Below are 137,772 nucleotides of genomic sequence, written 5' to 3' on the forward strand. Positions count from 1 at the left end.
TGCCCACTTCATCTATTTTATGAGTTAAATAAAAATATCCATTTTCATAATAGAATAGCCATGTCTCCACGACATTCTTTTACACTTTCTTTTTTTGCGGTCTCTCTTTTCTTTAAGAGGACATTCTCTTGCCTTGATGCATGATACAAATTGACATTTGACAGTACATCTTGAGCCAGGTGCAACTTCCTTGTCCTGGAACAAAATTCATCCGTCTTTTGATGCAGTGCTATGCAAAACATAGAATAATAAAAATAGAATATAGAATAAAAGTTTGCCATAATGAAAGAGAAAATGAAAAAAATAAAGAAATTGCAAATGAAAGGGGCGCTATAGAGAGGTCAAAGAAGCTTCTTTTCTGTATCAACAGAGCAAACCAGCTCACTCTCTGTAGAGCTAACCAGACCAGAGTGACTGCTTCTCACTACTCTCTCTCTCTCTCTCTCTCTCTCTCTCTCTCTCTTAACAGTTTAATCTCTGCTTCTCCCTCACATATCTCTTCTTCCAACTTTCATCTCTGCAAACTTGGAGCTTCTTTTGGTTTTGAGTAAAAAAAAAAAAAAAAACTTGGAGCTTCTTTTGGTTTTGAGTAACTTTGATGTCTCCACCCTTAGAACATGATTACATAGGCTTAAAAGAGACTTCTTTAATGTCAAGAAGCTCTGAGAAGGCCTTACCCTCTTCTTCGTCAGGCGAAGATGAGAAGAAATCCTCTCTTAACCTCAGAGCAACCGAGTTAAGGCTTGGCTTGCCCGGTTCTCAGTCTCCTGAGAGGAAACAAGCTCTTGGCGTCTCTCTGTTTGGCAAAGATTTGGAGAGCAAGAGCAGTGTTTTGGGTTTTGCTCTGAGCCCTTCCAAGAACTCGGTTTCAGGAGCCAAGAGAGTGTTCTGTGATGCCATTGATGGTTGTCCCAGTAAATGGGTGTTCTCTGGGGGCAACTGTAAATCTGAGGTTGATTTGGCCAAAGGAGGTCCTGTTTTGTTGTCTCCAAGAAGTGGCAAAGAGAGTGATAATGGGGTTAACACCCTGCAACCCTGTGTGTCAAAACCAGCCATGAAAGAGGGTCTTGGTGGTGTTCCTCAATCTCCAAAGCCCGAGCAAGAGGAGAGGAAGAATCAAGGTGCTGGTGGGAGTGAGCATGGCTCTGCTCCAGCTGCAAAGTGAGCTTCACTCTTGGTTCATTTCTGGAGTCATACCCGGCTTTTTGGTTTTTCTTAATCCCGTTTTTCAAATTTTTATGAGTGTTTTTGGAATTTTGTGATCTTGTGATGACTGAAGATGAATAAGCTTTTCTCAATGCTTTCTGCAGTTTTTTTTGTTTTTTGGTTTGTTTGTTTGTGCAAAGTTATTAGTGAAAGGATCCATCTTAACCAGGGCTGATAACCGGCCCATGATTTTCTTCTTATTTGAGTTTTGCTGTGCTTGAGCTTACACAGTGCTGAATTTTCTCAGTTATCTCCATATATGCCTGATTCTTGGGCAATTCCCCTTTTCACTCCCCAAAGTGTCATATGCTTCAAACTGCCTTATGACCCAAATAAGGCCATAAAAGATAGTTACTTGTTTTGGGATCAACTTCTTTATAGTTTATTCTTGTGTGCACCATTTGGGTCTTTGTTAATAATTACAAAAGGAGAGTCAAAACCTTTCTCTCAGTTAAAACCTCTATTTGTTAAATAGTCTAAAAATCAGAAATTGGAGGCTGATCATACTGTATTCATTCACTGAGATATGCCCACCTTCGGTGTACTCACCTTCAGAGATTTTAGTTTTTAGTTTAAGTAGGCGCTGAACGTGCAAGTGGGCATGCGGTTTAACAGGGCACAGGTGGTAGGTTGGCCACCAATTCGATCGTTCCGCAAGAACACCACGGCCTCTACTTTGGCGAAGAACAGCGACGATGCGGAAGGCAAATGCCTCTACGTGAAGGTTAGCATGGATGGAGCTCCCTATCTGAGGAAGGTCGACCTCAAAAACTACAGCAGCTATTCGGAACTCTCCACTGCTCTTGAGAAAATGTTTAGCTGCTTCACCATCGGTAAAATTTCCGACCCATTTCATTAGGGACTCGAGCAGAGAAACTCACTCTGCACACTTACTACAGAAGATTTTAATGAGATGAACGCAGTGGCGCTCGTTTCAATTATGACAGTGTTTACTTCACTGTCTTTCACTTCTTGTTGTCTATGTGTACACTCTGTACAACTAAGCTTTCGAACAATATTTGTTCTTTTGAATTATCAGTGAGTTTTCATGTCTCATTCGGGTATTTGGCTTGTGGATGCAAAATGCCTTCCTTTCAGAAGGTGCTAAGATTATCCATGCCTTGACTCGTATTGCGAATGGCAGTATCAGGGCATTGCGATTCTCATGGGCCTCCGGGGAAAGAAAGCCTGAGTGAGAGCCGTTTGGCAGACCTTCTCAATGGTTCTGAATATGTTCTCACATACGAAGATAAGGACGGCGACTGGATGCTCGTGGGCGACGTTCCCTGGGAGTAAGCACTTCTCCTAAAATTAACTCATGGGCATTTTCTACTTTGGACATGATTATTCTGCGGCATGACTTGATTTTTTAAGCTCTTGAAATAAAGAAGATCCGGGTTATCTAAGGGCCTGTTTCTCTTTCTTCTTCTGAATCCTCTCTACATATGCCGTCTTCAGGATGTTCACTGACTCATGCCGAAGACTAAGGATCATGAAGAGTTCTGAGGCAATTGGTCTAGGTACTGATTCTTTAACGCACATGCGAGTTTTTATCGACTGGGCAATTCATTTACTTGGACCTAATGTCACTGGCCAATTCTTCGCTCGCAGCTCCGAGGGCCACAGAGAAGTGCAAGAGCCGGGATTAGCGTGCATGGCGCTACAGATTTCCTCTAAAAAGGATTTTGAGTCGTATAATTTTATTGAATTCCTATGTATGGTGCTAATTGTCCTTTGAAGCTTTGGAAAGTCCTTGGAATGGAAGTTTTTCATTCGAATCATGTCTAGATCATATGTTTGTTTTTCTGGTTCCTATGATGTTGCATGTCCGAATTGCTGTTGATGTAAATGGTCTGCTTGCTGCTTATGACTCTCTCTCTCTCTCTCTCTCTCTCTCTCTCTCTCTCTCTCTCTCTCTCTACCCCGAGTTTCATGGTTCATCATACATCAAGAATCATGAGAGACTACACATGGCTGAAAATTACATGGGCTTTCGTGATTTGATTTGTGAAATGAGATTGATTCTGTCTAATGACCATATCTTTACACATGGGTCGACCAAGTCCACATTTTTTCCACTTTGCCTCCACTAGCTGACTTCATTGACCACTTCCTTAGGTTCCAGTTGCCATTTGAACAAAGTCTGAATTCAATTCACACCCCGGAACTTCTCTTCCATTTTCTTCCTCCTGTTTCGGGAGACGGTTCCTGATTTCTAAAACCCATCTCGATAAGTAATAGAATGGAGAGGTTTGATCCTCACTTGCATCATTGAAGGCGAAGGGCCAAGTCTCGAAGGCTGAAATCTTCTGTGTCTCTGTTACTAGCGTTCAAAATACATACACGAGGTCTGGATTCCAGATTACTGCCATTGTACTGATTTGATGGTTACTGACATTTCCACTGAAATACGTGTTCCGTTCGAGTGGAGAATCAGAAGAGTGCAGTGTTGTTCTGATGTATCTTCATTTAATCTTCCAATTATTCAATCGTTCCGATGAGGATATCGGCACATTCTCCTCATATCTACAGCCTTGATCAAGGATCCAGGCCATCAAACTCAAATGTAAAATTCTAGGGTGTCGCCAAAATCCACAGCACCAACAAGCCAGAGAAAGAATGTTAAAGCATTTCATTGCGGCAGACCATTCCGAGAACTGGAAATAGAGAATACAGCAGAAGTAAAATGAACCTAATAACTAACACTGCAGCAACGTGAAAAAACCAAGCCTAACTAGTATTAACACGAGTCAAGTCTCGAGAAAGAAGGCAAGGCAGTGTGTTACCGTATTCTCTCATCAGTGTTAAGACTATTGTTTTGACACCTCAACATATACCATCTGAGTGTATCCGTTAAATATAGAACGATCGAATCCCGTCAAGCCAAGCCGCTGAAATAAGCGAAACCGACCATCTTCCACAATCGGAGGGCTGGTGCGAGCGGGATCATATCGCGATTGATGTGTGAGAGAAGGGCCGGCAACGGGAGGGAGCTCCCAATATATGTCAAGCACTGACTCGAGGAATCGGCTGTTTTGAAAGTGCTGTGTGTAGGAGATGGGTTCATTACTGTGGTTGAAGTTATCGCGCATATTGCCTCGAACACCCCACCAAGCTTCGCCAGGACCACATAATTCATCTGTTTCCACTGCCTTCTCCCAGAACTTCTTTCTCTTCGCTCTAATTCTGGCTTCATCGCTAAACTTAAGGCAGCTGTGGCCACCCCCTGAAAGACATTGCACAACAAAGGGAATCAACAACTAATCCTGATTATCCCAAAATGAAGAGAACCCTAATTCTCTAGTTCAATAAGAGATAAAGGAGAGCTGTAGCACCTGTAATATAAAATTGGTCACAGATCTGCCTTAAAGAGTAATGATCACCAGTCCCAGTATCGTAATTGTCCTCAAAAACAAGATGCCTGAAGCCAGCTCTCAGTGCTTGCTTGAGCCTGCAATTGAAAGATAGGTACAAGAGCAATAACAGGTAATCCGATTGCAATGAAAAGAGTTAGCTTCTCTAGCACGAATGGAACCAAAAGGATAGGGATTCAAATGAAATAGGTCACACTATACCTTTTCAACTCATTTTGATGATCGTCGAAAAAAATAAGAACACGACTGAGATCAGTGATTCCGTGTTTCTTCATCACAGTTTTCCAGTCCATGCTTCCAAAATCAACGAAGTCCTTCCCAGCAAAGTACGTGCAGTTACCATCAACGTAAGCGGGGCCCTTCTTCAGGTACTTCTCAGGGTGTCGGGGTGAAAGTGAAATGATTGGAGTATCTGGCATTGCTTGCCGCAAGACCCAAGTCGAATGACCCTTAAAAGCACCACTCTCTATCATGAGATCTGGCTTAAGCCACCGTGCAATGAACCACAAGCCAAAGCTGTGATCAAAGCCCATTCCATACATGTTGTTCTTGATTGGTCGGGTTTCATATATAGGTACAAATTCTTCCAACCCCTTGAGCAAATCCTTGGATGTCCATTCAACATTTTTTCCATGTTTCGGTCTGCCTTTTACCAAGTAGAAAAATCAAATGAGTAGGTACTCCAACTAAATTCATCTATGAAACAACAAATCATCAAATTGTAAGCGGCGGGACATCAAAGGTTGAGTAAATCTATAAATCAAAAGCTGAAAATGAAAATATTTGCAGGCCTGGGTTTTCTTAATCCCAGCTCAATTTAACCAATTTGAGTGCAATACAGGTGAATTTAAAGCTTATCAAGTGAACTTCTGTCTACTTATAAATTCCCCTTCAAGTGCCTGCCATTTCATGCGCATGTGTAAGAAGAGATGCAGGTACACCGATGACTACTGATGCATAATTACAGACTAGCAGCATAGACCTTATATATCATATATTCCAGTTTTGCGTATTCCATCAAAAGCCAGAACTACACTAAATTCAATTCTGAGGATGATAACTTCACACTGCATCAATCAATTCTTTAGAAGCTCCTGAGCAGTAAGCAGCAGAAAGGAGCAGCACCTTGATTGCTCTCGTCATAATTAACTCGTATAAACTTCGACATAAAAATTTATTCGCCAAATTCAATGAAAAACGGAATAGTGGCGTTTACTACACAATCAATCAAGATACAAAATTTCATCGGTTCGATATCCGATACTGCACAATAAAACCAAGCACAACATTCATGATTAAACTGCAACGGAGCTAGCACACCAAAGCAAATTTCATCAACCTTAAAACACATCAAATTTCTCTCGTCACAGTAAATTGATGAAAACGTCGGCAGATCAAAATAATCTAATTGAGTTCAGTTTAGATGTGATGATGGTAGATTATGCAGACACGCAAATAATCAACACCAAATCTCCTACATTTCCCATGTGCGCACAGGAATTACCTTAGGCACGAGATTCATGATGAGATAACACGAGAAGCAACAAATTAAACCGCGTTTTAGTCCATAACACTTAAATGACGGTCCAACGACCAGAGGCACTACTTGGACATTTCAAAAATTCATTTCTCTATCATCTTTCAAGCCACATTTTTGCACATTTGGAAGACAATTTACCAAGAACGGGCATTATAAAATTGAGCTTCCACATACACACAAATTGAGACCAAAACATTATGCATTACCTTGCTCTTAGATTCAGCAATCAAACCAATCCCACTTTCACACTCAAAAATTGAAAAAGCTAACAAGACCAAATCACACTTCAGCTCAAACACGAGACCGAAAAGCAAGTGACGATCCAAATTCAGACAAACCAGATCAGATCCCGCAATTTCCCCCGAAATTGCGACCTTCGCGAGGCTAAAAACCCATCGGAAACGAGAGAGACTTACACCAAGGAACGCCGAGCGAGCCGAAATCGGACTCGAGGCCGTCGAACCCGAAGAAGCGGGCGCGGGAGACGGGGTCGTAGGGGTCGGAGATGCAGACGATGTTGCGGGAGTGGCGGATCGCGGAAGGGATGAGGAAGAGGGCGAGGAGGCAGAGGAGGACGCAGGGCCAGGGGCAGACGTGGTTCACCTTGGAGAGGTGGTGGGTGACCCTGGCGGCGAGGATGGAGGCGCGGTTCTGCTTCTTGGTCTTGGACTCGTCGGCGGCGAGGGAGGCGGCGTCCCCGTCGCCGCCGCCGCCGCCGACGCCGCCGCCGCCGCCTTCGCCGTCGTCGGTGTGCGGCGAGGGTCTGCGCATGGAGAGGACTCGCTCGAGCATGGGGAGGAGCGAGAGAGGGAGAGAAGTGAGCGATTCGAGTGTGCCAGCGTGATGTGTCTCTCTCTCTCTCTAGATTGTTTCAATCATCTTTGTCTAAATTTAAATCAAACCCCTAGATTTATTCTAAATCGCATAATTGGATGAGAATTTCATATCTTTCTTACATTTCAACCCCATTCGTATTGAAGAAATCACCAGCATTTTCTAGAAAAGCTTTATCTCTAACCAAGCATTTTTTTTTTATTGAACTTTCCCGAGGAAAATTACCAAAAAAAAAATCTTGAACCTAGTGCAATTGTACCAATTCAGTCTTAAATCTTTTGTATTTATGTCAATTCAGTCCATCCATTCAAATTTAGCAGGCAAGCGTTTACGTGAATAATTTTTGATAATATTATATTTTTTTTCAAATTTCTTATTTTCTTTTCTTTTTCTTTTTTTCCTTCTTTTCTTTTTTTTTTTCCATAGTGGCGGGCGAGGTCACTGGCTGCCTTTGCCCCGCAGCTAGCGAGGCGTGCGGAAGCTTTGGCTTCTACCATACCTTAACCTACTTAGCCGGTTAAGCTAGAGAGCGGAGTTTGTGAATCGTCTTTTGCAGTCCAAAAGACACAACCGAGCCTGTAAAAATTCCATCCATTCATCATGAGGAACAATAGAAACACCAAACGTCAAACCCTAACTGGGGCAAATGTAAATGGCCGTGGCCTCGCGGGCGACGCCAACCTCACCAAGGCCTCGTTAGCCATAAGTGAGGGTTGAGACCCTCGCCAACAGCGCGAGAGGCTTTGTGGCCCTCGCCCAATGGCTGGCGAGCTTCGGTGACCCTCGCTAGGCACTGCTCATTGCCTATAGTGGGTGAAATAAGGAAAAGAAAAAAAAATAAAAATGAAGGAAAAGAAAAAAAATATTAAAAACATTAAAAAAGTAAAAAAAAAATTGTCAACGTCAGCTCCATCCGATCAAAATTGGCCGGGTGGAATAAATTGACACAAATGTATAATGTTTAGGATTAAATTGGCAAAAAAAAAGATCGAGAAGTAAATTTGCACAATTGGAATAGGTTTATGACTTTTTTGGTAATTTCTCAACTTTCCACGTGTGCATGAGATGGATGAATCCGTTTGCCGGATTCGAGTTGAAAGCACGATTTTTCCACCTCGATGTGAACTCGAGATAGGTTATTTTGCAGCAAATAAAACGTCATAGATGACTCGAAAAAGAAAATCTCTAAATGAGTAGGCAATTCGTAATATGTCTTCGATAATAGTGTTACGTTTTGCATAGTGAAATGAATCAAAATTGGAACCGATATCTTGTCCGGTGAACTGATGGGAATGGAATGAAATGAAACGAGTATTCTTCTGTTTGGTTGTAAGAAAAAATGTTGTGGGAATAGAGCTCAATGAGAAATTTTTATTTATAGTAAATTAATTGAATTCTTAAATATAATTTATAATTAACAATTATTGAGTAATAATAATAATATTCATTACTCGTAATTTATTGACAATATTTTTTTTAATTATCACAAATAATTGAAAAGTAGAATTATTGATACTTAAATTATAATCGCCAGCTATTCAATATTAATCATACTATTATTTACTATAGAATAATAATTCAATCGTACTACAAAGCATATCGTTCATCCATTATAATCTATTGAAAATAACTTACATTTGATAAAAAAAATATTCATTATTTTTGTAAGATATCAAGATATATTTGTAACATTTTGTTTATTGTTTTATTGCCAAAATTCACGAATATAACTTGATAATAACAATTATAATTGATTAATTGTTAATTATTATAGTGATTTATTAATTTTGTTAATTATAAGTGGGTGGGGATGGAATCACCATTCCTTGGGTTCGACTCTTGAATGGCAATTCCAAAACTACAAGGAATGATCGTTCCATCTAAGATGGTGATTCCACCTTCCAAAGTGTCTACCAAACATTAAATTGCAATTATGGCCACTCCATTCCTTTGAATTTCATTAAACCAAACAAAGCACAAATCTGTTGTTTATATGCGTTTCGAAGATTATATAATATCTATGCTATAATATTTATATGGTGTTTGTGATTTTTATTTTTATAGTAATTAGTTGATTTGTAATTTGATTCTAGGGTTAATACCACGAAAAGCCCTAAACTGATACACTTGTGACACATTTACCCCAAACTATTTTTTTGACCATAAAAAACCCTAAACTAGTACACCTATGACAATTTTACCCCAAACATACCACAAAAAACCCTAAACTGGTACACATGTAACAATTTTACCCCGAACTAATTTTTAATATTAATTTTTTTATTTTTTTGAATTTTTTCTTTTTTCTTTTCTTTTTTTTCCTTCACCTTCAACTCCGGCGACCGGCTAGAGGCGGAAGCCGGCGAGGGGTCGCCTCGCTCGCTGTCGGGCGAGGCCGCCCGCCGGCGTCGGCGAGGGCCGCCTGGCCGACGCCGTCGGCGAGGGCCGCCACGGCCAGATCCGGCGAGGCAACCTCGCCGAGATCGGCGCAGGGTCGCCTTGCCGGATCGGGCGAGGGCCGCCCCTCGGCAGCGTCGGGCGGCCCTCGCCCGACGCCGGATCCGGCGAGGGCCCCCATCGCCGGCGCGTCGGCGGCCCTCACCTCGCCGGATCCGGCGAGGGCGACCCGCTCGCTGCGTCGAGCGAGGCCGTCCTCGCTCGCCCAGGCAAGGCGACCCTCGCCCGACGCAGCGGTGGCCGCCTCGCCGGATCTCGGCGTCGAGCGAGGGTGGCCGGACGCCGGCAGTGGGCGGCCCTCGCCCGATCTCGGCGAGGGCCGCCCTCGCTCGAGTCGGGCGAGAGTCGCCCTTGCCCCGGGCGGGCGAGGACGGCCCTCGCCCGACTCAGGCGAGGGCGGCCCTCGCCGGCTTCGGCCTCTGGCCGGTCACTGGACCGGCGACCGGCCAAGGTTTGAAGATGAAAAAAAAAAAGAAAAGAAAAGAATAAAAAATAAATAAAAATTCGGAAAAAAATAAAAAATAATATTAAAATTTTAATTCGAGTAAAATTGTCACATACGTACTACGTTGGGGTTTTTGTGGTAAGTTCGGGTAAAATTGTCACTGATATCTGGTTTGGGGTTTTTGGTAGTCAAAAAATAATTCGAGTAAAATTGTCACAGGTGTATCAGCTTTTAGGTTTTTTTTTGTCAAAAAAATAGTTTGGGGTAAATGTGTCACAAGTGTACCAGTTTAGGATTTTTCGTGGTATTAACCCTTGATTCTATTATATCTTTTGCAACTAATAATACCTTAAGATAATCATGTACTCAATGCTAAAGGTTTTCATGTTCCATTTTTAATGTATTTTGCATGATAATCCGCGCAATACGCGAACAAATTTTAGTTCATTTTATTGCAGAGATTCATTTCGTTAATAAATAAGAAGAGGTTCACTTTTATTAAATCAAATTTAACTTTTCAAATGATCATTACATTTTGATTCAATGTGCAATGTAGTCATTCAACGTTTTATTTATTCAATGTGGTTCTTGAACTTTTAATTTGTTTGTTAACTTTAGTCCCCGAACTGTACATAAATGTTCAATATTATCCTTCAATTAATTCGAGTTCAAGTATAGTTTAAAGACCGGATTGAACATGTTCCAAAAGTTCAGAGATTATATTGAACAAATTTAAAGTTCAGAATTCATAGATCACGTTACATATTAGGTCAAACTGCATGAATCGTTCATGTTATTTCCCTTTTTATTTTTCTCGAAATCAATAGGAATTCTTGTTAACATCGTCCCCGTCACAATCCGAATTCCCAAAATCAAAATCGCAACGAAAAATCCTTCGAACAGGGCACGGCACGTGAGTGACACCAGCAGCAGCCACTCTCATCCTCCTCCTGCCCTGCCATACCTTTTTCCAAGCACGCAGATTAACGCAACGAAGGCTTCGCGAATGATCGCTTGCTGTTCCAGGTCTCTCGCACTCTTTCGGTAACCACCATCTTCCCTTCTTCTTCTTCTTCGCTTTCTCTCGTCATATGATATTTGATGGAAATTTGGAGCGACCCACGTTGTTCTTGACCGGAAAAATGCGATCTTTATGTCGTCGAATGATAGTTGATGGAGGGTTTTCACTCTGCTAAGTTCGGTCCCACACATATATTTGACAAGGGATTTGAATGAGGAATGATGGGTGTTTCTCTTATAAGCGCTGCATTTTCGAATTTGAGTAAAGTTTCTTCATTTTGTGCTTGATAACTTGACAGTTCCAGCTGTGCCTTTTCAACTTCATCTATTTGAAGGCTCTGCACATGATTTTGTTTCTTGTTTCCGCAGATTGGATCGCGGGCTAAGGCTTACGAGCTCATATGTGCTATCACGTCCTGTGAATAATTTTCAGGTACAGAAGTTTTTACTCTTTATTTGTTCCTTAATATTGGGGGAAGAAGTTATGATGCTTGACAGAAGCTGGATAGTGGGTGATTATTTTTAACCAATAGTAGGGAGTGAATAGTAGCATTTGTTACTGCGGAGCGCAGAACTTTGAGGTGTCCGTTTATTGATGTTTCTTGGGTCAAAAGTTCTGTCTACGGAACTGCAGGAATTGTACTTCTATATGTTCAGTTACCTTGTCCTGGTTGGTGGATGAATTGACACCTATGTTAACTAAATTTCTGTTTAACCCAATCGCGCGTGTGGAAATGTGGAAGCTTATATCCAAGATTGTAGCATGTGCACTTATGTATATGGAAGTTATATACTTTTTCATCTCGAATTTAATTTGTCTTGGCCACATCTTGCTTATCATTTCATGTTCTGGGAAATCTAGGTTTCTCTGCTGCAATTCTTAAACAGTTTCTAATGCCAATTGATGGCATTATGTACAGTATGCTTATTACGGCGTGAGTTGCGACTGGACAATGGACAAAAAGGATTCACAGAGTTCTGTGGAGCAGAAAAAGAAGCGGAAAAAAATTGACCTCGTATGGAGACCAATTTCTACTCAAGCTACTTGTTTTGAAGGTTGGTTCCTTACTGGAAAAGTCGTTCTGTTTGTTTTAGTATGGTATGCTTGATTTGGTTTTGGATAAGCTGATTGAAGAACCTTTGGTTTTCAAAAGCAGTCAGAATTGACTTGTCCTTTGCAACTCTTTCCAACCATTATGTTAATGTGGTTGCCATTCATTAAAGTTTTCCTTACTCAAAGTGTGCACCATTCTTGCTTCAACCGTCGCATGATAATTTGGCTATGTTGCCAAGACCCCTTTGCGAGAATATCAGCACATAAAGCTTAGCATGTCTATTTAGTAGGGAGTAGGCTCTGAAGGTAATACTGACAATCTTTGTTGATGCTCGTCTGCCTGAATTCACAGTTAAAGATGTGACAATCAAATCGGAGGGTACTCAAGTTCAAGAAGTACATGGGAGCATAATTGCCCAACCTTCAATTGCTGAGAAGGATGTAGCTGAAGCAGAAACTGATATAACTGAATCAGCTATCAGCTCTAGCATTCCAGGAGTTGGTGCAGATATAGGGCCTGTACTTTATTCAGGAAAGCATAGTATTTCAGTTGAGGTAAGTTTTGTTAATTTGCTCTTATCTTTGCAAGGCATATTTGGTTTTTCACGCTTTCATAGATTAAATGATCTAGTGTTTCCTGCTAAAAGTAGGATATAAGGTGCACATGAGCTGTAGCATAACCAAGTTACAATAAGTTGAATCTCTTAGGACTGTTTGACAGAACTGTGATGTGTATATCTCCGCGAGTCTTTCCATGGGAGATGCAATGAGCCAGAGTTGCGAGTGTACATTTGTCCCACAAGATCCTTGGCCTGCAGAATCCTGTGCCAACTTAAGGTGGAGAAAGTGCTGAAAGAACGAAATGGTCGTTCTGTCTCTATCTTCATTTATCAACTGGTTTTGTTTGCTTAGCTCAGTATTAAGTGTTGAAGTTTGCGGGATCCTAGTATTTAGGATACTAACATACTTTTATCATCTTCATTTCTTTGGCTGAACAATAAGCTGCACCATCATATATGTGTAGCATCGATAATGGAATCCCATATGCATGGAAGAGTGTAGGACGATGTCTTTAAACCTGGACTGGTCAAAGAACCGGTCTAGGTTCTTGTTCGCGGGTCAACCAGCTGAACTTCCAGGTCAATAAAGTTAGAGATTCTACAAATAAATTTACAATATAAATATATTAGTTATGCCGATTTACTCTAAAAGCAACGCCTACTCCAGTGGTTAAGGCATCTTTCCTACAAAGGGTCAGGGGGCATAACACTTAAATATTTGTTTCACCAAGTCAATAAATTGGTCAAAGATCCGGTCGAACTATGTGGCCAGTTCACCAAGTTGAACATTTGAACTGGGTCAACACCGGTTGTGACCAATCGGGGTAAATGAAAAGGACTGGACTGGACCTGGTCCGGTTCCCTGTCCAACCGGTTGAGTCGGCCGGTCTGGTCCAGGTTTGAAAACATTGTTTTAGAGTATAGTTTTAGGAAGTAGTAATGGTTCTTACAACAACCTAGTATATGTTATTAGATGAGGTTGGCCGCATGATCATTTTCCTTATTGCAGCAAAAAACGAAACGCCTAGTATGTAAAAGTTCTTACAAGAATTATTGAAGCTATAAAAACTCATAAACCATTTATTTGTGTGTGGTATTATTTTTTTGGTGAAGCCAAACTTAACACAAGAACAAATTTTTTTTTTTTTTTTTGGGGCTGGGGGAGGGGGGATGTGGGTGGGTGGGTTATATTTTTCGTGACAGTAATGATTTAGCTAGGGGTTAAGCAAGGGCCTATGCAATCATCATAGACAACGCCAAAGCTTTGCATTTGAAAAATTACAAAAATACGTCTGTAAGTCTTGACAAAGCTAAAGTTGAAGAAAGATACTTGTTTGACTTCATGTTGTCTGAAAGATACTTCTTTTGAGCTGATTTAATTGGTGATATCACCGCCGGTCATGTTAGTTTGTCTGAGAACATTCATCTAAAATCTTGTAACCATTTGTCTTTTACTTTGACATGTCATCTCATCTTTACATTTTCTATGCAGGTAGGTTCTTCACTAATGCGTTTCGTAAAAGGAAAAGGGTATAGATTTATGATGCATGATTTTTTCAAACTAAACTCATTGCCTTAGTCCCTTAAGATTTTTTATTTTATTCATCAGAGGATCTACTCAGAAGAAGATTGAGGAGGAGATGAAAGTTAAAATTATATTTCCTTCATCAAGGAAGGATGACCACATTGGTAAGATTTTGGTTCAAGATAGAATGGATGCACATCCGTGTTCATACTTCCTTGAGCTTTCGAACAGACACTCATTTTTACTAGTTTGGGTGTATATGACCTGATCGCGTTTTAGACTACTTGTCGAGTGATTCTGTCTCTGAATGCATTTCATGATTGTGAATTCTTATTGTCTTTTAATTGTACTTGGCTTTACAATCTTTGGTAATTCCCCAAGGTTATTTAATACAGTCATTGAAGGAGATTCCGGAGAAGCTGTGAATAGTGCATTGGAGAAGATTCAAATTATAATCGGTGAGGTAAGTTGTTGTGGTGATTCTAACAGAGTTTTGCATTTTTTGAGTATAATATTTGCAATAAAGTATTTCTTATAAACTAATCCATGAAAGTGAGCATCTATTGAAAATGTCGAAGTTTTACCTCTAACTAGCATTCTCAAACTTATAGCAGAATGTTGGATCAGTTTCATTGAAGTTGACTGGCCAAATTAGCTGTAAAAGTTTTGCGTTTTAGTTCCATTAGCAGGTGAAGTGCTTCTGGTAATCGCTTTATGAGCCTATGCATCATGCCACTAGTCCTTAAAGAACTTTTGAGTTTTTGTGACTTGAGAAGATCTGTGAAGTTTGAACATAATTCGGTTCTCCATTTCAATGTATGTAATCCCCAACTCCAAATGATGAAACAGTGAGTCGTCCTTGAGTGTTTATTGATAGTTACTCAGTGAAAAAGCTACACAAACTTGAACTTTCTGACAGTAATTTGCTCGTCCATCTCTAGTAATATTACTTTCCTCTGTTTTTTTTAATAATGGTTAGTGTCTTAGTACCCAAATTTTGTAATTTAGTCCATAAACTTTGTATAGTTCCATAACCATTGATGTAATTGATCATCTTTATAATTCTTTTTTTTAAAATGTATGGTCCAATGAGTTGGCATAGTCACGTGTGAGATTTTTCTTTGAATACAGAAAAATTTTTGTTGTGGGACCTTGCATGATGATCTTTGATATCCCCTGACATTCCCACATTGCAGGTAGTCGAAAGCCCAAGTCTCGATTACTCTCATTTCGTTTCACTTCCATTGGCAATACACCCTGGATTGGTTGACAAGCTTTTCAACTTCCAAAATTGTATACTGGGTATTGGCAATTCTTCTGCTGATGAAATCGTAGATAGGGATTCAAGTGAAGACAACTCTGAAGGGGAAGAAAGTGAGCAGGAGTCGAGGAATGTTGCAGTCAAGCTTGATGTTGCAGATGGGAAGGAACAAGTTAAGGTCGACATCACCAGCATACCAATTGTTAGTTACCCCCCAAAAGTAACAACTTCTTCCTCATTATCTGGTAAGGAAAGGCCCGCCACTCTTATGCTCAGGGGTCTCAGCAGTTTGAGTTGGCCTTTTGTTGGGTTGTTGTGGTTATTGGCAACTCATGTTAAAATGCACATATTCATACATGTATGCCCAGAGACTCTCAGACCCCTATCTTTATCGAGGGTGAAGTAATGCTATCTTTCATTCTTAATTGTGAAAATTTACTGATTTTTACACTAGTGGCTTTGGGGCCCTTTTGATATCTCCTCCTCCTCCTTTTACCTTTTGTTTTTGTTTTGTCGACATATAGGATGTATTTCTTAGAACTGAGTCTTGCATGCATCTTCTTCAAGTGGAAATTACTTTATCTATAATTCTTTGACCCTTTCTTGTTTCTCTATATGTTTCCCTCCAAATGTGCTATAATTATACTCACTTGAGCTAATATTTCAGACTTGGGAATTGACAGATCCATATTTATTAAGCCGAAAACATTCCACTTAACTGTACTCATGTTGAAGTTGTGGAACAAAGATCGGGTTGCTGCTGCTGCTGAGGTTTTGCAGGTATATCATTTAATTCAACACAATGTTTGTTAAAGTATATTGATATTCGTCAGTGGTTAGTAGGTGAGTTTAATTAAGGTAATTGGGTTTTCGGGTCTCTCTTATGCTCTTTATGTGGAGCGATCTTATGTTATCAAGTCAATTGAGTAAAGATGTAGTCTTCATCGAGTCTCTCTCTCCCTCTTTTTTGAAGATCCTTAAGTATATACGTGGCATCAGAGCCACCGAGAGAGAGCACCCAAATCAAAATCCTAGGTTCTGTTTCTTCTTGTTGTCAGTAAAAAAAAAAAGGTCTATTCTTTCGTCAATGTCGTGCTCTTGGTTCGACCTTCCTCGATCGACACCATCAACACTGTGCCTCCTGTCTCCTGCTCTCTGAGGTTGCGACTCGCAATCTCTCTCATCAGTCTAGGGTTTTGATCAACTCAAATTTGCCCCACCACTCTCTTTTAACTATCATCTTCTTCGTCTGAGTCGGTCACGTCACCATCATCGTCTATCCTCGGGTCGCCCAGATCTGGAGAGTTGCATCTCCTCCTCTGTTTGTCATCATCAGGTCTGAGTAGTCCTTTGATGCTCGCCATCCTTTGCTAGACCTTTCGCTGTCGGTCATGAGAGCTCTCCATTGTGGTCTGTCCACTTCTCTCGCCGGCCACTATTCTCTGGCATCTCCGTCTGCTTTTTGGTGTCATCGAAAGCTCATCCTCCGCCTTTGTTCTTGGCCAGCATATCCCCTCTGTTTTCAATGTTTGTTTTTGTCAAGGTTCTGTCATCCTTGTCGAAGCCAATACATTCCCCATCGTTCATCATCGTCAGCCCATGTGGTCGGTGATGACATCACTGTTTGTCATCAAAAGAGTTGTTTGTTGCTCTCTATTCGCGACTCCTCTGCTGGTCGAGCTTCCTTCCATAGTGTATCTCGTTGTTATTCAGTGATGTCCTCAGTCTTTCTCAAACGTAGTCATCGGTTTTGCTCCTTCGTAACAGTGAAGCTCTCTGTTCTTGTGGGTTGCTGGTTTGGTTTTAGGCTTGTGTTGTTTTCAATTCATTATAAGCAAAAAAAAAAAAAAAAGCTACTGGAAATCTCCCAATTTTGGTCTGTCGAAACCTCAACAACCTCTACTGTGAGTATCATCCATCTCCGATTGTGAGTGTCGTTGACGAGCGAAGTCGCCGTGAAGTTTCCAGGCTGCTGTGAGCACCGGAGTCCAGCACACTTCATTGAGCAGCCAGACTTGAGCACCGTGAGGTGACACAATTCAGTTTGCCACAATTCATTCAGTTGGCTTCTCACACAATTTAATCTTCATTGCTTGAGGAAGAGAAAGGTGTGGATTACATTCAATTTGTCATATGAGGTCTGGTTTACACAAAACTTTAGTCACAGATGTCTGAAGGAAGTTGCACTTGTTATTTGCAAGCTAAAGGCTCCAGCTTAAGGGGGAGTGTTGAAGTATATCTAATTGTATTAGTCAGTGGTTAGTAGATGAGTTTCAATTAAGGTGATTAGGGTTTTGGGTATCTCTTGTGCTCTATAAATAGTCATGTTATGTACTCTTTAATAAAGTCAATTGAGTAAAGGTGTAGTCTTTATTGATTCTCTCTCTTTTCCTCTTAAAGATCCCAGAATATTTACAATGCTATCTCCTTATTTGACGTGCTTCAAGTAAATCACTACATTTTCTATGCAGAATATCTCTTCAGAAGTGAGAGATGCATTGAATAACCGTCCCATCTTCATAAGGCTTAAGGGACTGGTAAGGTTCATTTGAAATTGAATTTGTCAATTATGAAGCACAGCATAATAATATGCTTTCAAGTATTCTCCCAACTTTTTCACAGGTCCCTCCAGTCAAAAGCACCTACTCACGTCTTAAACAATATATCAAGATCTTTCTGCAAAGCCTTTTTAATTATTTATGCTGTTGGTAGCTTGCATGATGTGAAGTTAAGAATATTCATACTACAATAAGAGAGCAACGGCTGATGTTGCATGCCTGCTCGAATGTATGCCCTTGAAAACGAAACACTGTAGAAGTTAATTTGCAACTTTTAATCCCTTTTTTGTGGCATTTGAAGTACATGATCATGGAGAACTTGTTCTTTCTGTTCCTTGTAGGACTGCATGAGAGGTTCTGTGGCCAAAGCCCGTGTTCTTTATGCTCCTATAGAAGAGATTGGAAATGAGGGCAGACTTTTACGTGCTTGTCGTATCCTCCTCTGATGTGTCCAAGCCCTATCAATATTTTCTCCCATATCTGCGGCCTTATGTAATGCATGGGGGAAAATTTGCTGCGAGCTGGATGTTTTGATTGACTATTTGGATCAGAGATTCTTCAAATTCCTTAACAATTCTTAGAAGTTATTATTGATGCCTATACTGAGGCAGGACTTGTGTTAGAGAAAGATGCTAAACAAAAGTTAAAGGTACTCTCTATGGCCTTTATTTTCCTTCTGTATGTTTTGGGGGTCTGGTAGCATGATGGATCTCTGCAATATTACAACAATTCATCAGAGACAGATGTGCAAGGAAAGTTATTTGAGTTTGTAGGAGGGTTAAGCATTTGAAAAGAGTCTCCAAAAACATATAGCAAATCAAAGAGCTGTCAAATTTTATGTAGCTTATCCCATGAGCGCAGAGTCTTAATGCGCTTGCATCCTTGAATTGCAGTTGCATGCCACCCTCATGAATGCCAGGCACAGGAAAAGGTGGTGCAGCCGTCATCCTTTTTCTTTTTCCTTTCCTTTCATAAGTTTTATGGCGTCGTTTTGTTAACTATCTAATGCTTAATACACCACTACGTCTTTTGCTAACGTGTCTATTTGGGGTTAAATCAGCAAGAGGAGGACTAGAAAGGTGGATTCATTTGATGCGAGAGGGATATTCAAACAGTATGGATCCGAGGAATGGGGGAACTATCTCCTTCGTGAAGCTCATCTTTCGCAAAGGTTTGCGTTCGATGAGAACGGTTATTATCACTGTTGTGCTTCGATTCTGTTCCCAGAAAGCATGCAGTTGGACTGATTCACTTTCTCTGTATAACTGATATTTCATGCCATCAGGAGATGAGAAAGCTAACGATTCTTAGGTGGTCTAGCACTTTGTTCTCGCGGTTGTTTAAGTTTTGCTGTGTATGATACTCCAAAGTGTAGCTTTTCTTTGACGTGATGTGGAATATGTAGCTGTTGAAAATTATCTGTTCTCCAGTTTCTGGATAAGTGAAAGCAGCCCTTTCATTTTAAACTTTATAAGATAATCTTCTAAATATTCTGGTTGGTCCCTTCCAAGAGAGTTGTACTGAGCAGATATAAAAGTCGGCTACAATTGACTTAGGAAGTTGCAATTCATACAATATGCATTTCATGGTCGTAAACAGATGGAAAAGTTCATATGATGTCACACTACACGTGCTGTGAAGATTTTTCTCACCGGAGTGAATTCGAGAATTTGCTCAAGATCTTCCAAGTCTATTAAAAAGATGCTTTATGAAATTGTCATGAAGTGAAGTGCAACTTGGATTTGATTACCGACTTCTCAATTCTCCTAACGAGAATGATTCTATTGAATACGTGAAAACGAAATTATTGAACTAGATGTACATGAGGAAAGATACGAAACCCGCTGTGGGCTACATTTAATCCTCGGAATTCATGTCGAATCGGTTTTCTCCATCCGGGGCTTGATAGGAGAATACGAGTTCCTATTTACGCTGTTGATGGTATTCTTACTAGGTCGCTTAGATAATCAATAGTGTTGAGAGTACGAATATGGAAACGAAACCTTTGATGAGGCTAGAAGTTCTGAAATGATCTATCGACATGCTATCAATCGGTCCAAAACATGATAAAGCGAAGTCATGTAGACGTGACTCGAACCAGACAGCGGACATCCAAAATTCAACAATGGGAATAACATAGAAAGTTCCAGGGAAAAGTGCCAAAAAAGTCCTAAACCTTTTGCATTAGTGCCAATTTAGTCCTAAACCTTTTTTTGGTGCCAATTCAGTCCTAAACCTTTTGCATTGGTGCCAATTTAGTCCTAAACCTTTTTTTTGGTGCCAATTAAGTCCTAAACCTTTTAAATTGGTGCCAATTCAGTCCTAAACCTTTTATTTTTGTGCCAATTTAGTCCTTCCGGCCAATTTAGACCGGAATTTGCCTACGTGGACGCTGCGCGGCGCGTCACCGCCCGACGTGACGCTGACGTGGACAACTTTAATATTTTTAAATATTTTTTGAATTTTTATTTTTTTCCGTTTTTTCCACTTTTTTTCCACTTTTTTTTGGTTGTCTTCCTCCTTCCTCGGCCGGTCGCCGGTCCGGCGACCGGCCGAGGCCGAGGCCGGCGAGGGCGAGCCTCGCCTTGGTCGGGCGAGGCTCGAGCCCTCGCCGGAGGCCGCGGCGAGGCGAGCCTCGCCGCGGCCTCCGGCGAGGGCTCGAGCCTTGCCTTGGTCGGGCGAGGCTCGACCTCGCCCAGATCCGGCGAGGTCGGGCCTCGCCCGACCATGGCGAGGCTCGCCCGCCGCGGCCTCCGGCGAGGGCTCGAGCCTTGCCTTGGTCGGGCGAGGCTCGACCTCGCAGGATCCGGCGAGGTCGAGCCTCGCCCGACCATGGCGAGGCTAGCCCTCGCCGCGGCCTCCGGCGAGGGCTCGAGCCTTGCCTTGGTCGGGCGAGGCTCGACCTCGCCGGATCCTGGGCGAGGTCGACGCTCGACCTCGCCCGACCATGGCGAGGCTCGCCCTCGCCGCGGCCTCCCGGCGAGGGCTCGAGCCTCGCCCGACCAAGGCGAGGCTCGCCCTCGTCGGGCGAGGCCGCCCTCGTCGGGCGAGGCCGCCAGCGGTGGCCGGCGAGCTCGAGCTCGCCGGCCTCGGCCTCGGCGATGCCGGACCGGCGACCGGCCGAGAGGAAGGAGGAAGACAACCAAAAAAAAAAGTGGAAAAAAAAGGAAAAAAAATAAAAATTCAAAAAAATATTTAAAAAATATTAAAGTTGTCCACGTCGGCGCCACGTCGGCGCCGGTGACCGGCCGCCGGCCGGCAGGCGTCCACGTAGGCAAATTCCGGTCTAAATTAGCCGGAAGGACTAAATTGGCACAAAAATAAAAGGTTTAGGACTGAATTGGCATCAATTTAAAAGGTTTAGGACTTAATTGGCACCAAAAAAAGGTTTAGGACTAAATTGGCACCAATGCAAAAGGTTTAGGACTGAATTGGCACCAAAAAAAGGTTTAGGACTAAATTGGCACTAATGCAAAATGTTTAGGACTTTTTTGGCACTTTTCCCGAAAGTTCCACGACAATCATCGAGTAGGCTTATTCTAAATTAGGGGTGAGCATGGTCCGGGTTGGGCCGGTCCACCCCCTAACCCTAGGACCAACCCGCACAGTGTTGGTCTTCAATTTTTGGGACCGAGGACCGACCCTATTGAGCCTAGGACCGAGGACCGGACCGACCCAATGGGTTCGGTCCGGTCCAGGGTCAACCCGGGACCAACCGATAATTTTTTTATTTCATTTTTTGTACCAGGTTTAACCCGGGACCAACCGACCCAATGGGTTCGGATCGGACCGAGCGCGGCGAGTGGCGAGCGGCAAAAGGCTAGCAGCGAGCGGGACGAGCACTTTCAATAACAAGACTGCAACCCACAAGATGTAAGGAAATTCACAGAAAGACTAGCATTTTCACGACCAAATCGCTAGCAAATGTCAACAAAGGGAATATGTTGTTGAGGAAAACTCCTATTGATTTTGAAGTTGACAAAACCTTCCATGTTATTGTAAATCTGATACTTATTCTGAACTATTCTATTCCAGGAATGTATATATATTATGAAAGCTCAGAAGGAAGTTTTTCAGACTTTACAAGCTGGTAAATACATTATTGAAGACCCATATAATCTAAGTTCGAGACTCGATTAATCGAAATTATTCGACGCCTGAGACGGAGAAATTTTAAGAAGCGGATGCGTAAGCTGAAATTTTTCGAAGCGGACGCAGACGCAGAAATTCTTGAATACGTAACTCGAACGAAAAACAATAGCTAGTGATCCGGTATGGATTTCACGTATGAAAGCTTTGATCTCGCACGCTGAAATTATTCGACGCTTGACGGAGAAATTTTAAGAAGCGGATGCGAAGCTGAAATTTTTCGAAGCGGACGCAGACGCAGAAATTCTTCAGATGCAGAACTCAGAACGAAAAACAATAGCTAGTGATCTGGTATGGATTTCACAGAAGGAAAGCTTTGATCTCAATCAAATTGATTGACAATCAAAGATTACGACAAGCATGCATAACAACTTCACAAGCTCCACATCAAATACATCCGTAGCTTATATTATATATCACACATGGGAGTTTGCCACAAGTTCACAATAGTCAGCAAGTAAACACAACAACAACTTTCCTATTCTCAGGAATCAAAAGAGCAAGCAACTTATTAAGCTTTGAGAGCTCTTTCACTTCAAGTTCCAACATCCTGAAAACAAATAAGTATAGATGAAACAAGTCTGAAATAATAGTGTTTACAATTTACAGACACTTTGTATTGAAGAATATGAACTTACGCATGAATAAAAGCAGCAAACAACTTCTCAGGCTTTGAGTGCTCTAAAACTCCAAGTTCCAACCTCCTGAAAACAAAACAACAATACGTATAGATGCAGATGATCACACAACATTAGTTATAAATTAGAACTACAAATTGAAATCAAACAATTATTGAAAAATCTCACCACATATATTCCTTTCGCTTCAACTTGTAAACTCTATGTACTGTTAATCTCCACGTTAACATGATCCATATCTAATAAAAAGAAGATATTAAATAAAGCATTCACTCATTAGATATATGAAAAAATTACAAGATGAAAAGATATGGCCTTACCCAACTCAAACTTTTCCGCATTCTCGATGCACTCTTCAATATTAATCGGCTCGATAACCGCTCTCAACCAATCTTGAGTGCAAATCAAAGCTTCCAAGACTCTAGGAGTCAAAGAACTTCTAAAGCCATCAAGCACACGACCAGATGTACTGAAGGTAGACTCTGAAGCAACAGTAGTTACAGGAACAGACAAAATATCCCGAGCCATCAAAGATAGAATTTTAAACTTTTGACCGGTCATGCTCCACCACATCAAAATGTCAAGATCGCGAGCCTCTTCAAGTTCAGCTTTAAGATACCGATCGAGTTCAGATAAGTTGCCCTCAGACTTCTTTTTCTCCTCATTAAGAAAGGCTTCATATGATGGCTCTTGCACGTAGAAATCCAAACCGCAATCTTCCCCTTCATTTCCCTCATCGCAATAAGGATCGCAACTACTACCAGCACTAGTAGAACTCAAAAGTTGACCACCCAAATTCTTATCACAAGACCCAAGAGAAGATTTCTCATAAAATTTAAACAAACGTTCCATGGCGAACTTCACCTTGTCAAACATCTCATCAACTATTGCAATATCATCATAAATGAGTCTACAACAATACCTCACATAATTCATTTTTTTTCTAGGATCCAATGCTACAGCAATCAACACCATCATATTCACTTTCTCAAAACTCCCATAGTATTTGTCAAACTTATCTTTCATTTTCGCACCCATAACTCTCACCCTAGGATCGAAAGCCTTCGCCGCTTCTTTCAGATAATTGAATAAAGAAGCTATTCCCTCAAAATAATCATTTGAAGTGATATACAAAGTCCCAGACATCTTGTTGGTTGCATCATAAAACTTCTTCAAAAATTTGCAAAGAATAATGGCATTTTCCCAATCAACACTAGTTGGAGTATCGGAGCTAAGCTCAGTTGAGAAAGAAATATCTTCTTCATCCATCCTTTCAAAAGCTTTTCTTAGCTTTATGGCGGTGTCTAACATTAGGTAAGTGGAGTTCCACCTAGTGGAGACATCAAGACAAACTGAACCCTTATAAGTGATCCTTGTTTTCTCAATGCAATCTTGAAATGCTTTAGCTCTCATGGGAGAACTTCTCACATACCTAACAACGTTACGAATACGTGCAATAGAATCGCGTACCTCAGCTAAGCCATCCCTCACAATCAAGTTTAATATATGAGCCGTGCACCTCATGTGTAAAACTTCACCATCTAAGATCAAAAGTTTATCTCTTGCAAACTTTTCTTTCAAATAACCAATGGCAACATCATTCGAACTAGCATTATCCACAGTGATTGTTGACACTTTTTTCTCTATTCCCCACTCGTAAATGCATTTCTCAACCATTTTCCCAATATCCCTACCCTTGTGACTAGGCAACACCACAAAATTGATGATTCTTTTGTTCAATTCCCAGTTTTCATCAATAAAATGTGCGGTGAGACATAAATAGTTCAAATTCTGAAGGGAACTCCATGTATCAGTCGTGAGTGCGATTCTAGAATTAAGCTTATGAAAGGAAGCCTTCAAACTCTTTTTTTCACAAAAATACAACTTCATACAATCTCTAGCCACCGTAAATCGCGACACATGCTTGAAGAGAGGCTGTAATTGATTGGTATAATCACGAAATCCAACATGCTCAGCCATCGAAAATGGTTGTTCATCAATTATAATCATTCGAACTAGCATTTCCCTACATTTCTCCTGATCAAACTTCCATGTCGTTAAAAAACTAGCACTTCCAATACTAGTATTTCCCCCTATCATTTGATTCCCACATACTGTATGTGATGCAAACAATTTTTGCTTCTTATCTATATTGCGAGGATACTTAGGGCACTTTCTCAAATGTTTCAACATAGTTGAAGTGCCATTATCAACATGGTACAAATACTTGGTCCCACAATAATTGCAAAACATTTCAAGTTTCCCGTTCGCGTCAGTTTTGCCTTTACGAAAATGAAGCCAAGCTACTGATTTTCGCTTACTAGACTGAGGACAAGAACCGGATACCTTATCTGATGCCTCTTCAAAGTCATCTTCCCCTCCTCCATGTTCTAGTGATTCTGATTCAATTATTGGTGTTATCTCATCATAGGATTTCTCTACTTCCATTGACATGTTAATAGATCACCTGCTCAAATCAAGCAACATGTCATTAACGGATAAAATTTAAGGTCATCAAGATTCAAAACTAAAGCTAGAAAACCCATCTAAACGACTCCGAAACGCAAAAAAACGACGTCGATCACGGCGTAGCCGTGATAAAACTTATCATGACGGGTAGGCTTGATGGGTCTTGTTAAGCCTCCCAACCAGGCTTGAAGGTGAAAAAACATTGAGACCATATAAGAGCTCAAGCACTTGTCAACTGAATACTTCACAAAAAAACAAAAGAAATTTACCAACATAGCAAACTTAATCGAACATAAAATACCAAGAATACCAATTCTAGAACACCAGCAGCTTGAACATACTAGTGACTGGTAAAAGAAAGCATCTTTTTGGGCATGGATGTTCCAAAATTTTGCCCTAAAGTTCTACTATCATGTTAACAAAAGTATAAAACTGAGAATCACTCGTGAGATACGAGAGCATGGCTCATAATCAAGGCAAGCATTTATAAAATTGCACAAGTACCAGAATGTTTTTCTTTTTATTCAGCAAGCTTGATGCAATTTAGCAATTGCTATTGTACACAAAACCAAACTTTCAGAAGGGTTCAAAACAAACCTACAAGATGCAAATCACCAAAAGAATATCGGCGTAAGAACAAGCTAATCTCGCTTGTGTTCTCTGTTCGATTCTCTGGTGTTTTTTTCTACTGTCGGGATTTATTCAGCAAGTCCAAGAAGAAGATCTCTTAATCACTGGCTTCATCTGCTTGTCCTCTTCCAGGGAAATCATTCCCAAGTGCGAAGGATCCTCCAGCATCATCTTCGCTACCAAATATCCTGCTATAGACCATGATTGGTACTTTCTTGCTTGCTTGCCAACATATCTACCCGTTTTACCATCATAAAACAGAGATGCTACTGAAGACCCATCTAAGTGCATCATTTTGTAAATGACTTTTAATGGGTAGTTTCTCCAACTAAACTACCCATTTACAACCCACTACCCAGAAAGCAGCAAATGCAGGAGGAAAACGGCGAATTTGACCAACCCATGTCGAGAATCGCACGAAACAGACGCTATCGAAGCACCGAAACATGCGAAAGAGGAATTCACACGAAATAGAGATGCGACTGAAACACGCGAGGAATTCATGCAGCATAACATCCAAAGCCCAGCAAAGTGCGTGGGTTTCTTCGCACACGTACACCCCCACATTCAGGCGAAACGAAGCCACACCCCGCAGAAAATCGAGAGAGCAGCAAATGCAAAGGACAACCGGCTAGAGAGAGATAGCGAGAGAGCAGACCTGGCAGTCGCAATGGAAGAGACGGAGACGGAGACCGGCGGACCCGACGGAGACGGAGACCGGGCGATGGAGACGGAGACGGTGAGAGTCGGAGAGGAGAGAGTATCGGAGATTGAGACTTGAGAGGCGTCGACCAAGAGTGACTGAGTGAGCTTGTGTTGTGAGAGAGTATCCTGATTTAGGGTTTTGAATTTTTTAAATTAAAAATTAAAAATATTATATTATATATATTATACCGGTCCGGTCCGGGTGGGCGGGTGGGCGGTTCCACACCCGGAACCGGGAACCGGACCGGTACCCACCGGTTCCAAAAAATTGGAACCGGGAACCGGACCGAAACCCTTAGAACCCACCGGTCCTGGTCCGGTTTCGGGCGGTCCTGGGCGGGTTGGGCGGGTACCGGGTTTTTTGCACACCCCTATTCTAAATCAAACCTGAAGCTTTTTCACCACCCATGAGGTGACAGCACCGGGCTAGTCTCGAAGTTCACATCATCCATCTACTGATCGTCGAGTGTTGCAGACTCACCTTCTCTGAGGGATGAACCTTGACTCTTTAAACCTTGAATGTCTGATCCAAGCTTGCACCGTAAACCAGCAAGCCCTTCACTGTGGCCTTCCTCTCCGGAGTTGCCGCTAAGCTATTCACTGGTCCATGATGTCCGTCCATGACCGCAATTCCCTTCCTCTCTCCTCCAAACCCTGATGGTCGCGTCTTTGGAGCCACTGAATATCAAATCTGCTACGGTAGCTAAGCAGAGAACAGCGAAATGGTGACCCTGCAGGAAACCTCCGTGGTTGAACCTTCGCGAGGTCTTTTCCTTCTCCCAGAAGTTGATGAGCCCATCGGACGAACTAAAGTAGAGGATGCACGTGCTCGGCAATGAAGACAATGCCAAGGAATTAACCGGCGAGAGTTGGAACTTTAGTGTCGTGGTGAGGATATGTGAGCTCTCGCCGAAAACCCTCCTCCATATCTTCACCGAACCATCTGAGGTGCAGGTGAAGACAACCATCTTCTTGGTCGATCGCGATTGCGTGAGCCACAAACGAATCAACACACCGGTTTTCCAGGATTTTCCACGCTTTGGCTGTTTTGTCCCACGATCCAGTGTCCAAGAGCTTCTCTTCGTGGTTGTAAGCTTAGACATGAGGCGTAGTCTTTATGTTTCTGATTCGAACTCTTCCTTGGAAACATGCAAAACGAGTTCTTGGGGGGTAACGTGGCAATTTTCTTCGGCCGAAAGTTGTCTGTGGCCGAAACACCCAATACACGAACTCTGTAGTCCTCTTGTGCAGTGATCAAGATCCTCCCATAAGCTAAGATTGCCCAAACCTCTCCTGAGCTAACTTTGATGTAACCCACTTCGGCGCAATCTGGGCGCCTCCATGCGTGGATCCTACAACTCTTGGTTCCCGTGAATATGAAGTCTTTAGATAATGCGAGAGAAATGATGCTGCCTTCATGGTGGTGGCTACGAAATGAGCGAATGAGCGATATCGCCCACAGTATCTCGGGGCTGATAGGCCGTACCAGGATTGATGTTGCAGAAGCAGTAGAGATTCTAGCAGCGGGAAACTGAATGTTGTCACGTTCCCTCGAACTTCGTTGGTTAAGGACACAGAGGCTTCTCGACTTTGTTTGCTTCTTCATCGATGTAGCTCCATAGCGTCGTTTTTTCGTGGAAGTCCATACCAGTATAGAACAGGAAGGATAATTTCAAACCCGAAAACTCTGTGAGATTTCTTTCCAGGATTGAGTTCAGTTGGAGCTCTCGGAATAGTTGGCTTAGGCATCTAGGGAACTTCAACTGTTAGTGCACCTTCTTCAATGTCGTAAACAAACGTCAACTTTTGTTCATCTCTCTCTCTCTCTGTCCCTCTCTTATTTTCTGCCCGTGGGTTGGGGGGTCATTGGATATTCTGTTTGATAAACAAAGTATGTTTTATACTTCTGTAGATTTAAGTTATCATGTGAAGAAGCATTATAATTTGCTCAAGCAATGCTGATTGCAAGCGGTCAAGATTATTTCAACACAAGATCCGGGAAAGGTAAATGAAAAACTCAAGAAAGCAGATAATAAGCAAAATCACCAACAAATCGAATTGTAGGCAACCAACGGACAGATCTTTGGGTTTTGGCTGAAAGTTGAAACATTGAAGTGGAAAGGTGTGCATGAATGCAGCAATCTTAAGGGCCAATAAATTGGTAATGGCTTCATTTTTACCGACTTTCCTCTAATCAAATAATGGTGTAACCTACCACTTATTTACAAGGGAAATAGTTAGTACACAGCTAGATCAGGGGGCCAACTCTAGTGTCTCTAGTTTCACTTCATTTTCGGACATGGACAGCAACCAAAACACTCATTCAGAGGGAAGAGAGACAGTTGAGTGAGATGCACTCTTTTTTCCCCCTTTTTTCTTTGAAAGTAATGCTGTTACACAGCATATGGTTCGACCTCTTCGCACTACTTTGACAGCCACCGGATGATGAACAATTCCTTTCACTGCTTGTCAGCATCAAAATCTGGGGATGAATACCATCAGTTCAAGTTCATATTTCCTCAAGATCTCTGTTTGTCCCAATGTTTCTGCATGTACTTGTTAAGATAACTCATGCAAGCATCATCCTGTAATCACTAAAACAGAGACAATACTTTGCTCAACGGTCTCTTGAAAGGACAGGACATGTTTTCTTGTGATGACATGGACAGATCAGCAAGTGTCTTCTGGTAAGCAATGATGTGATGATACCAACGAACAAGCAACATAAGGGACTGAGGTGGTTTGTGGTTCATAAATAAGAGGAGATGGGTACACTAGTTTGTGAATACTGCTGAAATGTGGAAGTCTAGTAAGCGCGAAAGTTACAAGTTATAGAAAAAGTAATACATCGGACGATTGGAAATGAAGTTGGAACGATCGAATTGCATGATACTACAAAGCACGAGGACACTGATCCCTTCCTCAAATGAATTTTAGTCTCAGAAGATGATTGATGGCAGTCTAAGAGTGATCGGTTACAGGGTAAGTTAGTTCCCATCCAGGAATCGGAAACTGAATTGGACAAGGTCGGTTCCCAGTATATGGAACCATGAATCGACTGTGGCCACCATGGAACCGGACTAGCCGGTCTCGGTCCGGTTCTCGGGTTGTCCCTAGAACCGGCGAACCGGCGGTGTTTTTTTGTCAAAAATGTTTTATTTTCTTTGTCAAAAGTTCCTAAATATATTGAAAGTTATTTTAGTGTAGGATGAAATTACTATCATAGGGATGTCACTTGTAAAATAAGAGATTATTCCCAAAATAATTTATACTTTTTGCCTTTGCTGAATAAAAAAACTAATATACTTTGTGTCGATTCCGCTGAATCGGTCTATTTTCTCCCAAGGAACCAGGAATAGGACTGATTTTTGCAAGAAGCACCTAAAACTGGCTGATTCGGTCCGGTCTAGTCTGGTTCTTGGATTGGATCGGGACTGATTCATTTGGGGGATCAAAAGTGTGGGTTGTTTGAAGAAGTTAGCTAAAAGCCCAATGAGAAGGGAACCAAGTTGCCCTAAGTTTGTGGTTCACCTGTAAACGAGTTACTAAACAGTTTGTCTATAGTAAATCTTGTGCTTTAAGACATCGTGTAAGATATATAAAACTGGACGTCACGATTTGGACATTCATCCATATCCATAAGATTAATGATTATACTATAGTCAACTTTGTATTCTTTTGCTCAAAACAAAGCTCGTAGCTTAGAAAACCTTGTGAAGTTTTGATGGGTCGTCATCAAGAATGCGTTCATGCCCAACCCCACTATAGGTCACGCTCTCATGAAAAAGGATGTTGTCCCAGACAAATGCATGTGAGTGGTTCCGGTGAATCCCAATGCCTGGAATACATATCCTAAATTATCGTATATGTTGATTATGGATTTCAAATTTAAGATTAACGTTGGCGTCTCTATATCTAATACATACCTAGGCTCCACCTATATTATTAATTGAACGATTACAGTGTATCATCACCTTTAATGGCCACGACTTGCTGCTACAATCCATTGACCACATCTTATATTTAGACACACGAAAAATATGAAACATCAATAAAGTAAAAGTCCCAATCATAAAATGGAAGTTTAGACTAGTAGTTCCGGATTATACACTCATCATCAGACGCCATGGAATATCATAGGATCACGCAAAGACATAGATCAAGAAAAGTACAAAAACTTGTTAAGTTCTAGGTTTCTGGAGCCTTCTCGTCAAAACAAGTTTTCCAATTTTTGGAATCTAAAACTTACCCTGCATATTTTGAAATCTGGAACTTGACAAGTTCCAACTGGTCCTGTTTTCTGGAACTTAGAACCATGCTTATCCCTAGTATTTTACGTCGATTGAGTGAATATTTTGCTGTCACTCATAAAAAAAATTTCCCCAAATTAATGCCCAAGAGCGGGATGAAGTTCTCCTTAAAAAAAGCAGCTCCTTATTGCCTTTGCAATTGATATGCTTCCTCCAAACTCAGTGTTACGACCGGTGATTTGAAAATACTAGGAAAGAGCTCAAATAAAATCATCTTATTCTTGATCAGTGGATTAAGCTTATCACACTATTAAAAACATGTGTGGCCAGCCAGCCAGCCACTGACTTTACCTAGAGTTTTGTGTAGTCTATATCATTCCTCAAATTACTCTACGACCCACTATCTATGTCCTAATTAATCCCAAAAGACATTCCCATTTTCGTAAGAAGTACGTAGAGAGATAGAAGAAGGGCCAAGCAAATAATTCAAACCTCAATCATCGATTTGAAAAACCTAACGTAAGGTTAAAGCTAAAACCATGGCGAGGACATAATTGAAAAAAAGCTCATGATCATCGTATGTCTTTTGCGGAGAGCTGGTCTGCTTTGAATGCCGAAACAAGCCAAGATAATCTTCAAGATTCCTCCCTACCCGATCGGCGATCTCTTACTAAGCCCGCCGAATCCCTCGCATTTGATCTTGATCCCATTTTAATATAAGTGGAAACCAGGAAGAAAGGGTTGGTACCAAAGAACGGATTATTGTATAGAATGACGAGTTAGTACGATAAAAACAAACCCCACGAAATTATGAACGTGACCTAGCAATCCTATCCACTCAATTCAAACATCAAGGACACACGCAATTCCATCGTGATTTATATGCTAATCTATGGTCGGTGCATTATGTGGACCAAACTCGCTCTCTTGCTCCTATCACCATCTCTTCTTTAGTATTCTTTTCCTTTTTTTTTCTCTTTAAACTTTTCCCTCTTCACTCACGACCCCATCAACGTTTTTGTGCCAAGTGTTTGGCCGGTCACATGGGAGAATCATTGATGAGCTTCGCGACAGTTCCATAAAAGCATGTCGAGGACAGCGAGGATAATGTGCATAGCAATATTCAAGCCGAAAATATAAAAAAATGAAAAGAGAAAAATGAGTGTGGGCTGAAATTTGGATATGCATGGACATGTACGTATGGGCATATTCCCTTTATCCACTTATTATACGCTATTCAAAAGCATAGGATTATGCAGAAACTCGTACTCCACTCATTAAAGCTTGTTTTATGCTCATTAATACACCATATGTGCTCAACGTGGTATATATATGTGGCCTGGAGAATGACTTTTTTGTGATATCTGAGGCAATCAGCTTTCACCTCCTTCCTTTCTTGTTCATCTCACTCTCTCTTCTTTGATCTAGCTCTCTCTTCACACTAGTAGGAAATATGGCAGGGATTGCTTTTGGACGCTTCGATGATTCGTTCAGCTTAGGCTCCATCAAGGCCTACTTGGCGGAGTTCATCTCCACCTTGCTCTTTGTGTTTGCTGGTGTTGGCTCAGCCATTGCTTATGGTCAGTCACACTTGACCTTCTTCCAAAAGCTTTACTAACCCTCGTTTCTTCCATTTAAAGTTCCTTTTCTTACTTGGACTTGAAACGCCAAATTTAGCTATGGCAATTACAAGGACAAGATACCCTAAAGAGAAAACGACCCAGTTGGAAAAACATTAAAAAAAGATGTGCACAACAAGCAAGTGACCTTCTGGTTTTTTCTTGTTCTTGAGTTGAAAATAACATGTTGTGTTTTGGATTCTGTTGCTACAGGTAAGTTGACATCAGATGCTGCTCTTGATCCATCTGGGCTCGTGGCGATAGCAGTTTGCCATGGGTTTGCACTCTTTGTTGCAGTGGCAGTGGGTGCAAATATCTCTGGTGGCCATGTCAATCCGGCGGTCACTTTCGGACTGGCTCTGGGTGGCCAGATCACCATCCTCACCGGCATCTTCTACTGGATTGCCCAGCTTGTTGGCTCCATTGTTGCTTGCTTCCTCCTCAAAGTCGTCACTGGAGGACTGGTAATTATGACGTCTGATCTTGGAGTTTTTTTCCCAAGTTCTGATCATATATATATTTCACTACGATATAGTTTGGACTTGTAAAATTAACCTAATGAAAGTGCATTTAACAGGTTGTGTCGGGAACAATATCCCTAAACTAGGCAGAGTCTTATTAATTTTGAGATTATTGGGTTTGATAACTTATTCACATGTCATATTAAATAAATTATCTCGTGTTGTATAGTTTTCTTTTTTTCATGTTTATATTTGTGTGCTTTATGAGGGAGTTCTTCTCGGAACCAATAATCATGAAAGCAGATTGTGCAAGCAGACTTGCTTGTACCGTTTCTTTCTTTAAGATGAACTTTCACTGTTCTCTGTAAAGCCAAAAATGTACCCTTTATAGGACAGAGCAAGCCTATGATTCATATTCGGTTTAATTAATTTGTTTTTCTACACTTGCTTTAAATTATTTTGCAGGCAGTCCCTGTTCACAGTCTTGCAGCTGGAGTTGGAGCAATCGAAGGGGTGGTCATGGAGATCATAATCACCTTTGCATTGGTCTACACTGTCTATGCCACAGCAGCTGACCCAAAGAAGGGCTCACTGGGAATAATCGCCCCCCTTGCGATTGGCTTCATCGTCGGCGCCAACATCTTGGCCGCCGGCCCGTTCTCCGGCGGTTCCATGAACCCGGCCCGTTCCTTTGGGCCTGCTGTGGTTAGTGGAGACTTCCACGACAACTGGATCTACTGGGTCGGGCCCCTCATCGGAGGTGGCCTGGCGGGGCTCATCTACGGAAACGTGTTCATGCACTCGGACCACGCACCTCTTACCAATGAGTTCTAAGTTAATCAAACCATGTGTGTGCTCACAATCCTTTTGTTCTTGCAATAAAAGAGAGAGGAGCAGATTCTGCTGCTCTTTCTTTTCTTTTCTTTTCTTTTCTTTCTTTGTATTCAGTTTTTCTCTGATTTTGTTGTTGTAAAGCCTTGTGTGGTGGTCCATTGTGTTATCAAGAAAATGAATGAAGTTGGTGAGTCGTTGAAAAAATGTGCTTCTTTTTGTGACTTGCTTTTTGATTTCCTTTTGCTTGTGATAATGGTGGGTGAGCCCATCTGGGAGATAATGGCTTCACATGGTTTGGACGCATGCTAATTATTGATGGAGTGGACAGCTTTTTGCATCTAGGATGCTCCTAGTCTCTTGCTATGTGACCTTTTTTTTTCCCTTTGCCATTCTCACCGAAAATGCCATTATGAGATACTAGGACGATTCTTTACCTTGGAGTGAACATTGATCCACTAGAAGTAAAAATGGAGGAGCATCTGTCCTGATAATACAAGATGTAGTTTGGTCATACTTGGTGAAGATTTTATCAGATCATTATTCATCTCACTTGTCCTACAACAGTAAAGACATAAATGGCAGGACAATTAAGCTTATACAAGATTGTCCTATTCGCACTTCCCCTTGTTAGTTCACACATTGGAGAAGCGAATATGTCTTAGTTGAACATTTCGTTAATCCCCTTTATTCGGGGAAGAAGTTCTGCTGATTAGATTAACTAGTTTCCAGATTATGTACGACGTATAATCAAAATCGTCACCTTTTCTTTTTACCCATTGCTGATAAACCTTTAACAGACTTGTGAACCCAAATCATATAAACTGCAACAGAAAATTCATTTTAATACAATAGATTGTGAGGAACTATCTGATAGTCTTATAAAAAAAAGAATCGAGCCTGTCCATTCACAATGCCATACATACAAAATGTGTATCATAAAGACTACGAAGGCAACACTTTCTCATATTTCCATTCATGAGCCTTCCACTCAGGCAATTGTTGTATGACGACCTACAAGAGATAGAAAGAGGACCAAATTTGTTCATATGGAGATCTGGGAAAAGAGTAGTTAATAAGACAGTGAAACTTTCGAAAGTCTCTAATTGTTGAAATATAAGGAAAGACATGTTTACCAGCCCTCTAGAATCTGGTTTACCAACTGTTGTTTGACATGCAAGCCTATAATTTTTCGGCTTCTGCAGAAAATCCATGACATTAAGCATCAGAACAACGATCAAATCAGAAAATTCATCTGATAATTACATTTAATCCACCAAAACAAGACAGACAACTCATAGTCTCTTAAGAATTCATGGATGCTTCTCTCTAGCCTCATTGAACAGGACGTAACACTTGAAATAAAGTCTCATTAAGCATAGAAATAGTTGCTACTCCTAGTACATAAGTTGGAAAAACAATGAAGAACGAGGGAGATGCTTATTGCATTTTTGGATTCATGTTCATTAGAGGCTCAAAAGCTGGAATTCCTGCGATTTGTGATTTGAGCACTACAGCTGGTGCCATGTAGCCACAATGAATTAGTTGATGCAGATTGTAAATGCTGCTTTAGCAAGTTGCTTATCTAAACTATCGGAACACATACTGCTTACCTTTTTAAGTTTTTCCTTCTCTTTGTCCGTGAGAGGGTTCAGTAGCTCTTTTCCTTGAACAACCTAACATGAGAACCCAAAATTCATCGTCAAGAATTCTGTTTCCTCATCACCTTAAATGAGTCACTTGAATCGTGCGAAACGGGCACATATCCATTAGGCTTTTGTTGATCTAATTTTGAAAGTAAGCACCGTTAGGCAGGTGACGATTGCAGAGAACTAGTTCACTTCCTCAAACTCCATCTCACCAAGGAGACTAATTGAATGGGAAGCTAGGCCAAACAATTTATGGATTAGTTAACATTAGGACCAGATCCAAGCATCTACAAGGCATTACAGCACGAAATGTATTAGTATTGATATTTCATTCGACCCTGTTTGGTTTTTACTTCTTATAGTTCACTAGTCTATACAATCAAGTAACTTTCTGTGAGCAAACTCCAACCCATAAAACTGTTTTCAGAAACCATAACCTGAGAATAAAAGTGCGAAGAAAAAGCTGACCTCAACCATACAAGTTGCACAAGTCCCTCCCCCAGCACAATTCAACAAAGGTCTAGCCTGAAGATCATCACAGAACACCCACATCAGATCAGTCCAGAGACGAACACAAAAAAAAAAGCTGGAACGTCTGCCAGAAATGATTCAGTCATGCTTACATAGGGACCATACAACTCAATGTTGGAATCCAACATGATGTCCCTCAGTTTTTGCCCGCCACACGCCGTGCGGAGATGAACGTCCGGAGTCCCATCCGGAAGCAAAACCGACTGACAAAGTTCGCACCGGAATACATTCAACCTCAAACGGCCAATCTCAAGTTCTCAACTTTAACAAAATAAATCACCTCAGAAAATGTGGGTCTTTCCAATTTCCTTTTTCCTTTTGGGAACTTACACTGACAAATGCAAAGTTCACGTGCGGCGGCTCCTCCGGAGCTGCAGCTTCAGAGTCGCTCTCGGGGACGGTTCCAACTGCTCTGATCCTGCTGCTTCTTGAGAAGCTCGTTTGGCTCCTGAAAGGTGTGAGGTGGCCTCGGGGAGTGCGCGAGCGATGGTTGAAGCTGGGAGTGAGTGACAAAGAAGCTAAACGGGATGAGCTCAATTGGACACTGCCCATTTCCTGAAGAAGAACGAAGGCATTCTCCCATTGTTCAGGGTCTTGCTTGATATTTGCGTGGAGATTGGTTTTGGGTTTTGTGGTGACGATACTTCTTGGCCTTATCCAATGCAAGAAACCTGGGGATACGAGGAAATAACAATCTGGTTTCTACATTTGACCCCGACTATGTTCTAGTTAAAGTTTTACTGGTCAATGGTAGAATTAGGCATACAAACACAACAAAATAGAAAGTAAAAAGGTTTCAAAGAGAAATCGAAACACCGATTTACTCTTAAGTTAAGGTTACATCCAACAAATTTTATTATAATTAGCACATCCAACCTCTCTCTGTTACAACACTTAATTATAATAGAAAGAGATTATATATACTCAGTAACTATTTATGAGCATAAGCCCACACTACCAGTAAGATACGGGCCCAAATTATAAGAGTCCTCTGACGTCGTAAACCCCTGTAATGGTTTCTCCATTGGTATCGTGGTGGAGTTTACGACGACGGGCTCGTCCATCTAACAATTGGTACTTTGTTAGTGCCTTAGTCAAAACATTCCTATAATAGGTGAGATGGCTTGTAAGCCAACTCTTTATCTTTTTGGTAATCGAGGTGTCCAGAGCCGAACTTCTGTACCTCAACTATTCCTTGGGGAGACTAAGACAAAGAACCCACCACCATGGCCCCCATTTAAATCACAAGTGCTCAACTGGGGAATCGAACCTGGGACCAGTGCGCCTAACCACACAATCTCAAGTACGCCCCTCTTTATCTTTTTGTGCCCGTAAAAGAGTTAAAAAAGTTTTACAATCTGAATTTCGACTCCATTTAAATGCTCGAAACTCGAAAGGTATTTTAACAGCTTTTGAGCTCCAGCAATTCGAGATTCAAGAAGTTTGAGTTTGACTATTATTTTCATCGGTTCTAGCTTGATTTGTTAGATACATAACCGAGGTCCTTACTTCACTACCCCCGTGGATAAGTTTGTTAAAATGAACAATATTCGGCTTCGATCAAGACGGAATTATCTAACTTCAACTTTTGCCAACAAACTACTAACATTTTAATTGAGGAGAATCACGTATCTTAAAAGACTAACTTCATTTATAAAAATTCAATAGAAATGTAAATGTTTTAATTCATGCAATCAACTCCTGGACTTTTTACTTAAGATTATAATCGAGTATCAAATCATATTGAAAAAATTGCAACTTCAGGCCTCATGTAGGCGACTTTCGAATGTCATATAAGTAATTTTTTAGATATGTTATTAACTGTGTTGTTTTTTTTTTTTTATAAAGGGGTAGGATTTGATTGTAATTCCTTTTCCTATATTTTATCGTAAGAACTTATTTGGACTAAGTACAAAGCACACGCCATATTGTCTTAACTTCCAAGTATTATTTAGGCGTGTGAATTTTGAGTCCCCAGCAATCAATTACAGCCTTAGCTGGGGACTTGGAGTAAAAAATATTTGTCAAAATAAAAATCTTATAAAATCGCATCAATTTATCAGGAAATGATGCGTCTTGCTATTTTATTCTTTGACCCGGACCGGTCTGGTCAGTGGGTTCATCCGGTTAGGTCTAGGCTTATCGGTGAAAAAAATGACATAAATAGTCTCTGAATTTTGTCCCAACATGCAATGTGATCCATAAACTTTAGCCCAATATGTAATTTGATATCTAAACTTTTAATTTGTTCAATATGAATCATAAACTTTTGGTACATGTTCAAACTAGTCCTGGGCTATATGGAAATGTTTGATGATATTTTTTCATTTAATTTAAGAAAAATATTGAACAACGCTTAATTTGAATATATATCAAAGTTCAGGGACCGTATTATATATTGAGCTAAAATTTAAGGATCACGTTCAAAAAAAATGAAAAGTTCATAAATCACGTTCCACGGTTATCAAAGGTCATGGAACATTTCTGTCCTGCTCCCCTTCTAGGTTGATCCCCGGACCGGGGCCCGCACGTTGGACCGGTTCCCGCTAACGTGCGCGCGGGCGGTCGTGGCCGGTTCGGGATTTCCCAGCTCCAAACGTGGTCCCCACGCGTCGGCGACTCACTGCGCTCACCACCCACCTGTTCTTCCTCCTCCTCCTCTTCTTGTTCTTCCTCTTCTGCATCTTCTTCCGTCTCTCGCCGCGCCTAGCAATCGCGTCGGCTCTCCCTCCCTCGATGATTCGCATGGAATTCTCGATTCGATTCCGCTCGAATCGAATCAATGCGCTTCGCCGTTGATCCCAATCGAGCGCCCGAGCCTTCCCGCGAGATCGGATTTCACCGATCGGCCGGCGCCGGCGGAGGAATTTCGTTCATCTGATTCGGCGTGAATTCGTGTGCGCGTGTTTTTTTCGTTGGACCTTGTTCCCCTTTTTCATTTGGTTGTGGGGGGGGGGAGGGAGGGAGGGATTGAGCGGAGATGGATTCGAGCAGGAGAGCGGTGGAGTCGTACTGGAGATCGCGGATGGTCGACGCCGCGACCTCCGACGAGGACAAGGTCGCGCCCGTCTACAAGCTCGAGGAGATCTGCGAGCTCCTGCGCTCCTCTCACGTCGGCATCGTCAAGGAGGTCTCGGAGTTCGTGCTGAAGCGGCTCGACCATAAGAGCCCCGTCGTCAAGCAGAAGGTAGGTAAAATGGAGTGGGCGGTGCTTTTCCTGATTGGTTCGCTTCGGTTCTGTTTTCGCGTTTTGCGTGTGCGGAGCTGATCGTGCGCCCGATTAGTCCTGCTGAATCAATGAGAGCCTGAATCTTGAAGGAACCTGTGAAAAAATTGGTTGAAATGGATCATCTTGGGGAAGTGAATTAGACACAAGCGTGTAAAGAATTGAATACTGGATCTCCTGATTTTAGTTCTGTGATACTGAAAAACTGCTAACGTAACGGATTGTCGCGGCATCTTGAGCTGTCCGAAGATTACACTATACATATATCTTAAAATTATGAAGGTGGGTCAGCTCAAGAGAGTAGGCAGCATCTACCTTTTGAATGCTCTCTTTTCTAAACAAGTCTGGGGGTGGAGTTCTGAACTGAAGTGGAATTCAGAGAGTTGTGGGTGGTTGGAGCTTTTAGTTTGATTGGGTTTCGCAACAGTTGAAAGGTAAAAGCATTCGTGAGGACGCTCTTGAAATTGGCCTGGAAAGGATCGATTGACGTCATTTGGAAAGAGAGGAATGATGTTCTCCATAATGGGGTAATTCCAAAACATCATGTTTGCAGTTTGAGTGGGGATGTAGATTACTGATACATGGAAGGGGGCCTCTGTTTGATCCAGACAGACTACTTCTTTGTGAGCAGCGGAGGATTTCTGCTGTTGAGTACCTGAGTTGAGCCATCGGTTTGCTTATTTATTAGCTTCTCGGGATATGTTTTTCCAAGCTTGTTTGATGGGGAAATGTTTACTAGTTGGTTCTCCTGGTTTGAGTGATGTTCTTGCTGTGAGTATGATAGTGCTCCTGAGGGGCATGTAATGGGTGTGGTCCTCCCACGGTCGTTTTGAAATCTCGAGCAAAAAAAAAAAAAGATCGTGAAGGTGTGGATAAATATGAGAACAAAGGGAATTTCTTGTGTTGAATCTTTTGACTGACCGTGAGAGTGCTAGATTATCGAACACAACGAATTGCAATCAGGATGTTCATTTTTCAGTATGAGTTTATGGGGTGTGCCTAGAAGTAAGGAGAAGAGGTTTTACCTCTTGCAGGTTGTGTGTACTGTCAAGCCCCTATGCTGGAGCACAGTCAGCTGATCCAGTTCTGTTTTCACGCTGTGTTGATCCTGAAATGTCTATAACTAACTCACAAAAATCAGAACTAGGTTAACAATAAATGAGACCGACAACATCTGCATGGCACCCCATTCTTTCTCATTATGCATGTCTCTTGTGCAGGTTAATATCGGAAAGAACTTGTCTGTCTGCAGCTTTGTGTATATATTGTGATTCAATTTGGAGCTGTTTCATTTCTTTTCCTAGTCCAACATACTTGGTGAGGTGATTAGTCATCTAAACCACCTTCAGATATTCAAGAGCGAATATTTGTGACTTCTGTGCATCCTGGACCAAGCTGAATATCTCTTCTGTCTCTCGTATCTCTAATAAACTATGAATAGCGCATAGGAAGTTTTAACTTGGACATGGATGAATAACCAGTTGAATGGCTTCTGCAGGCTCTTAGGTTAATCAAATACGCGGTTGGAAAATCTGGTTTGGAGTTTCGCAGGGAGATGCAAAGAAATTCTGTTGCAGTTCGACAATTATTACATTACAAGGGGCATCCAGATCCTCTTAAGGGGGATGCTCTGAATAAGGCTGTAAGGGACACAGCTCATGAGGCAATTTCTGCCATTTTCTCTGAACAGGACAATAAAGCAGCTCCCACTGAGGATCTTAATACAAGAATTCAAGGATTTGGAAACACTAATTTTGAAATGCCATCAGAAGATAAGAAATCGTTTCTAATTGAGGTAATTGGGCTTGGAAGTGCATCCATCAAGCAAGGACTCAATAGTTTCACTCCGGGGCAGTCATTTAGAAAGAATGAAAATGGCAGTTATACAGGTCCAAATCTTCGGAGATCTTTGACAATAGAAAATGATAACATGAATGATTATGAACCAGTTGAAATAGGCAATGAAGCTCGGTTGGGGATCTCAACAAAACAGGCGAGTGGTTCCTGGAATCCAGATATGAGAATGGCAAATACAGAAGGCACCAATGGAAATTCCGCTTCCAGTCATACCGAGAGCAAGACTCGTGAAGAGCGGTTGTTGGAAACTATCGTAACATCTGGTGGTGTTCGTCTACAACCCACACGAGATGCCATTCATGTTTTCCTTGTGGAGGCAGCAAAATTGGATCCGGTGGCCTTAAGCCGGGCCCTTGAAAGAAAGTTTCAGTCTCCTCAATGGCAGGTATTCATTTTGGAATAATATTTTCAATTCGTTGAGGCAGTAAGAATTAGAGATGTAGAAAACCACTGATGGCCACAGTGAAAATAATAATTTCCCATGGTTGTAATCTCGAAACAGCCAGCTAGAAGAAAATCGGTTAAAAAATACCTGAATACTGGATGACCTGAAAGTGCATGGGTCCGGTCGGGTCTAGGCTTGAGTCCAGTGCATCCATGGATCTCTCATTATCAGGCTATCAGTTAATCTTCTTATCTTCATGAAATAAGGTCGAGGATGTTGAAACATGGGTGTGGCCCATGAGAGCTGTTCAACAGGCTTTAAGACATGAGCAACGAAAAATACCACTCAGCTATAAGGCTCAGTTTGTTTTACGGAAAATGAATGATTTGGACTCCTAAAATTAATCACTTATATCACTTGAAATAATTAATCAATAAAAAATGTTTTCATTTTCAACAACAATTTATGTCTAAACATTTTTGTGGACAATGAAAATATTTTTTGTTCATTCTTTTTTACAAGCGATAATTTTTAGAAAAATATTTTCCAAATCATTCATTTTCCACGAAACAAACACACTCTAAACGATAGTTCTTTTTCCAGCATGTAATTGGCCTTTTTTTTCCATCTGGCTGCCAAAAAGACATTTTTATTTCATCATAAATATATTTCATGTATTAGTTGTTTTTCAGGTTCGTGTGAGAGCTGTCTGTGTATTGGACTCCATTGTGAGGAGAAAGGACAATGAACCCTTCTCGATTGTGGCTTCTTATTTCAGTGAAAACAAAGAACTTTTGATTAGTTGTTCTTCATCTCCGCAAGCTTCTTTGAGGGAAAAGGCTAACAAGGTACCCATCCTTCTACCAATTTGAGATCTTCTGTAGTTTATTTCCATCTCTGTGGTGTTGAGTGATAGGAAGGGAAAAAGTGATCGTTTACTTGTGGTGTCATCATGAGCATTGTGGTCAATCTATTTGGCACGAAAATCTTTATCAGGGGTCATATGTGTTGGAACTGGAGCTCCATAGTGTGAGATGAGAGCCAGTGGACAATGTAGACTCCATATATTTTAGTTGTATATAAACCTCTTGAGCGAATTGTGAGGGTGAAGTGATGCTTCTTTTAGTTAGTTCAATGAAGATAATATATCTTCACATAATGATTTGAAAGCTCAACATGCATCAGGAGTGCTTCTTCTCCTTTGGTTTTATCATGACTATCTATCTCTTTTGGATGATGGAAAAATGTCAAACGCCGCTTATTTTTTTATGACTATGATCCTAAGAGAAGAGACTGAACCACTAGTCTCACCATCACTACCTTTTACTGTTTCATTCCATATGGGATGAATTCTGGTTCTTTTCTAATGTTTTTTCCGATATTGGTTTTTCATAATATTGGTCAAGTTACTTTGCAGACTCAAAGATATATGAGGTAGCATACATCCTTCTTACATCTTAGATTCTGGCAACTTCCTTTGCCACCTTGTATATGTTTAGCCCAAAAACTTCTACAGTATGAGATTGATTGCTTGGCATGTTCGATGAAACCGTCTATTTACGTGTTGGTATGCATAAATTAGAGAATAGCGGAGTATATATTGGCGCTGTGGCTTTTGTTCACTCATGCACTATTGAAAGGATGCATTTATATAGTTTCAACCTGGTATGGAAAAAGAACTATAATTAGGGATGTACAATTTCATTTTCCATAGGTCTGATCATGCTTCCATTAAATCATAGAATTTGAGAATACCTTATCATGCTTCCATTATATCATAGAATTTGAGAATACCTCTCGTTTTTGGTTGCTCTTTGTAGATTGCTACCCTGATGGTAAATACCTAGTTATCTGGGAAAGGAATCCCTTTTCTCCATCTGATTTGGAACTGTCAAATACCTCAAGGCATTAATTTCATGCTTATTCATCTCAAGTCATAGATAGTTTATTTCATCCATCCTCTTTTTCAATGTGAAAGAACCAGATTCTTTGATGGTTTCTGTAACTCTGTACTGTGAAGTGTGTTTTAATTGATAAGGCTCTGTTGAATGAGTGGTAAGATCTTGATGTATATTGTATGCTTGCGCTGTTGTAAACAGGTCCTTAGCTTTTTGGATGGAGAACAGGCCGGTACTCTGGCAGTTGATTCAGGTAGGTCAGTGAAGGCTGAGACTGCTGCTACAGTTCAGATGCCTGATCTGATAGATACCGGTGACTCCGATTACATCATTGGAACAAATGATTCAACACATACGCAAGGTGCTAATAGCACTGGAAGCTTGACGAAAGAGGCAACCCCTTCCATTTATGATTTGCTTGGAGATAATGTTGGGTCTGGTGTCAGCACCGGTGAAGAAAGAAATGATGATGATCCCTTTGCTGACGTCTCTTTTCATAGTGGCCAAGGTCAAGACTCTACTGATGATATCTTTAAGGGGATGACTATTGATGATAAGCATGGTGCTAATCAAAACCATGTAACAATCACTGAAAGTGGGCCTGAATTTTTTGATATTTTTGGGTCTTCTGACATATCTTCAGAGCAGGTAATTCAGAGAAATGATGTCAATGATTTAATGGCTGGCTTGTCTGTAAATGGGAGTGAGGTGAAAGGAACTCCTGCAACACTATCTGAAGCCGTATTGTCAGATTCAAAAAGCAATCCTGGCTATCAGGTCTCTAATGATACGTTGAACAGAATGGTTGGATCTCAAATGACTGGCATGAGTCCCAATGCCATGCCTCTCTCTAGCAGCCTGCCATTTAGTGTACCTCCTGGGATGATGTTTAATCCTGCTTTTCCATCACAACCTATAAATTATGTTGCGATGGGGAATTTTCTTGTTCAGCAGCAAATTCTAGCAACCATGTCTAACTTCCAACTTAATGGGAATATGAATGCTCAGAGTGTCAGCACCAGTCATGTTACCGGAACTAATGGCAGTCATTCATCACCCTTCCCTGATGTTTTCCAGGCAAATTCTCCCACTCAGACTCCTAATTTGATGGGGAGCAACTTGAAGAAAGAGGAGACCAAAGCATTTGATTTTATCTCGGTAAGTCTTTTTTCTCGTATGATCTGCTTGATAATCAATGTCATTGACTAGCTGCTTACTTTGACCTTGAAATGTCTGAGTGAGAGGAAATTGTATACTTGTTGAAGTCATATTTTGGATAGTGAAGGTGGATTCTTAGTAGGCCTGGTGGTTTATTCTCTGGTTAAGATTATTGTGATACAAAATCTTCCCCAAGTTTTTGTTTTTGTTTTTGTTTTTTATAATTTGGGATAGGTTCCCCAAGTAAATTTTAGTCGAGTTGCTTTGACTTATTCTATTCATGCTAGAGATTTCAAATAAGGGATAAGTTTTTGGATGTTCACGTGCTTGTGTCTTCTCTTGCAGGATCATCTTGCTGCAGCTCGTGATTCAAAAAGGATAGTTTAAGTATTTTGAGCATAACGTTTATTAGAAAGCACTTGCCAATACATCAAAATTGCCTTGTTAAGTTTGGGAAGGTGACCGAAGCAAACTATCTATTGATAGAGATGATCATACATCCCTTTCGTTGGAATACCATGAACGTGCACGGCAGGTGTGACTTGGCGACGGATTTGAATGGAAGTCACAAGCAGAATGACCACTGAGGAGTTCTTTCAAATAGCTGGCATAGTTTGTAATGTAAAGTTGCGGTTGTATATGTAGATTCTTCAACTTGAAAGGCGTGGGTCATCTGTTGCAATTATTGACTTGCGAAGGTCGTAATGCGTTTTCGGTACATCAATGAGCAAGCACAAATTGTCTGTGCTGTGCCGGCGGATCACCCACTTGTGAATTTGAGACGGTCTCTCTTGTACCATTACATTTCTCTGCGTCAAACCAAGAGCGGGTCCTCTCTGGAGTCATTGGTTGGGCTTCGTTCTCTCTTTTCTCAACTTTGTTGTATTCATTTCCTAGTAAGTTGCATGCCTACCTGATGAAAGATTCATGTTCTTCATCGTCTTATGCCACTGGATATGCAAAAGCACGATGCAGAAGGAGACATTCTAACCAAAAAAATTGGTCACAACACTGGTCTGGTACAGCATAAAATCATTGCTACTGTGTGGGCTTTTGGATGCATTGATGCATTGTAGATGTCATGAAATAAGAGATCATATAACTCCCCGTGGAAGTAGCATAAGCTTTTGATGAATCGATTCTATGCCTGTACATTATTTCAGATTATTCCTGTTTTATATGTGGTATATACAGCATTTGCGCAGCGGCGTGGTTCATGCAGAAAGTCGCATCCTATGTTATTTTGAAGGAAGAGTCTTCGAGGTTGCTCCACAGACGGACTTCCATCTGCTTAGTCCTATATAATTGCTTGACGATGTCCTGACGTTCTTTCGAATAGGGAGAAGGGATCTGGTCACCGCAATTGAAACATCAGAGCATGGAAAAAGAAGGGCATTATGTTACATAAATGATAAGAGATTAGTAGTGAGACTATTGGGACGAGAAAGATCGGTATGCTTTACCAGTGAAGGTATGTACTTCTTGATGGCTGCTAACATGGCAGCATGACCCACAGCAGATACCTGGTAAGACACCAGTCAGGACCAATTCAAAAGACCCAAAAAAAAGAAAAAAAAAGGTCCATGTCACACTGAATTGAGTGGGCGATTAGAAGATATATGGAAGAAAATGACCAAAATCTCAACAGCATTTCGCGTTGTGCGATTGTTCATGTCATACGGATGATGTAGGAAACAGCCTTTCGTTTGTATGTTAAAGCCAAGTTCAGATATAGTAATAGCGGCGGAAGTGGGGCAAATCCTTCTTCAGGACTCTTTACTTAAACAAACAGGAATGGCCGCATGGGCATGCAGGAGCCCGCGTGCGTGCATGTATATCCGCGTTGTGTGCATTATACGAATCTTCGACTTAGATAAACGAATGGTATACGAGAATGGTATGCTGCTTATAGTAATCTGTGATAGTTTTTCGTACGTAGTAAATGATGCATGGGATTTCGAATAGCGGATGTAGAAGGAACAAAGGCAGTTGAGTCTCCTTCCCTTTCGTATTCCAGTATGCAGCCTGGAATGTGGAGCTCAGCTCACAATTTCATGCAGAGAAACAAGAGAGCAGAGAACTGAGTTGGTACTCACTGGAAGTAGCATCAGTATAGTGACTGGAATGAGTGTTGCGATGTCTTGTAACGTTCTCTTTAGCTTCTTCCTCTCTCTTGTTGTGATCTTGTGACCCCGCATTTGCTTGAGGAGAAGCTCGAGCGACACCACGATGTCTATCCAGAGCAGCTGGGTGCCCATCCAAAAGTTCTGCCAGCGAGCATGAGATTATATCAGAAAGTATTTGTTCACGATGATAAGTCTTGCTTAGGTATCATGGGGCTTACATTACTAGCAGAGACCAACTTGATGCTGAACTTCCTGCATAAGCCTTCATCCCGGGCATCGGATTTAGCATTTCCTGCCCTGTTGACAGTGGCTATGGCAACCTTTGTGTTTGCGCTAGGATCCTGCAATTTGTGGCAAAGACAGGTATATAAACTAGGATCATGATGTCAATGAGGTAATGTTGGAATCCGGAAGTAAAATGAAGCCATACACGGCAAGCTGAAGCCAACATCATATTACGGAGATCGTTAAGCCAACTAAAGTTTCAGTATCAATCCAGATATGGTATTATCAAGGAAAAAATATCTTTAAGCTGATCAGAAAAAATATCTCTAAGCTTCCAAAGGAAATGATGCCATTCTTATTGCAAACAGTAAAATATATTCCAAGTATTACATCTGTGCTTCTTTGATAAGCTCTGCAGCATTCAGATTGTCAACATTTTCATATCGACGTAATATTTGGAATCTTGGCTTCTTTTTGTTTGGTCTAGATGTCGTGATACTGGCCGATTGGACCACTTCCATAACCGCAACAACGAGAGAGTTTTCTCTCTCTACTCACCCTCATGGATTGTCAGAAAGAGTCTCAATCAATGAAATCACTTCCTTCAATGGACATCTTGAGATCGTTGGAGAGGAAAAAGGAAGTATAGACAAGTTTGACTGTTAATTCAGGTGACAAAGCATACCTTTGTCAATTTGGGCACATGCTGAGACTTGTTCTCAAAATGTTCTTGCGCGATCGAGACACTTGCTTTATGCTGTGCCTCCAGGGCTGTAGAGCACTTAGCCTTCCGTTTAGCTGCTGCAGTCGATGTCGGGTCCAACGCACTGGTTTCTGCTGTCTTAGGAGATTCACTGACATACATACAAAAATGCCGTCATTTTAAGAACGAAGCAGTTTCATTTGCTTCAAGAAATAACAAACAAGACCAGTAGCATAGATAGCTTACCCTGATCTATCATAAACCACCCAATAATCTTCTAGACAAACACTTAGCAGGCTTTGGCTGCAAAGTTAATCGCAGACAACTTCAAGATTGGTTTATCACTAGAAATTTAGGAAGAAACGCAAGAACCAGACATGACAGATTCGCTGGATTACCTCCTGAGTAGAAATGCCAGCAATCCTGAATCTAAAGGTTGCAATGTTGAACGGCTGAAATGAGCGAAACCGGAGAAAACATCATAGCAAGTGGTGAAGACCCGAGACAGAATAATCTCTGTCTCCGCTTGGATGAGATGCTGTTTGGACCTTTTCCTGTCTGGACAGCTTGCGGTTTGTGAAGCATAAAAGTCAAGCCATCCAATCTCATCAATTATCATCTGAGGAGACAGGAGAGAGAGAGATTTCAAACATTGAAAATGTATATCTCATCCCATTCTGAACTAGGGGTTAAGGAATCCGACCTCCATAAAAATCTGATACATCTGTACCGAAGAAAATCCAGGGTATATGAAGATGATACCACACTCCAAGAAACTTCACAGATATGAAATCACCTTAAAGGTTAACACCAAAAAGCAAGTGAAGACGACGCTATAGCTTTTGAGTGAAGCCACACATACCTGAGAAAATCCTTAACCTGCTCATCCACTTCTCTTATGCCCATTTTTGACAAGTGGAGTCTAGTTCTTCTTCCCAAATATGCAAATAGTCCAAGAATAGCTAAACTCTCGGCTTTCACCTGCCACGGTATTATGAACCAAGCCCGACTTTCATTCTCAAGTATGAGACTCATTTTCAAAGGGACTGACATTGTTCACCGGGACTGACATTGTTCACCAACCCAAGTTTTAGAATATCACAGTAATTGTTTCCATCACTAAGAGCCTTACTATAATCATATTGAGATAGAGATGGATAATGTAACTGAAGCTCCTGCCATTCAACCTAAAATAGCTGTTCCCGTTTCGAAGTTATCTATGAAATTGGAGAGCTAACCTTTTCATGAGAATCTTCCATGCACGAAACAAGAGGCTCTTTCTGAAATGCAACTGAGAGCTTCTTCTGAGCAAGACCAATCCAAAATTCAAGCTCTTCACTCTCCTCGCTGGGGAGGAGCTTCCTCCCAAAATGCGTCAGGAAGTCCAGTTCAAAACCGGCCTCAGTTGCCAATTGATGCCCTTTGTCCACTGACACAAGGCCGCGAGAAAGTTCCATGAGCTCAAGCAAAATAGCATCAATGGACATTGAAAGCATGCGGCAGCTTGACTGCCGAGGACCTAATTTCACCACTGCCGAACAGCAACTTATCGCAACAACAATTCCTGCTACACCACTGGAGAATTATCTTTTAGGATCATATTTAGCTTCATAGCTTAGCCCATTTTCATGGGCTTCTTTTATGTTATTAATAGATAGCAGCAGAACAAAAGTTGTGCAACAAGGAAGTCGCAACGATACTTATGAGAACATTCTGTCCCTTTCTCTTAATATGCAGATATAAGAGTGGAGTTACAGTACATTTTCAAATAGGAGACAGTTTTATACAAGAGAAGCTTCGGATTCTCAAGTAAACAGAAAAGGGGACACTTGAGATTTTTTGCACAAACCTTCCTGCATATTCCATGGACCACTTCTTCAATAGAGGAATGAAAAATCCAGCTATCCGTGGCAATTCTACCTCCCTGAACCATCCAACTAGTCCGGTGTCCCTCTCACTCAATTGACTTTCTATGTACTCCTTTATCAAGTTCAGCCTCGGGCTCAAGCTGATGGATGTGAGAAGTAAAAGTCAGATACTGGAATAATGGCACAATATAAAGATGTCAAACAAGTTTTTAGAATAATATCTTCACACAACTGTATCATTCACTAAAAGAAAGATTCTTTGGAGACAAACTGGCTTTAACAACTAGACAAGATCTCATTTGAGAAAAACACATGGTGGACCAGCAAGGGCAATGTTAGGCTTCCATCAACCACAAACATATTGGTTCGACTTTATTTTAGGACCTGAAACTTACGTTACTACTTCCCTTTAACTCTACAGAAGTATGGTAAAGCATGATGGCATGAAGCTGAAAGAATCAAGACTCACATCTCCCTGACAACCGAAGGGTTGTTGCTACGCTCATAAGAGAGCAAAATCTCCACCTCGACAGCCGTTGTTAACATAGCATAAACTGCCACCTGCACGAGATTCACAAATTATGATCCTTGCAAAGAATGCAACCCCTCTATTCCAACCAAACCACCATTTTTAAGAACTTGTTGAGGAAGTTATGAACACATGTATTGATAGGTGATAGTTTATATACACTAAAAGATCATATATCAACAATCATAGGGAACATTAATAAGTGGTCTGCAGATACGTGATAAGAAATCCTTTTATGCCACTGGTGCACATCCTTCCCGAGCCAAGCCATCGAAATCTCGGTGCTGCTTCCCGCTACTTCGAGTAATTCAATCGCACTAGAGAAGCTCTTAGCAGATTGGTGGAGCACCCACACGAGACAGTTTACGCGGTTGAACTCCATTTTCTTGCTATGACTCTTGACAATTTGACCCCAGTTCTCGATAATGGTTTCATCAGTGAACAAAGAAGCCATAGGTGATAGTGCCCCCAATGAATACTCCCGTGGGGAAGGGTGGTATCCAAGGAAGAATTTCGAAGAACTGAAGTTGTTTGAGCAACCATAACTCTCGCGGTCCTTCCTAATTAATTTCGATGGATTCAATGCAACGGCCTTAATCTTCGGTTTCTTGTCTGAACGAAGAGATTTTCTGTGGAAACCCACCAAAACAAAAATCTTGATTTAGACCAGCCACGACATGATCACCATCATAAAAAGTAAAAAAACAGGATGAATATTCAGCATGAGAAAGCCACATCTACCCCCGTATTTTCAGCCTTCAAGTTCAAAACTTTTGAGCAGTTTTTCAAGATCAAACATTTATATTCAAGTCATATAGGCAAAGTAAGCAGTCGCCTATGATTTATCCACCTCTATGTTTGTTTTCTTTAAACACATTGAATAGATGTTTAACCAGTCACCAACATATCACAAGGTTCACATCCCATTTTCTTTCTTTTCCTTTTCTTCTTTCTTCTTTCTTGTACATAATCAATCAAAAGCTATCTTCTCAAGCACACACTTCTTATGCCAAACATGCGCCTTACGACCTCATGGGTACAATGGTATACAATGAAGCGAGTCAAAATGAGAGAGCTTACGAGTTGCTGAGAGGCTTGGGGAGTTGCAGAGAGAAATGAGAAGCCATTAAGGAACACGAAGGAAACAAAGAAGAGCAAACATTGTAGTGTCTCCCCAATATATACGATAAGGATTTGCCTCAGCGAAGCCATCAAGGTACCCATATAATTAGAAAACGATTTTCTTTTTCGCGTAAAAATCGGGTTTTTATAGGAGTTAACACCCGCCGGCTGCTTAGTGTTCCAAGATTTTGGAGGATATGTGGCAGTATATTTTTTATATAACACTATGGTCCAAGAACAAGACTGTTTCCTTTTTTGTTTTTAGACCAGATGACCAGGAAGAATTTATCCACAGACATGGAAGCTGTTCGATGTTTGTGTCGAATTGATTTTTATGTGTGCCACTGGGGTCACACCTGCCTCGTCGTGAGATAATGCAGCATAGGGAACTCCATGTAGGGTCATCTATCACACTAGTCAAACCTTGTCCATGCGTTTGATACTCTCGAAGCAATGTCTACAAGAAAAAACCAGAAGTTCCCACAGAAAAAAAAAAGGAAGAAACAAAGAGAGCGAATTATCGAGGAAAAAGCAATTTGGGTCATGTTGGTCCCTCTAGGACTAAACTGGAAGGAAAAGGAAAAACAAAAAGACATGAACTGTTTCGTGTGTCATCAAGTTCTCAGCTTTACGTGATGTTCTGACAAAGGAGGTTTGGTATTAGCGTGTGTCGTTTAATGTTCCATAAGATTTGGGAACTAGTTCATTGATGAATTGTTTGTCCACGCATAGCTTTTCTCTCTTTTCAGAGCTTAGCAAATTAGCATCGCGTGCAAAGCTTGTCTTCGTTGCTTTAGGAAAGCTTCTGGGTATATCGCCCGGATCTTCCTAATTGTTCCAAATATTTCACGCCTCAAATTGCATGTGAGGAAATTCAGCGATAAGATTAGGTGACTGAATGTGAAAACACTTATATTCAGGGGGATTCTCAAACAAAAAGCTGATTCACACAAGAAAGTGATCTGTTTGACTGGAATTCATAGCAATCAGAACATGCTAGGACTTGATTTGTAGTTAAGATTGAGGGTGTGAGATCCTCACTAGCTCACAGTACCTACTATTCCCGAAGAGCATTGGTAAGAATCAGCTCCCATTCCATCATTTAAGAAAGACTGTAAAACAAGATGAATTAACAAGCAACCATGTGTAAAAATGTCTCAAAAATTTTCCCATCTCATTGACTTCTATCTGTAGGTCATTTGTTCAGAAATTAGTGTACATCTTCACAAACCATCCTGTCAAAATCTAAGCAGCAAGGTCCCTCTATACATCCCTGTGGATTCATTTCTGGTTTTTCTCTTCCAACCATCCGTACTCACTGATGCAGTCGAACAAATAAAGAGAAACAGCATTGTTACTGCTACTTCAATTTCGCAAGGACTTGCCCGGTGTTGCGACCTGGTAAATGTTACTTTCTGTATAGTCTATCCATAAGCCAGCAAATGAAGAATCACCCATCGATCCTCTTAGATTCATTCTCTGCTGGAGCTTCGGCTTCAGTTTCCTTTCCAAATCCTAGTTCCGACATTTCTTGCCTTGCCATCAAGTTCCTAAAGAATGCAAATGGCACACTCATGAGCTCAACATTAAAAACCACCATATTTATTGAAACTGGGTATGGGTACGGGTACCCATTACATTAAAACCACATCTATAGATATCCATTCCATCTCCACGTCAACAGGAAAATACCAATCCACAGATTATAATCCTTCGTGCAATCAAATTGGTCGTTGTGCTGCTCAGTCGAGTCCTCAAGGCAAATCAGTCTTGGGATAGTAGTCAGGACGCGTTGACTTACTCTTGAGGCACTTCGAGTAGCTTGTATACTAAAACTCTAAAATGATTTCATTCAAGTGACATAGCAATACCCCTTCGAGAAACTTTATTCTATCACATAGCTGGACAATACAATTAGTTTAATTCAGATGGAGAAACTCATGAAAACCACATAAATCTGTTTTCTTGTCTCCTCTTTCATATGCATACATTGAGGTGGTTCAAAGAACTACAAAAATGAACAGAAGCCCCTCATTCATGTTAGATTTTAGAATCAAGGACAATGCGAGAAAGCAGATCATAACACGGTGTAAAGCAATGTTTCTACGAGATTTTCCGTAGTTTTGCAACTCTTAAGTAGCTGAAGCATCACGTTTATCCAGGCCATCAAATTTGTTTTGATGGGCGTGCTACATGCTTAAAACTGTGATATCTAAAACAAACAAATTTGGATACTTTGCAAACAACAGCAGATATACAACACCACAAAAGTGATCCATTCGAATGCTACAGCTACAAGGTGTACTCACTTTGCCATACGACACTCCAAATACTTTTTTGAGAACTGTCTACATTTTTCAGATTGATGACTTGAAGATTTGAGGCAACTGAGATAATCCTTCTTCTCCTGAAGCAGAAGGAGGCACAAACATGATTACAAACAAAGTGAAAGTCGAAAACACACCTAACTGTCGATCAAATTATTCCCAAGTGGTATAGGATTTTGGGATAGCTTTCTTGTAAAAAGCACGAAAGAAGTACCACGTCACATTCGTGCATGTGATCCAAGGGGAAGACACCTTTCTCTGGAGGTACTGGTCGCAATCCCCTGTTCCCTCCAAATGCACCACCTGCGAGGATTGAAAGTTACAGATGAATGCAGTCATGTAAAGGTGCTTCTTCTCCATCACCCCCAGAGGAAAAGTAGCTCGCAGTGCAAGTGAAGGTACTGTTTTTGCAGTAATTGCAGTACATCATGCCAGATTGCAAGTACTATCCTACTCCTATTGGGACCCCTGCCACCGCCGCCGCCGCCACTCCTACCATTGCCTCTACCACCATTAGTTCTAATGACACCACTAACTGCCGACACCACACCCGCCACTACTGCTTGTTCAAAACACAATGCCATGTGGTCAGTGATTGGAGAAGACTAACCATCCCAAGTCAGCTTTACAATCTTCTTCTTCAAACAATGGCAGGTACTGGCACTTCTAAAATAATTACCCAAGTTAGCTTCCTTCATTTTTTCAGGGAAAAAGACAGTCGCTTTTCTCATGCCCAGATGAAATAGTTTAAGCAACAAACACTTGCAAAGGTAAAAGATGGGCTCAATTCACCAACAACGATTCATTTCGTCCCATAGAACAGATTAAGCCACTGAGCAGCAGCATTCAAGAACTCGTCAAGAACCCTACCACCCCCCAAACACCCCACATCCAGCAAAAAGAAAAAAAAAACAAAGAAGAATAATTAAACGAAAATGGGCACAATTTCGGTTATTTAAAGAACGTGCAAGGACAAAACAACGGAGAAAATTACAGAGAACGAAGTGGAAGGAAGAAAAACTGGAATGAATAGCTAGTCAGTTCCAGAAAACCACCCCCACCAGAGCTTGAGATCACGTCCTGTCAAAAGATCAAAAGCAAAATCCTCCAGCAAATGCTTGTCGAAATGGGAGATGGCGTTACCTGCGCTCATTGCAACTTGGGTGTCCGCCGGAACTTTGGCAGAGCAGTTCCACTTCGACGCGACGACGATGCCACGGCAGAGAGGGAAAGTACAAATCGAGAACTCTCTCTCTCTCTCTCTCTACCCCTCGCTTGACCGGGCCAATGGAATGGGCCCGGCCCAAAGTTACACCCCCATCGGGCCGGTTCTAGGCCCGTAATGGATGCAAATTGCACTAGAAGACAGTCTTGTGAGCTATCGCAGAGAAACATCATGCTAACAAGAGAAGTTCTCACACGTAGATTTTCATCAGAGGCACTAATCCGTGTCGAACAAATTCGTGTCGCGCTTTTGAAGTGTTTTATTAAGTGATTAGGTTGTTTTCCCCGACCAACAACCTTGATTACATGACACATACAGCGTGTTCATCATGCAATTAAGGTCGCTGTGCAAAAGTTGTGTCCGCGGCGATCCCGATTCCCCGTCGGAGAAGGGGAAATGAAATCTCGTAGCCAAAAGAATAGGGAGCTCAAGACGCGGTAAGAAGAAATGATGAGAGATAAGGCTGCTCTATCCTCTACATACGTTACTCTCTAATCACGTAAATCAGAAAGAAAGAAAGAAGAATATACAGTTTCCATGATTGGGGGCTGTATTTAGGTACATCAGGGGATGACGGCGTAATCGTCCAAAACGACGCGCCGTTTCTTGGCCCCGTCCTCTGCTCTTCTTCTATGGAGGGAAATGAAAAAAATTCGGCTGAGAAGTATTCTATAGTCATCGCCATATAAACCCCCTACTGCTTGAACTCTGGCAATTGTGCAGAACTCTCGATCTCTTCCCGTGAGCTCCTAACCACACACATATACTCTCCAGGACTTCGTCACTTGAAGTCACTAAATTGCCTGAGCATGCAAAGGCTTGTCGGGATTTATAAGCATGTGCGGGTGCGGATGCTGAATCACGACGAGAATTGAATCCCTACAGCTCTTGTCGCCGTAAGGGGAAGTTGGCTACATTAACATAACAGACATACTTGGTCAGTAGAGAGAACATCGTATAATCTTTACCAATTTTCAACAGGGGCCAGGTAAGATTTGAAGGGGAAAGACATCACTAAGAGAAAAAAGGCACATGCTAACATTCACCGTAAGCTAGAATAAAACCGAGAAAAACAAACTCTCTGTATCACCTAGACCAAATCCAAATAAGCAAAATGGTTAAAGACTTGGTTATGTTGTTAAGTTTGAGCTGCTTACTATTCCAATGTGCCACTTGTGACGACTGAAATCTTTAAAAGTAGCTGCATCCATTTCCTGGAACGAGTGTTAATGCATTAGCCGAGAAGACAGTCGTATTTATCAACAGTCAAGCAAAGCTAAAAAAACAAAAGAGGGGCTCAGTTAATTGGGGGGAGAGATGTCCCTAACTTTCAGGAAGCATGCAGATGATACATTTGAGTTGAGGGCATGAGATACAAGGTTGAGGGAACCAAACAATTAGAGCAGATGAACTATTTGCATCTGTCTTTTGATAAGATTAAGAATCTACAGTTTAAATAAAAGGTTAATGTAATGAGGAAGCGAAGCCTTTAATAGGTTCTTGCGGTGAACAAATGATTCTCAAGTTTTAAATGAGAGGAAGGCCAAGGTATTCCCACATTTATGTCGATGTATGTCTCGCAATCAATTGAAACTTTGGCACCAACATTTATTTGAACAGAAATTACAGACCTAAGGCCAACTATGTGACAACAAACGAAAAGCTGTACACCTTTACGCCAGAAAATTGTATGGCAACTAAAGGCTCATCAGTTTTCTTAGAAGAAAATGTAATGAATTCAACATATCGTTAAGAGTAATCACAATTGTCTCCAAAATGAGATAACTTACAATACTGTATATAGGAGGAATAACCGTGCTGCCTTTAGATTTTACAGTCGGCATGACCGTGAAGCGTGGTGCCAGGTCTTGCGATCTGAAAGTCCACCTATAACGAACATGAGCAGAATCAGCAATACCATGTAGTTGAAGAAATATTTCCATTTTTTATGCTAGGCTTTCACGGGCTCAGAAAAGGCAAATTTGATAAGGGAGACCTTCAGAAACTTGCAGATCACTTACCCGATGTACAAAAATATGCAGAATATTGCCCATTCTCGAACTAACAGCCGAAGCCAGTAATTGTTTGATGAGTCATCAATGTTTATATATATCTGGAAATAAATGCCAAGCCGTGTTAGAAATTATACTCCCTACCTTGCCCATCATAAAAGATCATAATATTGATGCAGATATATAATATACTTGCCACTATTTCAGCCATGGCCACAATTTGCATTGCACCTTGAAATTTTCTGTATGGACCAACAGAAGAGCGCATCAAATTCAATCTTTGGTAGTCCATAAGAGAGGGAAGAAAAAAGCCAACAATGCTTATAGGACTGGGGTTAAAGACAGAGAGGGCACCGCGTACTTGAACATGATATACTTCATATATACAGCATCATGCATTGCCTGAACATCCTCGTCTTCTATATAGTTCAACTGCTCCCTCAGTGTTGATAAATTCTGAGATATGTGGTAAAAGATTGTATAGAACGATACAAAATAATTAATCAACAGAAGCCCCTGCACCAGAATGCATTATATGTCACAAGTTCTACCCAGGAAGAGATGCCTTTCTCCAATAAAGACTCCGCAAAAAATATTGCCGGGCAATTAAAAAATGAAACCAACACGCACTAGCTTGATGAAGCTCACCGTAAAATAAGGAACAGAAGCTCTGTAACCAACAAGAGTCAGATAAAACACACTCCCAAGTGCAGCTGTTGTACGACGCTCATTTACGGATAGGCGCTCACAGGTGATACAGTATCCATGAGAAATAAGCAAGAAGGATATAAAAGAAGCCGTCTGAAAGAGTACTCCAGTTACATAGACCCCAAAAGACATCCACAAGGAACACCTCTGAAGATAAAAGCACGAATACCTGCAGAAGGCACCATATTTGCTGGATCAACTTTTCACGAAAAGAGGCGGTTGGTAAGTAGTGTTTACAAGAAGAATGAGCATCTACATTGTGTAATCTTTCGCCACAGCCTGAAACAGCAATTAGTGCTACTACAGGATTTAACATGACTTTCCAATACACTTCTTGGCATTGTAAGTACATGTATCATCAACTGCTCTAGAAAGGTACAAAGCTTTTCCAGTCTATGTTATTACCCCATAGCAATTAATGTGGGAAACATGAATGCATGTACTTCTTAATCAATAACTTAATTCAAACAAGCGATCCTTGTTCAGACACGTACGTAATTACCTACAGCTCCATTGTTCGAAAGATTAATCCTGGGTCGTATAATTTGAAGTGAAAAAGCACGACGTTGTAATGATAATGCAGAGTGTGCAGAGTCAGAACAGATCACGATGTCCCAAGGAGGAAACAGGGGAGAACAAAAAAGAGAAAGAAGGTTCATTTTGGTACCCAACTCATCAAAACGCCAACCACCTCCGCTCTGCTCCATCTTCCACAGATAAAACTTTTAATAATATCTAACCTCCTAGCAAAAAATTTTAAAAAATTAAAAAAAAAATTCAGCTTACCAGAAAAGGAAGGAGAGCATGAGTTGCAGAGCCTTGATCAATGGAACAGATGCCAGCGTCCACTGCAAATTACTCGTCTGCTCTAGGATGAAAACAGACAAACGGAAGACAAATTCACTTTCCAGGAAAGAGCAACGAGAAAGATATCTCTTCATGAAAAGAAACAGCTTTCATGTAGAATAACATACATGATACACCCCACCCCCCAAAAAGAAGAAGAAGAAGAAGAAAACAAAAGACGATAGACATGCCTGGACATAAAGATGGAGCGATCGCCAGAGATGTTAGCTACATGGATGTAAATTGAAGTGATTATCTAAATTCCCAGGAAGAAAAGCGACTCCACTGAACCGGGGAACGTGAACGGCAACACTGGACACGCCCCGACTATACAACTCGTACACGACACAGTGATGAAAGAAAACCAAAGCGTTCGACAAACAACCCGTCCGGCAACACAACAGCCCTCTTCGATATGCTAAGCTCATATGCTCGCAGAGAAACAGAGAGAGAGAGAGAGAGAGAGAGAGAGAGAGAGAGAGAGAGGGTGACAAGGAACCTACGAAAGAGTTCGCAACGAATGACGTCTTCACTAGATTCAGCGAGACTTGACAGAAAACCAAAGACGCCCGAAGACAAGAATGCCTCGATGGACGATGAATTCATCTCGGCCTCAAGCTCTCTCGACGACTGGAACGGCGAGCCGAGGAAAACATTTCCGGTAATCACCGTAACTGACGAAACGACGGGCCGATCGACGGAGGGAGGGAGGGAGGGAGCGGGAGAGAGGGAGAGAGAAGCGGGACCTGAAAGTGGGCGTTGCGGTAGGTGTTGAAGGTCCAGGAGCAAGCGGAGACGAGCCAGATCGCGAGGAAGGCCAGGTACACCGAGGCCAGCGGCCGGTACGACTCGTCGAGGCCGAGACGGTACGGCGCCTCCATCTCCGGCGGCGATTCACGCTAAACGGAAGCAGGAGACGATGATGATGATGACGATGATGAATGCGCTCCGGTGACTGCCGGAGTTTCAGACTTTCAGTTGCAGCGAGAGAGAGAGAGGGGGAGAGCGACGATCGTCTGCGGGGATATTTATACTTGTACAGTTGGGAACGCGCGCCACGTGTCGGCGCGTGCAATTCCTATTTTGGGCTCCACGCAGAGACCTACACCAAAAAAAAAAAGGAAATTAATTTCCCCCCCCCCCCCCCTCCCTTTTTTTTTTCAAAACGTGATATTATCTATTTTTATTTTTATTTTGGTCAGAATGATATTATCTAGTTAGAATATACGGAATTGTAGGAAAACATCTTAACCAGAATTATTTCGAATATGATTTTTCTCCAAAAAAAAAAAATATGGATTTCACTTTTTTAGCTCCAACCATGAAAAACCCTTCTTCTTTTTTTAACGGGACTATTATATTTTTTTTACAAATTTTTACATGTCTATTATCTATATAAAGTCAAAAGATAAATGTTTTAATAAGTACATTCCAATCAGTAATATTGGAGTGAGTGTTCCTGAATTTAATAGGGAGAAAAGATTATTAGGTCTTTTTATTTTTTTTAACGAATGATGTAGTCAGTGGATATGTAAGTGCGATTTGGTGTCACCTGATTTCCTTTTCCTTTTTTTTAAAAATTTTCTCTTTTTTTCTTTGTTTATTTTTTTTTGGTGTGGCCAAAGACGGTGTCGTATGACTTAACAAAACCCACTCCGGTCGTGCTCTCCGTGATTCCCCCCGGATTTCAGGGCCGGTTCCGGGCAACATGCCAAACTTTGGTCATTCAAAGATCGTTCCGTGCTCTCCTTGCGCGGCAGTGCTCAAGAAACGGCGCAGAGCGCATGGATCGAATGTCAGTCCGTACCGGGCACTCGATCCGGCCCGTCCCGGATGAGGGCGGGGGGACCACGTACTTGTCGCCACGACGGAATCGATTGCACATGTAAATCGTGCGTGCAAATGCGGTTCTCATGACCATAGAGCTAAATTCCGTCGGGTCTCGAGCACACGATAGGCGAGTGTAGTTTTTCGATGTAGGCAGCGTGCGGTGGCGATTTAGTAGTCTCGTTTGTCGATTGTCTACTGCTTGGCATGGACGTGGGAAGATTGTCCAAAAAAACCTAAATATATTGCGTTTTGGCCAATTCAGTTCTTGACCTTTCAATTTTGTCAATTAAATTCTAAACATTTTCATGTTTTGCCAATTAAGTCCATCAGGCTTTTTTTAACCGAAAATCGTTGATGGTAATGCCACATAGGACGGCCAACGTCGATGCGAACAGTTTTTTCTTTATAATTTTGTATTCATTTCTTTTCTTTTTTTCTTTTACTTTCTTTCTTTTCCTTTTTTTTCCCTTACAAAATCCGGCCAGGGTCGCCGGTCACAAGCGACTGACCCTTATCGACCCCAGGCAAGGGTCAGTGACCCTTGCTAGCCATGGTCAGCCACTAGGCAAGGGCCGCAAAGCCCTTGCCGGCCACGGGCGAGGGTCATGGCCCTCGTAAGGAAAAAAAAAAGAAAATAAAAAAGAAGAAAAATATTATAAAAACTACACACGTTAGCGTCGGCCGTGTCACACAGGATGATCGGCGCCCACGTCAACTATTTTCAGCTAAAATTGGCCAAATAGACTCAACTGAAAAAACGTGATGAAATTTATAATTCAATTAACAAAATTGAACAATTTATGACTGAATTGACTAGAGTGCAATAAATTTAAAACTTTTTGGATAATGTTCCCGAACGTTCCTTTAGTGATTTACAGATGGGAAGCAACATGGGCTCTGACCATCTCGTTACTCGATTCTGTCTTCTTCCTCCTCTTTCTTCTGCATATTCAAGTATAGAAAAGACCAAAGGTTGATCGACCTAACACAACACATGGCACTTTCATTCCAAGTTATGATATGAGGAGGGAATGTATGACTCGATCTATTGGACCAACCACTCTGGAAATCATCACGCAATGTCCTGAAATTGGACTCGTTAGGAAGTTCTTGGGGAGCTGTCCATACGTGAAGAACACAACATTAGGTGAACAAACTCAACACCATTTAACTAGTTCCCCCCTTCAATCCCACTCCGTCTTCAGCGGCTCGAAAAAATATTATTCTTTTCCCCCCCTTAGTTTTCCTTGATTGACTCGATGTTTTTAAGTGTCGCGAAAGGTGACCGTGCAATCGATCACGACAGCGAGATCGACGGACGGAGAAACAAAAGCGAGAGACAGAGGAAGCGACGCGCCGGAATTTACGGGGTTTCGGTCGGAGCATCGGAATCTATGAATCCAATACGAACGACGGAGATTACAGGCTCGGATCTCTAGTGCCCGAGTCCCCCCGGATTACACGCGGTCGATCGTCACCGGGCGTTTCAACCTTCGAGAGGAGGAACTCGTCTCGCCGGATTCCTTCCCGGACCTATCTATCCACTTTTTCCGGACTTCGATCCTCACCCGACTCGTTGGCCAAAACTCGAGACATACTCGACACGATGGGTTTCGGGCCAAACGCATCAAGGACGGGGGGGGCTGATGAAATGCACGATGTGGGACATGAAGGAGCAAACCAAGAAGTTCAATTATTTTCAACTTGGGCTTGGGGGCGCGGATGGGCCTGAAATTCAGGCCCATGATCTCTCTCTCTCTCTCTCTCTCTCTCTCTCGGGCCTTTCGTTCCGGCCCCTCCTTCAGCTCGTCGTTTGCTTCGTGACCTCCTCACGGTAACTAACAGTCTCGTCATATCACCGATCTCAACTCGTATTTCCCCTTTTAACGTAGCGTGTCAGCGATATCTGAAAATGATTTTTCGCAATTAGATTAGATACCCTTCCTTCAGCATACCGGCGCGAACCGTTTGTTTGAATTCACGGAAGTTAACGCTCCTCGTCACTGTCCAAGACATTGTTTGTAGACAAGTGGCAAACCTCAAAGATTGACATATGCTACCAGCAATGACACCAACAATTAATCTTGTCGATTCCCATCACGACTAACGCCTCCTTTGGTCCGGGGGGGACCATACCATAATGGCCCTAACAACAATGCAAGAGGGACACAAAACGATCCCCCGGAACTTTTGACTAATGAATGATTCTTTGCCTTAATCACGTTATAAGATTACTCTCATCTACAATGCTTTCCTTTATTCATTCCGGCCAAAAATATTTTCGTCGTTAAACCAGAGTTGATCCGAAATTCCGAATATATCCGCGTCAAGTGTCGAGTATCCATCTGGGCCACTTTTTAATAATTCAAAGCAAAAAAAAAAAAAAATTGGGAATTGGAATATCAAATTGCGCATGGGCTGACTAATTTAACCATTGATGGACTAAAGAGGTATGAATAATTAATTTTTTACACGTCACGTGAAAGGGAATATCGACCTTTCCATCTTTTCCCCTTAATAAAGCAATTATTCTCCGACGACAATAATAGGCGGAAATTTCTATTTTTTAAGAAAATATAAGCTAAAGGAGACGGCCCCTTATTATATTAGCCATGTGATAATTTGATGATTTCTTGGGATCAAATCCGTTCTTTCTGAACATAAACATTGGGAGAGGCCAACAAATTAGGAAAAAAAAAAGAGAAACGTAACTTGGTATTAATGGGAAAAGAAAATCGACGGACGGGCTCCTAAATAGCCGATAAAATAAAGGGAAAAAGTCACAAAAAAAATTCTAAACTATGCCCACAGGGACACAAACATGGAAAAATCACAAACTATGCCTGTTGCGACATATTTACCCTACACTTTTTCTCGTAACATAAAAAATCTAAAACTTGTATCTATATGACACATTTACCCTCCATCAGGATTCTGTCGAATGATTTTTCAGTCAAAACAACGTCGTTTTTATTTCACTTAAGCTACGTGAGCGTTGTGTCAACAATGTTTTCTTTCCTGCGTCAATGTAGACAGATTTTTAACAATCCTCATTGACGGAACTTTGACGGAGGGTAAATATATCGCACGGATACAAGTTTGTGATCTTTGCCGTCACAAAAAAAAAATTTAGGATACATGTGACGTAGCAAATATAATTTGGGATTTTTTGTGACTTTTGCCCTAAAATAAATTGCGGATCTTTTTTCCCCTTATTCTCCATTAATTAGTTGAGATGTTAATGTCTGCACGGGTCAAATGCTCTCGCAAATATTTAATACAAAAATAATTTGCACCTTTTGAGACTAAAAAAAGAGGAAGTATCCACGTAGAATATAACGTTTAAAGATCCTTTCTTTTTCTTTTCCTTCTTTTACTTTTTGGTAATCAATTAAATAAGCATCAATTAGTGCAACGATTGATTCTGTGTCGTGTATCTATTTGCTCATGTGAGAGCAATGTGCAATTATTTAAGTCAATCTCTGCATCGAACCAGCACAAGTTCGGTGTAGGGGAAACGTTACCATAAATTATTGCACATTTTTCTAATATGGTCAGATCTGTATGCCTCGCCCTCCCTTGCTTTATTTCATTGCCCGGTCCGATCTATTTGGTTGGCTGCCAACTTTAGAATTTATTATCTTCATTTAAGATGCGATGAATATTCTTAAAGCACTCTGCAACTAGCTAGCATCGCGCGAATTGCAGTTAGAACTTTGGCACGAACAAAGAAGCCATCAAGAGCATGCGCGGTAACTCGGTATTAAAGAATAATCGAGCTAGACGAGAGAGCTGATCCGATACAAGTCAAAAGAAACCTAACTTCGGAATTTTTTTGCGGAGGAAAATAATACGATCTAGTCAGAAAAATCTGAACGGTCCGGAAAGAGATTTTCGTGGATGTAATTTCGAGATGTTTCTTTCCAATCAAAATTTTTTTCGCGCAATAATATGGGTTAATAATAGTCATCTTTATCCACATAGAAAAAATCCCATCAATTATAGCGGGGCCTGGGCTTCGACAAATCAAACACATGCTAAGAAAGATGGAGGGTAGAGATTAAAGGCGGTCATGGGTCAACATCATTGTTTTCATGGCTGAAATGTGATTTTTGAACAAAGGCGAGCAAGTTTGATTTTGTGTGTTGTTTTTCGTTGTCAACTTGAGGATCTCAGCCCCAAAAGACGTCTTGAAGGTTGAGGGGGCTGGGGCTGAGATCCTCGAGTTGGTATCAGAGCCGGGTCTTGTAGGCCCCGGGGTGAGCTAACGTGGACGGGATGACCGTTGGATGCGCAGAGTCCCACATCGGGTGCCAGAAGCGAGGCCATCCTCTATATTAGCACGAGAGCCCCCTCACCTTTCACGACGTCTTTTGGGGCTAAGATCCTCGAGTTCCTTGAGTTGGTATCGGAGCCGAGTCTTGTAAGCCCCGGGGTGAGCTAATGTGGACGGGACGAACTTTATCTCAATATGTAATGTGATTCATGAACTTTTAATATATTCAATATGATCTCCGGATTTTTAAATATATCTTCAGCTTAATCTTTGAACATCATATAGTTCAAGAACTAAATTGAACATGTATCAAAGTTCATAAATCATATTAAATAAATTAAATATTCAGGAATTACTTTGCACGTTAAGCTAGACTGTCTAGCTTTAACGTAAAAAGTTAAGACATCGGGTTTCAAAGCCAAAATTCCAAGAAACATTCATAGCATTTCCTCTTATTTTTCCGACAAATGACCCAAGAAAAAGAATCGGCTCCTTCGATAAGAGTATAAGATGTCGCTGGCAAAGTACGAGTGAACCTTAGAGGACAATAATTGGGGAGAGAGAGAAATAGAGAAATGGATGCAAATGCGATAGAAATTTCAATGAAGGTACAAGTACGTGGAACCCAATTTGTACCACCACATGCCCATCAATAGGTCCACGCCTCTATGTTTTGGCCTTCTTCTTTCCTCTTGTTGATTTTTTTTTTAACTCTTTTTTTGGACCTTTCTTCTGTCTTTAGATCAAATGGTTCCGATGCATTTGTTTTATCTAGTGTTTGATAGAACAAGATTATACATTAGGGTGGGGAAAAAAAGAAATCGATGGGATTATGCTACTAACTATTCTGTTGGGAGCGCGCAATTTGTACGTGGAACCCAATTTGTACAAGTACGTAGAACCCAATTTGCAAATGCGATAGAAATTTCAATGAAGGTACAAGTACGTGGAACCCAATTTGTACCACCACATGCCCATCAATAGGTCCACGCCTCTATGTTTTGGCCTTCTTCTTTCCTCTTGTTGATTTTTTTTTTTTGAACTCTTTTTTTGGACCTTTCTTCTGTCTTTACATCAAATGGTTCCGATGCATTTGTTTTATCTAGTGTTTGATAGCACAAGATTATACATTAGGGCGGGGAAAAAAAGAAATCGATGGGATTATGCTACTAACTATTCTGTTGGGAGCGTGCAGCAATATCTTCGCTCGGAGAGATCGCCAAGAAAGAGTCCGAATCCGAACTCGTCAACATATCCAGTTGGACATGCCTTTCACTATAAAATTTTAAGCCGACTAGATTTGGCTGAATTTGGTGTTGGAGGGACTCAATTAGAAAACTCGTGAAAGCAAAAGGATCCGATCAGACAAATTAGGAGCGCGGAGACTTAGCTAGAAAAGGAGTGAACACGGCGAAAACCAAAAGGGTGGAATTTTCCCGTTCATGAATCCCCTCAACAAAGGGCCCGCATAGTAAGTTCCAACTTCTTGCATCTAAGCTCCTTTTGACAATTATGGAGTCGCTCCTCGAGCACGCATTGTTTCGAAATGTAGTTTAGAGACTCGAGCAAGAGGGAAAGGGTCAATCAAAGGCAACTCACCCTAACGTTCAAGTTTCGATTCAATTGACTATCTAAGTTTGATATTAAATATTTTCTCTCATCATTATCTTTCCCCCTCCCGTTTTCCCACCTTTCTCTCTCTCTCAATATTAGTATGATTTTGTCATATTTTGGAAATACAAATGGTAGGTTATGGGTCGCTTTGCAGGAGCGTGCCCACTCTTAAATCTTCACTACAAAAACCCATCCCCCCCCCCTCCCATCTCTCTCCCTCCCTCTCCCTAACACATCCTCAACCTCCGATTTATTATCCATAACGCAGCAACCACCAATGCCGGAGCCACCTTGCACGGCCGAGGCCGCCGTCACCTCCCCAACCCCGTCGCCGGCCTCCCCGTCTTCCTCCTCCGGCTCGTCCTACGTGTCGAACCCCGACCCGCTGTCCGGTCGCGAGCCGAAGGAGAAGGCCAAGAGCGAAGGCCGGCCGATGGCCAAGCGAGGTCGGGACGGGAGCAAGCACCCGGTGTACAGAGGGGTCCGGATGCGGAGCTGGGGCAAGTGGGTGTCGGAGATCCGCGAGCCCCGCAAGAAGTCGCGCATTTGGCTCGGCACCTTCCCCACCGCGGAGATGGCGGCCCGCGCCCACGACGCGGCCGCGCGGAGCGTGAAGGGCGAGTCGGCGGTGCTGAACTTCCCCGGCCTCGCCGAGCTCCTGCCCCGGCCCGCGTCGCTCGCGCCCCGCGACGTCCAGGCCGCCGCGGCGAGGGCGGCCACCATGGACGTCGGCGCAGCAATGCCAGGATCGTCGTCGCCGCCGCCATCATGCTCTTCCGAGGCCGCGGAGCCCGAGGAGCTGGGCGAGATCATCGAGCTGCCCAACCTAGAAGGCGGGTTCGGCCTCGGCCTCGGCTTCGGGCCATCCGGGTCGTCGTCCGGCGATGTGCTGTTGGCCGACACGGTGGACTACGGCGGCTGGGCGGAGGATCAGCCACGGTGGCTGATCGGGAGCGAAGACGCCGACTTTGGTGCGGAGTTCTTTCATCAGCGATTGGCGGCGGAGAGCAGTTACCCTCCAGAATTCGAAGCGCTCGACCGGGATTAATTACGGCTAAATTTTTTAGGTGCTTCTCATTTTTATTTTTATTTTTGCCTCTTTCTTCTTCTTCTTTTTTTAATTTTTAATTCCTTGGGAGGCCATATAAAATACTATAGTTTTCCAGATTTTCTCTGTACGAATCATGTCATATCTGTCCCTAAGCTATATGATTGCTAACTGATTTTTCTTCGATCGATGTAAATTAATCAAATATGTATATAGTTACACAATTTCGGCACCCTTTGTGACTTTTGCGATGCTTTTTTTTTTTTTTTTTTGGGTAGATGACTTTGCGATGCTTGCTCGGGATATTTTTCGAGTTTTTTTTTTTTGGGGTACCCAAGAAAATGGGCCTAAAATCTAATGAATTGAACCGTTGGATGGTCTTTATTTTTTTTTTGGATTCTATTGCCACCATAGAGAAATTTGTGCCGTTGTAAATATAGATTTCGCTATCGGAATACTTGACTAGTGGGACTGACGCCGCTAGTGACAAGAATTGAATCCTATGGTGCAAAGCGCGAGGTGGATATGACTCCTCGAAACCAAAGCTGACTTTTGCATTATCGTATGGCAATGGCACAAGATGCTGGGGGACTTCCCCCTTTTCAAAGTACACATTTTTTGGCTTAACCAAACTTCTAATCTTGCTTACACATCGAGAATTATCGACTATTCTATTGAGGAGGTTGGATGGGTGCAGTTACGGCTCCAAAGCCCCACGTTTCGTCGAGCGTGGGCGTGCCCGTTCGAATGATCGACACGCGAGCAGAATCGCTCCAAAAAATGATTTACTTTTGAATCCGAAACATGTATCCGAAGAGTGATGTTACCGGGTACGAAATTCACAAGAGCAAAAATTTTATATTTCACCGAAGTCGATTCAAACGTCCATCATGTTAAGCATAATATGTAACATTCTCACGAATGCTGTCAATCAATTGTACTTCCAATGTCATCTCGAGTTGGTAATATAGCCCACCTTTTCTTATTCACGTCCGTTCCCCCGAAATATGTCGTAATTACATTGCAGCCCCAAACATCCCCCGAATCATTCACGTAATGGGTCGGTCAGTCTCTTTTGATCACGAAACGACGTGAAGAAAAAATCACCTCGACCCCAGCAAGAAAACGCAGCATCTATTTCGTCCAGCAACGGTCGCATTGGTGATTGTCCCAAGCCATCCTCCCACTTCCCCACCGAAATTCAATCTCGCGGTCCGTCGCTGTCGTCCCCGACGTCGCTTTCTTCACACAGACATCGCGACGTTTGTCAAAAATTAAGGAGCGGGACCAACTTCTCCTCTGACCCTTTTGGCCGTCGCTGATCGGGTCGCGTGGCGGCATTCGCTGGAGCCAGAACACCGAACTCGGTGCGCGGTTTTGGCCTCCGGAAATCCAATCGGTTTCGTCGTGTGAAAACGCGGTGGACAAATCGACCCTCGAAGCGTTTCTGAACGATGATGGATCACTTGCAGCAGCGCGTCCCCTCCCCTCTCGCGTCATGATGTTGACAGGAAGCGTCTCTGGGTCTGAAATTTCCACCACTGAAGCGTACGGTCCAACGGACAGCTCGATTTTGAACGGGGGGAGGAAGGGCGAGTGGGAACGCAGCGCCGCCGTTGGCGTTTTCAAAATGATCTGTGAATAGTCTCCTCGTCCTCCCTTTTGATACTGTAAAGCGTTTTCTTGTTGTTTTTTTTGGACGGCCGTCGTAGCGTATCGTAGAACAGTATTCGCATAACGGCGTCGAGTTCGCTCCTCTGATCGAGTCTAAGGCGAGCCGTCCACGCACGTCGGAATCGGTGATTCGTGAAATCGTGTTTTCCTTATGGCCCTGTTCTGATTCATTGCAAACGTTGTTCAGAAAACTATAATCACGCCAATCAAAAAGCTAGTGCAAAAAAATTTTGTGTTGCCTTTAATTGTCATATGCCTCGTGGCTAGAGGCCGCGAAGCCCACCAGCTCCCTTCAATTCACCATCTCATGTTCCCGATTCCGCAACACCCGCACCTGAATTGTTGCATCCGTAGATAAAGTCCAGCGCAATCCGTATCAGGCACGACGTGTTTTAAAGCAATAGGAGCACGAGCAAGTCGCCATCGGAGGGCGGACGAAGTTATTAATATCAGATTTAAAGCGATTCAGAGGGCGGACGAAGTTATTAATATCAGATTTAAAGCGATCGATGGACGGGTTTAGGCCGAAGAGGAGCCCTTCAAATCGAGCCTAACTTATTGTGAGATTTTGATGGGATTATAGCCAACTGTTTTAAAAGTTTAAGCTGATAGATGAAGGCGTTTTTTAATATTTAATTATTCTAACACTCCTCCTTACGCTTAGTCTGGTCTTTTTACCTAGTACTAAGCGTGGACATATTTAATTGGGGAGATAAATGGGGCCTGGAAAGATTTGAACCCAGAACCTCCAGCTCTGATACCATGTGAGATTTTGATGAGACAACACCTAATTATTTTAAAAGCTTAAGCTGTTAGATGAATGCGTGGTTTAATATTTAATTATACTAACACTTATTACGTAGGCTCGCCCATGCATGGTAAAATCATATCATCTCTTCTGGGTCGGGCGAGCCTCGCACAAAACCGCCAATCTCTTGTTCTATTCAGTGGTACCAGAGTAAGGAGAGCATATGGGTAAGAGGAGCTAGGCATTAACTTCAATGACGATTCAAAGGGCCCCTGCGATTGAACGTGCCCTAAAACCCTAGGCTGAGTCCTTTGCACCTTCCCGAAGGACCAACCCTCGATAGGGCCACCCAACCAATGCCAAACGGTACACGTCCTCCCATTGACACTCTTGTCCACACAAACCAGTTAGCTCTCGAGCTTCGGCTCGCGACACGTCTACGTCGGAGAGCCATGGGGCCTAAGAAGCTCGGGCTTTTACTTTTGGGAGACGCTGTGGGGGCGACTTTCGTAGTTAATGGGACGTGGAGACAGCGACGTCTCGTTTGCGCAGCTGACGGTGACAGTTTCGTGATCTTTCTTCGGAACTCTCCCCCCCCTCTTCCTGCGCAGGAACTTTTCCTCACGAAGACTCCTGCGCTCGAAAGATCTCGGCAGCTGCCGGTGCAGAGCTTTTCCAAAGTTCTACTGGCGCAGAATCGATATTATAACGAGGGCAGTTGTCTGACGTTGAAGTGAAAGCAAGCAGAGAGACGTTGTTTAAAGGTTTAGAGGGGCAAAGTTTTCCCCATGGACTTTTCCATATTCGGGAAAGGGAGATGGGTTGGACGATAACCTAGCGTTCCTGGCACGTGATCATCGCGTGGTTAGACGGCGTGGTTTGCCGAGTGATGAGAAAAATCTCGATTCGATTCAAAACCATCGTTCTTTTTGGACTTGTTATATGCAACACGAAAAGAGACGCATCTCTCGTTATCGACCGTGAGCGTGAGTCGGGATAATTACCAAAAAAAATAAAAAATCGCATGCATAATGTGCAGATATCAATTCGGTCCTGAACCTTTTAATTTGGCCAATTAATTCGTAACTCTCGCCAACGTGAATGCCGGTCATCCTACGTGGCACAGCCGGCGCTGGCATGTACAATTTTCGCAGTTTCATTTTCTGAATTTCTTTTCCTTTCTTTTTTTCCCGTTGTGGTGGCGGCGAGGGCGTGAAGACCGCCTCGCCCGCAAAAAATGAATTTGCAAAAATTGTCCGCCTCAGCGCCGACTATGTCATGTAAGAAGGCCGGCGTTCACGTCAGCGATTTCCTGATAAAATTGACTGGAATGACTATATTAGCAAATCGTCAAAAGATTTAAAATTAAATTGATTAAATTAAAAAGTTTAAGATTTAATTGATATCCATATAATATTTTCAAGACTTTTTTGGTGGTTTTTTCGCCCCGAATTTGGCATGTTTATTAGCTTTTCCTCTACTGAATTAATCTAATGGCGAAGAAGTCTCTGATAATTCACTTGGTCTGGCCTTGTTATGATTGCTTATGCTTTCGAGGTGGTTGAGCATGTGATTTCTTCTTTTGGGCATGTGATTTGATGCCACTAAAGTGAAAATGTTGAGAAATTAGAGCCAATGTGACACTGCCATTCGTCATCGTGTCCTCAATGGGGCCGCCACCGCATTTAAATGAACAGTTGTATGGGTCTCACGGGGACCTCTCTAGGTTTAATGGCGTGTCGACGATCAAAACTATTAGGTCCAAAGGATCGCGTCTAATAAATGACGTGACAGATCGTAAGTAATCAGTTAAATAGGAGAGTCATATCCAATGATCAATAACAACATATCATACGATGCAATATGCTTATTTTGTAAATCAATCTAGTATGCGCTTGTTTCATTGAAAAATTTCATGACAAATGAAAATATTTTCCATGACAAGGAAAATGGTTTAGGGCGTGTTCGTTTGACGGAAAATAAGTGATTTGGAAAATATTTTTCAAAAAATGATTATTTACATCGTTTAGAAAAATTAGTTAACGAGAAAACATTTTCATTATCGATAATAATCTATGCCTAACAATTTTCGTGGACGATGAAAAAATGTTCCATCCGTTTATTTTTCTAAAAGATATAAGTAATCATTTTTTGGAAAATGTTTTCCAAATCACTCATTTTCCTCAAAACGAACACCCCCCTAGCCTTCATTTGTTTGATGGTTTAGTTAAATTGATTTTCTTTTTACCAGAAGGGGAAATCGCTTTCCCCCAATCTAAGCTTGTTATTTTCGGTCCATGGAAAACGATTTCTATGGATCGATTAGTTTTCCATCATCCAAGTACCGGGAATTCGGAAAAATAATTTTTCGAAAATAGAGTTTTTTTTCTTCAAACAAGCGGACCCTTAATAAACATAGCACGTCTCTTTCTTTGATTAGTCTCTATCTTGACTTGGTAAGAAAGATGAGGTATGAAATGGGCTCAAAAGTACTTGATTGTATAATGGTCCATAAGAAAATGAACGTAGGGGAAGGAAAGGTCAGCAGGTCATGCTCGCTTGCGAACCAGCGCAATTAAGTTGGTAGAGACGATTTATTTTCTCGAAGAAAAATATGTTACGAAAGACATAAAATGGATTATTCATCTAACATTCAAACACGACTAGAACTCAAATAAAAATGGATTAATCATGATTTGGTGGTTAGGAAGCTTAATCAGTTTGATTTCTCGTAATCTGGATTGATCAATCAATCAATCATCGCCGTACTTTTTGTCGATGTAGGAGCAACAGTGAAGGAAAACGAAACTTGGACCTTCCAATGGGTGCGAGCTGCGGTGCTCACCGAGAACTAAATAAAAATGAATGATTTGGACAATATTTTTCTTGAAAATGATCGTTTGAAATAATTAGCCAATGCAAAATATTTTCATTATCAATAACAATACGTGTCTAAATATTTTCGTTGACAATGAAAATATTTACTGTTCATTTATTTTTTTAAAGCAATACAAGCGATTATTTTAAGGAAAATGATTTTCAAAATCATTTATTTTTCGCAAAATCAACCCATCCTAAATCACAGACTTTTTTTCGCGGAAATTCATACCCTAGCATCAATGTTGTTTCTCACGTATCATCCGATTACTATAATTTGACCGATTGAGATCGGATGTGAGGAGCTTTGATTCAGTGGAGGATTAGTGGATTTGCGGGAATAGGCTCCGACACTCAAATCCTAGTAATTAAGGAATCGTTTGAATTATTTGTACTAGCAATAATAAAAATATATGTATTTCTTATAATTAAAAGCATCAAAGTGTGATTTGATTATCTGAGATACTATGATACTTCTGTTGACCATTTTAAATTATTAATTGGAAGATTATTACATGACCGTATGGTCATTTTTACAAAATTGTCGGCCAACGGTTTTGAAGTTGGGAATAGCAATACAAGTTTTGCCGGTTTCATAATATTTTATCTTTCTGTTTTATTTTGAAAAAAAAAAATCAAAGTGATGGTATTCGTACAATAAGTAATTTATAAAGAATCCAAACCCAACTTTTACTAAAATGGCTTTTATTCTCTAGTCAAAGAAAAGATTTGGTGAATATTATTCATAAATAAAAGAAATTTAATAACTCCAAAAAATAAAATGGGAATATCTAGCATACTTTAAGCTTCTGATTATTTTAGGATTTTGTAATCGATTGACACAAAACCGTGGAGAAAGGTTAATTAGTCTTTACTTCTTTTGTTGTAATTAAAAATGTAAGAGGTATCTGTTGACGCCTAATTTTAGTTGGTATATGTCGATATATATATTTTAGATATGCAATACTTAATTTTTGGAGTTTGTGTCGAAAGCAACTTCGCTAATAAATATAATGCGAGTGATGAAGACGAGATGAACAATTGAATTGAAGATGCTAGCGATGAAAGAGTCATGACACCATGCAATCCTAAGTTACTAGTGATGAAAGCAACTTCACTAATTTTTTTAGGCCACCAAAAATTCCTTCTAGATCAATTTGATTTGAGCGAAATGAGTGAGAACTCATAATGCACAATGTTTTTGTTATTAGTTGTGAAGCCAACATATCAAGTGTTTTTACATATTTGAAATGTATAAACATTCTAATGACATTAATAATTTCTTTTTACTCGTGACTATCTATTTCGCGGTATATAATCTGTTTTTTTTCTTTTTTTATATTCAAGGATTTTAACTTTCTGGGACATGTAGAGTATCCCTATTAAATTTGTGCTTCTGGGGTCTTTATAAATCCTCTAATCCTAAATTAAGCCAAGAGAAAAAGGAAATTGATGAAATTAAAAAAACAAACAAACAAACAAATGAATGAATGAAACCGGTCAAAGAATTGTCCTGATTTCCACCATTAGAATTTGTGGCTGGTATTAGACGGTTAAAAAATTAAAATCCTAGTAACTTCAAAAAGAGGTATCAGATAATTACGTAATGGAAGTCATCAGTTCGAGTACGATTATCCCTAAAACCAATGCAAGTTCCTACGTCGAAGAGCTGGCCATACCCAAAGTTGCTCCATCCCAACAAGAGCAAAGAACCCATCGCTCTTTCAATTGTGATACCGAAGGCTTCATTGGCAAGCAAGAAACAACATATCGAACCGAAACACCTTAGTTGAAAGAGCTCGCATGAAGCCGAAAATCGCTAATAATCGCCGCATGTGTAGCACCCGGGGCATAAGTGGCATGACAACTTAACGTCATCCTCATTTTCCACCAACTTACCACCAGCAGTCTTGACAAAAGTAGGACAAAAAAGTACAAAAAGTCATCAGAAAGAAATATGACAACCTACATATTAATGTAAACTTTGCATTTTAGGTAAATCGTAAAGATGGACGGACTGGGATTAAGGAATCATACAAAAGTCTTCGAGTCGACTGCTCTCTTTAGGTCGAAAGTCATGTAACTTCGAAAATGGCAAGTTAATTTTGACCCTTTCACAACTACAAATCACTGTACTTTTCTTCAATATTACATTGGTTGAAAACTGGGGTTTGAAGTTTCGGGGAGAGTTATGGTAAAGATTGATGAGTTGCCAACAAGGTCAGAACTCGGATTTGCATGCCAAAAACATGTCATGCCTCGCGAGGGAAACGAAGAAAGGCTAGCTTTAAGGTCGAGTTGTCCTGAGCTGGAGATGCTGTTAAAGCTCATCTTTTCCCCAAAAGGGATAGAGGAGTAGAGTCCATTTATTTTGGGACAAGATGTGAGGCTAGTTAGCCAATATTGTCGTTCTTGAATGCGCAAGAAAACCAAAAAAATAGTGATAATGATGTTCACCACCACTGATTAGACACATTTAGTTGCTTTGTATTTTGTCAGTATATCCCAAGAATCTTCCCCAGTGGCCAAATGACAGCAAACGCACTGCCATCAGTGCATCGGTGGGCAACCCGCGCACACGTAACACGGCAGATGGCGACGGCGCGCAGAACGACCCGATTTTTTATTTAGCACGAGAACCTCGATTACATCGGAATAGAGCATGGGCAAGATCCTGAATCTATCTAATTGTCAAGTGCTGAAAGTGAGAGTGCTGTAAAGATGGCCATTAGAAACCTGAATTAGCATATAAGAACGTAACAATTGAGTTATGGGCGAACTATCCCTTTTAATTCCAGTATTCTTCTGCATCAACTTATCTTAGATTGAATCTCCAATGCCCAACTTTATTTGTAATCTTTTTCTCTAGACCGAATCTATGTTAGAATATCCAATCCAAAAATTTATACTGATAGGTGAAAAGAGGCTATATAAATATAAAAAGTATATAAAATCTGTTGTCAAACAATGTGTGATAATATTTCAATATATTCTTTATGCAAAGAGATTTTATTGGTGCCACAGTGCTTTTTGCCTGCTATTAGGTACTTAATCATTCAATTAGCTTTATTTGTGTGTCACTGATTAAAAGGTCTTGTCGATGTCTAGATCTAATCATCTTCCCTTAGTTGAAGGTTTCTTCACTTATTGGGCGGATGGAAGATTGCTTTTGGGAGACGAACAAAACAACAAAAACACTAATTAGATCATGACATTATTAATTATCCAATTAATTTGATTCCCAAAATCTTGGAATCTCCAGCTTTCGAGATATCAACAAAGCCTATCGGACAACACAGCCATTGCATTAATACAATTGACACATGACTCGTCCCAAAAATAAAAGTGATAATGACATAAATGGTCCCTGAACTTTGACCCAATGTGCAATATAATCCCCGAACTTTTAATTTGTTCAATATAATCCTTTGATTTTTGGTATTCATCATTTCTCTAAGCTATCTTTTTTATTTGGTAAAATGACACAAATAGTCCATAACTTTTAATTTGTTCAATGTGGTCCCTGAACTTTTTCTTACATATCTACAGATTAGACACCTAACTAAACGTGAAAAATTGATTGACGGTGGACTAGGAAAAGAATTATGGGACACATAAAGCATTTTTATCGGCCTAAATCTCCGAAGATTCCATGAAATCTAGCACGGACTTATTAAAAATGTAAATCCAGGTGATATGCAAACTTAGTGTTTTTGTAGTATCAAGTTTCCGCAGCTCCGCTTCCGATTGACAAAGAAATCTGTGTAGCTCCTGGATACATATTCGATTTCATCGTGCTTTTTACGAAACGGTGTGGAAGTTTCGAGCACTTTTTTGGAGTCTAATTAACCCTTGTGCTACAAGCTATGTGTTCACGATCGTACTTCAATCATTTTCATCTCGTTCTAGGGATCGGATAACTCGATTAAATTACTGGAAACCTACCTTTCTCTTTAGGATTTGAGCTTGATCTCTAATGTTGACTAAGGTTTGCGTAGTAGATGCAGTTCTTGTCTAACTAGTTTCGCGATTCGTCGAAACAGGAAAAGGAGCTTCAATAATTGATATGCTGGTTGTTTCTTCCTCAAAGCAGGAAGACAGCTTAAGTTTTGATAAGGAAAGATGGACAGCAAAGTGGAAATCGTGCTGCGGTGTCGCCATATCATTATTTGTTTTATTGATGATCTTGTGATCATAGTTTAACACGCGACATAATGCGTGACCCCGTGGGATTAACTTGTTTTGGTATCGCGATGATGACACTTCATTTCTTCTTTTATTCATGGGTATGATAACCGACCGTTCATGCTTTTGTTGACAATCCCCGGTGGAGTGTCCCCAAAGACATACAAAAGGAAAAGCAGATGAATGCTCGACGGCAAGGAATGTAAATACAATGTAACCACGGGTAGCTTCCAATGTGTGGTATTAGAGCTCGCGGGATAGATTTCAAAGTCCGAAATTTCGAAACGGGTCATACCACCCTGTAGCTACCGTACACCCTGCACCCTGTACCCTGTATTGGGTACCCTGTAGAAAGGTACAAGGTGCCGTATATCTATTCCTTAGTTAAATACGAGGGTACTTACTAATAGATCAACGATCTATGATTCCTTTAGAAAAAAACAAACTCTCTTACTCCATATCACGCTCCCTTTCTCTATGACAAGCTTGGCCATGTACATGCCGATACAATATAGTCCATGCTCTAAATAAAGTGGGATTGGCTTTCATGGAAACTCATATTTCAAATGAGGAGTGGAGGAAGTTGATTTATTTCCTTGTTTTTTTTTTAATACTTTTGATGTAATAAACACCGTAAGATTATGTTATTATAAGACATGAGCATATCATTTATGCAGTCCATATGTTTTGTGCTGAATGCTCAATGTGTTAATAACTAGAACTGCGACAATTTTTTAATTTGATGAAAACTTTTTTTTTTTGGAAAAGTACTGGGCAGTTCGTTGTACTTGTCGGTTCTTCAGGTTCTATCGAGGGTCTAAAAACCTAGTATATGTTATAGGGATAAAGACCCTTACCACCTCGGAACCTGCACGCCTCGAATAAATATCACTCGCGAATAGTCACGAGACGATAAAACTTTTAAGAATCTAGAAATACAGGTAATATCACGTTGTTTCATATATCTGTCAATAATAAGAAAGAAATCCCAATCCACACGTCAAACTATGTCAAATCATGAAAGTAACAAGTGATTCGTCTTCCCACAAGAGTCCGACATGGGGGGGACAGTACAGCTGCAAGAGCAATGCCCTGCATTGCTGGGATTTCACAGGCTTATCCAGTTTCACAATCTCATCAAAGCTTCACACTCAAGTCAGCCGCAGAAAATGACTCGATGGAACCTTGAACCGACGATGTTGTGCTTGTGCTTAATGCTTATCCAGTTTCGTGATTAAAATGAGATCATCGTAACCAACTTGTCAGGACTTGAACCCTAAAGTCAAAACCACAAATTTCAGCAGATGTTTTATCAGCGTACGACTTTGGAGGTGGCCTTGAGACTGATAACTCGTACGAGACGTGCACCATATAAAGTTCGAGAATATCTCCCCCAACCCATCTCACCTGATTAGCAGCAAACTGCATCCATCCTGACTAAATATATGAACAGCAAAAGCCACCCAAACCCACCCGGTTTATATCTTATGGCTAAATGTTATGAACAAAAGAGATACAAAAATATTAGGACGATTCTTTATATGGTTCCGACCGAACAACGGATTTTTTTTTTTCCCATGCTGGTGGGTTTCTGATAGAGTTGGTATTTGTCAAAAAAATTATCGCTTAAAAAATTGCCGGTTACCAGATTTCTCGGTGACTTGTTTGTACCTTATACACGGTTTCATGAAATTACCAATTCTTTCGACAGTGTGCAAATCATCAACTTTTCATATCTTTTATAAAATTTTCATTTATATTCCTTAATAACGTCTTAAATTTATCAATTCTTATAGGAATTTACCAATTTTTATTTGAGTGATCTACCAACTTTTTCTAATTAAATTACAAATTAGTCTTGAGTTACCAACATTTATTCGGGATTTTTATTATTGTATTATCAAGTTTTTATCTCTTTTACCAACTTTTATCTGTTATTTGTATAAACATCTTAAATTTATCAATTCTCGTATAAATTTACCAACCTTTATTTGTGAAGTTCACTAGCTTTTCTCCTACTATGTTACCAATTTGTTTTCGTTTATCAACTCTTATTTGAGTTGCTTACCAATGTTTATTTATTTTCTTATAATTTATCTAATTTTATATTGAGTTACCAACATTTATTTGTCTTGCTTATCAACCAATTATATTGACCAATTCCCTTTTTGAAATACCAATCTTGATTATAGTGATTACTAATTTTTTTCTTCGATTAAGTTTCCCACTAGTTTTGCTTTACTAACTCTTTTTTGTCCTGGTTACCAACATTTATTTGATTTTTTTAAATTTCCAACTTCTCTTATTTCCGAAAATAAAAATCTCTTATATATATTAGAAACTTTTACAAAAATCCAATTAAGTTACCAATTAGTCGGTGAGTCACACTAATTGAAGTTAGTAATCTTTCAAACGAGTTAGTAAATGTAATGAATTTGTAGTAACAAAGGTAAATAAAAAGAGGTAACTCGATAAAATAATTGGTAAATTAAAAAAAATCAAACATTGATAAATAACTCTGTCGCGACCTAACCTCCCGCGGTGCACCACCTAGGCGTTCGGCTAATGGATTACTAAGCCTAAACCTAGCTCGGGCTTTCCCAAGCCCATACCAATTCGCAATTTAGGTTCAAGTTCTTAACATGCAAGATCATTTCAATCAGGAGTCGCCACTAATCTATTTTTTGGTGGGTCGATTAGAAACCCAAGTAAAGTATTGGGAGAATTAAAAACTCCTACGAACCATAGATTATGGATTCGGGGACTTGGTTACACTAGATTACTCTAATGTCCTTTCGGTACCTTTTCTCTTTTATTTCAAATGAGGAAGTGCAGCAAATGACAGTAAATGAGCAAAAATATGCAGTAAAATATGCTGCAAATGAGAAAGTGTAGCAAATGACAGCAAATGAGCAAAAATATGCTGCAAATGAGGTAGTGCAGCAAATGACAGCAAATGAGCAAAAATATGCAGCAAAATATGCTGCAAATGAGGAAGTACAGCAAAAGACAGCAAATGAGCAAAAATATGCAATAAATATGCTGCCAATGAGGCAAAACTGCATCAAAATATGCATCAACAAAATACTAAGCAACTCAACATTGAGAACCAATAAATTCCAACCTTCCATTTGTCATAGATTGCAGCAAACCTCTTGTTACATACAAAAATTGCAGCAAACTAATAACACAACCGTAACTACAAATTGCAAATACACGTACATAGTACAAGCCTATCTTAAATTATGGTAGACTAAGAAACTTTTGCTCATAACTGACATTACATTTGACCATAAAATAGGCTATGAAAAATATCAATAACACAATTAACAATCGATAACACTTTCTTTCGATTTTCATCCTTCGAACTTCCTTCTTCAAATGGTTGGCCAGAGATGCTAAAACCTTCATTTCAGCTTGCAATGAGTCGACATCGTCCAACTCGTCCATTAATGCAGGTGGAGGTTGATGTCGAGCTTCAAGTAGCTTCACTATCACCTCTGTTGCTCGATCTGAAAATTTCGCATCAACCCACTTGAAGAATTTGCACTTCGAGCCTTCTCTATACCTGGCGCATCCATGGAATCTTCTCCCGGGGTTCAATCGAGTCCAAGATGTTCTTCTTGGACTCAGTAATCCACAATAGCAGAAGAACCGACCTTCTTCTTCACTTCGTTCAAACGAATTTGAGCCGCTAGTGAAGCTCCTGCCATCCATTTGTAACCTTTGGCTGTCAATTTCGGGAAAACAAGGAAATAATATGGCCGGTTAGGGTTTGCAATTGGGGAATATGTCCAATTAGCCGATTTAGGGTTCCTATATTTGGGGGAGAAAGGTTGAACGACGTCGTTTTCGCTATAAGGGCTTACTAGACTCTCCGGCCTGCTCCGGCCAGCCATCTCAGCATCGAATATTAATAAAAAAGAGCCACATCAGATTTCCGGCGTGCCATGTCAGCTTTGGCACTAAAGTGATCGATTTTCAAAAAAGTTGGCACCAAAGTGATCCGAAAAAAAGTTATGGCACCAAAGTGATCGCCGTACACAAGTTATGGCACTTATAGTGTACTTTTGCCCATCCATATCCATTCAAATTTGGAAAATAAATTGACAAATCACATCTCGGGCATGAGGATCGGATTGGCCAATTTTCAACGCAATCGCGAATCGTATCTCGGGCGGGAGATCGGATTGACGATTTTCCGTACAATCGCGAATCATATCTCGGGCATGAGATCGAATTGGCAACCATAACATGTTATGAAATTAGGAAATAATTCCTAATTCATGGATTTCGAAAATATTTATGGATATGAGAATATCGACATGACATCTAATTAAGATCACAATAAATTCAAATTAGGCAACTTAATATATTGAAATTTAATCAGATAATATATTACCTAATTCAAAATATTTCACGGATGACGTTTCCGAATTTGAACGACAGATGGCGGATGGGACGCGGTGCTTCACGGTGTGGTGCTCGCGGTGGGCTTTACAATGGCGTGGCTCTCGATTGATCCGTGTGAACGTGGCAGCAAAGGAGCGGCTGTGAGGTCCCAACGAACGCGATAGTGAATGAACGTGGATGTGTCTTGGCCACTTTCCTTTTCTTATTTTCTTTTTCCGAATCCTCCGTTCCCAGAGCAGTGTTGCAACGGCTTCGTGCAAGGCGTGGTTGCTTCGTCGTTGGCGCAGGGACTCACGGTACATGACCCTCTCGGCCACGGATCAGCAGGTCGTCATCGGTACGGCAGCGACTTCCACGGTGATTGCTTTGTCGTCGTCGAGGAGTAGGTGGCTTCGATGGGCAGCAGATGACGATGGTGAGGCGGCCAAGGTCGTACCCGAGAGGGGTAGTCGCGGCGGTAGAGGGACGCTCAGCCACGGAGCCTCTCTTCTCACTCTCTCTTTTTCGTGTCTCTCGATTGTGGCCGTGTATTTCAATTTTTGTGGCCTCCTCCTATTGCGAACCCTAACACATCTATTTATAAGAATTAGTCACGGTTATCTTACAAGAGCCAAGATATATTATTTCTTAATTCTGATACTCAACTTAGGCAATTTTCTGATTATTTCCTCTAGCTGAACATTCACAAGATAATATGAATTATCTTCCAAGTATATTATTTAATAATTCGATAATTCAATTATCCCAATTTGCTCTATAATGCAAATTTCGGTCATAAATGTATTCAATGGACTTGGACAAACATTTAATCTTTTGGGCTGAGTCTAATCAATTAAGCTCAAAACCATTCACTTAAGTCCATACCTCGCCGGTCCAATGCAAATGCAACTATACGAGCCTAATTACTAATGCAAATGCTCCTAATCTATATGCAATTTAACTAATATTTTTTCTAGGGATCGGGATCGATCCCTAATTTTTATGCAACGAACGACTAACCGGGTCGTCAAAATTTAGGTATCAACAAACTCGTATAAGAGTTGGTAACACAAAACTAGTTGATAATTTAACCAAATAAAAGTTGGTAAAATACATGTTAGGGTATCACAGAAACCCAAACCAAACTTTCGACAGCCTTAGTTAAAAACTTTCAAAGGAACGCTAAAATGGTACGGCGTGGCTCGTCGGATCTCGACGGCCAATTCACAGGAAGGCATACAACTTCTCTTAATAGTTAGATTGGATTAATTAAGCAGTCCTCACCTTCTCGTCATCTTTTATGAGCACGTAGTACATGTTCCTTCGAATCCCAAAATAACTAAACTGCGGCACATGTTTGTAACATAACGACCTCTTGGGTTTAGGCAGCGTCAAGTCAAGACTTATACATTGTAAATTAATTGAGGCGTAGCAACATAACATAAGTTAGAATGGTCGGCAACCTCCAAATATGTCTCAAATTTGTAGAATCAGATACAAATGCTCATCAAACAAACATAACCCTGAATACCCAACAGATCAACCAAATTCAACAAATTAGAGCAATAAAAATTAAACAACCATGACAAAATGACGGGTGGAAATAAAATAATCAACTACTTAAGTCGCCTAAACACCAAATCCTCCCGACGCTAATAATAAAAATGCATCATGGCTGCAAAAGAAGCCACAGCCAATGGACTCATAAGAACCGCAACCGCAACTGATGAGGTCCCTTTTGCTGCTCCTGAGGAAGCACTTGAGAGTGGGGAAGCATATGGAGAGAGGCCGCCCATGCCGGCCTGCGGAGGGTTGGCGATGGAAGGAGGAGTGTAGCGAGGGCTTCGGTGAGGAGACATCACATCGACGATCAAGCGCTGGCCGTTCTTGCAGTGATTGGTCACCCCGCTTATGAAGTAAAAGAAACCGGGCTTGTCGAGAGTGAATGTGCTGTTCCCGTTGTTGAAGGCCGTGATAGGGTTGCTTGTGTTGCAGTGGTAGTAGCTCCATTTGTCCACCACCAGAACCGAGTCATTCTTGTACTCGAAATCTTCAAATTATGAAAAACCGGTCAATCGACAAAGCTGTACTAACTCCACCAAACTTCTGAGGAAATAGCTCCATACTTACTCATGTGCACTCATTTTATGATATAGACTCTGGAAAAACAAACTTTCGACTAAAAATGCTTTGCGCGCGACGAGCATTCTCTTCCGGAGCTCTAAGTTGCCATAGCCATTTGTCGGGATTTCACACTAAAGTTTGCACCTTTTCGAGTAATAGCAAGTGAGATCTATTGAACAAAATTTCCATCCCTTCAGGTAATGCTAAAGACCTGCTCCAATATGGTACGTATATTTGAAAGCTCATCAACGAATTTGCATGAACAAGATTTAGGATTAGTTTTGACAACCCTAGCTCTAACATCTGCAAATTCACACAGATTCTTCTATAACCAAATCTCTTCCATTTAACTAAACATAGTTTAGGAATCTTCCCCTATGTTTTTTTTTTGGTAAGGGGAATCTTCCCCTATGTTGGTCACTCACATGATCAACAACCACACATTGTCATTGTGTATCAACGAGTGCATATATCAGAGACGATATCGAGAAAAAGAAAAGCAGAAAAAGAGAAAGAAGAGAAAAAGACTCACTGAGAGAATCTCCAACACGGAACCTGTTCCTCGTAGCCCAGTCAGAGTAAAGCGAGGAGTTGAGTTCTGTAGGTTCGTGCCAACCTTCACCGTCACCCACTCTGAAGACCCTCGCGGCTTCGACCTTCGCCTTCATGGAGGCTCCACCAACAAGAACAAGAGCAGCGAAAACAGCGACGACCCAGTTACAAAGCCCCCAAAAGAACGCCATTTTCATACGACTCTAGCACGAACCGGGCGAAAGAACGACAAACGAGAGGAGCAACGCGCGCACAGAGCTTCGTCCTTTTGGAGCGATAGCGAAAGGAGAGGAGGGATGATTTTTATAAGCGGGTTCGGTTTTTTTCCCTTTCCGACGAACGTGGAAGCGAGAGCGGGGACGTGGCGGTTAGCGGCGGTTAATCGTGGGAGAGTGGCCAGAGTCAGCTTCGTCAGTCAAGGAGGAGGTCGTGCCAAGCCCGCTCGTGGGCCACGGGCACGGCGCGCGGGGCCCAGCATGGCCCACGATGGCGGTCCAAACTGCCACGCGGCTACTGTGTCGGGTCGGGCCCGACCCATTCGTCGTCGCGATTGAACCATTGGTTTTGGATCCAAGCAGGTCCAAGGGCTTCCTCACCGACAACGAGATCGAACGGTGGACGACTGACCCGTGGAGCAACTAGCCGTTGGGATCCAATTCCCAGGGGGGAAATAGAAGAACCATCTTGGAGAGAGATCCTGAGTTTTGGAAACAGAGCGTCTCAAGAAGAGAATGGCAATTGTTAACTCTCTGCGCCTCTACTGTTTTTCGGGTCCTTTAAATTGTCGGATTCGCTTTCGGGTGAGTTAGGGACAGCTTCTGAAAAAATAGTCGTGGATGCGATGTTACATGTTTCAGCTGCCGGGTATGGCGTTCGGCAAATGCTTCGCAGTTGCATTACCGCGTGCCAACTTTAAGTTACTTTGCCCGCCTTCGATGTGCGACAATCTCAAGACATGTGTTGATCAATCGCACATGCCCTAGCTCGTCAAGACACAGTTGCTTCCCTGATCAAACTAGAGATTCCCTCATCAAGACATACTCAAGCTTCACAGCATGGAGCCTTGTGATTAATAAATTTGTAAGAGAATGTGACTTAGCTAGGATTCTCTTTGGCTGAGTGATTAATGGACACTTAGCGCAAATCCGATGCTTAGGTTATCCTGTTCTCTTGTAAAGCAATTGTGCATGATCTTTATATCCCTAATATTGCTGTCAATGGCTGGAGAAGACGCATTTTGAGAGAGCTTGTCCCTGTGCCTCAGTTACAACCTAATACGTGCTGGTCAATGATAACGAAGATTCACTTATGTATACACATGCTCGATCACCCATAACTGTAATTTCATCCCATACACGAAACAAGCAAGACCGATAAAATTTACCAAGAGATCTAGCTACACGAAGTACATATGCTTCACAAGCGAAGATGGCTTCGGCCGATTCGATCGGTCACAAGGCGCGCGAAATGACTTTAGCTATTGTTTTAACTAACTAAGGAAGGAGGATATGTGGAGCTGATGAGTAAGTTAGTATTTGGCTAGCCAGATGACATCTAGGACAACCGAGGTCGCGAGCAAGATGCAGCTGAAGAAAGTGAAGGCGATCGAGACCGTGACATGGTCACAGAAGCTGTGGAGAGGCTTGCAGAAGTTCGGGAGCACCGTGTGCCTTATCCCCGTGCGGTTCAGGTTGGTGACCCCGGAAGCGGCTGATCCGGCGCTCATCAGCGCGTACGCAAGCACCTGATCTCCAGCAAACATGAGCCACGCGTAGTTCCTAGAGGGAATCACTGATGATTTACTGAGCAATCTCAAGACGCAGATGAGCAGTTGCAGGAAGGAGTGAATCGCGACCGCCCCCGAAACGCCGACCAAGTACCTGAATCAGAATAAATCGACTTGGACTCCGATTAGCACGTAGTGTCCTCTATACTGAGAAATTATCTGACTAAGATAGAGTTGTGAAAAATATCAACTCTAATTACGTGTTTCCGGAGAGGAAATTTTAGTGCATCAAGCATAATTATTTCAACCGACTTCCTAATCATGCAAATATCAACAACTAGGGGGGCTTATTACAAATTTATGCCAGGAAAGCAAAGGAAAGGTACCACGCCAATTTAGTGAGCTATTATTACCCAACAACATGGTCAGCATCATACGAATGAATCAACAAACAATAAAAAAATTCCGTTGGCTCATCGACATGGGTTGAAACCAAAAGATGTCCTCCTTTTTCTTTTTTCTTTTGTTCTTTTGTTCTTTTCAGAAAGAGGACAAGATGTCCTGAGGTAGATGCTCCTTGCTCACGGGTTCTCTTTGCTATTCCTTCACACCTTTGTTCTTAAGGACTACGTTTCTCCAAAGCTTCACAAGTCACAACATGACAAAACGAAGCAGGACAAATTTCTCCGGTTCAGCCGGTCAGTTTCCTCGCAGGATCCCGGTTCAAAAAACAAAAGAGAGAGAAGTTTACAAGAACAGTTGCATTTTGGACATAAGTAGCAGTGGCTTCGGACGGTGATCGAGACATCTTGCCAAGAAGACTGAAAAGTGAGACAAAACTCAACCGAGACTCCAGTGTATGACTATTGATAAGTTTGATCTTGGAGAAGATGTTGCTTAAAATCAATGTTGTTTAGATTCTTTGCATTAGATTAAAGAAAGATCAGTGACCTACAACTGAACCCATATGCAAAGGATATGGACCACCCATGATTTCTTTCTTCGCATGCGGTAATGTACTAAGCTTCATTTAGTGATGCTGGAGTAGAATAATTTCCCATCATGTTTCTTGAACTTGAATTATTTAGCGAAAATCCAAAACTTTCACTCATTATACTAACATGGATACTCGCAATAAAGAACGAGGGAGAGAGAGGGGCGTACTCGAAGGAGTTAGAGAAGGACCATTTGGAGTGAACGGGGAACTGAAAGCCGTAGATGACGAGAACGCTGTGCTGCTTGGCGGTGACCATGAACGAGAACGCCGTCAAAGAAGCCGCCATGCACATCGCCCTCAGGATCACGTGCATGGCGTCGGCGTTCCGGCGAGCGGCTTTCGGGCGTGGCGCCGCCGCCACCTCGGGGGACCCGTTCATTGTCGCGCCTCGGTGATCGGCCGCCACTTTCGTCTCCGGCAGCTGCAGCGCCGCCTCTGGTTGCCGCGGCTTCTGTCCGTTGAACATCTCTCTCTCTCTCTCTCTCTCTCTCTCTCTCCGTGAAGAAAAAATGGTGGTGCAGAGACTCTGTTGTGTGTGCGACTGTGTTTTTGAGGGAGAGAAAGAGTGAGAGTGAGAAAGACGGAGTTGGCGAGTGTTTAAAAGAAGGGCAAAGACTTGGCTGAGGCAGCAACTCCTGTTTACTTTACATTTCATTGTAAGACTTTTGTACACACAAATCGGTGCAAAGAAGGGCAAATGTCTCGTTTGAAAAACAAAATTCTGTAAAATTTAGTTCATGGTTATATGATGGACTAAATTAATTACAATTTAAGAATTACATGACAACTTAATTTTTTTTAGCGAGACCCACAAGAAATTTCTGATTGCACATTGATCATACGTGCCTAATGTAAAGGATCCCTTAGATTGTGTGGACCTTACTTGAGATCCTTATGATCTAACGGATCACGCACTAAGCATAATGATCCAAATACGTGCAACGAGTGCTAGGTCGTGACACGATGTGAATTTTACAAATTAAGGAAATACGATTGGCTTGACACGACAGAATGAGTTCATGCAATGCTCGCCCTTTTTTTTTTTGAACAAGTAAAAGGTATTTGCTTCTTATAGTAATGAAAAGAAACATATTCATCTCCTACTCTAGTACCATATGTTGTGCCGACACGCATCCCATTTCATTTGACGCTCGCCAACACTCGATTAAATCCCTTAACCGCTAACAGGCATGTGGTCTTGCTGGTAAAGGGATTGAAGGGTAGGACGAAGAATATCATATCCGGGGTTCAATCTCCATGAATACTGCACACAAATGTACATAAAAAAGAGAAATGAGATAAAAAAAAAATTCCCTAAACCAACCCTTTCCCCCTCTAGAGAGAGAGAGAGAGAGAGGGAGGGAGGGATGAGGTTATACATCGTCGAGACTAGCGACAAATGTGGGGTGGTGGAGGTCACGATTGATTGTAGTGGCCGGAGGGACGCGACATGAACTCCGACCTCATTTCAAATCGTAATATGACACACTCAAAATAAGTCGCAATCTCGACTTGGTGAATGGAATGTCACACAATACCCGTGTATAAGATGTAGGATTAAACGTTTCAAAATATTTATATGCTCAGCATGATAAAGAAAAGAAGAAAATAATAATGATAAGTACTTTGAAATTGAAAACACATCCGGTACCATAATACGACACGATCTCATGTCAACCAACTATTCAATATCATGTGGAATATCATCTCAGTCACATGAGAAATAGAGATGTATTAGCTAATTACCTACCCCTAATCTACGAGCTTTTAAACGTTTCGAAAAATCCGAAGAAAGTGTGATATTATAATAATCACGAGTTTAAGACGATAGCCTTCGATTTTTTGACGAACTAGCAGCCATTATGTACTTACCATTAGTCGCTGAATTGGAACTGATTTTAGTTGTAGTGGGGTGAAAATCACAGATTCATGGTGTTCTGCTGTAGATCTTACGTACCATGTAAATTGGGCATGAGAAGATGAGTAAATTTTCCCTTCTTGTTGAAATTCCTGTTTTCCAGGGGAAAAAATGTCAATAAATTTCAAAAAATAATCAAAATTCAGGAAGCGGCAACTCCCGGGCCCACGGTCGATCCCGCCAATGGGCAGCGCGACACGTGGCAAGATGTGGTGATTTGGAGGCAAACGGGGAACGCCCGTGAGTGCACAGGACAATTGGAATCGATTGCCTCGGGCAATTTGCTTTGACCCGAAAGAAACAGAAAGGCATGGGGGTAAACGATGATATGACGCACATTCCACTAGGTAAATTTGTCTTTATAGACATCCTCCTATAGGTTTTGGTCACTCAATTTAAAAAAAAAAAAACATTTTTTAACCTTCGAATTACTTCAAAAATTAAATCAGTAAAAAATTCTAAACTTGAGCACGAAAACCCCAACGCCTATTACCGAATCTATCAAAACTAGGCCCTAGACCAAAGAGACCGGGCTCAGATCTCCAGTGACTAGGCGGCCCAGCTCGAGATCTTGGTGCCTATGCCTCGAATCCCTAACACCCGAGCCTGAGCTCGAGTCTATCAAGGCCAGGCTTGGGTCCATAGAGGCTGGGACTTAGGACCCTAGTGCTTAGGCCCATGTCTCTGACGTCGAGGGCTGGTCGTTGGTGCCAATGCCCAGATCCATCGAGGTCGAGCCCAGGACCCCGTGCCTATGCCCAAATCCCTAACACCCAGGCTTAGGTCTATCGAGCTCGAGTGTCGAACACTTTCGGGATCCTAAGCCCGAGCACCGAGGACTCATGCCTAGTGCCTATGTTGTACGGAAGAGCACCCTAACTAGATGAGATGAAACAAGAATAATCTGAGCATTGAGATTTATGTGGTTCAGCGAAAAAAATTAGGGTGCTCTTCCACACAACAATTGGTATCAGAGCCGATGGTTGATTGGTGGGCCCCCAATCTGTTTCGATGTTTGGTGAATATCTCAACAAAGAAATCTCATGATCGACTCTTGTTTTGATCACGGTTGGTTTGGCGAGAAGTGACCATGGACAATTGGTCTGGTGATACAAGATAGAGACCGCGGGTGATGCAATCCCAAGTTAGCAGTTGATGATGGCTGTCGTGCATATTTGCGGGTGCATTGCAATGAATTGGAGATTCAAGTTGAGATAAACTGATGTAGAAGAATACCTAAATTAAGGGGAGCAAAACTTAACACTGAGCTCACATGTGAGGAGGAAATTATTGAGATACATGTGTGAGTTGTGTTAGAAAAGTCTCACATCGAATAATTGATGTGATGTCGAGCAGTTAATATATCATAGATTGCCCATAACTCATTGGCTTAAGCTTTTGAGTAAAAGTGAATCCAATCGGATATGTTGGCGGACTCGGATTTGTGCTCTCTCTTGACGATCTCCCCAGGTGTAAGTATCGGATTTCTGCTACGCACTCCTAACAGCCTAGCCTTTGTGAACCCGAGCTCGAGCACCAAGGATTCGAGCACAATCACCGAGTCTCGAGCCTAGCCTCCATAGACCTTGCCCTGCATCTAGGCCCAGGTTCAAGCACCAGGGTCCCAGGCTTAACCTCCATGAAACAAGGCGCAAGCATCGAGGTCTCTGGCCCAAATGCCGAGGAGCCAAACACAAGCACCGAGATCTCGAGCTCAACTTCCGTGGACCCATGACCAGTGCCCAATCTTGGGTCCACCAAGGCTAGACTTGGTTTCGCGGAAGTTAAGTTTGGAACCGCAGTACCCGTGCTCAAGTCACTAGCCTCTTGATAGTTGATGTCTATCTAGGAAAATAAAAGCAAGAATCCTTTTTAAACGACGAAAATTCGAATTCCCCTACTTAGAAATTTTATGAGTAAGACTCTTTCACTTACACAAATTATGTAACCAAATCTCGACACACAAAATTCGACTAAATTCAACCAATGTGGTCATCGAAGTATGCTGGAGCTCAAGTGGATTAATTGTTGTCTACGTGGACATCCGAGGAGCGTGGAAATTGAATGGATAAATTTTTATTTTATTTTTTCCTTTTTCATGACCATTCACCATCCATATTGGGTTTCCATGTAGATAACATTTAATCCTTATTACGTTCTGGCAACCTCCAATAGTCACGCCAATTAGATTTAGTCGGATTTTGTGCGGGGAGGACTTCATTAGACATTTCTCGCAAATAGAATGCCTAATAGAAAGATCGAAAAAATGGAAAGTAGATGGACTTGATTAAAGAATTAGTAAAGGTATAAAGGTCGAAGAGCACAACTTTTATTCTAAAGTGACTTCTGCTCATTTGTTGAAGCTAAATTGAATAGAATAAAGGTACAAATAAAAGTGAAAATGTGAAGAAGTCTGGATTGCAAATCAGATCATTTGCTCAATTTTAGTCTTTTGACAACAGAGGTTGACATATAGCTGCGCTTCTGGACAAACGCTACAGCTTACGATGATGGCGTAGATGCCTGCTCTAGCATCTAGGCAACAACGGCAGAAGATCTAACCCTTGTTTTTTTCCTCTTCTCGTACCAAAAGGGGGTCAAGATCAGCGGGTTTCGTCTGAACAGGTTGCCCTCATCTTTCTCTAAGGTTGCTGTTCACACAAGGTGCCTCACGCAAATACACTCTGTAATTTGACATCCACCGACAGAGAGAGAGAGAGAGAGGGCGCAACGGCCCGAGGGCTCGGTTTCGCAGCGGAGTGTTAACTCCGAATCGACCGGCCAATCGACCGATCCTAAGAAGACATGGTCATACGAGGGCGGCATTTGGCTCCCATCTCGGCTGCGAATTGGGCATTCTGTACGCCGTCCCGCGGCCGGGGCGAAAGCCCATATGGGCCACAAGGCCCACAGGGACAGCCAAGGCGGGCCTCCCTCTAGGCCCAAACACCTCTCCCCCCATAACCAACCACCACGTTCGTGCACGTTACCTTGGGATGAACAATAGACAAAAGACTAAAATGTATGTCCGGGAATCATGTAGACTTTGTCCTCCCGAAATCTCCCGACCTCAATGGGCAGATTCTGGTCGATCCGAACCTCACATTACGGGGACGTGACCGGGCTGGTCACACTTTCCTCGGACCACCAACACATTATCACCAATATACTTTAAATTTTATCGATGAATACAAAAAAAAAAAAAGGAAGAAGGAAAGAAAGCTGGAGTTCATTGGGAATTGGGGTGTTCTTATTTTAAGGGGGCGATGGTCATCATTGCTCTCCGAGGTGCCTACGAACTTGCCCTTTCGAGTGCCGCGCCTCCCCCTCTTCAAATCGTCCTCTCTCGTTCGACGGAGCTAAAGCTCGTGCTAAAATTGCACTTTCCATCTTTCGTTTTCGGGGTAATTATATATATAGAGTTAATACTATGAAAAATTCTAAATTAATATATCTATGATAAATTTATCATAAATTAATTTTTTGAATATCAAAAATCGCAAACTGGTACGCTCGTGACAATTTTACCCTCCGTGAGTTTTCGTTTCATTTTACCATCAAATTTCTGAGTTGGATAACACGTGGCAGTTGACAGGTGTACTGATTTTGAATTTTACCTTGGGTATATCAATTTATTATTTTTCGTGGTATTAATCTAAATCAACGGAGAGTAAATTGATCACAAATGTACCAATTTAGAGTTTTTGACAATTAAATAATTAATTTGGGATAAATTTATCATGTGTGCACTAATTTAGGATTTTTCGTCCTATTAAACCTTATATATATATATATATATATATATATATATATATGTGTGTGTATGTTTGTATGTATCATGTAGTGCACTTTTTACGGATGGCATTTCAATTGTCGTTTCGTGTGTGACAAAAAAAGAGGTTTGTCGTTTTGTGTTTTGTGGGGGGCAATTGACGAGGGTCGCCTAATTGTCGCCGTATCGTTCGTGATTTGGTGGTGGCCAACGACAGATTACAAAGAGAAAGAAAGGGGAGGAGGTAATTTGACACAATAATTACATACCATCGAGTGTTTTTCCTCTCTCTCTCTTCTTCTTTTTTTGGCCCCCTCCTTTTCGCAACTTCCTTCCGCCTCAATTTTCAAAATTCAACGCCACGCGTTATTCAACTCAGTCCTAAACATTTTTGAAAATTTAAACCGGTTTAGTTCTAAACCTTTTGATAATTTATCAACTTAATCATTTCGTCCAATTTTGGCTAGAACTTACTGATGTGGCAATCTAGCTAGCATTGACCGTCATACATGACATGGCCAGCGCCGACGTGGACAAGAAAAATCAAAGCTAATGTAGACTTTTTTGTAATTTTTAAAAACAAATTCTGATTTTTTTTTTTATCTTTTCGACATCGCGGTCCATAGTTGGAAAATTTTCACATCGGCATTGACCGTAGGACGGCTGACATTCAAGTCAGTGATTTTTAAGTTAAAATTGATCGGAATGACTAAATTGACAAATCATCAGAATGTTTTGGATTAAATTGGTAAATTGTTGAAAGTTTATAACTAAATTAGCACAATTTAAAGGTTTAGAACTATATTAACAAGTCGTGAAAATATTTAGAATTAAAAATTATATAGTTAAAAGATTTAAAATTGAATTAATCGCTGTCTAATAAATTTAATACTTCTTGGACAATTATTGCATTCCCGATGATGCTAATCAAGCCCTCCAGTGCGGTCGCTATATGCTAGAGAAGACAATTTACATCTTATTTGACTTGTACCCCAATCATCAAATGCAATCTACAGTGTCTCTCTTAATAAATTTATTCTTAATCTTCTAAGTGATTTTGCTAATCTCCTCGCTTCATGTAATGGTGTTTTTCGTGTCACCTCGAATTCTAACTGTTTGTTTCGTAATTATTTTAGTCATTTGCGACTTTTCATCCTCTTCTTTTTTGACCTTTTTCCTTTTTCTAATGATGTCGAAAGCTTTAGAGCTATTTATTTCTCCTTTTCATTTTTTAACATAAAAAACTGTCACCCTGGCATTACATGCTTATAATTAACAACGTTACTGAAGGAAAAAAAAAATTAACCTCAAATAATTTAGCATAAAAATTAAGTATCGTTGACGTAGAAATTTGTCAAAGTGTTGTAGTTGATGGTTCAATCAACATGCACCTGTCAGAGTTACGAGAGGAGCGGGAAATAGTTATGCCGAGAACAATTAGTCGATACAGTGCAGCTAGTCGACAAGAACACTTTCAACGATAAATGGTCAAGAACCGGAGGAAAAGTCGGTAAATTTAACTTGTACCGTTGGCAACAATCGTTCCAATTGTTCGTACCTTAATATCTCATCATTTAACATCTTGTCTAAAATCAACAAATGATCCTTCAAACCCTTTGTTGGTTCTCTCGTTACACTTGAAAGATGTTTCATCCTTTTTTTTTGCGAAACAAGTATGTTGCACTCTTAGTCATCTTTCATTCCGGCCGGAATCTATCTGTATATACACACGCTCGCAATCTCATTAAAGTTAATAGATCATACAAGTCCAAGGATTTGATAATGCGTAATATTTGCATATCACAACAAATTCGAGGCGCACGAGAGTGGTGAGATTTTCACGAGCAAGAAGTGGAACGTGGGAAAAAAAAAAATCAGGGGAACAAGAAGAAGGCAAGAAAGAAAATGAGGAAGCAAAGGAAACCAACCCCACTCTTCCAGCACTGTAAAAGCCGTGACTTCACACACTCTGTGCTGTGAATTCTAAGATTAGGTGTCAAATCTGCCTCGCAAATCACGGCCCCATCCGGCGAATGACTCACTTCCCCCTCCCCCCCCCCCCCCCCCTGATGAAAGCCCAATCAGAAAAATCCAACGATAAGTGTCCAGCTAACACCTCTCCTTGTCCCTACAATCTTACAATATCTATTACATCACACACCCACCCCTTTCGTTTTCACGTCTCATCATGTCCTGTCACTGGAGGGGGAATTCTATATATATATATATATATATATATATAATACTTTATATATTATATACACATATGACATGTGTATACGTACGTGAGCGTAGGTATATGCGAATGGGGGGGGGGGGGGGGGTGGTGCAGCAGCATACGGATATGGAAGGGGGTGTGTGATCATGACGTAGCCTCCCGAGCCAGGAACAAATAAATTCAAAAGAAATGAGTTTTCTCTTTTCCTCTCTTTCTTTATGGGGGTTTTTCAGCTTTAAAATCCGAGACGCATGCAAGATAACTCATGATGGTGTTCTCTGTGTCCCACGCCAGGCCTCTCTCTCTCTCTTTCTTTCTCTCTCGTGCTCTATAAAAGAGTAATTTATAAGTTTCTGATGCAAGCGCTCCGTTTCTCGAATTGCCCCTTTTGATTGCTGTTACTTACCAGCATGCCATTCGAGGGGAAGTGGCCTTGTTGGGGTAAAATTTTTTGATGGACAGTGTTGCCATGAATGGGAAGGTCCAAGAATAGTTGTAGGGAAACGATAGTTCCATATCCAAATCACAGTTTTCGAATTTGGCATTTTGGGATCTTTTGGGCAAGGCCTGGTTTAGCAGGTTCTGGATTCACCAGACAAAGAGGACATTTTTTGTTACGTGCATCCTCAGTTTCTTGACAGTGATTTTAATGGATAATTAGTTAATCTTTCACTTCCTTAGCTTTGTTTTTCCAATTCCCAAAATCCCCCCCCCCCCCAAAAAAAAAAAAATTGGTGGATTCTCTTGATGTTCTTCTACTCTAGGATGTTACTATCAGGAAACCAAGTATATGTATTGCTCTCATTCTTGCTCGTTATCAGCTCATGTTTAGGTACTTGTGTTGATGAGCATCTCAACTCTATTTAACATAGCAAATGATGAACTTAATCCAAATGCATCTCGTATTGGATTCTCGTCTCATTGCAATAGATACTATTTCCAGAGATCCCTTTTTCCCGCATTTTTTGTTTCCAAATCCTAGAAGGACGAAAACAAAAAGAAGTTATTCTATGAATCCTTTGGCAAGTTCTTGCAATGCTGCATTAATTGCCCTACTAGATAGATTTGCGCAGAGATTAACTTTTTTTTCTCTGGAGTACAAAATCATGAAAGATTACACTAGCACAGTTCACAAAGATTGACCCGCAAAGAGAGAGAGAGACAGGGACAAATGTGGTCTAATACCTCAAAGATTTGACTTTTTGCAGGAATATCTTTTATCCTTGTCTGTCTTGGAGGGCATTACTGGACCTCACGCCTCACCTCACTGGACAGAGATCCTCATTTAATGATTTTTGAAATACAAACCACAGATAGGAAGAATAACACACTCATATAGTTTGTTGCTCTGTTCTGTTGTTGCTGCTGCTGCACACAGTGAAGTGAGAGAGACACTGTTGTGTTCAAAAATAATAGAATTTTTTTTTTTTTGCAACGGACCTTGTTCTGAGCCGAAAGTGACGAACCAATGAAAGCACGAGCGCGCACAGAGCAGAAGAGGGTATAGCAAAAACCAAAGTAGAACCACTTTCTTGTGCAAATAACAAAGCCTTTCTTTTGGTCTCTTTTATCGTCTCTCTCTCTCTCTCTCTCTCTCTCCCTCTCCCCAACTCTCTTTACTCAAATTCAATGGATTGTAGTGCTTTTTCTCCATTTTGCAGGGGCAGGGAATAATTATCACCATATCTGAGATCTCCTGTTTTTGACTCCAAACTTCTCTCCCAACCCAAACCATCATCTCTCCCTCTGTCTCCCTCTCCCTCCCTCTCTCCTCATTTAATGGGTCTTGCTTGGAAGTTTTTGGATTTTATATCCTTTCCGTGAAACCCCCCGCCCCCCCATTAAAGATGTGTGGACGAGCAGATGAACAGTGGACTCGGAAGAATCTTTATTGGCGCGATGGAGATCGGTGAGAAGGAGAAGAGAAAAGCTTCTGTTGCGGCTTCTTCTTCAGCCATTTGTTTCTCCTGGAGCTGAAATTTGGATCTGGGTGTGAGCGAAGTTCGCAACTTTATGCATACCCAAGACTCGCCGCTGAGTTGACTCGTTGACTCGCTCGGATCATGTGACCCTGAAGAGTTGAGCTCCGATTCTTGAATAATAGACAAAAGGGTGTCGGTGTTATGTATGAAGCTTGCGATTGTGAAAGGTATTAGGTTGAAGAAGCGCTGATCTCTAGAGAGGGATTTTTCACTGTTCGTCTTGTGTTCGGTGATGCTTCTCAATGGGACAACAAGGGATGAGACTGCGTAATTAGACCGGGGACAATATTTGTTTTGTTGTTTGTATCAAGCAGTTCTCAAGATTGCACTGAAATCTTGGGTATTTCGCATTTTGCATGTGGGTGAGAGCTCTAAAGAGTCGAGAAAAGAAAAGGAGGGTGCTTTGGGGTCACGCACCGTGGACTATTTCTTGAGAAGTTCTGCGGTTCTTTTTCCTGGAAAGTGAGAATTTTTCCCGGAAAGTGAGGGTGATTGAATTGAATATTTCTGGAGATGGCAACATCCTGCAAGGAAGGTAAACTCGGGCACAGCAACAGTAGCAATAGCTTGGACAATGGAAAATATGTGAGGTACACGCCTGAGCAGGTTGAGGCCCTTGAGAGGCTCTACCACGAGTGTCCGAAGCCCAGTTCACTCCGTCGCCAACAGCTGATCAGGGAGTGTCCCATTCTCTCCAACATTGAGCCCAAGCAAATCAAGGTCTGGTTCCAGAACAGAAGGTATGTCCATGTCCCTTTCTTTTTTGGGTTTCTGTCATAGTGCGAAGTTGCTTTTTTTGCAGCAAGAAAACATGGCAAGCTTGTGTCAGTTCACGAAGTTCCGTTGTTTTTCTTCTTTCTTGTAGTTGAAGGGTGTTGTGTCCTCATTGCTTTATTAAATATTGGTTGGTAAAGGCTCGAAGAGTAACCGCTGAAAGTCTGTTCTTTCGTCGATTTTTGGAAGCGGTGCCCTGTGTTAAGTAGTCGCTTCAGTGTTATAAGTAATGTGAAGCATGTTGTCGAAGTTAGTGTTAACCATTACAATGACTTGGTACAAATAGGCATTTTCCTATAGCAATATGAAAGTCACATGCTGGTACCTGTGTGCTTTTGCCGATTGCAGATGCAGGGAGAAGCAGAGGAAAGAAGCTTCCCGTTTGCAAGCTGTGAACAGGAAGCTCACTGCAATGAACAAGCTATTGATGGAGGAGAATGATAGGTTGCAGAAGCAAGTTTCTCAGCTGGTGTATGAGAATGGCTATTTCCGTCAACACACCCAGAACGTATTTTCTCTTTTCCTTTGTATATCTCTCCTATTGAACACTGTGAAATAGTTGGAGATTGGATTTACAGCATTGGAAGATCATTTCTTTATTTTGAGTTCTTTGTTTCTCGCTTAGCGATCCTGATAGTTAGCAAATGAGAAGGGTTTTGTTTCTTGTTAGTTTCATGAGTGTTTTGTGTGATATGACTATTTTGGATTGAGACACGGTGGTGAAATCGTTTCTTACAGACGACGCTTGCAACCAAAGACACAAGCTGTGAATCGGTGGTGACGAGCGGTCAACACCAGTTGACATCTCAGCATCCTCCAAGGGATGCTAGTCCTGCAGGGTTAGTGGGGATGTGGTTGTGGTGTCACTTTCTGTCATTTAAAATGCCCTTTTGATCCTATTCTTTTGTTTTTGTCTCCTTTCGCTGTTAAAAACAACGTCCTGGTTCTTTCCTTATCTTTTTTAATAATTAAATAATATTGTGTTTGCAGGCTTTTGTCCATTGCAGAAGAGACTTTAGCAGAGTTTCTTTCAAAGGCCACTGGAACCGCTGTGGAGTGGGTCCAAATGCCTGGAATGAAGGTATCTTTGGACTTATTATCTTTTTAAGTCTTTGGCATAAATAATTTCGTTGAGATAATACCTGGAGAGCTTTTTACTTTGTTGTAAAAATTGATTTTCATGGAAATGCGGTCTATTTTTGAGCTCTATTTGATTGCAGCAATATTCAAGCTGCTGTTTTTGTTTTTGTCGTTTCTAAAGTGGTGTTGTGTTTGCGATAAAATTGACAAAGATTTATGTTAATTTGCTTAGCCTGGTCCGGATTCCATTGGAATCGTTGCTATTTCTCATGGTTGCACTGGCGTGGCAGCACGAGCATGCGGACTCGTGGGTCTTGAACCTACAAGAGTAAGTATCTCAGAACCGTTCTCTCCAGTTTGTATTTGGAGCTCATTCAAATGTGTTCATAAATGTGACTTGGAAACTGATTCAGGTCGCAGAAATCCTAAAGGATCGACCGTCATGGTTCCGTGACTGTCGAGCCGTGGATGTTTTGAACGTGCTGCCGACAGCCAATGGTGGAACCATTGAGCTGCTATACATGCAGGTGATAATATACACTGTGTGAAGTGTTTTGCTACTCTAGAATGTAGTGTGTTTCTCATGGTTCTATTCATTATGCAGCTCTATGCGCCAACAACCTTGGCGCCAGCTCGTGACTTCTGGTTGCTGCGTTATACTTCTGTTCTGGAAGATGGGAGTCTCGTGGTATGTTGGTGAAAAAGTTGTTGGCTTGCGTTTGGTCTTTTTGTTTAGACCAGGAAATATTGTTTTCTCCCCCACTTCTTTTCTTTGAATTGCAGATGTCATATAAACACCTTTTTCCATATCAGCTGCTCATGTCTATTATAAATTTGGTTAACTATCCTTGTCATTATCTCGATAAATATGACATGTAGGTGTGTGAGAGGTCACTTAAAAACACTCAAAACGGTCCTAGCATGCCTCCGGTACAGCCTTTTGTCCGAGCAGAGATGCTGCCAAGTGGCTACTTGGTACGTCCATGTGAAGGTGGTGGTTCAATCATACGTATTGTTGATCACATGGATCTAGAGGTAAAAATTGTGAAGTATCTTCAATGATCTTGCTTGAAGTATATTTTGCTGTTCAATAGTACTAACTTGAGCATCTCACAGCCATGGAGTGTGCCTGAAGTACTGCGCCCATTGTATGAGTCCTCCACAATGCTTGCTCAGAAGACGACAATGGCGGTAAGTTGACATGATTCATGGCTATGTTTAGACTCAACTTCTTTTAGCATCTCTAAGTGTTCTATTAACTGTTAACTTTAACACGTTGAGTTTCGTATTAGCTGGAGGGGTTTTTCTGATCCACTTTTTTCCCCATCTATGAGATCAGGCTCTGCGACAGCTGAGGCAGATAGCTCAGGAAATTGCACAGCCTAATGTTTCTGGCTGGGGAAGGCGACCCGCAGCGCTTAGAGCTCTTAGCCAGAGGTTAAGCAGGTGAAAAGCATCTTCAAAAGTTCAGCTCCTGATTTGATTGCTGATGGTTTCTTGCTGCTTCTTTAAGCTGATAAATGATGATGTGCAGGGGATTTAATGAGGCTCTTAATGGATTTACTGATGAAGGATGGTCGATCATGGGGAATGATGGCATTGATGATGTCACTATTCTCGTCAATTCATCCCCTGACAAGCTAATGGGATTGAATCTTTCGTTTTCGAATGGATTCCCAGCTGTGAGCAATGCTGTTCTATGTGCTAGGGCCTCTATGCTCTTACAGGTGCGGATGCTAATTGTCTTTTTTTGACTAGTTATTCTAGGAAAAAGTGTTGCTAAGCAATCACTATGTATGTGGATTCATGATCCAACTGAATATACGTATGATTTATAGGCAAATCTTTGGAGTCTATTCTACTCGGTGTCATCTTTTAGGTTAGTTTTGATTTTTGTGGGTATCGCTGGAACTACTACTCTTTCCATCTGTTCTCTAGAAAGGCATGCTCCTAAATTGTTTTTAGGGCAGTGAATGGCTTATAGATTTTTCTGTAAATGACGCTCTCCCGTTTTTGTTATCCTATAGACCGTGTGAGCAAATGGTATGCGACCTACATCCTGATGATTTAGTTGTTAAATTCCGAAAAGAGTCACCCCCCCCCCCCCCCCCCAACCCTGGCCACAAATAGAAGAATAAAAGAATGTCCTTTAGGAAGTTCCTTCCAGTTCAATTTGGGTCGAAGCATTCTTTCTAAATGACTTACCTTAGCGTTTGTTTTGATTACTCTATTATGTCTCTATTTCTAATCTCATTGTCCTGGCTTGATCTTTTTCCCTTTCAGAATGTGCCTCCTGCAGTCCTCCTTCGCTTCCTCCGTGAGCACAGGTCAGAATGGGCTGACAACAGTATCGATGCGTACTCAGCCGCAGCAGTGAAAGTTGGTTCCTGTGCTTTACCTGGATCACGTATTGGGAGTTTCGGGGGTCAAGTTATACTTCCACTTGCTCATACTATTGAGCATGAAGAGGTATGATGGATGGCTAAATACTATATCTGACACCCTGTCGCGACCGCCCTTTTCGCGAGGAAATGTGGCTATAATTTAATTGGGCGATTAAGAAAATAGGTGTCAACACACCCTTTTGCACCATCCTTTTATTTTGTTCAAATCGATTGTGATTATCTATTTTTAGTTGATCCATATCTTCTCTTGTGCTTTTTAAGTTCTTGGAGGTCATCAAATTGGAAGGTATGGGCCACTCTCCAGAAGATGCCCTAATGCCTAGAGATATATTCTTCCTGCAAGTAAGTATTATTTCTGCTTTGCTTATATTCTTGATTATTCTGTTAAATGCAAAAGCAATATTTTTGGCTTGATCAGTCACCATTTTCATGCAAACCACTGAACATTGTTAGTTAAGTGAATGTAGAGACTAGAATCATCTGATGTATGCTCTCTCTCTCTTTCTCTCTCTCTCGCGCGCGCGCGCACAAGCACGTGTGGCATCTTTTTCTAGCTGTTTTTGGTTAATCTCTCTTTTTGCCTTTTTTTTTTACAGATGTGCAGTGGAGTGGATGAAAATGCTGTGGGAACCTTTGCCGAATTGATATTTGCTCCAATTGATGCTTCCTTTGCTGATGATGCACCTCTTCTTCCTTCTGGGTTTCGTATCATTCCTCTTGATTCAGTAAAGGTGAGGCTTAAACTTACTTTATAAGGCATCACTTTAAACTACTACATTGGTGATCACTTCACACTAACCCTGGATTCCTGCAATTTCTTTTCTGTCACATTGATTATTGTGTTGCGCTGCAGGAAGCTTCTAGCCCTAATCGCACGCTGGACCTTGCTTCTTCTCTTGAGATCGGGCCGGCTGGAAATAGGAGTTTCAACGATATCAATGCTAATTCTGGCTGTACAAGATCAGTGATGACTATTGCATTTGAGTTTGCATTTGAAAGCCACATGCAGGAACATGTGGCCTCCATGGCTCGCCAATATGTGCGTAGCATAATATCGTCGGTGCAGAGAGTGGCACTAGCGCTCTCTCCATCAAATCTCGGTTCACATGCTGGTCTGCGTACGCCTCTTGGCACTCCTGAAGCCCAAACACTTGCTCGCTGGATTTGCCACAGTTATAGGTCTGCCACTCTTTTCATCTTTATTTATAACGTGTGAGGCTCATGATACGTTCTCCAAAAAAAGGGAAAAAAAATCACGAGGCCATCGGAAGTTACTTTGTAAAACAATCTTTCGTTAAGAAAATAGGTGTTAAGGAAAGAGTGTTGGCCTTTTGTTGATGCACGTTTATGCTGTTGATCTTTATTGACCAGTGAAAAGGTAAAGGACTACAGCTTTCTCATTGTTGGCAGTTATATAAGTTACTTTAATTTTAGACAGCTGGTAACTTATGTTTGGACATCGATTCTGATTGATGTGTGATTTATTACACCACCTTGTGTGTCTGATGGACGTTATCTGTGAAAAATGCAGGTGTTACTTGGGGGTGGATCTTCTCAAGTCGAGCAATGAAGGAAGTGAGTCGATTCTCAAGAACCTGTGGCATCATTCAGATGCTATCATGTGCTGCTCTCTTAAGGTGCACTCTTCTTCCATTGATATCTACGAAAAATAACCCACGAGGAAATCGTTCCTTTACTACTGAAAATATTTACGCCTCTCAAAATTGTTGCCAAAACAACGATCTCCTTCAAAAGATTTCAATTGAGGCCATCGGTCTTGTGAACTTAAATTTGAGGACAACTTGTTTGTGACTGTTCACAATGCATCTCATATAGATGGACTTACGAGTGGATGGTGTACTTTACAATTCTGCGAGAATACTGTAGTTTATCTCTATTACGTTGTTTCTGTGCTGTTCTTGTACTATGCAGGCATACTTTCCGTTTTGCAATATGATCTATATTCTAAAACCGCTCTTCATTGCAGGCCTTACCCGTATTCACGTTTGCGAATCAGGCAGGTCTGGACATGCTCGAAACCACCTTAGTGGCGCTGCAAGACATAACCCTTGAAAAGATATTCGATGATCATGGCCGAAAGACTCTCTGTTCAGAGTTCCCGCAAATCATGCAACAGGTCTGTAACTTCTTCCCACATTCTTGTAACCCAAGACAGTATTTATTTGGAAAAGCTTCTGATCAAAATGGGATCACTTAGGACAAGCCAGAAATATTCCTAAGGCATAGAGCTAGGACTAGATGCAAAAGAGGCCACCTAAATTGGGTTTTTTGCTTCTTGACAACATTTCTGTTTTATTTAGCCGCTTCAACGTGATCTTGTTGTAATTAATTGCAATAGCATTTGAACTTGACCATTATTCTATGAAAAGTGGTTACTGCATATGTCGACTTATTAAAACCTCGGTAGGTTCTACTAACTAAGCTGCTTGAGTTTTCTTGCAGGGTTTCGCTTGTCTTCAAGGTGGGATCTGCCTCTCGAGCATGGGACGACCAGTGTCGTATGAAAGGGCAGTGGCGTGGAAGGTCATGAATGAAGAAGAGAATGCCCATTGCATCTGCTTTATGTTCATCAACTGGTCTTTTGTGTGATTTTTGTTGCAGAAGCTAAAGGTGTTAAGGCTATGTAAGCCGTGAAGAAGACTCTTTATCTAGTAACCGCCACTCTAAACTCCTTCGGTCTGTGAAAACCTTAGAACTGATATGTCCTCTTGTTTAGACGTTCGTCATGTAGACGCCCGGTTGATGTTGACTCTTTTGCAATGTCTGTGTAGTTGGTTATGAATGGACCTGGATATTATGCTTGGAAGTGGTTAATTATCATTGTCGTCTATAGACGTGGAGGTAGCTTTCGTTCTAGTTGGAGATGAATAGAGTTTTAGGTAGAAAAGTGACGACTGCAACTGAACTAAGCGAAACAATTGAAGGTTTTCAGGATTTTTTGCACATTCGGTACACTATTGTGTCGAACCAGGAACTACTCTAGGTCTACATCCTCTTGCTTGTAGTATCACTCTCAAGAACAGCAATGAAGCATGTGTCTCGAGCCACAAGGTAAATCCAACTTTAGCCTAGAACATGCAAGGTGTCCTACGATAGCCAGATTGTTGTGTTGTATAGTCAGAAACTGGGAGAAAAAACTGGGGAAGAGGGATTTACACGGTTCGACGTACCGCGTCTGTCGTCGTGATGTCCGTATGCAATTCGATATGGCCATTTTCTTCTGATGTTTACGTGTGTCGCGTGTTCCAATGAAAAAAAGAAACGTAGGAATTGCGTGGGACTGATGTTAGCCCCATATCGAGAGTAGTTGAGTTGGCGCATGAAGTCATGATTGCATGCAAGTGTAACGCTGGCTGCAACCATGCGTTCCATGAACTGCAAGCCCAATGGCTCATGATTTCTTATCCCCTCTCGTTCCAAGATTGCAACTAGTCTGATCGAAAGGATTTTCTTCTTCAACCTAAGGCTAGGAGCCCCACCTCTGCCGCCGCACGTGCCCGGCGATGTCTTGCGTTGCTGCCTCCTTAGCCATCATCTTTCGCTGATTTCGTCGGAGCTCCGCCGTCTCAATCTGTCTTGCGTCCACTCTGCTGGAGGCGCCATTTAGGCGGAGGCGGCAAGGAGCTGTTGGCTGAGGGAGATATGAGGTCGAGAGAGAGAAATGGTCAATTTTTTTTGGGTAGGTTACGAGATGTCCCGAAGGGATTTGAGTTATAGGTTCCATTTGATTCGCAGAAAATGAATGATTTAGAAAATATATTTTTTTAAAAACGATCATTTGTATCGTTTAAAATAATTAGTCGATGAAAAAAATTTCATTACCGACAATAATTTATGTTTATATTGTCATGAACGGCGAAAATATTTCTCGTCCATTCATTTTACGTGAAATAAACGAAGCCTTAACGGTAACAGCTAATTTTTGCGTTTCAATAAAATTCGAGATGTGGGCATAAATATGACCTTACAAGTGGAATAACACAAAATGTGGATATAATCTCATCGGATGCATAATGGAAGAAAATGGAGGGGATCAAGAAGTGAAACAAGGAAGGAGCCAATCAAAGCCATTTGTATCAAAAGTTTTGGACAATCAAGAGATGGACGGACAGGATTTCCAACTGAATTATAAATGGATAATTTCGATTCTTTTCTTTTTCTATATATCATGTCCTAAATTTATACATTTCATTTTTCAATTATTTGTCAATCTATTATTAATCTTAATTTTATGATGTCATTAAGATCTATTTAGATTGTATGATGTTATTGAAAAACTATAAACTTATCAAATTACGAGGGGATAATATTATATTCTTTCGGGTAAACACTTCATCAATTTCGGATTATTTCGCTCAACAAAATTTCAAATGAGGTCATTATGATGTATTTGGATTTGTGTTTTAATTGACAAATGAAATACAATCTTACTATTTTGTGATTGTTCATTTTTACGTCCAATTAAATAAAAGAGTAATGGGATTTTCATGATAAAAATTCATTCCGCGACGAAGCCCGGGTATCATGCTGGGTTTTAACTAGTAATGCGGTGTTTGGACTTTTCAATCACCTGATTAATCTCTATTGAGTGTGGAAATCCTCCAGTCTCATGCAAATCAAATATGCTATGAGTTATCGAGTGTAAGCAGTACAAGGCGTGCTTACGAAAATGTAATTTCGTCGATGAGGAGTCAAATGTTAAAAATGCTCAATTCGAGAAGTGATACGTTCTTATTCATCTAAATCTCTCCGAACCAAACCGCAAACACCCATCCGACATCCAACATTCACACATTTTATTTCTTGGTTCTTCTTGAAAATTTCGAGTTAAAAATAGAAAGGGAAAAGAAATGATCGAAAAGACCTCAAAAATAATTTCCTCAAGACTAAAACAACATCTTGATAAGGAAAGCTAGGGTTTCGTGATTGTCGTCCAACAGCACCCACGTAACGAAAGCTAATTCCTCAGCCTTTCGACCATGCAAGATAACTACAACTCACATATCCTTTCTTTTCGTAATTACTATCTCTCCCCTCCTCGTGACAACATGACCTCAACCACCTTTCTTGCTCATTCATGAAGGTTCAGGCTCACGATACGATTTCGCAGCTCGTGAAGTCATGGCGATCGTTTGTGGGGGCGAGCTACGGAGCAGTCGCTTTCTTTTCATGCTTTTACGAGATTGAAAAGAAGAAGAGAAAAGAAGACAAGAAGAAGAGATTTCAGCATCTCAAGTGCATCTGTCTATGTTTGCGTTGGTTCCACACGTGAAGTTCTTCTACTTTTGCGTGGAAGATGTCTCTTTCTTTAAGGTCTTCTTGGTCTAGCTTCAAGCAGAATCATGGGCCACATAACAGTAGGAAATTAAGTACGTTATGTATATACAAACACATGAATATATGGACGTATTTCGCTCGCGAGCATGAACCTATGCGTTGTCGTATATGGTCCTATCTTCTCACGACGTATCTCTTTCTCGTGACTAGCAAGAACACTTGACTCCTAAGATGTTATCGATGTACAGCCGCATATCTTTTTCTTAAGATCTTCTACTTCTCAGCTTTAAGTAGTAAAATTACAGACCTCACAATTAACTTCAATTGATGTTGCCTAATTGCTGCATAATAATCATGTTAATTAGGAAAATATATACACACTGTAATTAGCTTGAATCATGTTGTGCTCCACAAGTATACATACACGCAGCTAGAGCATTTGAATGCAAACTTATTTCGCTTAGTACGCGCATGAAGACATGAAGAATATACGATCCAATCTTAAAACAGTTATCCTTTTCTAATAACCAGCAATAACTCAATAGACATTTACTTTTTCGGTTATTGGCGAGAGTTTGAGTAAAAACTTGGGCCCAAACTCGAAGTTCGATCGAGAAACATTATGTTCCATGTATTGGATCCTCCTTTCCATTTCCCACCTCTCTTGTAAACGCAAAACAAAGTAATTAGATGTTTCCCCCTCGTAGTTGTTATTCCCCAATCTCTCTCTTCACTTCCCTCCGAACAAAAGCAACAGAAAAAGAGAGGAACAAGAGAAGGAAAAGAATACAAGATCATGAAAAGATATGAAAACTGTGCAATGTGCAGCTAACACTCACGTTAACGCCCTGTCTTCGTCATCACCATCATCAGCCCAAAGCCCAAAAAGAAAGAAAGAAAAACAGTTAGCTTGTGTTCTCTTGGAAATAAATGCACTGCTTCTCTCATTGATGACAACACTTTGAAACAAAAGTTGGAGCTACTTGCTCTTTCTCAGCCGTTTCTTTCCGGAAAAATCTATCCCGTTCACGGCGATTCCTGCGTCGTTGATAGCTGACACGGGACTCATCAGGGTCCATACAATATCTAAAACGATTCACGCACACACAAACACACGGATTCATGTTAGGAGAGAGGCCTCTCTCGCACTATAAATATGTGCACATTGCACTTGTGACTCCCCAACTTGAAATGATCTTCTAGCCGTCAATTACAGTCACTCTCCTTTTCGTGGTTAGTTTCATCGATCTCGATCGATTTCCACATAATTTCAGAAAACATCTCGAACTCGTCGCACCAAATTTTTAGACCCTCATGGCCCCACATGGAGAGGCTATTGTGAGCTCTTACTCCAATCCTGCTAGCAAGGCCTTGGGTGCCTTCTCCAAGCCGCCAAGGCTATCGACCGACAACCTCCACCGGACCAAGTCGGACATAACGTTCGAGCTGATAAAAGAGGCAGCAGCGGATCAGTTGAATACGTCGGCAGCGGCCCTCCCGCCGATATCTGAGGTTGAGGATGCCAAGTGTGAGTGCTGTGGCATGAGTGAGGAGTGCACGCTGGAGTACATCGAGCGGGTGCGCAAGAGGTTCTCGGGGAGGTGGATATGCGGGCTGTGTGCCGAGGCGGTGAAGGAGGAGGCGGAGAAGAACGGCGGCAGGCGGGACGAGGCGCTGACGGCGCACATGAGCGCGTGCGCCAAGTTCAAGAAGATCCGGGCGTACCCCGCGTTGTTCCAGGCCAACGCCATGAGGGAGATCTTGAAGAAGAGCACCGTGAGGGCTAAATCTCTAAGCCCTAGGGACCCGGAATGTCAAAAGAGAGTCAGTATGATCACGAGGAGCTCGAGCTGCATTCCCGCCATCACCAAGGACTTGAATGACCTTAATCTGGCCAACTGAACGTGCTTCCGAGAAAGCAGAACCTCTCTCTATAGCTACAAAGATTTGGATTTTTGGTGTATATGGTTTCATATTTCATCAACCTTGTGCACCATTTAGTAAGGGTTTTTGTGTTTAAGCTAACAAGTTGAGTCCTCCTGTAACAGCTGAACCCTACCTATACGATAACTTGATGGACAGGCCGTTTGTTGTTTACCTTCCGAATGAAAGGTTTTTTGAGGTTGTTGTCCTTGTTGAGTTATCGACCTGCAACTAGTCAAAAATGGGGCAGATACTTGATGGTACTTTAAGGTTACAGATGTGCCTTTTTTTGCCCATCTTGTGTAAGTGTGACTAATTTCGATCTTTATTTCGTATTAGCCCTTTTTGTTTGATTAGGAGCTGGTTGTCTATCTGGTTTATTGACCCCTTTTGCGATATTAGTCGCTGTATCAAATTAAGAATATTATTGTACTCTTAATTAAGTATCTCTCTCTCTCTCTCTCTCTCTCTCTCTCTCTCTCTCTCTCTCTCTCTCTCTCTCTCTCACGATTGGTGGTGAACTTCATTGAATTGGAATTTCATGAATCAAGCGTCAACGATCCCTGAACTTTTCTAGAATTTTCAATCAGGTCCCTTGACTTTAATATGTACAATCGATCTCTTCAAGTAAGTTCTTCTGTCAAATGTTAAAAGGAATTGATGACGTGAGTTGCCACGTCAATTCTGACTGGACTACTGAACGAACAATATCAGTTTTTGCTAATTTGGACTAAGTACAAAAATTTCACAAAAAAAGAAACTAAACTTCCGCAACACTTAATTATTGACACGTAAATTCGCAAATATCGATTTATTCGTAGTTTTCTCAAACTCAAATAATATTGTAAGTTTTGGCGGAAATGGATTAAAAAGTCCATTTTAGTTTTATCTAAATCCAAACAAATAGGCCCCGAATTATCGAGAAAAGGTTCTGTCAGAATATCAAAATGGAATCAAAGTCAGTCTACAACACTAATCTGAATATATTAAGAATTAGTCTTTGTCAATTACAGACTTAAACATTCTCGATCTTTCATTAATTTACTGCTGCACTTTTGAATATTATACGAAACCAGTTCGGAATTCCATTTTTGCAGCATCACTTGATTTCTGGATCGACTGGAGATTGGGATGCTGATGTTTCATGGGCTTTGCTCAGCTTATAAAGGGAAGGCTTTCCTCAACTATTGTTCAGACTCTCTTCGTGTGCTTCCATATATTCAATTCTTTGCCAGCTTAAGGGATTGGTCTAGAAAAAGGGTTGGTACTTGTTCAAACATTAGAAGAAAGATAAGCATAGATGGTGAATGTGATTGGAAGGAGTTAATCTTTGATTCTCTTGCTTGATAACACCTTGGAATTGAGTGTATGTTTAGTATTTTTCGTGGTTGTAAAATATAGCGACAATCTAAAACGAGTAATAAACTCATACAATGCACTCACTACAGCAAATATCCCTTTTAGTAAAAGATTGCCAAATTGAAATCTTAATTGTACATAGCTCTATATACAAGAAGTTACCATATTAATGGACTATTGCTCCTTCATTTCTAGTCAATCGGATCCATTCTCACTTCCTCCATGATAGTGAATTAAGGCCTAAGTGATCTCGCAAAATTATAGCGGTAGACAATCGCTTGATATGGAGTGAAGATCATCTACCCACAAATCTACCCACAAAGTGTCTCCATTGATGACTTATCAAATTTCAGCCGTCAATACATTTGTCCACAAAATTTCACAACAAACCTTATTCACATAGATTAATAGTTTTTTTTTTTTGATGACCCAGGGAACTCCCGCACGGCCGACAGCCGGGAGGTAAACCCTGGGGGCGACACGTGCTAGCCACCACACACGTGCACCGGTTAAGTCACCCTGCGGCACCCGGGATTCGAACACTCAACCTTTTGCGAGAGGAAGAGTGCGCGCTCCAGCAGCGCCACCCAGGCGGGTGGTTACATAGATTAATAGTTTGGTCCCACTTGTTTCTACATTCAATCATGATAGAATATTTAAAATTACGTTTTCATCTAACAGTTTAAATTTTTAAAAAAGTTGGCAATGATCCCACAAAATCCCACATGGTATTAGAGCAGGAGGTTCTGAATTCAAATATATCCAGGCCCCAATTGCCTCCCCAATTAAATATATCAATGTTTAGTACTAAGGAAAAAAAAGACCAAACTAAATGTGATGTGGAGTAATAGAATATTTAAATATTAAAACCTTCGTATAATAACTTAAATTTTTAAAACAGTTAGCAGTTATCTCACGAAATCTCATAAATCTAATCATGCTAATCACTAAATAAACAAGTCCAAGTGACACTTCTTAATACCCTTAGCATCGCTCTTGTTTTATACGCATATAATTTATTCTACTAAATAACAAAGTTACGCTTTCCTAATTTCATAAAGTATATCGACAACAAAAGTAAATTACCTGACAATGTCATCCACAAAAGTGTTAGGTATTTTTGTTTTCGGATAACAAGGGAACGCACACAACACTGTAGGTCACCTTTGGTCCCCTGAAACATCCTGCAGTAACCTTATGGACCAAGTAAAATGCAAGACAAACGGACATATATGGAAAAAAACCAATTTCATGTCATGTGCCTAATCTCCAAATACATTCGTACCTTAGCCATTAAATGAACTCGATGAGAATTAAGTACGGGTTTTCTTAGGGATAATAAAAAGAATTAAGAACCTAAAGTACGCTTGGAGGGACGATCGAAGTGGACAGGAACCTTCGTACGCCCCGCGGCAAGTTCCATTTAATTTAAAACAGCTCTTGCCAAATAAAGGGTCAAATCTCCCCTCCTCTCGTGATGCGTAAGAGAAAGGCCTCGTGGGCTGTTCAGCCCTACCACTTTCTTCGACAAGTAGGCAGCTTTTGTTTATTTTGGCGTACGAAGATTCCAGTCTTCAGCCCGAAAAAGGCGATGCGAGAGACCAGCCCAAGCAAAGCCACAGCCACATAGGCCCACGTCTCCAGATCGCCATGGCTCTTGCTCTTCCTTCGTTGCTAAGGGTCTCTCGTTTTGGCATGATTTCCTCCTGCCGCGGACATCGAGGCACGGAGACAACGATTAAGAAACAAAAAAGGCAAAGGTGGTAGTGTCAGTCAAAGTTCAAACGAATGCTACTGGCCATCCCAAGCACGACGACCACTGTTTGGTTTCCAAGATCTGATCTTTCCTTCTCCCTCGAATTATTGAACAGATGGGAATTTATATTCATGTGAAAGTGACCCTTAACTTAACCAACGAAATATCTATTCACACCCACCACCACCATTTCGAGTTACATGGAACTTGCTTTAATCTCACACAGAAAAGAGTTCGCACACACCACTTTAACTTTGCGTCGTCTTCCTCCTAACCCCTCCTCTTTATATACCCCCCTCTCTCTTCCCCACTCTTTACCCATCTTCCCCAACACAAAAGCTTCATCTCTCTCTCTCTCTCTCTCTCTCTCTCTCTCTCTCTCTCTCTCTCTCTCTCTCTCTCTCTCTCTCTCTCTCTCTCTCTCACGGACACACAAACACACACACAGAAGAAAGACATGGAACATAATCTGCCCTTGTCGGCAAAGAAAATATGGAGCATAGTGCGCGTGGTGTTCTACATGCTGAGGAAAGAGATATCCAAGAGGAGAATCATGGCTGATCTCAACATGATGATGAAGCGCGGCAAGATCGCCGGCAAGGCCATCGGCAACCTCATGTTCCCTCACCACGCCGCCGCCGCGGCCAGCCGCCGATCCCACGACGGCCCTTCCTCGTCCTCCTCCGCCACGGCGGGGCCGCTCGAGTACGAGTTCAGCTGCAACAACAGCCCCGCCTTCCCTTACCATCTCCCCAACCTTTACGTCAACAAGCGTAAGGGCAGCCAGCTGAACCACCACTTCCACAACCTCTTCATGTGCGCCCACCCGCCCCCGACCAAAGACGACGACGATGTTGTGGGCGCGTTCAACTTCGATAAGGCGATAATGGAGATGCTGAGCAGCCAGAGGGAGGTGGTGGAGGCGTCGCCGATGTTGCCGGGGTTCGGCCGGACCCCGCTGGTGCGGCCGCTGAGGATCACGGACTCGCCGTTCCCGTTGAAGGAGGAGGAGGAGGACGACGATCGCGTGGACAAGGCGGCGGAGGAGTTCATAGAGAATTTCTACAGGGAGTTGAGGAAACAAAAGTGAATGCACGGTTGAGATAAACCATGCACATGCACAGAATCTTGTTCAGTAATTTTCGCCTTTGATATTTTATGTAGTTAATTTTGAGTTAATGCTTGTGGGCGTGCACCAAAACCCTCTTCGACGAAGAGGATGTTCATGTCGTAGATGAGAATAATATCGAGAGATTAACTTGCATGAATAGCTATTTCCGGCCCTTAATTTTCTTCTTATCTGTTCATCAAGAAATTTGTGGAAATAAGTAGTGTATATTCTAAAGAAGCTGAAGGCCTATCCTAGAACTTTAAGCATATTCTCAATGAAGGATCAAGAGAGTTCAATATTTTTAGTAATTATCTCCAGAAATCTTTTATCAAGGTTAATCGATGTGATTAGTCTTTTACGAGGGTATATTAGTCATGTCATCCTAAAAACGATAAGCTAATAATATCGTTATTAAAATTGGTGTAATTAGCCTCTACTTCATCAAGGCCCTCAATCAAAGCTGCACTACGAGTATCGGCTCCTCGCATAGATCTATGCTCCATACATTCCTCCGCCCCCTTCCTCCAAGCACGCATCTGATTTATACATTACAAATATGGGCGATGCCCACAAAAAATGAACGAAAACATAACCCTAATTTTTCTTTTTTTCATATGAATAAGTTTAGGAGGAGGGAATATTACCCCTTGTGGATTTGCAGGTTGCCCACCAAAGGGTACTACCAGCAGCGGGATTCGAATCTGGGCACGATGTGCGGAGAGTTCGAACCTTGCCGGCTAAGCTAACTCACTTTGGCACTTAACCCTAATTCAATTATCGTTCTTGCCTATCGGAACGAAATCGAGAAGACATCTTCCACCGTCCATCAGCAGTAGCTATGTAACACAAATCTTTGCCTACATGTAAAGTTGCATCATTACAACTAACTCGAGTTAGGGAGGCCATGAATCCCTTTTGGTAGCATATGGTTGTATATACTCCAGTGGCCCTCCTGAAAAAGCACCAACCCGCGATTCTATTTCTCTATGTGCAAAAAATCAAACTTTTGAAAACCCTCGTTTTTTTTGTTCCCACTAACATGTCCTAATGTGATTCCACTACGTGAAAAAAGTGAATCGAATAGCTGGCCCCCCTCTGCAAAATACAACTAAGCTTTATTTTTTTTTCTTCCCACCCCGCTTTTTCTTTTTCCCTTTCTTTCTCTTTTCTTTCTTTTTTTTGCTATTTAATTATTTTCACGAATTCCAAAGTTGGAGCTGGTCTATGGGAAACTTCGTCCTCTCTCTCTCTTTCTGGTTGTCAACGAGTTACTTTTGCAAAGATTTGATCTGACCATTCACGGTCCCAGCTACAATAATTGCAATGAATTGGAGTGTTTTGATTAAAAAGAAAGCTGTCTTTTGAGGAGGGTATTCTTGCTATTGCTAGGTTCAGGAGGGTGTTTGGGTAAAATGAAGAGGTATTCTCACGGACATTCTTCTTTACCGAGTACATCGGAAGAGATTTTTCGAACTGCTTGTGTGGCATTACCTAGTTGCGACTTACATCATATGGAGAGACTTTCCTAATTACTAGCACCTTAGTAAAGCTAACATGCTCACTAATCTTTGATCTTTGGGTTGTAAGTAGTGCTGAGTAGTTATGACTTAAACAAAAAAAAAATTATGCAATGGGTGTGAGACCCTCGTGGTAACGCCCAAAAGAAGGCACTAGTGCTAATCGTTCCTTCCTACCCTTTCATCATTCAAAAAATAATTATACCATTGCTTAGCCGGCGAATTTGTGAATTTTACGGCGTGGAAAAAAAACTATAGGAAAATTATTTCCCTATAAGAAAAGTCAACTATGGCAATGTTTTCCAATGGAAATACTAAAAAGTTGTATGATGGATTCTTTTTCTATGAAACATATAATATTAAATTACTCATTTTATGAGTGGTGTGGAGGACCGAACCATCAAACTAATGATAATTCAAGAATCAAAAGAGTTCTCTTTTTGTAAGAGCTCACGTGATTGTACAAATTCTTGATATATACATAATTCGCTTTGTCTAATAATATAAGTATATACATCTGCATCTATGATGATTTGTCATCTCTCTCCCCAAAGTTTCACTGGTAAACACAGATTGCAACAAGGTCACTTTCAAATCATTGGTAGGGAGAGAGAGGAATCAAGAAATTTATCAACATTGACAATGACATAATTTAAATAAAAGAAATGGCACATTTCATAGCTAAGTAAAACATATAGATCGACAGTATTATATGCCAAATCGAGATTTCTCTTGTGGCATCTCTTGACGAGGGTTCTTTCGTACATGGTGCATACAACAACACGTACTCTCTACGAGACCCGGTTCATATTAGTTTTTAAAAAAAGCAATCAAGGAAGGATTATCTGCAAATGATTAGAACATGTACGACTTGAATAAGTCATTTTTATTTTATTCGAGAAGGAAAAACGAGGGCCTTAATCGCCTTAATGTAAGAATTTTTCGATTTCTCTTTCCTTGCACGACATTAAGCCAAATGTCATTGTCCTCCTGCGTGATGTCCCGACAGCACCTCATGATTAATCAATCATGGCAAGAGAAGTTTCTCACATCATGCATAGTCACTCCGAAGTTACATTTTCACCATTCAAATTAACAATAAAATGCTCGGTTTTGAAATGGCGAGGTGTCATTCGAATTAGGGATAAGCGTATGGAACCATCCGAATCGAAAACTATCTGGACCACACCAAATCAATTAATTTTGGATGGTTCTCGAGGGCACCGGTTCGATTCCCGGTTCTAGAATGGGAATCGGAAGGATGAGAATCGGACCGATTTTTATTTTTTAATTTTTAAAGAACAACTGTGATTGTAGCATGTGTAAACCCTAATCGCCTCTCACTCCTCTTCTGTCCCTCTTGGCTCTTACAGTCACGCCTCTTTCTCGTGAGTCATCCTCTCCCCTCTCACGACTTGCTCTTTCCCTCTCTTGCCTTAGTCGTGTCCCTCTCGCTCGATTCTCAGACAGCGCCACCTTTTCTCACCTGAGTCGCGTCCCTTTCGCGAAAGCTCGACGCCTCCCTCTCACGGTCTCATCTCGACTCTCGACTCTCGCCTTCCCTCTCTTGCTTTGTCTGTTGCATCTCATCAAGGTAATATCCAGTGCTTTTTTTCTGCCGTTTTTCACGTTGCATTTCCTGTTTCTTGCCATTCACTTTCACGAGACTTGTTGGATTCTAGCTATGTGCTGTGCGTGCTTTCATTGTCCTCATCTGTCGTTGTGCTAATTCCATAAACCTCTGCACTTTTGCTTGGTAATGGCCATTTTGGATTCTAGCTGTGTGTTGTGTGTGCTTTCGTTTATTATCATCGGATCCATTGGACCGTTAGAGAACCGAATCGGACAACCGGTCCAGTCCCATCACAGGATCAGATGATCAGCTTCTTGGTTCCAGAGACGGGAAACCGGTCCTTCTAGAATAGTTCCTGGTTTCGGGGTGGAAATCGAACCCGCCCGGAAATTGATCAGCCCTAATTTGAATAACAAATTTTGCATATCCATGAGAAAGAAGATTGTGTCATGACTTCAATATATCGGAATCAGAATAACTAAGTTACGGTGGCTTGAGAGATCAAATGATAATCTCGGTCTATGAGATGAAGATGAAGAAATCAAACAATTAGGCGAACTGGTGGCGTGAAATTAAATGATCGGTCTCATTCCCTAAACATATAGAGTTAGCCAATAAATCAAGGGTTAAACTAGTTTTATGTTCCCTTATTATTCGAATCAAGCAAACCTATGCACGTTTTTTTTCACGTTCTTGCTTCTAATTCCTCGTATTGAATCGAATAATCCGTGAAATTAAGCTGAGGAAAGGAGCGCACCCTCATCATTATTGGCAAGAAACGACAACGTCTAGGGTTTACAACTTTTTCTTCCAAGAGTCACGATGCAATGAAGGTAGCGATGCGTAAAGAGAGAGGCTCAGAGCCAAAATTTTAGGTGAGATGTTAGGTGAAGGCGAAAAGACATTGGTGAAAATTGCGGGACATATGTCGCTTTTTTGAACTCAGCTTTGGCTTTTCTGGACATGCTTCACGTGTAATGCTAGAGGGTTTCGTGATCTTCCTCCTCTTCCTTGGTTATGGCAAAAAAGGCAGATTATATTTTAATGGGCAATAATTCGTTTTCGTGCACAAACATCGGAAAACAACGATTAAATAATTATTCGAAAGTCATCGCATTATTACCTAATTTTGTTTGTTCTACACAAAAATAGCCCGCGCGTAAAGTTCGTACAAGTTATTAGGAGGCGTGATACAGTAATCTTAAATTTCTTTTGTTAAATTCAAGACGACTCGCAATATTGTATCGAAAGCAACGTTGCTTTCGGATCAAGGTAAAATAAGAATGCCGTATTTTGAGAGCACCTACGACTCTATCTTAATTTATAATGTAATGTTTTTCGATCTGATTTATCGATGATTTTTCAGAAAATTTTAGTGCTCCCATCTTCTCGAATGAGCAATCAATTGACTTGATTTTTAACTCGTACTTTTTATACACACAAATCAAATGTATCACGAGCTATCAACACTACCCTATGTATTTTCTATTGCGTCCCGACCAGCGTGCTTAGAAAAGCAGGGTGGTGCACCAACGTACGAACTTAATGGTAAAGGAAAATCCTAGCCGTTGGTTCTTAAATAAACGGACATGCATGTAACAATTATTTCTTATAAAGTTATTGCTAAATAAATCGCATATATAGTCCATATCGATTTGATGTAGACATCTAATTCGGGCCCCGCCCATTGACATGACGGAATCAAAGGTTCTGATTAAGCTGCATGCAACGTGTGCTTGGTTCTCCAATTTTGAATTTATTTCACTTTAAATTATAGGGCCATCTCAGATTACAGATCAATTATTGGACTTCTCTCATGATTTTCACCCTAATAATACAATATATTAATTGCTTGTTCCTTAAGCTTGTCATTATCTCCCTAATCCCGATTTCTCTCGAGAAAAACCATTTGGCCAGTAATTGTTTTTTTTTCCGAAAAAAAAAATCTCTAACAAGTACTAAATCCGGATATAGCACCAGCCCATTAATCAAAGCTAAGATGTAGAAAATTACATGCATGGACATCGGCCTGTGTTCCGCCATTTAGATCGAACAAAAAATGAGAAAGACTTTTATTTCGCGCACAAAAAGTGTAATTGATCAATATGTCAAAGAAAAGTAACTATTAGAGGGTCTTGTCAATAACAAATGTCTCGATAATGAAATGATTCTCAAACATTTCTCAGTCGGGTGTTTAACTGGTGTAACGAGGACGCTTATTTACATAATCCTATAATAAATTGATATATATATATTTGTACTTTCAATAACTTACATAGGATATATATATCTATAATATATAAAAGAAGAAGAAGAAAAGTCACTGATCTTTTGCATCTTCATTTTTCCTTGGCTGCAGATAATGACTTTGCTTTGAACGCATTGTTGTACCCTAGGCTTGTTTTCCAGAGTGACTTTTCTTTAGCTCTGAGTCTTATAGCTAAGTAAAGCTGTGTCCAATCAATCAATCAATTCAAAGACCTTGGAACTCCAGAGAAAACCAGGTGCTCTCTCTGTATAAAGCGGGGGCTGTCTTCAGATAGTGGGGGAAGGTGGGGAAAGCAAAAGCTTAATATGCCAAAAGTTCATTTTCTTTGGGATTAATACCGATAAAAACTCCAAATCGATACGCTTAAAATAATTTTATTTTAAATTAATTTTTTTAATTATAAAAAATTTTAAATTAGTACACCTATGATAAATTTAACCTTAATTTATTTTCGTTAAATTTTACTGCCAAATTGCTTTGTTAAATAACACGCGGCAATTGACAGATGTACCAAATTTATATTTTACCCTCCGTTTGTCACAGACGTACCATTTTATGATTTTTTATAGTATTAATTCAATTTAATGGAAACTAACGGAGGGTAAATTTGTCACAAATGTACTAGTTCGGGATTTTTGGTGATCAAAAAATTAGTTTGGGATAAATTTATCGCGGATGTATTAATTTGGGGTTTTTCATGGTCAAAAAATTAATTTTGAGTAAAATTATCACATGTGTATTAGATTGGGGTTTTTTGTGATATTAATCCTTTTTTTTAATGGCATGCTTTCGCTCATTTCCTCCCACTCACAAAGAGAGTAGACAAAATGAAATGAATAGCATGCTTTTCGCATACACATGGAAGCACATCTTAGCAAGCGGAGGCGTCCAAGATCACTATGGTCGTTAATGTATCCGTGTTGAAGAGTGCCCAGACTTTCTTTTGACCCCACCGACCTTCAAAGAAAGGAGAGCGGCTAAATGAGCCCGATCAATACTTTCAGAGAAAAATACCAAAAAAATTCTAAATTCATTGCATTTGTGCCACTTTAGTCTTAAACCTTTCAATTTGGCCAATTTAATCCCAGGATTTTTAACGATTTGTCAATATAGTCATTCCGATCAATTTTGACTGGAAATAGATAAAGTAGTCGTCGTCAATACCATGTAGAGCGGCCGAAGGTATGTGGGACAATTTTTATAATTTTTTATTTATTTTTCTTTCTTATTTTCCTTACCAAGTCCGATGAGGGTTGCTCGCCGATCACAGGCGAGGACTGGCGACCCTAGCTGGCCACTAGGCGAGGGTTGCCTTGCCTATAGCGGGCAACGGTCGAGACCCTCGCTTGCACCAAGCGAGGACCTTGTGACTATTGCCCAATGGTCGGCGACGCTCGTTGGACTTAGAAGGAAAAAAAAAAGGAAAAAAAAGAAAGAAAAAGAAAAAAATCTAAAAAATTGTTCACATCAACACCTGCTATATCGTGTAGAACGTTCAATGCTTACGTTAACAATTTCCAGCCAAAATTAGTTAAAAGATTACATCGGTAAATCTTCAAAAGATTTAAGACTAAAATTACCAAAATAAAATGTTTAAGACTGAATTAGCATTAGTGCAATATGTTTATGACTTTTTTAGTAATTTCCCCATAATGTTAAAAAGCTCTCTCCGATAATTATAGTCTCAGCGGATGCATCTTGAGGACATGCTTCACTTGTGAACCCGATTGACCTAGTGATTCTGCCTATACCACGATGACTCGAAATATATGTGTCAGCTCTATTATACCTTACATACTAAGCTAAGTTTCCTTCGCTATATGAATATGACAAATAAAAAACAAGGACAATTAATCCGTTGTCACTATTGGGTTTTCCCTTACAATAAACGGATCTTTAGATGCATGCCAAGGTGCCGATCACGTAATGCTACTTTTTTTCGAATTGAATAGTCCTCATCACGGCACGTTCTCTACGATACATGAATTCCAAGTTTCACGTTGATGGCTGCTTTCTGTTTAACGTTGGCACGAACCGATGGCAAATAAGTGGGATTCTTCTTCCCTTTTTTTCTGGCCATGGAGCAATACAGCAAAAGCCACCATTGACAAAGGCCCACCAGAAAGATAGAGAGAGAGAGAAGTGATTGGTGCATGAGCGAAGTTTCAATTATTGAGCACTCTCTCGTACGTACGATGCCAAGATTCAAGAACATGCTTCTCCATCGATCTTTTTGGCCCGAGATTTCTGCATTTTCCATGGCCGACATAGCTTGCGAAACAAAAAGCCTGTGTTAAAAAGTCGATGCGTGCTCATTCAACGAGACGCTACCTGTTTTAACAAAGATTATGGAAGGAAAAAAAACATGATTACCTTACGAATATTTGAGAAAAACTCACCTCAAAAGTCGTAAATCTGTTGTGCTGATGCAAATTAAGTCTTAAACTTTTCAATTTGGCTAATTAAGTCCTAAATCTTTTCACAAATTGCCAATGTAGTCCTTCCGACCAATTTTGACAATAAATCGCCGATATGGACGATGGTCGTCTTATGTGGCACGATTGGACCTGACGTGGGCAATTTTTACAATTTTATAAAAAAATCGAATTTTACTTTTTTTCTTTTTTTTCCACCGTTGCCGTCGTCGAGGGCCTGTAAGCCCTCGCCGCCGTAGGCGAGTCCTCGGTGACCCACTCCGTCCATAGTAGGAAAAAAAAAGATAAAAATATATATAAAAAATTCAGAAAAAATATTAAAAATTTGCGAAAGTTAATCACGTCAGTGCCGATCGCGATTGGTGTTCACACCAATAGTTTCTAGCCAAAATTGGCTGGAATGACTAAATTTGATTTAAGACTGAATTAACATCAGTACAATAGGTTTGAGACTTGTTTTTTGGTAATCATCCCGAAGATCACGTGTACCTAAACTTAATATCGCCACGTGTCCGTTTTAACACGCGCAGTTTTCACTTTATAAAAGGCTAATCACGATTTATTTAAGTGAGGAGGAGTAGGTACCTTTGGTCGGATTGAGGAGCCTGTCTTTATTTTTTTTTTCCAATGTTCATGTTGTCCAAAAGGTTCATCTCCATTTGATCTCTGACACGACGATTCTTTGAAAGAGGGGAAGCTCCATTTGCGAGGTCGATCTAGCATCGCACGATCACATCGCAGAGATAAAATCTTCTTTTTTTCTGTTTTTTACTTTGCAATCAATCCTAATCACGCAAAGGCAAAGTAAGGTTTGGAGGGCATCTTTTCACTTTAAACCAATGGGGCTAATCTTCTATTAATCTATCTTAGCATTTGCCAAGTCTCCATCACATTGGATTTGGACCATATGACCTTGTTTCCTCTCCCTTGATATTTTTGGCCGTTAATTGGCGCCTTTAGATATTCTAGAATCTTTTTTGTTCTATGCCCTCGCTTTGGCCGGCGAAGGCTTAGGCGAGGGCAAACCAAAGCGAGGGAGCGCGGCCCCTCGCCCACAGCCGACGAGGGCATTATTCAGAAAATATCTTTCTAAAATTAGTTACTTCATGTGTATAACAGATAAGTTCCTCGTCAAATTTTTTGTGGGGCTTGTGCAAATCACACTAGCATCCATTGGATTAAGCTTGACGTCTTTGAAAATTAAGCATTGTTCGATGGTCAATAAATACAAAAGCGTGTGAAATTTGAAAAAGCAATTTATGGCTTTAACAAACATATTCACTAATCTGTATCCAGATCTAAAAAAGGTATAATATGTATGAAGTCCGACCGATTTCCGACACATGACGCTCCATCAAAAGAGACACGTCCCATCGCATTAGAGCAAGAAACTTTTTTAATTTTGCTTCGAGATTAATCTAAAAAGGGGGGGTTAAGAGGGCACCTTTAACTTTATCGAAATGGGCTTAATTTCCCATTAACCCTCGTCTTGTGAATTTTGTCAACTCGACAAGTGCTCGTCGCCCTTTTCGAGATGTCGAATTATTGGCAGACAAAAAACGATAATCGACGAAAGTTTAACCCAAAGCGTGCTTTAATTAAATAAGGCAGGTAACGTATCTTGCTCTTAATCCATGATTTGCTTTAAGACGTTCTTTTAATTGCTTATAAAATTTTGGTAGGGACGACAGGTGGCAAGCTGAGATCGATCCAAGCTTGTGGCTATTATACGTACGTATCTTCTGGGACTCGGGCTTGATTGTCTCGACGTCCCTTTCAAATTTTGAGAAACGAAAAGAAAAAAGAAAATTCTCGAAAAGGTGTGAAAACATTTTTTGCATGGTGGTGTTTGTGTTTATTAAAAGATTTCAGTTTGTTTTGCGCCTAAATAAAAGAAAAATTATACATGTCGACAGGTTCTCGAGTTTGAGTCCATAAAGAAAACTGACCCAGATAGTTTTTAGTTTAAGTGGCTTCCTAATTCGGGTGATTTTTCTAAAAGGGAATTCCTATATTGGATGCCCATATTATCTATGTAAGGGATGGAATTCTACTCGCTTATTACACACTAGAGCAGCAAAAGCGGATGTTTAGGATTTTCTTTCCGTGAGAGATTGTGAGATACACTTGCGGGTATTGCTTTGGGTGTGAACTAGAGTCGGGATACACTCGAGCTACTGGCGGCTAGCCCTCCCTGTGGAGAAAGTACCGACAGTCGGACCAAACCGCGTAAGTCTCCGGTGTCTTTATCGTTCCTCGTTGATTTCTCTGATAATTTCTTCTTTTCACGTTTGATTTGAATTGAAGCAGCATTTCGACATCAATGCATGAGGACAGCATGCGGGAAGTAAAACGTTAAAAGCGTAAGCCACCAGACAGAACCACAGACGTGAATTTCGTCTTCAAAAGATGATCTTAGTACAAACGAGATTCTAGGAGGATGGGAATAGCAAGCTGAAGTAGTAGAGGAAACTGGGACTTGACGTTTCTTAGCATCTATTGGGCCGCTCGAGACGCGGTTGTGGATCAGATCTATATGGGCCAAATTGGGCCCATTAAGCTATTCTCGTGCCTTCTGCCACTTCGACGAATCTAATCGATTGCTTCCGGGCTTTTATGTCGGGTCATTTCAATTTGCAGCGCACCACCCACCTAAGGGTACATTTCGGTCCATATCGATAGATCAATTACACATCTCGATAGATCAATACCTTCAAGGCTTCAAGGCCTTCAAATTAAGCTGAAGCTGTCAATTAATGAACCCGGGTCACAGGATTCGAAACCTATTAAAGACCCGTTAGTGTCTGGACTTGATTTGGGATCGACCCGTTTTACAAGAGTTTTTGAATCGAAAGCCAATCCGATTATGGTTGTTTTCGTTCGCCAACATGTGTTATGTTCCTATTTATGCATTGATTTTAATCGGGTTTAAACTTCTCTTGCAATCTAGAGTTTCCTTGAGGTCTTAGCTATTGAACCTTTACATTATTAGGAGATATCTGGAGGGAAGAGAAAGTGTTCTTGAAAGACCGAGAGAAATGATACGGAGAGACTTAGGGACTTTCGGAGAGACTGCTTCAGTTGATATTATTTTTTCTGTACATTTAAGTCTTTTCGAAACTTTCGAAATATGGAGAGATTCGAAAGGGATTTGAAAAGATTTGTGTAATAATCAATAACTTTATCTCGCCTTTTCATCTATACCCTTGTTTTATATACATGAAAAGTATGCTTTCACAATGCATTTTCTTTTTCTCTTTTATGACCCATTCAAATCCCGTATCTTCATTTCTCTCGGAATTATTTAAATCCCTTATTTTCTTAATTAATCCCTCCATCAAATCAAAGTACTACGCGCATGCATTCTGCTCAAAATAATTACACCGTTTCTAACATCTTCCTCTTTTTTTTTTCCTTAAAGAAACACGTCCTCACGTTGAGTAAACTCTCCAACTCTTTTCGTACTTCTTTTTTTGTTTCTTTTCCCTTTTTTTTTCTCGAACCAAATTTATGTCTGACCATCACACAAAAGTCAACGCGGACTTCAAAGGAATAGAGTCGTCCCCTCGCAGACGCGCAAAGTCGTCGCTCCCGCGCGGCGGGGAAAGCACAATTATAAAAAAAAAAAGAGAAAAAAAAAATCGCCCCTTCTTTTTGAGATCGAACGGTCCAGATTCGCTCCTCACCGTAACGACCCTGCGCTGTCCCACGCCCCATCATGCCCGGTTGCAACAGTGGCGTTAACAACTTAACATAACAGGAAAAAATGAACCTCATCCATCATCCTCCCCAAAAAACACGATGCGCACGTGGAGCCCGGAGCGCCGTCGATATTCTGATTTCTACGGTCCACATCTCTCCACGTAATAATTTCCTGGTTTCTATAAAAATGTTTGACCTAGAGACATAAAAAAACCAAAATAATTTAGTATTAATACCACGAAAAAATTTCATATCTTAACGAATTTACTCCAAACTGATATAGTCGTGGCATATTTACTAATTTCACATGAAAATTAATATTAATTTCAACAAATTTAACACAAAAAAATTAGGGAAATTGTCAAATAAGGACCCAAAGTGGGTGCCTTTTTTCAAAAGAGGACTCCAAGTGAACAAAGTATCAATTAAGGACCCAAATGCCCAAACTAGTATCAAATAAGGACCTAAGCTCGCCGGCCGGCGACCGGCCGACATTTCCGGCACCGGAATAGGGGCAATTTTGTCCAAATTTGTTTTCTTTTCTTTTCCTTTTCTTTTCTTCTTCCGGCGACCGGGCCAGAGCTGAGGCCGGCGAGAGCTCGAGCTCGCCGGCCATGGTGAGCTGCCGGCGAGCTCCGCCCAGATCTGGGCAAGCTCAAGGAGGCCGGCCTCGCTCAAATCGCGTAGTCGAGGGCCCTGGCGGGGCCGTCGCCGGAGGTGATGGTGTCGCGCGCGAGCTTCAGGAGGAAGGGCCCAAGATCCGGGTTGTCGAGGGCCGCATCGGGCGGGGCGGGGCTGGCGACGGAGCCCGGGGACTCCGGCGGGGGCTTCCGTGGGGAGAACTTGGAGCGGGAAGGAGAGGGGGAGGGTGCCATGGCCGGCGAGCTCGAGCTCGCCCAGATCTGGGCAGAGCTCGCCGGCCGAGCTCGCCCAGATGGCCGGCGAGCTCGAGCTCTTGCCGGCCTCAGCTCTGGCCTGGTCGCCAGTAGCCCGACCGGCGACCAGGGGAAGAAGAAAAGAAAAGGAAAAGAAAAGAAAAAAAAATTTGGACAAAATTACCCCTATTCCAGTTCCGGAAATGTCGGCCGGAGAACATTTGGCCGGCCGGCGAGCTCAGGTCCTTATTTGATACTAGTTTGGGCATTTGGGTCCTTAATTGATACTTTATCCACTTGGGGTCCTCTTTTAAAAAAAAGCACATATTTTGAGTCCTTATTTGATAATTTCCCAAAAAATTAATTTGCGGTAATTTGGGTCGGAGTTATTCGACGAATTAACCAAATAATTTATCTCGGTCGTGTGTTCGGAGATGCTTGAGAAGCTCGTCCATCGCCGATCCTAGTTTCCCAGCTTCGATAGCGTCCGTTCGTTTGCTTCCGCACGGAAAAAAAAACTTCCCATTTCCGACGCGCACCGGTGCCGGTCTTTCTCGCTGCCGCACGCCGCATTCGTCTCGGCGACCGCTCGGGCTCAGCCGAATCGCGACGGTTTTCCCTCCCCTTCTCCCGTCGCTCCGGCTCGTCGCCGTTCGTCCGGCGTGCTTCGATCGAGCGCGCGCGGGGAAGCCTCGATGAACGGCCGGAGATCGGCGGCTTCAGATCGGCGACCGACCTTTGGCTGATTCGCTGTTGTCGGTTTTTCTTCCTTCCTTTCCTTTCTATTTCGGGGCCTGTTCAGTCGTCGATCGGAGTGGAGGACGGAAGAGCTCGGGGAGGGGGGTTTTGGTCTTTTTCCTTGTCGATTCGGAGGATGGCGATGGTGATTGGACAATGAACGATGCCAGTACGTCGTAGTGGCGCGCGCAAGGGCCGAGCCGCGCGAGCAGTGAATCGACGGAGACCAGTCGACCCCCGGGGGGGCGCGATCGCGACCAGGACGCGGAGGCGGCGAGCGGCGGCGGCGGCGACCGTAGCTTGGCCGTCGGATAACGAGCTAGAGCCGGAGGAGGAGGAGGAGGAGGAGAGGGCCGCCGACGAGAACGCGGTTGCGGAGGCGGCGGCGGAGGAGGCGGCGGAGGGAGAGGGGGAGGGGGAGGAAGGGGAGGGTTGCAGGGCGGTTTTGGAGGAGGGTTTGAGAGCGTCCCCGCCTGCATTGCAGGAGGAAGGTGCGGGAGAGAAGCCAATGGGCGATTTTGACAGCGGCGCGGGGCGCAGCAACAAGGGACACGCCGGGGACGACGAGGGGAGCACGGCTCCTCTTCCCGAGAAGGTTTGTGTTTTTAATATACGATGATTATAACTATTCTTTGTTGCTGTTGTTGCTGTTGTTGACTTGTGGTCACTGTTGTCATCTGTCTTCTTTCATACTGGCTGAAGTTTTTTGTGGTTTTGGTGATTGTCATTGTAAATGGATATGCTTTATTTTTTATATTCCGAATGTGGTGGCTGGTTATTCTGGAGAATGACGGTGTGCGGTTGGTTCACGAATTTTTGTGATTTTCCATTCTAAGTTGAGTTAAAAGCAGTGGAATTGTTGTGGTAGTTTTGAGCATCGTTGTTGTTTAAGTGTTTGTTATTCGAAGTAATTTCCAGATTAAAGGATTAATCTACCAGAGGCTGACATTTATGTAATTTGAGGCAACAGGGTAGAGACAGACTTCGAATAGATATACTTTGATTAACAACGTAATCCCAAGTAGTTGACTTGGTTTGTAGAAGAAACTATGACAGCAATCCGCATTTATCATTTTTAAGGTCAAGTCTGTCTGTCTGTCTGTCTGTCTCTCTCTCTCTCTCTGTTTGTGCGTATTCTCTTTCAGGGGCTTTTACGGTGCTCTCGATGCATTTGAGCCGTTGGATGCTCGAAACTCTTATTAAATTGCATGTCTTGTTTCCTAAATCCAATGGTTGAAATGCATTAGGAGCACTTATCAGGATTTAATATTTAATTATTGTGGAAGGCCTTGCAGTCTGCTTGGGGCTAGTAGATTGTCCACTTAAGTACCCTATACAGGGCATCATGAAATATGTAATTTTACTTTTGTACTTTGTAAAGTAAATCATGTGATAATGAGGATGGGAATGCTTCTGACTATCAATTGACGAATATTGTGGATAACTTTCTTGCATCGTGTTAAGTTTTATTTGGTCTTGAATTATATATCTTCTGCTTTGAGGGAGCTACATTCCTTTTCTCTGATTATGAAATTATGACAATCTACAACCTCAGTATAGTATATGCTCCAAAAGTAGAATTCAAGAACATAAAGGCAAGAAGGGAAAGAATTTCTTTCAAGCTGCACGTTTCTTCAATTCAACTTCGTCATATGACTTTGTTGGTTTCTTATCTTTCCTCGGCATAGCAAGACTGCAATTTTAATGCCGTGGGAAGAGCAACCCTAGGTCCGACCTAGTTCTATGGTAGAATCTCTAGCTTAATAAGTTCTGACAATTTTTTAAATTTGGGGGCGACGGTAGAGATTGCATCACACAGGTTTTTCTTTTTCGGAAACTAATTTCGCGTTTGAGTTGGGAAAAGAAAAAAAAGAAGTCCTTGTTGGGGCATCATTAGAGCACTAGGGCAGGTGAGCCCTATCTTTGAGCTATTGACGTTATCAGCAGGCAGAATTATTTTATCCTCTGGGAGAATGTAATGGGAGTTTTTTTTTTGATTTTGGCATTCTTCTGTGTATATTCGATTGGGGTTATTCATGGAGTAAAGAGCTTACAATACATTCTGAGAAAGTAAATGCAGTGTAATAGTCGTTAAATTTGTTGTTTTTGCAGTTTGTCCATGATGGTTCAATTCATTTCTATTTGATTGTAATTCCAGCTCAGCTATTTATTGCTCATATTCTGCTTTTAGCCACTGCTTGCCCATTACTTTTTTTTTCACATCTAGGTAAAACATTTCCAGCTGTGCCTGTGCTATGAATATTGCACATTTTCTGCGTTTAGTCTTGGATAGGTTTTCTGAGCTCTCTTCATTATTAAAAAATCTGGACGTTTTCACGTGATTCCCAAATTGTTGTGTGCAAGCTGATGGTTCCACATATGACATGTTAACTGCATCTGATGAAATTATACAGTTGTCACGGCGAGGTGGCAGCACAAGAACCATGAACCTTCTCATGCTTAAAAATTTCGTTAGCTCTAGATTTTCACATACTTAAGTTATCTTTGCAAGCCTCTTTTCCACTATGGATGGCCTGAATGCTTTCGTAATTTGAGTGACCTCATAACTTTAGGGGCTTTATGATTTTGTTACGTGTTTGTGGTGTGTGGCCATAGCATTGTGAGCGTCACTTAAGCCGGTTACAGCCTGCTGAGTTACCTATCCTGTATGACAAAGTAACTAGCGGATTACTTTCTTGGTGGTTACTTGCTTTATTTGGGATATAATTTGTTGAATACTTTATTGCAGGTCCAGGTCGGTGGGTCTCCGATGTATAGAATAGACAGGAGATTGGGAAAGGGCGGCTTTGGGCAAGTTTATGTTGGTCGACGTGTTTCTGCTATTAATACAAATGGGCCAGCGGAGGTATACTGGTTTTCCGTTTACGCTTCACTTCCATTCATGTATCCATGATTCCTTTATATACACTATCTGTGCCCCTCAGGTGGCCTTGAAGTTTGAGCATAGAAGTAGCAAAGGATGTAACTATGGACCGCCATACGAATGGCAGGTCTACAAGTGAGTATGCTTTTATTCCCTTGCGCCATTCTGTTTGTCAGTCTTGTATCATTCTGTTAAATGAATCACTTACTCTTGTATCATTTGTGCAGCACTCTAGGCGGTAGTCATGGTGTACCCCGGGTACACTTCAAGGGTCGGCAAGGTGACTACTATGTCATGGTATGCTTTCTTGTGCAGATTATTGAAGTAGATTTTTCCCACGTTTTGGCGTCATAATAGGTCTTTGAGAGATCATACTACCTGCAGGTTATGGATATGCTGGGGCCAAGCCTGTGGGATGTTTGGAATAACAATTCTCACACGTAAGTTTGGGGTACACTGTTGTGGCCCTCAATGCTTATTGCTTCGTTGTACTTCTTTAGTGCTTAAAAACTTGTTTTTTTATGCAGAATGTCGACTGAAATGGTTGCATGCATTGCCATTGAAGCAATATCCATATTGGAGAAAATTCACTCTAAAGGGTACTTCTGCTATTACATTTGCAGATCTTTTTTTAATTTCATGTTGTGTGACTGATCTTTCTAGTGCAACTTGTCTGACCGATTTTCTTCCTTGTCTCTAATGAGATTCATTAATGGTTCATGACATAGGCCTGGTATGAAGGATTTAGTATGGTATTCCCATCTTAATATAAGTTTAAGCATTTATTTACTCTTATAAAGAAACAATAAGAGCAGAATATCATTGTCGCGTATTGAGAATTAGACGGTATCTTCTTTAATGATGGAGAATAGTTTTAATTGTCCCTCCTTGGAATCATTATGCTATCTGTAACTCACTTGTTCTCATACATATATATTACGGAACTTTGTCAGATATGTACATGGGGATGTAAAGCCAGAGAATTTTTTACTTGGCACACCCGGGACTCCTGATGAGAAGAAACTTTTCTTAGTTGACCTCGGATTAGGTAATTTGTTGCTTACATTATGCATAGTTTTATTTGTGAAGCTGGTAGAGGTCTCACATTGAATAGTTATCTGTTCGCATCTGTCAGCGACTAAATGGCGGGACAATTCAACTGGTCTGCATGTTGAGTATGATCAACGGCCAGATGTTTTCAGGTGTCTGCATTTGTTTTACATATTTTCTAACGAGAAGTTTTCTCTTTGTTCTCATTGACCTGGTTCTTTCCACAATACAATTTGTAACACTAGCTGCACTTGTTTGGCTTCTTTGTCACAGGGGAACAGTACGTTATGCTAGTGTCCATGCTCATTTAGGGAGAATTGGTAGCAGGAGAGATGATCTTGAATCCCTTGCTTACACACTGATTTTCCTTCTCCGGGGTCGTTTACCCTGGCAAGGTTATCAGGTTGGTATTAGCAAATTGCTTATAAAGTTTTGTCAAATGTTGACAGTATTGACTTGATCTTTATGCTTTTTATCACATTGCAGGGAGAGAATAAAGGTTTTCTTGTTTCTAAGAAGAAGATGGCTACATCTCCTGAAACTCTCTGTTGTTTCTGTCCACAACCATTTCGACAGTTCGTTGAACATGTGGTGAATTTGAAGTTTGATGACCAACCTAAATATGCGAAATATATTTCCTTTTTTGATGGGATTATTGGTCCAAACCCAGATATTAGACCAATTAACACGGAGGGGGCTCAGAAGGTACAGAAGATGCTTCTCTCCTTTTGCAGTTATTAACAAATATATCATTCCAGTTTAATTATCCTTTTGGAAAATGTGTGTGGAGCTGACTTGGATTTTTATGTTTTGTCATGAAAAGCTCATCATTCAGGTTGGTCATAAGAGAGGACGCTTGACAATGGAGGAGGACGATGAAGATGATGATGGACAACCAAAGAAGAAGGTCCGCTTGGGTATGCCAGCAACTCAGTGGATAAGTGTTTACAATGCTCGCCGCCCTATGAAGCAAAGGTATTAATATGATGTGGTCATAAATTTTTTTATGAAGTGGTTTGGATTTTTCCACAGTTGGCCCTATCGTTTTCGCAATAAACTTGTTTGTCTTGCATTATCCTGAGCAACTTTGCTAAATGTTTGAATTAATTATGATTGGTTAGCGTTAATGGTTACCATAGTTAAATTATTATTTACTTCATAGGTATCACTATAATGTGGCGGATGCAAGGCTCAATCAACACATTGAGAAAGGAAATGAGGATGGCTTGTTTATCAGCAGCGTGGCCTCGTGTCAAAATCTCTGGGCCCTTATTATGGATGCTGGCACTGGATTTACTGCACAAGTTTATGAACTCTCTCCTTATTTTCTTCACAAGGTACTTCCCTAAGGCCATGGATCTCCTTATTTGAGTGGTTTGAGAATTGTATGCTCTTTTAACATTTTTGTGAGATATCGAATTGCCAGTCATCTGGGTGCATGCCAAATTAAGGAATCTTCCTTTTTAGGTTAAGTAGAGGTATGCTTGAAAAAGCCCGGTCATTTAGGATGTAAATATGTAGATTTGGCCTGGGTTATCCCAAAGTTGCCAGTGTAAAAAAGCAACTTTTACTCTGTTGTAAATTGTCAGACGCTAACATGCTATGTACGATTGAAGGAATGGATAATGGATCAGTGGGAAAAGAACTATTACATTAGTGCAATAGCTGGAGCCACTAATGGGAGCTCGTTAGTGGTGATGTCGAAAGGTACTTTCCCTAATTTGGGTATCATGTGCCTGCTGATGTTTGCATTCTTCTAGTACTAATTTCTTGACCCCCAGGAACCCAGTATCTTCAACAGTCTTACAAAGTCAGCGATTCTTTTCCATTCAAATGGATCAACAAAAAATGGAAAGAGGGTTTTTACGTGACTGCAATGGCCACATCGGGGAGTAGATGGGCTATCGTAATGTCTCGTGGTGCAGGTTTTTCAGACCAGGTACTGGAGTTAGTGTCATCTTTACATCCATTTACTGATGGTTGTGGAGAACTCACCATTCAACCATCAATTTCAGGTCGTTGAATTGGATTTCCTTTACCCAAGCGAAGGCATACATCGGAGATGGGACTGTGGGTATCGAATCACAGCGACTGCTGCGACGTGGGACCAAGCTGCATTTGTTCTTAGTGTACCGAGGAGAAGGCCAACGGATGAGACCCAGGAGACTCTGCGAACTTCTGCTTTCCCAAGCACACATGTCAAGGTGCGTACTTCATGACATTGGATTATTGAAGTGACTCGCCCCAATATTTTTTATACCTTCAGGTTGACACTCTGTTTTTGTCATGCAGGACAAGTGGGCAAAGAATCTTTATATTGCATCCGTGTGCTATGGAAGAACCGTTTCTTGAGTCCGTTGGAGCTCTGAAGAGATAACCGGGTGCTCCTTATTTTGCTTTCTCGTAGTCTTGGCATTTCTGGAGCTAAGATAAGTCTCTCGATGATAGAAAGCTTTGGCTATTTGTTAAGTAGTGCAGCATCTGTAGAAGTCAACGTTCTGTAGTTGTAGGAAATTTTATGTACTCTAGTTAGTGTTCTTGATCAGTCAAAGCCCAAAGGAGCTCTTTGTATGGTGGGATCTTTCTGTAGATCGATGATTGTCCTGCTCGATATCCTTAATATGGTTTGGGGTCTTTGTTGGTGCCTCTCTCTCTCTCTCTCTCTCTCGGCGGGTGCACGATTGTGGCGGTTGTGTTTCTTTTACCGGCATCGAAATTCTTCATTTAAAAAGAGCTCATTCCAATTCCCCCACGAATAATATAGGTAGAAGTGCTTGACAGTTGTCAAACTTAGATTTGTGTGGTATAGTAAAAGAATAATTTCAAGTAGTATTCACCAAGGCAGGAACTTCACTGGCTCAAGATGTCAAACTTAGATTTGTGTGGCAAATTTGTGCGCTCATGTGTTGTCGCACTGCATTATAGAGATGGAACGGAAATCAGTAGTCAGAGAACTATAGAGAACCGACTCAACAGAAGAGAATGTTGAGACTGGAGACTTCCCTGAAGATGGGTCATTCTGTAACCTCGCTAATAAGTCATATGCAGGCAAACCAAAGTTTTTTCTTCAGAATCAATGGACTGAACACGATCATGATAGAATTTGGAGAAGTGCAGATCATTCATTAATCAGCAGGTTGTTATCGCAACCAATGGTTAGCATGGCTATGAGTTCAACATGCTACGTGTATCGTCTTCTGGAAGAATTCCATAGAAAACCACTTCGCATGCTTACCTCTAATTGTGTCTTGCCATGCCAGGTACTTGACATACTTTTCAGTTTTCATCCTCATGTTCGATTTTGCAGATTTTAGTCTCTCTTTTTTATTATTATCAAATTCAGAACAGGCAAAGAAAATTAGAAACCCCCATCCCCCCTATTCAGTTGTTCTCTGATTTTCCGGAGCAATGCACGGCTACTCCCACAAGCTACGGGCCGAGATGCTCAAGGCAGTTTCATGCTGATTGGTCTTGGAAAGCTGTGGGCACGCTTCTTGCCTCGGCCGGCAACACAATCTGCTCAGCTCAACCATTTCCTGAACCACAAATTAGCCGACATGAGAAGTCATAATATGCTTAAATTAAATGCATGCAGAAACAATGCACGACATAACCAAGTTTTTTGGAGATGCTGTAGCCAGATGTCCAGATAACCTAACATCAACAACGGACCCTTTTATATAATGGCCAATTGGGCTTTGTTCAGCACTCACCTGACTGAAATCATGGTCGTAACGGACAATGAAGGTGCAAGTGCAAGTGCTGGCATCGTGCAGTTTTCTCTGAATTTCCATAACACGGGCATCACAATAGACTGCTTGATCAAATCGTTCCTGTACAGAATCACAGGTCAACACAGACACTCCAGAAACCAAAATGAAAAGATTCTCTTGTTGGGGCATCAATTACTCGCATAACAATGAATCGATGCCACAAGCTCTAAATTTGGTCATCATGACATTCTCTTGAACTTGCAGACTTTCAGTAATGAGCATGTGATAAATCTTTCTTGGAGTAATGGAGAGCATTGTCAATTCAAAGATAAACGGTACCTGAAAGCACAAAACAAGATCTCCGGTATTGATTCGGTGGCACTCCGAAGGTTCTAACGGAATAGATCGCTCCCTGATGCCCTTCCTCACACTGACCCATTCATCTTCCTCTTTTCCAAACCCAGCAAATCGTACACGTGCTTCCTGCAAAGCATAAAAAGTTATATCTAGGAACCCCCATTCGATGCCCTCTCCACTCCATTGATGGGTACCATAGGCCATGTGGGCATAGTGCATAAAAAGAGGGCATATATCTTGAAGAATTATTATCCCCATGGAAGGTTTTAAATTGCTGCCACATGCATGCTAAAACAATCAGGAAAGCAGGCCTAGCGGCTGCCAAATAGCAGAGAGCGCATCATAGCAGGCGTGAACTTCAAAATGTTTGCACATGATACAGTAGAAGGGTAATTAAATTGCTTGGCTTGAGTTTTGATTTTTTTAGGAATATTAGAATGCCTTTTGAAGCGGCCGCTATTGTCCCCCTATTTGATTCCTTGCCACGAAGTCTCAGTAATGGTGAGGTGATGAACCACTGAGATCCCCATTACACCATCTTACTGAGAGAGCTCTACAAAACTTCCATTCTTATTATAAGCATGCCATCTTGACAACAGATGCAATACAGTTACTTGACAAAATTATGTGTTTGGCGATAACAATGAGGTAATTATCCAAGCAACAGCATCAAGCTGAGACAAAACAGTTCAAGTGGATTTGGCAAGCTCAGTGCTTGCCAATAACAGTAGAAGGATTTTGTTGTCTGATAGAAAAGGAGTTTGACGACTGGCTTTTCAAGTGTGGGAGGCAAAAAACATCCAAATGACACACTAAGACAAGAGACTAGTTAAAGTAGAAGAACCTTACAAGTTCACCCGTACAAATAACCCTGAAGGTGAGAAACGAAGCGACGTCGTACCTGAAAAACCGTTGAGATATAGCTGATGGGAAAATTTGACTCATAAATAAATAATGCCATTCATAAACAGCTTTTGTCTCATCAATAACTGGTATGGCAGCTGTAATGGGGATGTAGACTACAACTGGAATATGCTTTTCATAAATAATTATGCCCATGGCTAAAAGGAAAATCAAATTATTCATCATGTTGAGCCCAGAAGCAATATTGCTTTGACAAAGCTCAATTTTGGATGTAAAAATTAATGTCAGGACCTCAATTAGGGTTCATTTTTCCATGTATCCACTGATCCGATTCCAATATCAACATTCTTGCATCTGAAAGCCTTGAACAGGAACAAGTAGCCAAAAGAAAGATAGCATTCCAGGGAGTAAATATCCTTCCCAGACTTGGAAAGGTGGTTAAGGAAAACCAAAAAACGAAGATAACATTCCAAGAGTTTCAGATGCCCGGATGGAAAATAGAAAATTCGATTCAGGCACACAAAATGACAGACTACAAAGTGTTGTCCATGTTTTTTGGCCCAACAGCTTTGTTTTAATCAACCGATTAAAACTGTAGTATTATTAGATGGAAGCCAAATGTGGAAAGATATAAGCATTCTTTAGTGACGGATGGCTGATACTTAAATCCCAGCATGCTTTGACTTCAAAATACAGACTTGATGAGCATCATACTACAGCTGCCATGTCCAACCAGTACTAGAACGATGGCAAACAGGAGCAGAGGCTCACCTCACATATAAGACTTTGAGTCTTTCATTATAATGTTTTTCTCAAAGTAATCAGCTGCACAACTTGTCTTATCGACACATCGTATAATTAATCAGAGATATACTTTTAAGGAAGCAAAATAAAATATGGATTGCCAAGATTGGTGACAGAGGTCTATGACTCTGCGCCCATCATACAGTAATTATGCCTTAATATCACTAATGTCTTTCAGAAGCTCAAAAGTGAAAAATATCTAGAATAATATCATAACCTTTCTGGGACAATTGGGAACTTAAGAGTTCGATTGAGCTTGGCAATTTGACTAATAGAACCATTGCTACCAAAAAGATCAAGGCATTGTAGCCTACTCATCAACTAGTCGAAACAAAAGGGTGAAGAGCATTGAAACTCAGAACACAAAACGATACATGAAAATAAGGTGTCATTCGATCATTTGTGCATCTTACCAGGCATCATCTTTGAACGATTTAGCTTCAAAGGCCAATTCTGAAAGATCTGTCGCATCATCACCTGTTAAACATATGAGGGCCAAATCACATAGAATAAATACACAACTCTTTTCGCAGTTCAGGGATGATGTGACAAATATAATGCTGAGGAAAAATTCAAGTAAACCGGTAAATATTCCTATGGTAGATGTAAGACAATTCCCACCCAAAGGTGTAAATAGGGAGCCTATATGCATACAAAAGCATATCAAACAATCCTGATAGTCCACACCAAGATCGAGAAAGAGGCACCTTCAGGCTTCTGGGAACTTTCACTGGCGTTTCTAGATATGTTGGCATCTGAAAGATCAACAAACAACTTCAGTGCAACAGGTGAAGACACGGTTTCAGCTTGCAGTTCTTTGTGTTTATCCTGGAACCAACTTTGCACCTGGACATACAAGAGAGGTAGATCGTTCCATCAAATGTTTATCGCCCGATTACGGTTAGAACTATGATGTCAAGCCACATCTAGAGCTAAAACAATAGGAAAGAGAATTGAACATGGTGATTGTGGAGTAAGTACTTTTCTCTCTACTGCTTGTGCCACATCTTTTCTTTTCTCATATTAAAGATGGATGGAATAAAATGAAAAGAGTGGAAAGATGCAAACCTGTTGCCACGTCAATGCAGCTCTTCCAGCTCGAATTGCTGAGGAACTATGTGCTGATAACGTGTCAAATAAAATCAAACGAAGACAGATAATGTTCATTCCAATAAAGTATGGGTACGCCCCAAAGGAAGGTACAAATATGACCTTAATCTTGTTGCAAGTTCTTCACAAAACTCTTGATGCAAAGATTTCTCTCCCATCTCATTAATTATATTCTCCATCTCCACGATCTGTCAAATAACATGGAAAACCCAAGAAACACGAGAAATCAGAAAAGGAACGTAATCAAATGAACATTTCAGTCCAAACATTCAGTATGCTAACGAGAAAAATGAGTAGAATCCAACCATGAAAACCTTGCCAGCGAGATAAAAGATTGCACAAAACATTTGGGATTATAGCGGCAATAAAACATTAAGAATTGAGCATTTCTCCACTATTTAAGATCATTCTCAATCCCAAAGCATCAACTAAATCCAAGGTTATATACTCATCCAAATAAGGACAAAATGAATCATCAGAAACCAAACTGGAAGGAAGTATATTGTGCTCGTACAACTCTTTGCTGAAAAGAGCCTCTTCATTCAAGATGGTGAAGCCATAGCCAACAAAAACAGCCAACACACATATACTAGCTGGTTGATTCACGTTAGTGAGTCCTCAATGAAGATTTTAACAAATTCTTCTTGATGCTTTTCTTGAGTGTATAAAAATCAAAACCTTTTCTCTCTAATTTTATGAGATATATATATATGATGATTTCATGAGTTGTACATGCTCAAATCTCACGGATCTTTTATATTTGGTTTCATTCATGTCGATTGATTAATGTAGGACACTGTGGAGAGACGTGATAGAATCCTAGAAAAAGGACAATTGGACGTATAGTATGCGATTGGCAAAAGCAGAAGGTTTTAAAATCCTTTAAAGAGACTATTTTCAGTAAATTCACAGGACGCAGCGGTAAACATATGTCTATATCTGATTTAATTTATATGATTGCTTCCCCTGTTACCGTTCTTCTTTTCAGATGGGAGCTCAAGCCTCTTCCCTTTTTGGAATCGTTTCTGGGCCAATTCAGTGTTTCATATCCAGCAAGCTTCTACTTTTATTTTGCCAGAACACATTATCCGAAACAAACACGCTGTACACAACGAATGAACCCTTGAAGCACAACTGCGTTGCCCAATCGCGCAACTACAACGAACTGGAGCAACCAAAGCACGCAACTTTTTCAGGCAAAACACAATAAGCATGCAGCCCGAGATTGCTTTTCACCAAAAGCGAGCAGCAAGAAGGGTTTTTCCTCTCCATTACACCTCGTGAAAAAAAAAAAGAGAGAAAATAATGGGCTTTACCAGCAAGAACACGGGGAGAGAAGGAACGTTGTTTCCATCACCTATGGAAAACTGAAAAAAAGAAAGGAAAAAAAACAAGAACGCCAAAATGGGTACACAAACCCGGGTCCATAATCTAGTGGGCACACGACGAAATGAAAAACTGATGGTCACCCAAAAAATAAAAGGAAGCTCAGAACATTCAGCTCACTCCACACACACACGCAGCGACACCCAGAGCTTGGTGGATCAAGATCAGCAGAAGGTGATCAATTCAAGAGAGAAGAGAGAGGGGGTTGTCAGGGTTCACCTCAGACAGCGAAAACAGAGAATGGAAAGATGTTGAATCCCTCGACCCAACTCCCTCCATTTCTCCAGCTCCAACGAGACTTGAGCTCTAGCACTAGCAACGAAGCAAGCCCACTCTTTCTTGTGTAGGCAGAGAGAGAGAGAGAGAGAGAGAGAGAGGGAGAGAGAGGGGTTTCTTCTGGTCAAGACATATTCAATGTATCGACTATTTTTGTGCAGTGCGCAATTAATATTTTAAAAATCAATTATTTTCACATTAAAATATACTTAATGAGTGTTTCGAAATTACAACAAAAAAAAAAGAACTTTATTTTTTTTATTTTTAAAATTTATTTTAAACTATTTGTTCATATTTTTAGTTAGTCGTTGAGATTTTTTTAATCCATTAGGCTGTGTTTGTTTCCGGAAAAATATTTTTCCGGAAAATATTTTCCGGTGTTCAGGGGCGGAAAATGTTTTCCGTGGGAAAACATTTTCCCACCCCAATCACAATTTTGAGGAAAATGACTTCCGCTTCTAAGAAGCGGAAGTCATTTTCCGGAAGTCTGAAGCTCTCTGCTTCAGACTTCTTCCTAATTTTTTTTTTGTTGCTGCTGCTTCTTCTACCTCAGCCAGTCGGCAGCCGGCGACCGGTGAGCTCAGCCTGGCCAGAGCCTC

The 137,772-nt window shown here is 41.3% G+C and overlaps 17 protein-coding genes, 1 long non-coding RNA gene and 1 pseudogene across 27 annotated transcripts; 9 read left to right on the plus strand and 10 right to left on the minus strand.

The window, feature by feature from the left end:
- The first annotated feature begins 350 nt into the window (after positions 1-350).
- Positions 351-3,073, plus strand: LOC115678459 (auxin-responsive protein IAA27). Its single transcript, XM_056311300.1, has 5 exons — positions 351-1,161; positions 1,822-2,039; positions 2,351-2,498; positions 2,665-2,726; positions 2,818-3,073. The coding sequence occupies exons 1-5, from the start codon at positions 599-601 to the stop codon at positions 2,853-2,855; spliced, it is 1,029 nt and encodes a 342-aa protein (XP_056167275.1). The 5' UTR covers positions 351-598; the 3' UTR covers positions 2,856-3,073.
- Positions 3,074-3,819: 746 nt separating this feature from the next.
- Positions 3,820-6,969, minus strand: LOC130138149 (uncharacterized). Its single transcript, XM_056311299.1, has 4 exons — positions 6,537-6,969; positions 4,782-5,226; positions 4,542-4,657; positions 3,820-4,432 (listed from the first exon to the last, which is right to left on the minus strand). The coding sequence occupies exons 1-4, from the start codon at positions 6,910-6,912 to the stop codon at positions 4,017-4,019; spliced, it is 1,353 nt and encodes a 450-aa protein (XP_056167274.1). The 5' UTR covers positions 6,913-6,969; the 3' UTR covers positions 3,820-4,016.
- A 3,796-nt stretch (positions 6,970-10,765) lies between these two features.
- Positions 10,766-19,300, plus strand: LOC115665088 (uncharacterized). Of its 8 annotated transcripts, none has more exons than XM_030586973.2 (14): positions 10,766-10,900; positions 11,246-11,309; positions 11,797-11,932; positions 12,283-12,485; positions 13,983-14,020; positions 14,100-14,179; positions 14,411-14,478; positions 15,212-15,521; positions 15,944-16,056; positions 17,748-17,813; positions 18,176-18,266; positions 18,416-18,483; positions 18,728-18,765; positions 18,895-19,300. In XM_030586973.2, the coding sequence occupies exons 1-14, from the start codon at positions 10,863-10,865 to the stop codon at positions 19,079-19,081; spliced, it is 1,500 nt and encodes a 499-aa protein (XP_030442833.1). In that variant the 5' UTR covers positions 10,766-10,862; the 3' UTR covers positions 19,082-19,300. The 8 variants fall into 8 exon arrangements, with proteins under 8 accessions (XP_030442833.1, XP_056167270.1, XP_030442834.1 ...); XM_056311295.1 differs by having other exon boundaries at positions 10,812-10,900; positions 11,264-11,309; XM_030586974.2 differs by having other exon boundaries at positions 10,817-10,882.
- Positions 19,301-26,806: 7,506 nt separating this feature from the next.
- LOC115678487 (protein JINGUBANG-like) lies at positions 26,807-28,236 on the minus strand (annotated as a pseudogene).
- Positions 28,237-31,999: 3,763 nt separating this feature from the next.
- On the plus strand, positions 32,000-33,926 carry LOC115678368 (aquaporin TIP2-1). The gene is made up of 3 exons (XM_030601742.2): positions 32,000-32,255; positions 32,508-32,758; positions 33,221-33,926. The coding sequence occupies exons 1-3, from the start codon at positions 32,129-32,131 to the stop codon at positions 33,587-33,589; spliced, it is 747 nt and encodes a 248-aa protein (XP_030457602.1). The 5' UTR covers positions 32,000-32,128; the 3' UTR covers positions 33,590-33,926.
- Positions 33,927-34,385: 459 nt separating this feature from the next.
- LOC115678369 (photosynthetic NDH subunit of subcomplex B 3, chloroplastic) lies at positions 34,386-36,431 on the minus strand. The gene is made up of 6 exons (XM_030601743.2): positions 36,097-36,431; positions 35,859-35,969; positions 35,704-35,760; positions 35,200-35,262; positions 34,723-34,785; positions 34,386-34,600 (listed from the first exon to the last, which is right to left on the minus strand). Exons 1-6 carry the CDS (start codon positions 36,316-36,318, stop codon positions 34,532-34,534), a joined length of 585 nt encoding a protein of 194 aa, XP_030457603.1. The 5' UTR covers positions 36,319-36,431; the 3' UTR covers positions 34,386-34,531.
- A 2,006-nt stretch (positions 36,432-38,437) lies between these two features.
- Positions 38,438-45,212, plus strand: LOC115678346 (protein MODIFIED TRANSPORT TO THE VACUOLE 1-like). Of its 2 annotated transcripts, XM_056311294.1 has the most exons (6): positions 38,823-38,953; positions 40,213-40,314; positions 40,491-41,234; positions 41,927-42,082; positions 43,334-44,290; positions 44,636-45,212. In XM_056311294.1, exons 3-6 carry the CDS (start codon positions 40,548-40,550, stop codon positions 44,675-44,677), a joined length of 1,842 nt encoding a protein of 613 aa, XP_056167269.1. In that variant the 5' UTR covers positions 38,823-38,953; positions 40,213-40,314; positions 40,491-40,547; the 3' UTR covers positions 44,678-45,212. The 2 variants fall into 2 exon arrangements, with proteins under 2 accessions (XP_030457568.1, XP_056167269.1); XM_030601708.2 differs by lacking the exon at positions 40,213-40,314 and having other exon boundaries at positions 38,438-38,953.
- Positions 45,213-45,393: 181 nt separating this feature from the next.
- Positions 45,394-51,038, minus strand: LOC115678345 (uncharacterized). The gene is made up of 14 exons (XM_030601707.2): positions 50,822-51,038; positions 49,959-50,370; positions 49,682-49,773; positions 49,194-49,352; positions 48,583-48,919; positions 48,207-48,325; positions 48,048-48,120; positions 47,743-47,963; positions 47,591-47,647; positions 47,327-47,495; positions 46,635-46,757; positions 46,387-46,557; positions 45,754-45,813; positions 45,394-45,640 (listed from the first exon to the last, which is right to left on the minus strand). Exons 1-14 carry the CDS (start codon positions 50,866-50,868, stop codon positions 45,524-45,526), a joined length of 2,157 nt encoding a protein of 718 aa, XP_030457567.1. The 5' UTR covers positions 50,869-51,038; the 3' UTR covers positions 45,394-45,523.
- Positions 51,039-52,171: 1,133 nt separating this feature from the next.
- Positions 52,172-54,714, minus strand: LOC115678475 (uncharacterized). The gene is made up of 4 exons (XM_030601876.2): positions 54,334-54,714; positions 53,405-53,493; positions 53,173-53,270; positions 52,172-52,413 (listed from the first exon to the last, which is right to left on the minus strand). Exons 1-4 carry the CDS (start codon positions 54,341-54,343, stop codon positions 52,314-52,316), a joined length of 297 nt encoding a protein of 98 aa, XP_030457736.1. The 5' UTR covers positions 54,344-54,714; the 3' UTR covers positions 52,172-52,313.
- A 137-nt stretch (positions 54,715-54,851) lies between these two features.
- LOC115678474 (uncharacterized) lies at positions 54,852-58,942 on the minus strand. The gene is made up of 9 exons (XM_030601874.2): positions 58,728-58,942; positions 57,922-57,998; positions 57,076-57,304; positions 56,789-56,943; positions 56,624-56,669; positions 56,437-56,528; positions 56,206-56,302; positions 55,573-55,629; positions 54,852-55,326 (listed from the first exon to the last, which is right to left on the minus strand). The coding sequence occupies exons 1-9, from the start codon at positions 58,860-58,862 to the stop codon at positions 55,210-55,212; spliced, it is 1,005 nt and encodes a 334-aa protein (XP_030457734.1). The 5' UTR covers positions 58,863-58,942; the 3' UTR covers positions 54,852-55,209.
- A 6,952-nt stretch (positions 58,943-65,894) lies between these two features.
- LOC115678277 (dehydration-responsive element-binding protein 3-like) lies at positions 65,895-66,937 on the plus strand. The gene has a single exon (XM_056311301.1). The coding sequence runs from the start codon at positions 65,979-65,981 to the stop codon at positions 66,747-66,749; it is 771 nt and encodes a 256-aa protein (XP_056167276.1). The 5' UTR covers positions 65,895-65,978; the 3' UTR covers positions 66,750-66,937.
- A 15,142-nt stretch (positions 66,938-82,079) lies between these two features.
- On the minus strand, positions 82,080-84,412 carry LOC115678256 (early nodulin-like protein 21). The gene is made up of 2 exons (XM_030601594.2): positions 83,282-84,412; positions 82,080-82,675 (listed from the first exon to the last, which is right to left on the minus strand). Exons 1-2 carry the CDS (start codon positions 83,496-83,498, stop codon positions 82,278-82,280), a joined length of 615 nt encoding a protein of 204 aa, XP_030457454.2. The 5' UTR covers positions 83,499-84,412; the 3' UTR covers positions 82,080-82,277.
- Positions 84,413-84,565: 153 nt separating this feature from the next.
- Positions 84,566-86,576, minus strand: LOC115678255 (CASP-like protein 3A1). The gene is made up of 2 exons (XM_030601593.2): positions 86,192-86,576; positions 84,566-85,181 (listed from the first exon to the last, which is right to left on the minus strand). The coding sequence occupies exons 1-2, from the start codon at positions 86,488-86,490 to the stop codon at positions 84,830-84,832; spliced, it is 651 nt and encodes a 216-aa protein (XP_030457453.1). The 5' UTR covers positions 86,491-86,576; the 3' UTR covers positions 84,566-84,829.
- An 8,698-nt stretch (positions 86,577-95,274) lies between these two features.
- Positions 95,275-103,000, plus strand: LOC115678315 (homeobox-leucine zipper protein ATHB-15). Of its 2 annotated transcripts, XM_056311567.1 has the most exons (19): positions 95,275-95,450; positions 95,594-96,654; positions 97,037-97,196; positions 97,427-97,527; positions 97,679-97,769; positions 98,001-98,096; positions 98,182-98,295; positions 98,373-98,456; positions 98,648-98,803; positions 98,885-98,959; positions 99,108-99,214; positions 99,303-99,495; positions 100,052-100,237; positions 100,435-100,515; positions 100,770-100,904; positions 101,027-101,352; positions 101,705-101,810; positions 102,161-102,310; positions 102,637-103,000. In XM_056311567.1, exons 2-19 carry the CDS (start codon positions 96,428-96,430, stop codon positions 102,781-102,783), a joined length of 2,535 nt encoding a protein of 844 aa, XP_056167542.1. In that variant the 5' UTR covers positions 95,275-95,450; positions 95,594-96,427; the 3' UTR covers positions 102,784-103,000. The 2 variants fall into 2 exon arrangements, with proteins under 2 accessions (XP_056167542.1, XP_030457528.1); XM_030601668.2 differs by lacking the exon at positions 95,275-95,450 and having other exon boundaries at positions 95,469-96,654.
- Positions 96,419-97,142, minus strand: LOC130138196 (uncharacterized). The gene is made up of 2 exons (XR_008816616.1): positions 97,014-97,142; positions 96,419-96,884 (listed from the first exon to the last, which is right to left on the minus strand). It is a non-coding gene; the product is annotated as an uncharacterized LOC130138196 (long non-coding RNA).
- A 3,669-nt stretch (positions 103,001-106,669) lies between the features above and the next one.
- On the plus strand, positions 106,670-107,842 carry LOC115678481 (uncharacterized). The gene has a single exon (XM_030601883.2). The coding sequence runs from the start codon at positions 106,786-106,788 to the stop codon at positions 107,371-107,373; it is 588 nt and encodes a 195-aa protein (XP_030457743.1). The 5' UTR covers positions 106,670-106,785; the 3' UTR covers positions 107,374-107,842.
- Positions 107,843-110,877: 3,035 nt separating this feature from the next.
- Positions 110,878-111,801, plus strand: LOC115678480 (uncharacterized). The gene has a single exon (XM_030601882.2). The coding sequence runs from the start codon at positions 110,967-110,969 to the stop codon at positions 111,597-111,599; it is 633 nt and encodes a 210-aa protein (XP_030457742.1). The 5' UTR covers positions 110,878-110,966; the 3' UTR covers positions 111,600-111,801.
- A 12,612-nt stretch (positions 111,802-124,413) lies between these two features.
- On the plus strand, positions 124,414-131,297 carry LOC115678364 (casein kinase 1-like protein HD16). Its single transcript, XM_030601736.2, has 16 exons — positions 124,414-125,324; positions 127,479-127,595; positions 127,675-127,748; positions 127,841-127,910; positions 127,998-128,053; positions 128,141-128,212; positions 128,567-128,661; positions 128,749-128,815; positions 128,937-129,066; positions 129,150-129,368; positions 129,487-129,638; positions 129,826-130,000; positions 130,280-130,370; positions 130,445-130,602; positions 130,679-130,867; positions 130,956-131,297. Exons 1-16 carry the CDS (start codon positions 124,893-124,895, stop codon positions 131,013-131,015), a joined length of 2,157 nt encoding a protein of 718 aa, XP_030457596.1. The 5' UTR covers positions 124,414-124,892; the 3' UTR covers positions 131,016-131,297.
- Positions 131,298-131,765: 468 nt separating this feature from the next.
- Positions 131,766-137,279, minus strand: LOC115678365 (protein SAWADEE HOMEODOMAIN HOMOLOG 1). The gene is made up of 9 exons (XM_030601737.2): positions 137,117-137,279; positions 135,614-135,699; positions 135,470-135,515; positions 135,109-135,247; positions 134,815-134,878; positions 133,583-133,634; positions 132,716-132,859; positions 132,377-132,496; positions 131,766-132,199 (listed from the first exon to the last, which is right to left on the minus strand). The coding sequence occupies exons 1-9, from the start codon at positions 137,174-137,176 to the stop codon at positions 132,080-132,082; spliced, it is 831 nt and encodes a 276-aa protein (XP_030457597.1). The 5' UTR covers positions 137,177-137,279; the 3' UTR covers positions 131,766-132,079.
- Between the last annotated feature and the right edge of the window lie 493 nt (positions 137,280-137,772).

Source organism: Syzygium oleosum, unplaced genomic scaffold (genome assembly GCF_021117445.2).
Source record: "Syzygium oleosum isolate NSW1041296 unplaced genomic scaffold, Sole_v2.1 Sole_v2.05, whole genome shotgun sequence".
NCBI lineage: Eukaryota > Viridiplantae > Streptophyta > Magnoliopsida > Myrtales > Myrtaceae > Syzygium > Syzygium oleosum.

Coding starts and splice junctions, on each gene's coding strand:
- LOC115678459 (XM_056311300.1), top strand. CDS start 599: ATGTCTCCACCCTTAGAACATGATTACATAGGCTTAAAAGAGACTTCT. Junction 2,040..2,350: donor GTTTAGCTGCTTCACCATCG/GTAAAATTTCCG, acceptor TGCGAATGGCAG/TATCAGGGCATTGCGATTCT. Junction 2,727..2,817: donor TTCTGAGGCAATTGGTCTAG/GTACTGATTCTT, acceptor CTTCGCTCGCAG/CTCCGAGGGCCACAGAGAAG.
- LOC130138149 (XM_056311299.1), bottom strand. CDS start 6,912: ATGCTCGAGCGAGTCCTCTCCATGCGCAGACCCTCGCCGCACACCGAC. Junction 5,227..6,536: donor CTCGCTCGGCGTTCCTTGGT/GTAAGTCTCTCT, acceptor ACTTGGTAAAAG/GCAGACCGAAACATGGAAAA. Junction 4,658..4,781: donor CATCAAAATGAGTTGAAAAG/GTATAGTGTGAC, acceptor TTTCAATTGCAG/GCTCAAGCAAGCACTGAGAG.
- LOC115665088 (XM_030586971.2), top strand. CDS start 11,089: ATGAGGAATGATGGGTGTTTCTCTTATAAGCGCTGCATTTTCGAATTT. Junction 16,057..17,747: donor CTGCTGCTGAGGTTTTGCAG/GTATATCATTTA, acceptor TTTTCTATGCAG/AATATCTCTTCAGAAGTGAG. Junction 18,766..18,894: donor AATGCCAGGCACAGGAAAAG/GTGGTGCAGCCG, acceptor GGGTTAAATCAG/CAAGAGGAGGACTAGAAAGG.
- LOC115678368 (XM_030601742.2), top strand. CDS start 32,129: ATGGCAGGGATTGCTTTTGGACGCTTCGATGATTCGTTCAGCTTAGGC. Junction 32,256..32,507: donor TGGCTCAGCCATTGCTTATG/GTCAGTCACACT, acceptor CTGTTGCTACAG/GTAAGTTGACATCAGATGCT. Junction 32,759..33,220: donor AAGTCGTCACTGGAGGACTG/GTAATTATGACG, acceptor ATTATTTTGCAG/GCAGTCCCTGTTCACAGTCT.
- LOC115678369 (XM_030601743.2), bottom strand. CDS start 36,318: ATGGGCAGTGTCCAATTGAGCTCATCCCGTTTAGCTTCTTTGTCACTC. Junction 35,761..35,858: donor TTGAGTTGTATGGTCCCTAT/GTAAGCATGACT, acceptor GATGATCTTCAG/GCTAGACCTTTGTTGAATTG. Junction 34,786..35,199: donor AGAAGGAAAAACTTAAAAAG/GTAAGCAGTATG, acceptor GATTTTCTGCAG/AAGCCGAAAAATTATAGGCT.
- LOC115678346 (XM_030601708.2), top strand. CDS start 38,747: ATGGATTCGAGCAGGAGAGCGGTGGAGTCGTACTGGAGATCGCGGATG. Junction 38,954..40,490: donor GCCCCGTCGTCAAGCAGAAG/GTAGGTAAAATG, acceptor TGGCTTCTGCAG/GCTCTTAGGTTAATCAAATA. Junction 41,235..41,926: donor TTCAGTCTCCTCAATGGCAG/GTATTCATTTTG, acceptor GTTGTTTTTCAG/GTTCGTGTGAGAGCTGTCTG.
- LOC115678345 (XM_030601707.2), bottom strand. CDS start 50,868: ATGGCTTCTCATTTCTCTCTGCAACTCCCCAAGCCTCTCAGCAACTC. Junction 50,371..50,821: donor CCCAAGCCTCTCAGCAACTC/GTAAGCTCTCTC, acceptor GGGTTTCCACAG/AAAATCTCTTCGTTCAGACA. Junction 46,558..46,634: donor AGTTGGTCTCTGCTAGTAAT/GTAAGCCCCATG, acceptor GCTCGCTGGCAG/AACTTTTGGATGGGCACCCA.
- LOC115678475 (XM_030601876.2), bottom strand. Junction 53,271..53,404: donor ACATGCACGAATGTGACGTG/GTACTTCTTTCG, acceptor CTTCTGCTTCAG/GAGAAGAAGGATTATCTCAG. Junction 52,414..53,172: donor TTGGAGTGTCGTATGGCAAA/GTGAGTACACCT, acceptor TGCATTCTTTAG/GAACTTGATGGCAAGGCAAG.
- LOC115678474 (XM_030601874.2), bottom strand. CDS start 58,862: ATGGAGGCGCCGTACCGTCTCGGCCTCGACGAGTCGTACCGGCCGCTG. Junction 56,670..56,788: donor ATGAAGTATATCATGTTCAA/GTACGCGGTGCC, acceptor TGGTCCATACAG/AAAATTTCAAGGTGCAATGC. Junction 55,630..56,205: donor TTCCTCCTATATACAGTATT/GTAAGTTATCTC, acceptor CACTCGTTCCAG/GAAATGGATGCAGCTACTTT.
- LOC115678277 (XM_056311301.1), top strand. CDS start 65,979: ATGCCGGAGCCACCTTGCACGGCCGAGGCCGCCGTCACCTCCCCAACC.
- LOC115678256 (XM_030601594.2), bottom strand. CDS start 83,498: ATGAAAATGGCGTTCTTTTGGGGGCTTTGTAACTGGGTCGTCGCTGTT. Junction 82,676..83,281: donor CCGTGTTGGAGATTCTCTCA/GTGAGTCTTTTT, acceptor CATAATTTGAAG/ATTTCGAGTACAAGAATGAC.
- LOC115678255 (XM_030601593.2), bottom strand. CDS start 86,490: ATGTTCAACGGACAGAAGCCGCGGCAACCAGAGGCGGCGCTGCAGCTG. Junction 85,182..86,191: donor TCCTTCTCTAACTCCTTCGA/GTACGCCCCTCT, acceptor ATTCTGATTCAG/GTACTTGGTCGGCGTTTCGG.
- LOC115678315 (XM_056311567.1), top strand. CDS start 96,428: ATGGCAACATCCTGCAAGGAAGGTAAACTCGGGCACAGCAACAGTAGC. Junction 97,770..98,000: donor TCCAAATGCCTGGAATGAAG/GTATCTTTGGAC, acceptor TAATTTGCTTAG/CCTGGTCCGGATTCCATTGG. Junction 101,353..101,704: donor TGGATTTGCCACAGTTATAG/GTCTGCCACTCT, acceptor TGAAAAATGCAG/GTGTTACTTGGGGGTGGATC.
- LOC115678481 (XM_030601883.2), top strand. CDS start 106,786: ATGGCCCCACATGGAGAGGCTATTGTGAGCTCTTACTCCAATCCTGCT.
- LOC115678480 (XM_030601882.2), top strand. CDS start 110,967: ATGGAACATAATCTGCCCTTGTCGGCAAAGAAAATATGGAGCATAGTG.
- LOC115678364 (XM_030601736.2), top strand. CDS start 124,893: ATGCCAGTACGTCGTAGTGGCGCGCGCAAGGGCCGAGCCGCGCGAGCA. Junction 128,816..128,936: donor CAACGGCCAGATGTTTTCAG/GTGTCTGCATTT, acceptor TCTTTGTCACAG/GGGAACAGTACGTTATGCTA. Junction 129,369..129,486: donor ACACGGAGGGGGCTCAGAAG/GTACAGAAGATG, acceptor TGTCATGAAAAG/CTCATCATTCAGGTTGGTCA.
- LOC115678365 (XM_030601737.2), bottom strand. CDS start 137,176: ATGGAGGGAGTTGGGTCGAGGGATTCAACATCTTTCCATTCTCTGTTT. Junction 135,516..135,613: donor GAACTTGCAACAAGATTAAG/GTCATATTTGTA, acceptor ATCAGCACATAG/TTCCTCAGCAATTCGAGCTG. Junction 134,879..135,108: donor AAGTTCCCAGAAGCCTGAAG/GTGCCTCTTTCT, acceptor TATGTTTAACAG/GTGATGATGCGACAGATCTT.